The sequence below is a fragment of the Lithobates pipiens genome, unplaced genomic scaffold (genome assembly GCF_037356315.1).
Source record: "Lithobates pipiens isolate NorthernLeopardFrog02 unplaced genomic scaffold, aLitPip1_a1.2 Scaffold_1, whole genome shotgun sequence".
In the NCBI taxonomy this organism is placed as follows: Eukaryota; Metazoa; Chordata; class Amphibia; order Anura; family Ranidae; genus Lithobates; species Lithobates pipiens.
The window spans coordinates 92799868-92944046 of record NW_027507685.1 but is presented as its reverse complement, the minus strand read 5'-3'; the positions used below and the strand labels follow the sequence as shown (position 1 = coordinate 92944046).

General features: G+C 46.5%; 1 protein-coding gene across 2 annotated transcripts; it reads right to left on the bottom strand.

Moving 5' to 3' along the window:
• Window positions 1-51583: 51583 nt before the first annotated feature.
• On the bottom strand, window positions 51584-135859 carry LOC143948448 (Krueppel-like factor 5). Of its 2 annotated transcripts, XM_077465173.1 has the most exons (4): window positions 135591-135856; window positions 84823-85708; window positions 78108-78167; window positions 51584-51873 (listed from the first exon to the last, which is right to left on the bottom strand). In XM_077465173.1, exons 1-4 carry the CDS (start codon window positions 135738-135740, stop codon window positions 51695-51697), a joined length of 1275 nt encoding a protein of 424 aa, XP_077321299.1. In that variant the 5' UTR covers window positions 135741-135856; the 3' UTR covers window positions 51584-51694. The 2 variants fall into 2 exon arrangements, with proteins under 2 accessions (XP_077321299.1, XP_077321300.1); XM_077465174.1 differs by lacking the exon at window positions 78108-78167 and having other exon boundaries at window positions 135591-135859.
• Window positions 135860-144179: the final 8320 nt, after the last annotated feature.

Genomic DNA, 144179 nt, shown 5'->3' with positions numbered 1-144179 from the left:
CTTCCTTCCATCCACCTTTACTCCCATGACGCCCCTCACCTATCCTCCAATGAACCTGCCTCATCCATCCACCTTTACCCTCATGATGCCCCCCACCTTTCCTCCTATGAACCCCTTCCTTCCATCCATCTTTACTCCCATGATGCCCTCCACCTATCCTCCAATGATCCCGCCTCCTTCCGTCCATCTTTACCCTCTTGATGCTCCCCACCAATCCTCCAATGAACCTGCCTCCTTCCATCCACCTTTACCCTCTTGATGCCCCCCACCTATCCTCCAATGAACCCGCCTCCTTCCATCTCCCTTAACCCTCATGATACCCCCCACCTATCCTCCAACAAACCCACCTACTTCCATCCATCTTTACCCTCTTCATGCCCACCACCTATCCTCCAATGAACCCGCCTCCTTCCATCCACCTTTACACCCATGACGCCCCCCTCCTATCCTCCAATAAACCCGCCTCCTTCCATCCACCTTTACCCTCATGATGCCCCCCACCTATCCTCCAATGACCCGCCTGCTTTCATCCATCTTTACCCTCATGATGCCTCCCACCTATGCTCCAATGAACCCGCCTCCTTCCATCCATCTTTACTCCCATGACGCCCCCCCACCAATCCTCCAATGAACCCACCTCCTTACATCCACCTTTACCCTCATGATGTCCCCCACCTATCCTCCAATGAACCCGCCTCCTTCCATCCATCTTTACCCTCTTCATGCCCGCCACCTATCCCCCAATGAACCTGACTTCTTCCATCTACCTTTACTCCCATGACTCCCCCCACCTATCCTCCAATGAACCCGCCTCCTTCCATCCATCTTTACTCCCATTATGTCCGCCACCTATCCTCCATTGAACCTGCCTCCTTCCATCCACCTTTACCATCATGATGCCCCCCACCTATCCTCCAATGAACCTGCCTCCTTCCATCCACCTTTACCATCATGATGCCCCCCACCAATCCTCCAAGGAACCCACCTCCTTCCATCCATCTTTACTCTCATGACGCCCCCCTACCTATCCTCTAATGAACCGGCCTCCTTCCATCCATCTTTACTCCCATGATGCCTTCCACCTATACTCTACGGAAACCACCTCCTTCCATCCATCTTTACTCCCATGACGCCCCCCACCTATCCTCCAATGAGCCCACCTCCTTCCATCCACCTTTACCCTCATGACGCCCCCACCTATCCTCAAATGAACCTGCCTCCTTCTATCCACCTTTACCCTCATGATTCCCCCCACCTATCCTCCAATGAACCCGCCTCCTTCCATCCATCTTTACTCCCACGATGCCCGCCACCTATCCTCCAGTGAACCTTCCTCCTTCTATCCACCTTTTCTGCCATGATGCCCCCCACCTAAGCTCCATTGAACCCGCCTCCTTAAAACCATCTTTACCCTCATGGTGCCCCACACCTATCCTCCAATGAACCTGCCTCCTTCCATCCACCTTAACCCTCATGATGCCTCCCACCTATCCTCAAATGAACCTGCCTCCTTCTATCCACCTTTACCCTCATGATGCCCCCCACCTATCCTCCAATGAACCCGCCTCCTTCCATCCACCTTTACCCTCATGATGCCCGCCACCTATCCTCCAAGGAACCTACCTCCTTCCATCCATCTTTACTCTCATGACGCACCCCTACCTATCCTCTAACGAAACCCGCCTCCTTCCATCCATCTTTACTCCCATGATGCCTCCCACCTATACTCTACGGAAACCACCTCCTTCCATCCATCTTTACTCCCACGACGCCCCCCACCTATCCTCCAATGAGCCCACCTCCTTCCACCCACCTTTACCTTCATGACGCCCCCACCTATCCTCAAATGAACCTGCCTCCTTCTATCCACCTTTACCCTCATGACGTCCACCACCTATCCTCCAATTAACCCACCTCCTTCCATCCATCTTTACTCCCATGACACCCCCCCACCTATACTCCAATGAACCCACCTCCTTCCATCCACCTTTACCCTCATGATGCCCCCCATCTATCCTCCAATGAACCCGCCTCCTTCCATCCACCTTTACCCCCATGACGCCCTCCACCTATCCTCCAATAAACCCGCCTCCTTCCATCCACCTTTACCCCATGACGCCCCCCACCTATCCTCCAATAAACCCGCCTCCTTCCATCCACCTTTAACCTCATGATGCCCCCCACCTATCCTCCAATGACCCACCTGCTTTCATCCATCTTTACCCTCATGATGCCCCCCACCTATCCTACAATGAATCCGCCTCCTTCAATCCATCTTTACTTCTATGACGCCCCCCACCAATCCTCCAATGAACCCACCTCCTTCTATCCACCTTTACCCTCAAGATGTCCCCCACCTATCCTCCAATGTACCCGCCTCCTTCCATCCACCTTTACCCTCATGACGCCCCACACCTATCCTCCAATGAACCCACCTCCTTCCATCCACCTTTTTCCTCATGATGCCCCCCACCTATCCTCCAATGAACCCACCTCCTTCCATCCACCTTTACCCTCATGAGGCCCCCCACCTATCCTCCAATGAACCCGCCTCCTTCCATCCATCTTTACCCTCTTCATGCCCCCACCTATTCTCCAATGAACCCGCCTCCTTCCATCCATCTTTACCCTCATGATGTCCCCCACCTATCCTCCAATGAACCCGCCTCCTTCCATCCACCTTTACTCCCATGATGCCCCCCACCTATCCTCCAATGAACCCGCCTCCTTCCATCCACCTTTACTCCCATGATGCCCCCCACCTATCCTCCAAAGAACCCACCTCCTTCCATCCATCTTTACTCTCATGACGCCCCCTACCTATCCTCTAATGAACCCGCCTCCTTCCATCCATCTTTACTCCCATGATGCCTCCCACCTATACTCTACGGAAACCACCTCCTTCCATCCATCTTTACTCCCATGACGCCCCCCACCTATCCTCCAATGAGCCCACCTCCTTCCATCCACCTTTACCCTCATGACGCCCCCACCTATCCTCAAATAAACCTGCCTCCTTCTATCCACCTTTACCCTCATGATGCCCCCCACCTATCCTCCAATGAACCCGCCTCCTTCCATCCACATTTACCCTCATGACACCCCCCACCTATCCTCCAATGAACCCACCTCCTTCCATTCATCTTTACTCTCATGACGCCCCCTACCTATCCTCTAATGAACCCGCCTCCTTCCATCCATCTTTACCCTTATGATGCCCCCCCAACTATCCTCCAATGAACCCTCCTCCTTCCATCCATCTTTACTCCCATGACACCCCCCACCTGTCCTCCAATGAACCCACCTCCTTCCATCCACCTTTACCCTCATGACGTCCACCACCTATCCTCCAATTAACCCACCTCCTTCCATCCATCTTTACTCCCATGACACCCCCCCACCTATACTCCAATGAACCCACCTCCTTCCATCCACCTTTACCCTCATGATGCCCCCCACCTATCCTCCAATGAACCCACCTCCTTCCACCCGTCTTTACTCCCATGACACCCCCCCAGCTATACTCAAATGAACCCACCTCCTTCCATCCACCTTTACTCCCATGACGCCCCCCCCACCTATCCTCCAATGAACCCGCCTCCTTCCATCCATCTTTACTCTCATGACGCCCCCTACCTATCCTCTAATGAACCCACCTCCTTCCATCCCCCTTTACCCTCTTGATGCCCCCCACCTATCCTCCAATGAACCCGCCTCCTTCCATCCACCTTTACCCTCATGATGCCCCCCACCTATCCTCCAAAGTCTCCGCCTCCATCCATCTTTACCCTCTTCATGCCCCCACTTATCCTCCAATGAACCCGCCTCCTTCCAACCACCTTCACCCCCATGACGCCCCCCACCTATCCTCCAATGAACCCGCCTCCTTCCATCCACCTTTACCCGCATGATGCCCCCCACTTATCCTCCAATGACCCGCCTGCTTTCATCCATCTTTACCTTCATGATGCCCCCCACCTATCGTCCAATGAACCCACCTCCTTCAATCCATCTTTACTCCCATGATGCCCCCACCAATCCTCCAATGAACCCACCTTCTTCCATCCACCTTTACTGTCATGATGTCCCCCACATATCCTCCAATGATCCCGCCTCCTTCCATCTATCTTTTCTCCCATGATGCCCGCCACCTATCCTCCAATGAACCTGACTTCTCCATCTACCTTTACTCCCATGACGCCCCCCACCTATCCTCCAATGAACCCGCCTCCTTCCATCTATCTTTACTCCCATGATGTCCGCCACCTATCCTCCAATGAACCTGCTTCCTTCCATCCACCTTTACTCCCATGACGCCCCTCACCTATCCTCCAATGCACCTGCCTCATCCATCCACCTTTACCCTCATGATGCCCCCCACCTTTCCTCCTATGAACCCCTTCCATCCATCCATCTTTACTCCCATGATGCCCTCCACCTATCCTCCAATGATCCCGCCTCCTTCCGTCCATCTTTACCCTCTTGATGCTCCCCACCAATCCTCCAATGAACCTGCCTCCTTCCATCCACCTTTACCCTCTTGATGCCCCCCACCTATCCTCCAATGAACCCGCCTCCTTCCATCTCCCTTAACCCTCATGATACCCCCCACCTATCCTCCAACAAACCCACCTACTTCCATCCATCTTTACCCTCTTCATGCCCACCACCTATCCTCCAATGAACCCGCCTCCTTCCATCCACCTTTACACCCATGACGCCCCCCTCCTATCCTCCAATAAACCCGCCTCCTTCCATCCACCTTTACCCTCATGATGCCCCCCACCTATCCTCCAATGACCCGCCTGCTTTCATCCATCTTTACCCTCATGATGCCTCCCACCTATGCTCCAATGAACCCGCCTCCTTCCATCCATCTTTACTCCCATGACGCCCCCCCACCAATCCTCCAATGAACCCACCTCCTTACATCCACCTTTACCCTCATGATGTCCCCCACCTATCCTCCAATGAACCCGCCTCCTTCCATCCATCTTTACCCTCTTCATGCCCGCCACCTATCCCCCAATGAACCTGACTTCTTCCATCTACCTTTACTCCCATGACTCCCCCCACCTATCCTCCAATGAACCCGCCTCCTTCCATCCATCTTTACTCCCATTATGTCCGCCACCTATCCTCCATTGAACCTGCCTCCTTCCATCCACCTTTACCCTCATGATGCCCCCCACCTATCCCCCAATGAACCCGCCTCCTTCCATCCACCTTTACCCTCATGATGCCCCCCACCTATCCTCCAAAGTCTCCGCCTCCATCCATCTTTACCCTCTTCATGCCCCCACTTATCCTCCAATGAACCCGCCTCCTTCCAACCACCTTCACCCCCATGACGCCCCCCACCTATCCTCCAATGAACCCGCCTCCTTCCATCCACCTTTACCCGCATGATGCCCCCCACTTATCCTCCAATGACCCGCCTGCTTTCATCCATCTTTACCTTCATGATGCCCCCCACCTATCCTCCAATGAACCCACCTCCTTCAATCCATCTTTACTCCCATGATGCCCCCACCAATCCTCCAATGAACCCACCTTCTTCCATCCACCTTTACTGTCATGATGTCCCCCACATATCCTCCAATGATCCCGCCTCCTTCCATCTATCTTTTCTCCCATGATGCCCGCCACCTATCCTCCAATGAACCTGACTTCTCCATCTACCTTTACTCCCATGACGCCCCCCACCTATCCTCCAATGAACCCGCCTCCTTCCATCTATCTTTACTCCCATGATGTCCGCCACCTATCCTCCAATGAACCTGCTTCCTTCCATCCACCTTTACTCCCATGACGCCCCACAGGTATCCTCCAATGAACCCGCCTTCTTCCATCCATCTTTACCCTCTTCATGCCCCCACCTATTCTCCAATGAACCCACCTCCTTCCATCCATCTTTACCCTCATGATGTCCCCCAACTATCCTCCAATGAACCCGCCTCCTTCCATCCACCTTTACTCCCATGATGCCCCCCACCTATCCTCCAATAAAGCCGCATCCTTCCATCCACCTTTACCCTCATGATGCCCCCCACCTATCCTCCAAAGAACCCACCTCCTTCCATCCATCTTTACTCTCATGACGCCCCCTACCTAACCTCTAATGAACCCGCCTCCTTCCATCCATCTTTACTCCGATGATGCCTCCCACCTATACTCTACGGAAACCACCTCCTTCCATCCATTTTTACTCCCATGACGCCCCCACATATCCTCCAATGAACCCGCCTCCTTCAATCCACCTTTACCCCCATGACGCCCCCCACCTATCCTCCAATAAACCCACCTCCTTCCATCCACCTTTACCCTCATGATGTCCCCCACCTATCCTCCAATGAACCTGCCTCCTTCCAGCCACCTTTACCCTCTTGATGCCCCCCACCTATCCTCAAATGAACCCGCCTCCATCCATCCACCTTTGCCCTCATGAGGCCCCCCAACAATCCTCCAATGAACCCGTCTCCTTCCATCCATCTTTACCCTTTTCATGCCCCCAACTATCCTCCAATGAACCTGCCTCCTTCAATCAATCTTTACTCCCATGACACCCCCCACCAATCCTCCAATGAACCCACCTCCTTCCATCCACCTTTACCCTCATGATGTCCCCCACCTATCCTCCAATGAACCTGCCTCCTTCCATCCATCTTTACCCTCTTGATGCCCGCCTCCTATCCTCCAATGAACCTGACTTCCTCCATCTACCTTTACTCCCATGACGCCCCCCACCTATCCTCCAATGAACCCGCCTCCTTCCATCCATCTTTACTCCCATGATATCCGCCACCTATCCTCCAATGAACCTGCCTCCTTCTATCCATATTTACTCCCATGACGCCCCCCACCTATCCTCCAATGAACCTGCCTCCTTCCATCCACATTTACCCTCATGATGCCCCCTACCTATCCTCCAATGACCCCGCCTCCTTCAATCCACCTTTACCCCCATGACGCCCCCCACCTATCCTCCAATAAACCCACCTCCTTCCATCCACCTTTACCCTCATGATGTCCCCCACCTATCCTCCAATGAACCTGCCTCCTTCCATCCACCTTTACCTTCTTGATGCCCCCACCTATTCTCCAATGAACCCACCTCCTTCCATCCATCTTTACCCTCATGATGTCCCCCAACTATCCTCCAATGAACCCGCCTCCTTCCATCCACCTTTACTCCCATGATGCCCCCCACCTATCCTCCAATAAAGCCGCATCCTTCCATCCACCTTTACCCTCATGATGCCCCCCACCTATCCTCCAAAGAACCCACCTCCTTCCATCCATCTTTACTCTCATGACGCCCCCTACCTAACCTCTAATGAACCCGCCTCCTTCCATCCATCTTTACTCCGATGATGCCTCCCACCTATACTCTACGGAAACCACCTCCTTCCATCCATTTTTACTCCCATGACGCCCCCACATATCCTCCAATGAACCCGCCTCCTTCCATCCACCTTTACTCCCATGATGCCCCCCACCTATCCTCCAATGAACCCGTCTCCTTCCATCCACCTTTACTTCCATGATGAACCCCCCACCTATCCTCCAATAAAGCCGCCTCCTTCCATCCATCTTTACCCTCTTGATGCCCGCCACCTATCCCCCAATGAACCTGACTTCTTCCATCTAACTTTACTCCCATGACTGCCCCCCCCTATCCTCCAATGAACCCACCTCCTTCCTTCCATCTTTACTCCCATGATGTCCGCCACCTATCCTGCAATGAACCTGCCTCCTTCCATCCACCTTTACTCCCATGACGCCCCCCACCTGTTCTCCAATGTACCTGCCTCCTTCCATCCACCTTTACCCTCATGATGCCCCCCACCTATCCTCCAATGAACCCGCCTTCTTCCATTTACCTTTACCCCCATGATGCCCCCCAGCTATCCTCTCATAAACCCACCACCTTCCATCCTCCTTTACCCCCATAATGCCCCCCACCTATCCTCCAAAGAACCCACCTCCTTCCATCCATCTTTACTCTCATGACGCCCCCTACCTAACCTCTAATGAACCCGCCTCCTTCCATCCATCTTTACTCCGATGATGCCTCCCACCTATACTCTACGGAAACCACCTCCTTCCATCCATCTTTACTCCCATGACGCCCCCACATATCCTCCAATGAACCCGCCTCCTTCCATCCACCTTTACTCCCATGATGCCCCCCACCTATCCTCCAATGAACCCGTCTCCTTCCATCCACCTTTACTCCCATGATGAACCCCCCACCTATCCTCCAATAAAGCCGCCTCCTTCCATCCATCTTTACCCTCTTGATGCCCGCCACCTATCCCCCAATGAACCTGACTTCTTCCATCTACCTTTACTCCCATGACTGCCCCCCCCTATCCTCCAATGAACCCACCTCCTTCCTTCCATCTTTACTCCCATGATGTCCGCCACCTATCCTGCAATGAACCTGCCTCCTTCCATCCACCTTTACTCCCATGACGCCCCCCACCTGTTCTCCAATGTACCTGCCTCCTTCCATCCACCTTTACCCTCATGATGCCCCCACCTATCCTCCAATGAACCCGCCTTCTTCCATTTACCTTTACCCCCATGACGCCCCCCCAGCTATCCTCTAATAAACCCGCCACCTTCCATCCTCCTTTACCCCCATAATGCCCCCCACCTATCCTCCAATGAACCCGCCTCCTTCCATCCATCTTTTCTCCCATGATACCCGCCACCTATCCTCCAATGAACCTGACTTCTCCATCTACCTTTACTCCCATGACGCCCCCCACCTAGCCTCCAATGAACCCACCTCCTTCCATCTATCTTTACTCCCATGACGCCCCTCACCTATCCTCCAATGAACCTGCCTCATCCACCCACCTTTACCCTCATGATGCCCCCCACCTATCCTCCAATGAACCCGCCTACTTCCATCCATCTTTACTCCCATGATGCCCTCCACCTATCCTCCAATGATCCCGCCTCCTTCCATCCATCTTTACCCTCTTGATGCTCCCAACCTATCCTCCAATGAACCTGCCTCCTTCCATCCACCTTTACCCTCTTGATGCCCCCCACCTATCCTCCAATGAACCCGCCTCCTTCCATCTCCCTTAACCCTCATGATACCCCCCACCTATCCTCCAATGAACCCGCCTCCATCCATCCATCTTTACCCTCTTCATGCCCCCCACCTATCCTCCAATGAACCCGCCTCCTTCCACCCACCTTTACACCCATGAAGCCCCCCACCTATCCTCCAATAATCCCGCCTCCTTCCACCCACCTTTACCCTCATGATGCCCCCCACCTATCCTCCAATGACCCGCCTGCTTTCATCCATCTTTACCCTCATGATGCCCCCCACCTATCCTCCAATGAACCCGCCTCCTTCCATCCATCTTTACTCCTATGACGCCCCCCCACCAATCCTCCAATGAACCCACCTCCTTACATCCACCTTTACCCTCATGATGTCCCCCACCTATCCTCCAATGAATCCGCCTCCTTCCATCCATCTTTACTCTCTTGATGCCCGCCACCTATCCTCCAATGAACCTGACTTCTTCCATCTACCTTTACTCCCATGACGCCCCCCACCTATCCTCCAATGAACCCGCCTCCTTCCATCCATCTTGACTCCCATGATGTCCCCCACCTATCCTCCAATGAACCCCCCTCCTTCCATCCACCTTTACCCTCATGAGGCCCCCCACCTATCCTCCAATGAACCCGCCTCCTTCCATCCATCTTTACCCTCTTCATGCCCCCACCTATCCTCCAATGAACCCGCCTCCTTCAATCCATCTTTACTCCCATGACGCCCTCCACCAATCCTCCAATGAACCCGCCTCCTTCCATCCATCTTTACCCTCTTGATGCCCGCCTCCTATCCTCCAATAAACCCGCCTCCTTCAATCCACCTTTATCCTAATGACGCCCCCCACCTGTCCTCCAATGAACCTTCCTCCTTCCATCCATCTTTACTCCCATGATGTACGCCATCTATCCTCCAATGAATCTGCCTCCTTCCATCCACCTTTACTCCCATGACTCCCCCCACCTATCCTCCAATGAACCTGCCTCCTTCCATCCACCTTTACCCTCATGATGCCCCCACCTATCCTCCAATAAACCCGCCTCCTTCCATCCACCTTTACCCCATGACGCCCCCCACCTATCATCCAAAAAACCTGCCTCCTTCCATCCACCTTTAGCCTCATGATGTCCCCCACCTATCCTCCAATGACGCACCTGCTTTCATCCATCTTTACCCTCATGATGCCCCCCACCTATCCTCCAATGAACCCACCTCCTTCCATCCGTCTTTACTCCCATGACACCCCCCAGCTATACTCAAATGAACCCACCTCCTTCCATCCACCTTTACCCTCATGACGCCCCACACCTATCCTCCAATGAACCCACCTCCTTCCATCCACCATTTCCCTCATGATGCCCCCACCTATCCTCCAATGAACCCCCCTCCTTCCATCCACCTTTACCCTCATGAGGCCCCCCACCTATCCTCCATTGAACCCGCCTCCTTCCATCCATCTTTACCTTCTTGATGCCCCCACCTATCCTCCAATGAACCCGCCTCCTTCAATCCATCTTTACTCCTATGACGCCCCCCAGTAATCCTCCAATCAACCCACCTCCTTCCATCCACCTTTACCCTCATGATGTCCCCCACCTATCCTCCAATGAACCCGCCTCCTTCCATCCATCTTTACTCAAATGATGTACGCCTCCTATCCTCCAATGAACCTGCCTCCTTCCATCCACCTTTACTCCCATGACGCCCCCCACCTATCCTCCAATGAACCTGCCTCTTTCCATCCACCTTTACCCTCATGATGCCCCCACCAATCCTCCAATGAACCCGCCTGTTTTCATCCATCTTTACCCTCATGATGCCCCCCACCTATCCTCCAATGAACCCGCCTCCTTCCATCCATCTTTACCCTCATGATGCCCCCCACCTATCCTCCAATGAACCCACCTCCTTCCATCCACCTTTACCCCATGACGCCCCACACCTATCCTCCAATGATCCCACCTCCTTCCATCCACCTTTTCCCTCATGATGCCCCCCACCTATCCTCCAATGAACCCCCCTCCTTCCATCCACCTTCACCCTCATGAGGCCCCCCACCTATCCTCCATTGAACCCGCCTCCTTCCATCCATCTTTACCTTCTTGATGCCCCCACCTATCCTCCAATGATCCCGCCTCCTTCAATCCATCTTTACTCCTATGACGCCCCCCAGTAATCCTCCAATCAACCCACCTCCTTCCATCCACCTTTACCCTCATGATGTACGCCTCCTATCCTCCAATGAACCTGCCTCCTTCCATCCACCTTTACTCCCATGAAGCCCCCCACCTATCCTCCAATGAACCTGCCTCCTTCCATCCACCTTTACCCTCATGATGCCCCCACCAATCCTCCAATGAACCCGCCTCCTTCCATCCATCTTTACTCTCATGACGCCCCCCACCTATCCTCCAATGACCCACCTGTTTTCATCCATCTTTACCCTCATGATGCCCCCCACCTATCCTCCAATGAACCCGCCTCCTTCCATCCATCTTTACCCTCATGATGCCCCCCACCTATCCTCCAATGAACCCACCTCCTTCCATCCACCTTTACCCCATGACGCCCCACACCTATCCTCCAATGAACCCACCTCCTTCCATCCACCTTTTCCCTCATGATGCCCCCCACCTATCCTCCAATGAACCCCCCTCCTTCCATCCACCTTTACCCTCATGAGGCCCCCCACCTATCCTCCAATGAACCGGCCTCCTTCCATCCATCTTTACCCTCTTCATGCCCCCACCTATTCTCCAATGAACCCGCCTCTTTCCATCCATCTTTACCCTCATGATGTCCCCCACCTATCCTCCAATGAACCCGCCTCCTTCCATCCACCTTTACTCCCATTATGCCCCCCACCTATCCTCCAATGAGCCCACCTCCTTCCATCCACCTTTACCCTCATGATGCCCCCACCAATCCTCCAATGAACCCGCCTGTTTTCATCCATCTTTACCCTCATGATGCCCCCCACCTATCCTCCAATGAACCCGCCTCCTTCCATCCATCTTTACCCTCATGATGCCCCCCACCTATCCTCCAATGAACCCACCTCCTTCCATCCACCTTTACCCCATGACGCCCCACACCTATCCTCCAATGATCCCACCTCCTTCCATCCACCTTTTCCCTCATGATGCCCCCCACCTATCCTCCAATGAACCCCCCTCCTTCCATCCACCTTTACCCTCATGAGGCCCCCCACCTATCCTCCATTGAACCCGCCTCCTTCCATCCATCTTTACCTTCTTGATGCCCCCACCTATCCTCCAATGATCCCGCCTCCTTCAATCCATCTTTACTCCTATGACGCCCCCCAGTAATCCTCCAATCAACCCACCTCCTTCCATCCACCTTTACCCTCATGATGTACGCCTCCTATCCTCCAATGAACCTGCCTCCTTCCATCCACCTTTACTCCCATGACGCCCCCCACCTATCCTCCAATGAACCTGCCTCCTTCCATCCACCTTTACCCTCATGATGCCCCCACCAATCCTCCAATGAACCCGCCTCCTTCCATCCATCTTTACTCTCATGACGCCCCCCACCTATCCTCCAATGACCCACCTGTTTTCATCCATCTTTACCCTCATGATTAGTGATGGACGAACTTCCGACGGGACGTTTCGCGAACGCGAAACGCGAACGGACACAAACGTTCGCGAAAACGACCGTTCGCCGCGGGCTCCATTGACTTCAATGGGAGGCGAATTTCGCAAACCTTTAGGTCGAATTTGCGGCCACGGGGTAATTATTAGGGGGTAGCACGTAGTCCCACCACCTGGACAATAGCATAATACATGTATGAGGTGAATTTGGGATCGATAACTACAAGCATTTTTTTTTTATTTGGGAAATTGTTCTGACAATTCAGGACTATGGAGCTAATGAAGGCAATGGAGGAGAGGGAAGGTCAGGGACCAGGGTAGGCAAACAAGAGGGTGCAGGAGATACAGAGCACTGACAGCAGCACCGTAATACAGAGCACTGACATCAGCACCGTGACATACAGCGCTGACAGCAGCTCCGTGACATACAGCGCTGACAGCAGCTCCGTGACATACAGCGCTGACAGCAGCTCCGTGACATACAGCGCTGACAGCAGCTCCGTGACATACAGCGCTGACAGCAGCTCCGTGACATACAGCGCTGACAGCAGCACCGTGACATACAGCGCTGACAGCAGCTCCGTGACATACAGCGCTGACAGCAGCTCCGTGACATACAGCGCTGACAGCAGCTCCGTGACATACAGCACTGACAGCAGCTCCGTGACATACAGCGCTGACAGCAGCTCCGTGACATACAGCGCTGACAGCAGCACCGTGACATACAGCGCTGACAGCAGCTCCGTGACATACAGCGCTGACAGCAGCTCCGTGACATACAGCGCTGACAGCAGCTCCGTGACATACAGCGCTGACAGCAGCTCCGTGACATACAGCGCTGACAGCAGCTCCGTGACATACAGCGCTGACAGCAGCTCCGTGACATACAGCGCTGACAGCAGCTCCGTGACATACAGCGCTGACAGCAGCACCGTAAGCAGCCCCAGGAGGAAGTCAGCACAGCACAGGGATGGTGTGATCCCCTCATAATAAGAACCCCCAGGAGGAAGTCAGCACAGCACAGGGATGGTGGGAGCCCCTCATAATAAGAACACCCAGGAGGAAGTCAGCACAGCACAGGGATGGTGGGAACCCCTCATAATAAGCAGCCCCAGTAGAAATATGACACCGCTCAACCTCTTCAAAGAGGAGGGTAGGGGCATATAGTACGGTGTGCTTTTTTGGGTCAGGGAAGTGAGCCAAATGAATTAAGAAGGTCTGTGTGCTTGATTCCAAAAATTGTTTATAGACATATACATGGTCTACTGATCACATGTGTTGAATTCCTCCGAGATCCATGCCTCATTCATTTTTAGAAATGTGAGGTAGTTAACACTGTCGTGAGCTAGGCGAGTACGCTTATCGGTCACAATCCCCCCTGCTGCGCTGAACGTCCTTTCGGACAGGACACTGGATGAGGGGCAAGCCAACAGTTCGATTGCAAATTGGGCAAGCTCTGGCCAGAGGTCAAGCCTGCCCACCCAGTAGTCTAGGGGTTCATCACTCCTCAGAGCGTCCACATCGGCCGTTAACCCAATGTAGTCGGACACCTGACGGTCTAGGCGTTCCCTGATGCTGGATCCGGATGACACCTGTCGATGGGTCGGCTGAAAGAATGACCTCATATCCGAAGTCACCAACACATCTTCAAACCGGCCTCTTCTTGCAGGCGCTGTTGGATTGGTACCCGCAAATCCTTCTCTGGGAGTGGGAATTGCTCCTCTGCCAGCGCACGCAAAAGCAGAATGCAGCATTTCTCGAAGCAAGGCCTGGAAGTGCTGCATTCTGACAGCCCTCTGCGACGGCGGTAACATTTCCGCCATTTTGTGTTTGTACCGGGGATCTAAGTACGTTGCCACCCAGTACTGGTCCTTGACCCTCATGCTTTTTATACGGGGGTCCCTATTAAAACACTGGAGCATGAAGGCCCCCATTTGCACTCAAGCGGAAGGTATGTGGTGGTGGTGGTGTTGTTGGTGGTAGTGTCTTTGGGGGTGCACATAGCAGAGAGTGAAGAAGAGGGTGCAGATCGAGAGGATGAGGAGGGTGCAGAAGAATAAGGCTGAGTGAGCCACTCAACCAAGTCTGGTGCGTCCTTTAAAGTAATTGAACGCACCTTCTGCAACTTCCCACTTTGGCTCAAGGCTGTTGCTCCTGCCCTACCCCTACCACCCCTGCGGAAGGGCCTGCCTCTTCCTCTGCCTGTCATTTTTTAAATCACCCTGTGACAAAACTCTTAGTCCCTATACCGCTGAAGGACTGCTGCAGTATAGGGCAGCGGTCAGCAGTAGTGCACGTCAACCCTATGTATTGTGGACCGATAGCGGTCCTTACAGAACAGCAGACTGTACTGCACTCAGGCCTATGTACCGTAGCACCCTATACCAAGTTACCAGTCCTTATAAAAACTTTTGTGGACCAAGCAGGTTGTGTGTTAGTGTTTAGCAGACTGTGCGTCAGTCCCTATACCGCTGAAGGACTGCTGCAGTATAGGGCAGCGGTCAGCAGTAGTGCACGGCAACCCTATGTATTGTGGACCGATAGCGGTCCTTACAGAACAGCAGACTGTAACGCACTCAGGCCTATGTACCGTAGCACCCTATACCAAGTTACCAGTCCTTATAAGAACTTTTGTGGACCAAGCAGGTTGTGTGTTAGTGATTAGCAGACTGTACGTCAGTCCCTATACCAATGAAGGACTGCTGCAGTATAGGGCAGCGGTCAGCAGTAGTGCACGGCAACCCTATGTATTGTGGACCGATAGCGGTCCTTACAGAACAGCAGACTGTAACGCACTCAGGCCTATGTACCGTAGCACCCTATACCAAGTTACCAGTCCTTATAAGAACTTTTGTGGACCAAGCAGGTTGTGTGTTAGTGATTAGCAGACTGTACGTCAGTCCCTATACCAATGAAGGACTGCTGCAGTATAGGGCAGCGGTCAGCAGTAGTGCACGGCAACCCTATGTATTGTGGACCGATAGCGGTCCTTACAGAACAGCAGACTGTACTGCACTCAGGCCTATGTACCGTAGCACCCTATACCAAGTTACCAGTCCTTATAAAAACTTTTGTGGACCAAGCAGGTTGTGTGTTAGTGTTTAGCAGACTGTGCGTCAGTCCCTATACCGCTGAAGGACTGCTGCAGTATAGGGCAGCGGTCAGCAGTAGTGCACGGCAACCCTATGTATTGTGGACCGATAGCGGTCCTTACAGAACAGCAGACTGTAACGCACTCAGGCCTATGTACCGTAGCACCCTATACCAAGTTACCAGTCCTTATAAGAACTTTTGTGGACCAAGCAGGTTGTGTGTTAGTGATTAGCAGACTGTACGTCAGTCCCTATACCAATGAAGGACTGCTGCAGTATAGGGCAGCGGTCAGCAGTAGTGCACGGCAACCCTATGTATTGTGGACCGATAGCGGTCCTTACAGAACAGCAGACTGTAACGCACTCAGGCCTATGTACCGTAGCACCCTATACCAAGTTACCAGTCCTTATAAGAACTTTTGTGGACCAAGCAGGTTGTGTGTTAGTGATTAGCAGACTGTACGTCAGTCCCTATACCAATGAAGGACTGCTGCAGTATAGGGCAGCGGTCAGCAGTAGTGCACGGCAACCCTATGTATTGTGGACCGATAGCGGTCCTTACAGAACAGCAGACTGTACTGCACTCAGGCCTATGTACCGTAGCACCCTATACCAAGTTACCAGTCCTTATAAAAACTTTTGTGGACCAAGCAGGTTGTGTGTTAGTGTTTAGCAGACTGTGCGTCAGTCCCTATACCGCTGAAGGACTGCTGCAGTATAGGGCAGCGGTCAGCAGTAGTGCACGGCAACCCTATGTATTGTGGACCGATAGCGGTCCTTACAGAACAGCAGACTGTAACGCACTCAGGCCTATGTACCGTAGCACCCTATACCAAGTTACCAGTCCTTATAAGAACTTTTGTGGACCAAGCAGGTTGTGTGTTAGTGATTAGCAGACTGTACGTCAGTCCCTATACCAATGAAGGACTGCTGCAGTATAGGGCAGCGGTCAGCAGTAGTGCACGGCAACCCTATGTATTGTGGACCGATAGCGGTCCTTACAGAACAGCAGACTGTAACGCACTCAGGCCTATGTACCGTAGCACCCTATACCAAGTTACCAGTCCTTATAAGAACTTTTGTGGACCAAGCAGGTTGTGTATTAGTGTTTAGCAGACTGTGCGTCAGTCCCTATACCGCTGAAGGACTGCTGCAGTATAGGGCAGCGGTCAGCAGTAGTGCACGGCAACCCTATGTATTGTGGACCGATAGCGGTCCTTACAGAACAGCAGACTGTACCGCACCCAAGCCTATGTACCGTAGCACCCTAGACAGACCAAGTTACCAGTCCTGATAAAGAGCTTTGTGGAACAAGTGAGTTGTGAATGATTAGCAGACTGCAGCAGAAGGGCAGCAGTCAAGTATAATATTCTTTCTATATTTGGAAGAAAGAATATTATACGTGTACAAGCCTATTACCGTACCACTGATACCAGTCCTGAAAAGAACCTTTGTGGAACTAATAGTAACAGCAAGTCTTTAAAATTATCCTCACTGCCTGACACACTGCTTCCTGCCTGTCCCTATACAAATTGGCAAAAAAGAGTAGGCTGGAACGATTAGCTGGAACAGCTCTTTTGTGGACCTGATAGTAACAGCTAATGATGATGATGATGATGATGATGAAGAAAGACTAATCTGGCTGAGCTGTCCCTAAAATAGCAGCATACAGCGCTCTGTCCCTTTATCTAAACTGACAAAAGAAACTCAGGCTGCTGACCTAACACCTATACCAGTCCTGAAAAGAACTTTTGTGTACCAAATAGCTAGCGTTTTCTCTGTCCCTACTCCACACAGGATCCTTTCCCTACAGTGACAGAAGAAAGAATGTAAAATGGCCACCGGATCGGGTGTATTTATAGGTTAGGGGGAATGTCCAAGTGTCCATGAGCTGTCATGTCTCAATTGGTTGTCCTGTAACACATGATAAACGTGTCACGAAAGGTTAAAGTTCTTGTATACATTAAACACGTAAGTCCGCCGGGGCGAACGACGGAAAAAGGCGTTCGAACCCGCGGACGGCGAAAGTCGGAAATTCGCCGCGAAACGACCGCCGGGCGAAACGTTCGTCCATCACTACTCATGATGCCCCCCACCTATCCTCCAATGAACCCGCCTCCTTCCATCCATCTTTACCCTCATGATGCCCCCCACCTATCCTCCAATGAACCCACCTCCTTCCATCCACCTTTACCCCATGACGCCCCACACCTATCCTCCAATGAACCCACCTCCTTCCATCCACCTTTTCCCTCATGATGCCCCCCACCTATCCTCCAATGAACCCCCCTCCTTCCATCCACCTTTACCCTCATGAGGCCCCCCACCTATCCTCCAATGAACCGGCCTCCTTCCATCCATCTTTACCCTCTTCATGCCCCCACCTATTCTCCAATGAACCCGCCTCTTTCCATCCATCTTTACCCTCATGATGTCCCCCACCTATCCTCCAATGAACCCGCCTCCTTCCATCCACCTTTACTCCCATCATGCCCCCCACCTATCCTCCAATGAGCCCACCTCCTTCCATCCACCTTTACCCTCATGATGCCCCCCACCAATCCTCCAAAGAACCCACCTCATTCCATCCATCTTTACTCTCATGACGTCCCCTACCTATCCTCTAATGAACCCGCCTCCTTCCATCCATCTTTACTCCCATGATGCCTCCCACCTATACTCTACGGAAACCACCTCCTTCCATCAATCTTTACTCCCATGACGCCCCCCACCTATCCTCCAATGAGCCCACCTCCTTCCATCCACCTTTACCATCATGACGCCCCCACCTATCCTCAAATGAACCTGCCTCCTTCTATCCACCTTTACCCTCATGATGCCCCCCACCTATCCTCCAATGAACCCGCCTCCTTCCATCCACCTTTACCCTCATGATGCCCCCCACCTATCTTCCAAGGAACCCACCTCCTTCCATCCATCTTTACTCTCATGACGCCCCCCTACCTATCCTCTAATGAAACCCGCCTCCTTCCATCTATCTTTACTCCCATGATTCCTCCCACATATACTCTACAGAAACCACCTCCTTCCATCCATCTTTACTCCCACAACGCCCCCCACCTATCCTCCAATGAGCCCACCTCATTCCATCCACCTTTACCCTCATGACGCCCCCACCTATCCTCAAATGAACCTGCCTCCTTCTATCCACCTTTACCCTCATGATGCTCCCCACCTATCCTCCAATGAACCCGCCTCCTTCCATCCACCTTTACTCCCATTATGCCCCCCACCTATCCTCCAATGAGCCCACCTCCTTCCATCCACCTTTACCCTCATGATGCCCCCCACCTATCCTCCAAAGAACCCACCTGCTTTCATCCATCTTTACCCTCATGATGCCCCCCACCTATCCTACAATGAATCCGCCTCCTTCAATCCATCTTTACTCCCATGACGCCCCCCACCAATCCTCCAATGAACCCACCTCCTTCCATCCACCTTTACCCTTAAGATGTCCCCCACCTATCCTCCAATGAACCCGCCTCCTTCCATCCATCTTTACCCACTTGATGCCCCCCACCTATCCTCCAATGAACCCGCCTCCTTCCATCCACCTTTACTCCCACGATGCCCCCCACCTATCCTCCAATGAACCCGCCTCCTTCCATCCACCTTTACCCCCATGATACCCCCCACCTATCCTCCAAAGAACCCACCTCCTTCCATCCATCTTTACTCTCATGATGCCCCCTACCTATCCTCTAATGAACCCGCCTCCTTCCATCCATCTTTACTCCCATGATGCCTCCCACCTATACTCTACGGAAACCACCTCCTTCCATCCATCTTTACTCCCATGACGCCCCCCCACCTATCCTCCAATGAGCCCACCTCCTTCCATCCACCTTTACCCTCATGACGCCCCCACCTATCCTCAAATGAACCTGCCTCCTTCTATCCACCTTTACCCTCATGATGCCCCCCACCTATCCTCCAATGAACCCGCCTCCTTCCATCCACCTTTACCATCATGATGCCCCCCACCTATCCTCCAAGGAACCCACCTCCTTCCATCCATCTTTACTCTCATGACGCCCCCCTACCTATCCTCTAATGAACCGGCCTCCTTCCATCCATCTTTACTCCCATGATGCCTCCCACCTATACTCTACGGAAACCACCTCCTTCCATCCATCTTTACTCCCATGACGCCCCCCACCTATCCTCCAATGAGCCCACCTCCTTCCATCCACCTTTACCCTCATGACGCCCCCACCTATCCTCAAATGAACCTGCCTCCTTCTATCCACCTTTACCCTCATGATGCCCCCCACCTATCCTCCAATGAACCCGCCTCCTTCCATCCATCTTTACTCCCACGATGCCCGCCACCTATCCTCCAGTGAACCTTCCTCCTTCTATCCACCTTTTCTGCCATGATGCCCCCCACCTAAGCTCCAATGAACCCGCCTCCTTAAAACCATCTTTACCCTCATGGTGCCCCACACCTATCCTCCAATGAACCTGCCTCCTTCCATCCACCTTAACCCTCATGATGCCTCCCACCTATCCTCAAATGAACCTGCCTCCTTCTATCCACCTTTGCCCTCATGATGCCCCCCCCCTATCCTCCAATGAACCCGCCTCCTTCCATCCACCTTTACCCTCATGATGCCCGCCACCTATCCTCCAAGGAACCTACCTCCTTCCATCCATCTTTACTCTCATGACGCACCCCTACCTATCCTCTAACGAAACCCGCCTCCTTCCATCCATCTTTACTCCCATGATGCCTCCCACCTATACTCTACGGAAACCACCTCCTTCCATCCATCTTTACTCCCACGACGCCCCCCACCTATCCTCCAATGAGCCCACCTCCTTCTATCCACCTTTACCCTCATGACGTCCACCACCTATCCTCCAATTAACCCACCTCCTTCCATCCATCTTTACTCCCATGACACCCCCCCACCTATACTCCAATGAACCCACCTCCTTCCATCCACCTTTACCCTCATGATGCCCCCCATCTATCCTCCAATGAACCCGCCTCCTTCCATCCACCTTTACCCCCATGACGCCCTCCACCTATCCTCCAATAAACCCGCCTCCTTCCATCCACCTTTACCCCATGACGCCCCCCACCTATCCTCCAATGACCCACCTGCTTTCATCCATCTTTACCCTCATGATGCCCCCCACCTATCCTACAATGAATCCGCCTCCTTCAATCCATCTTTACTCCTATGACGCCCCCACCAATCCTCCAATGAACCCACCTCCTTCTATCCACCTTTACCCTCAAGATGTCCCCCACCTATCCTCCAAGGAACCCGCCTCCTTCCATCCACCTTTACCCTCATGACGCCCCACACCTATCCTCCAATGAACCCACCTCCTTCCATCCACCTTTTTCCTCATGATGCCCCCCACCTATCCTCCAATGAACCCCCCTCCTTCCATCCACCTTTACCCTCATGAGGCCCCCCACCTATCCTCCAATGAACCCGCCTCCTTCCATCCATCTTTACCCTCTTCATGCCCCCATCTATTCTCCAATGAACCCGCCTCCTTCCATCCATCTTTACCCTCATGATGTCCCCCACCTATCCTCCAATGAACCCGCCTCCTTCCATCCACCTTTACTCCCATGATGCCCCCCACCTATCCTCCAATGAACCCGCCTCCTTCCATCCACCTTTACTCCCATGATGCCCCCCACCTATCCTCCAAAGAACCCACCTCCTTCCATCCATCTTTACTCTCATGACGCCCATTACCTATCCTCTAATGAACCCGCCTCCTTCCATCCATCTTTACTCCCATGATGCCTCCCACCTATACTCTACGGAAACCACCTCCTTCCATCCATCTTTACTCCCATGACGCCCCCCACCTATCCTCCAATGAGCCCACCTCCTTCCATCCACCCTTTACCCTCATGACGCCCCCACCTATCCTCAAATAAACCTGCCTCCTTCTATCCACCTTTACCCTCATGATGCCCCCCACCTATCCTCCAATGAACCCGCCTCCTTCCATCCACCTTTACCCTCATGACACCCCCCACCTATCCTCCAATGAACCCACCTCCTTCCATTCATCTTTACTCTCATGACGCCCCCTACCTATCCTCTAATGAACCCGCCTCCTTCCATCCATCTTTACCCTTATGATGCCCCCCCAACTATCCTCCAATGAACCCTCCTCCTTCCATCCATCTTTACTCCCATGACACCCCCCACCTGTCCTCCAATGAACCCACCTCCTTCCATCCACCTTTACCCTCATGACGTCCACCACCTATCCTCCAATTAACCCACCTCCTTCCATCCATCTTTACTCCCATGACACCCCCCCACCTATACTCCAATGAACCCACCTCCTTCCATCCACCTTTACCCTCATGATGCCCCCCACCTATCCTCCAATGAACCCACCTCCTTCCACCCGTCTTTACTCCCATGACACCCCCCCAGCTATACTCAAATGAACCCACCTCCTTCCATCCACCTTTACTCCCATGACGCCCCCCCCACCTATCCTCCAATGAACCCGCCTCCTTCCATCCATCTTTACTCTAATGACGCCCCCTACCTATCCTCTAATGAACCCACCTCCTTCCATCCCCCTTTACCCTGATGATGCCCCCCACCTATCCTCCAATGAACCCGCTTCCTTCCATCTATCTTTACTCCCATGAAGCCCCCCACCTATCCTCTAATGAACCCGCCTCCTTCCATCCATCTTTACCCTCATGATGCCCCCCCAACTATCCTCCAATGAACCCTCCTCCTTCCATCCATCTTTACTCCCATGATACCCCCCACCTGTCCTCCAATGAACCCACCTCCTTCCATCCACCTTTACCCTCATGACGTCCACCACCTATCCTCCAATTAACCCACCTCCTTCCATCCATCTTTACTCCCATGACACCCCCCCACCTATACTCTAATGAACCCACCTCCTTCCATCCACCTTTACCCTCATGATGCCCCCCACCTATCTTCCAATGAACCCACCTCCTTCCACCCGTCTTTACTCCCATGACAGCCCCCCAGCTATACTCAAATGAACCCACCTCCTTCCATCCATCTTTACTCCCATGACACCCCCCACCTATACTCCAATGAATCCATCTCCTTCCATCCACCTTTACCCTCATGATGCCCCCCCACCTATCCTCCAATAAGCCCTCCTCCTTCCATCCATCTTTACTCCCATGACAACCCCCACCTATACTCCAATGAATCCATCTCCTTCCATCCACCTTTACCCTCATGATGCCCCCCCCCCCACCTATCCTCCAATAAGCTCTCCTCCTTCCATCCATCTTTACTCCCATGACAACCCCCACCTATCCTCCAATGAACCCACTCCTTCCATCCATCTTTACTCCCATGACACCCCCCCCCCACCTATACTCCAATGAACCCACCTCCTTCCATCCATCTTTACTCCCATGACACCCCCTCACCTATACTCCAATGAACCCACCTCCTTCCATTCATCTTTACTCTCATGACGCCCCCTACCTATCCTCTAATGAACCCACCTCCTTCCATCCACCTTTACCCTCATGATTCTCCCCACCTATCCTCCAATGAACCCGCCTCCTTCCATCCATCTTTACTCCCATGACACCCGCACATATCTTCCAATCGACCCGCCTCCTTCCATCCACCTTTACCCTCATGACGCCCCCCACCTATCCTCCAATGAACCCACCTCCTTCCATTCATCTTTACTCTCATGACGCCCCCTACCTATCCTCTAATGAACCCGCCTCCTTCCATCCATCTTTACCCTTATGATGCCCCCCCAACTATCCTCCAATGAACCCTCCTCCTTCCATCCATCTTTACTCCCATGACACCCCCCACCTGTCCTCCAATGAACCCACCTCCTTCCATCCACGTTTACCCTCATGACGTTCACCACCTATCCTCCAATTAACCCACCTCCTTCCATCCATCTTTACTCCCATGACACCCCCCACCTATACTCCAATGAACCCACCTCCTTCCATCCACCTTTACCCTCATGATGCCCCCCACCTATCCTCCAATGATCCCACCTCCTTCCACCCGTCTTTACTCCCATGACACCCCCCCAGCTATACTCAAATGATCCCACCTCCTTCCATCCACCTTTACTCCCATGACGCCTCCCATATCCTCCAATGAACCCACCTCCTTCCATCCATCTTTACTCTCATGACGCCCCCTACCTATCCTCTAATGAACCCACCTCCTTCCATCCCCCTTTTCCCTCCTGATGCCCCCCACCTATCCTCCAATGAACCCACCTCCTTCCATCCATCTTTACTCCCATGACACCCCCCACCTGTCCTCCAATGAACCCACCTCCTTCCATCCACCTTTACCCTCATGACGTCCATCACCTATCCTCCAATTAACCCACCTCCTTCCATCCATCTTTACTCCCATGACACCCCCCCACCTATACTCCAATGAACCCACCTCCTTCCATCCACCTTTACCCTCATGATGCCCCCCACCTATCCTCCAATGAACCCGCCTCCTTCCATCCATCTTTACTCCCATGACACCCGCACATATCTTCCAATCGACCCGCCTCCTTCCATCCACCTTTACCCTCATGACGCCCCCCACCTATCCTCCAATGAACCCACCTCCTTCCATTCATCTTTACTCTCATGACGCCCCCTACCTATCCTCTAATGATCCCGCCTCCTTCCATCCATCTTTACCCTTATGATGCCCCCCCAACTATCCTCCAATGAACCCTCCTCCTTCCATCCATCTTTACTCCCATGACACCCCCCACCTGTCCTCCAATGAACCCACCTCCTTCCATCCACCTTTACCCTCATGACGTCCACCACCTATCCTCCAATTAACCCACCTCCTTCCATCCATCTTTACTCCCATGACACCCCCCCCCACCTATACTCAAATGATCCCACCTCCTTCCATCCACCTTTACTCCCATGACGCCCCCCACCTATCCTCCAATGAACCCGCCTCCTTTCATCCATCATTACTCCCATGACACCCCCCCCACCTATACTCCAATGAACCCACCTCCTTCCATCCACCTTTACCCTCATGATGCCCCCCCCACCTATCCTCCAATGAACCCACCTCCTTCCACCCGTCTTTACTCCCATGACACCCCCCCAGCTATACTCAAATGATCCCACCTCCTTCCATCCACCTTTACTCCCATGACGCCCCCCCACCTATCCTCCAATGAACCCGCCTCCTTCCATCCATCTTTACTCTCATGACGCCCCCTACCTATCCTCTAATGAACCCACCTCCTTCCATCCCCCTTTTCCCTCATGATGCCCCCCACCTATCCTCCAATGAACCCACCTCTTTCCATCCATCTTTACTCCTCCATCTTTACTCCCATGATGCCCCCGCCTATACTCCAATGAACCCACCCCCTTCCATCCATCTTTACTCCCATGAGGCCCCCCACCTATCCTCGAATGAACCCACCTCCTTCCACCCACCTTTACCCTCACAACGCCCCCACCTATCCTCGAATGAAACCGCCTCCTTCCATCCACCTTGACTCTTATGAACATTCTCCTCATATCCTCCAATGAACCCACCTCCCTCCATCCTTCTTTATTCTTATGAACGCTCTCCACCTATACTCCCATGAATCTTCCTCCTTCCACCCACCTTACTCCCATATCCAACCCCCCCCTCCTCCCATCTATACTCCCATGAATCTTCCCTCTTCCATTCACCTTTACTGCAATAAACCCCCACCCCCACTCACTCACACACACCTACTATCCTCCCATGACCCCACACTCTCCCATCACACCTCACCTGTACTCCCATTTTACACTCCCTTCCTATCTTTACTTCCATAACCCACCTCCACACACACACACACACACACACACACACACACACACACACACACACTTAAATGCCCATACTTTTAATGAGACCTTCCCATGTTGCTTGGGGAGCCCTGAAAAAGTAGGATCAGAACTATAACCATAGGTAGCTATAAAACCTGGTAGCAAAAGCATTTGACAATACATTTGAATGAGATTAATCTAAATAAATCTGAGGGACCTCTGTACAATTCCTATAAAAGCAATTAGTACTCTGTATCCCTAGAGGAACTGCTTTCAAGATGAAGTTTAGGAGTTTAGGGGGCCCTTAATGCTTTTTCTAATATCATTAATTGCTTGTGATAAGCGCAGAAATATTTGAATTATTCAAATAATTAATTTTGTTCTATTTTTTTGCTCAGTTTTCTCAAATACATAGATATTTTTTACAGCAGGTTAAGTGAAGACTTTTTTCACACTCTGGTACAGCAAATAGATGAAGGAGGAATGTTTCGATCAGTAATGGAAGATTAATGGTTTATTCAAGTTAATGCAATGATTGGGGTGAAGGGTGGATTATTTGATTGCCTCAAAAGTTTGTTTGGGGAAGAACAAAGCAGGAATCCAAGTTCTTTGAGAGAGTGTATAGTGATGTATTTTATGAGAAGAACTTCCCAACCCAAAATATGGTGGCATTAAAAAGTAAGAGAGAAGTGAGTGGCCTTTCTTCTGTTTAGAAGAAGATTTTATAGCTTTCTAAATATGTGGCAAACCATTAAAGAATATTCAAACCACAGAACAAAAATTTAACATATTGTCCTTAGAGATAATGACTGCATTCATTTTCTCTTTTCTGTCTTTTTCCCCTTTTTTTCACCTGGAAATTCTGCCAGTATGGTAAGTGACACCACTTACTATACTGGAAGGGTGCTTTCACCCTAGGAGAGGAACTGTGCCAGAACAAGAGAAACCCCATCCCTTCTTCTTATGACATTGAGCTCATATGGCTATGTGCCCATAGTAGATCAGTGATGTCATGAGCATCCCCACCCTTTTGTGTACATCACATGTGGGGCCGGGAATCTCATATGCTCATTGGCTCAGATATGACAGCTAACTTCTGGGTTTGTACGAACTTCAGTTTGGACTGAACCCAAGAACGAACTAAAACTTATCACTAATAATGACCAAAAAAAGAAAAGCAAAAAATTGTAATATTCCCTTACATTGGTGGTCAGTGGAAACGTACACTCTACATCAATGATCAGTGGAGAAGGGTGTCCTTTACATTGTAGGTCAATGGAAAAGTACACTATACATCGATGGTCACTGGAAAAGGGTGTTGCTTACATTGGTAGCCAGTGGAAAAGTACACTCTACATCAATGGTCTTTGGAGAAGGGTGTCCCTTACATTGGTAGTCAGTCAAAAAGTGCACTCTACATCAATGGTCATTGGAGAAGGGTGTCCCTTACATTGGTAGTCAGTTGAAAAGTACACTCTACATCGATGGTCAGTGGAGAAGGGTCTCTTTTACATTGGTAGTCAGTGGAAAAGTATACAGTACTTTACGTTGAAGATCGATGGAGAAGGGTCTCCCCTGCATTAGTGGTCAGTGGAAAAAGTATACTATTCATTAATGGTCAGTGGAGAAGGGTCTTTCTTACATTGGATTGGTTGTCAGTGGAAAAGTACACTCTACATCAATGGTCAGTGGAGAAGGGTCTCCTTTACATTGGTAGTCAGTGGAAAAGTACACTTTACGTTGAAGATCGGTGGAGAAGGGTCTCCCTTGCATTAGTCATCATTGGAAAAAGTCAGTAAAATAGGGGAAATATACCGCGCTAATAGTGAAAAATAATTGAAAACAATATATTCTGTAAAGAAAAAAGCTGCAACACGCAAATATGCAATAACCATGCAAGGAAAATTGGTGTAAAAGGGGGAATAGTCACGCTAATTAGAAAAATATAAAATTCCCTAAGACAAAATCACAGATTAATACATATGTGCAAAATCCAATGTGCAAAAAACCATATGCCCTAGATACCTGTTAAATAAATATGAATAATATCACCCTATATATTAGACAAAAATATAGTTGTCCATATAAATTCATATAGTGCAAATTGATAAGATGATTAAACTAAAATAATCATTACGTGCAAAGTCCACATAAAGTGTATGAGATGATTAAACTAAATAGATCATTGAGTGCAAAGTCCACATATGGGGTATGTTGAATCCAATTCCACAATTTGAAGAGGGATGAATAGGAATTCAAAAAGCGAGCTGAAAGATACTTTCGCCACCACCAAGAGGGTAAAGAGTGGATCTATCCTTGGGGTGGACACCACAAGAAAGTATGTTAGGGACCCTTACCAGATAAGATGGACCTCCTATTTGTAGCGAGGTCATCAGCGCACGCAGAAATAACCCTCTGCGGGGTCTTTACATCAATCCGGGATGTCCGTACCTCCAGATACCTCCTCACCCGCAATGTAAAACTTCCGTCCACTGCACAGAGGGAACCCGCTTGCTAGTAAAGGAAGCCAAAACACTCACCCAGCACCACCACATGGGAGGGCAGATTTGCTGGCAATAAAAAGTACAGCGATCACCTGTGCTTCCGGGGTCACCTATAGCATAGTGATGTGGGTGCGTAGCTTAACCCTAACATGTTTCGTCACACAGGGCGTTTTCAAAGGGTACGGGTGACGCACTGAACGTCACCTTAACTACTCACAGTGAAGCAACCAAGCCTCTTTCCCGTCTGGCAGCCATATAAGTGAAAACGGAACAAACCCTCGTTTTCAGTTATTACTGATGAGAAAGATAATTAGGCAACCCAAACCCGTCCCCGTCACCCTCCCTCCTTCCACATCCGGCCAATAATGTCAGACCCCGTTCTTGGAAAAAGTACACTCTACATTGATGGCCTGTGGAGAAGCGTCTCTCTCACTTTGGTGGTCAGCAGAAAAGTACACTCTATAGCAGTGGTCATTGGAGAAGGGTCTCTCTTGCATTGGTGCTCAGTGGAAAAGTACACTCTACTTCGATGGTCAGAGGAGAAGGGTCCCCCTTATGTTGGTGGTCAGCAGCAAAGGGCTCTTATATTTATGGTCAGTGGTATAAAAGCCCTCACATCAGTGGACACTTGAAAGAAGAGTGTCCTCTACAAACAATGGTTACATTATTTGTAATCTCAACCATTTTAACATGGAGAAACCCTTGAAATAATTTTCTGGTCTGAGAGAACCCTAGATAATAATTACTATATCTTCAGCTCATGGTATATTTGTGTGACGATCAGTGGAAAGAATGCCTCTTACATTTGTTGTGGTCAGTAGGAAGTATTTTCCACTCACAGGTAGATAAAAAACATTATTGGTATTAGCGTTCTCTTATCTGAGAAGCAGAAATTGCTCATATCACAAGAAACCCTTCGAAATTTCTGGGGGGACCCTGGTTAGGAAAGATTGCATTAGTTGTGTAGTCAAGGAACTTCTAGCAACCTTTGAAGGAGCCCAGGTTGAGGAAGGTTGATCCAAAAAGTAGATGCTGACCTTGAATGATGGTTGAACAAAGATGGATTCATCCTTCTGGAGAGGACACCAGATGAAAGCATTGTTAGGGGGAGTACTGTCATCATTTTGAGCATTATAGCTGAATTCCAGGTGTGGCAAATTTTACAGCTCGGACCAATGTAAGTATGTATTTGCCATACCTGTGGGATCCCTGTGGAAGCTGGAAATCACAGTAGCAGATACTGCTATTACGGTGATCTCCACTAGCTTCTGGGTCCCGTGCCGAGTGGTTGCCCTGCTGCATTGTCAACACAGGAAGTTGTTCACTCTGCATGGGTGCTCCTAGCAACCTCAGGAGGTACCCTAGTTAAGAAAGACTACATTATTGGTGTAGTCAGGGAGCCCCTGGCAACATTTTGAAGGAACCTTGGTTGAGGAAGGTTGGTCCATAAAGTACATTATGACCTCTGATGATGGCTGAACAAAGAACAAATTTGGTTTTATCCTTCTGGAGAGAAAAGCAGATGAAAGCACAGGAGGTTGCTCGCTCAGCATGGGCGCCATTTACGCACTAATAGCGATCTTGTAGTTGACAGAAACTCATCAGCACCAGGATCGCTAGAAACCAAACAAACCAAGCACTTGTTTCCATATTGCTGGTGGCTTGCTGATTGATTGATGCCATATGCCCCTTGCCAATGGGGAAATTACTCTTTACTGGTTTGGCCGGCGGGGGGGGGGGAATGCTGTAGAACCAGGAAGGTGGTTTCTTTGCCTCATCTAGCACTGATAATTCTACATACGTAAATACATACATAGCATTTTATCATAATTACTATTCTGCTCATCATCAGCATTGTAAACTGCATGTAAGTAACCTGCTAAGATGCGTGAGAAGTTGAGTGCCCTCTGTCACCTCTGTGATTATTTCTAGCTTTCCGATTAACAGCAGATAAAATGTAAACTATTTACACATTAAGTAACCGCCATTAGACTGTTTGCACAGTGAGAGAAGCACTCAAAGTGAGCCAATACTGACAGGCCAACGTGTGCTAATCGCAGTTCTCTATACTCTCCCACACTCCGTCCCACACTGGATCCCACGCACACCAACATGAAATAGCAAAAATATTATCTGTAACCTTTTTTTTTTTGCACTGATTCCCATAAAAGTCAACCTGAATACCTGAAAATACGTTCTCTCTAGTTTCTGCTATTTTCACCTTGATCATATTCAATATATGCAACCTGTAAAGGTCAGTTGCATTTTCAGGATGACTAAACGCTTGCAGGTATGTGTAGATTATAAATCTCTCCAGTTGGACTTTTAAGGGCCCCAACGCCGGCAGACTCTATATTACACTGGACAGTGGTGTAGAGCTAATTGGCTTCAGTTTAGAAATGCCTTACTTAAAGTTAGAGTATACTTATACTCTAATTGTACCTTGTATTTGTGAACGGTCTTCTCTAGAGCTACCTAGATAAATTGAAACGTATTACTTGTTGTGCTTAGCGGTTATCTATAACTGAGGGCATTGCTGTTTGTCATTGTAAATTTTACTCTGTTTTCTGGTCTGCCGGGCAGTGTTTGGACATAAAATATGATTACAAGGGTGTGCCAATTAGTGCAGGAGATTTCAATCCAAATCACCCTCTTGAAGACAGAGGGACCCAACACAATCAGTGATTCTTCCAGGGGTCTCTTACTGCTCTTACCCACAGGCTTGCCTCTTTGTATGTCCTTATATTCCCTAGTTGGCCTAAAGGACCTGACCACCTGCTAAGGATAATACTGTACAGTGAGTTGTGTAGACAGGTGCAGTTAGCCTCTTTGCCACTGGGTGGCTCTGTACCAGAATAGGGTCTGGTACAACATGTAATGACACTAGGCGTTAGGCTCCTTCTAGTTAGAGCCATCCGCCAAGTGATGTCAGGGATGAGAAAGCACCCACCTTCTTTGGGATATAAAGGTCTATGGCCTAGAATGACTTGAGAAGGCCTACGGCAAGGAGCAGGGCACAAGATGTAGGAGGGTTTGGCCTCAGCAGGTGGGATCATGTTCTAGCAAACCTGGAGCTGGGGAAGAGCCTTGTGCTTGGGTTCTAAAATTAGCCAACCACTAGGCCACTTCTTACAGGTGTATTTCTTCTAAATATGGGGGGTGTTGGTTACAGGAGGTGGTATACACTTTGGAAGAGTTGTTATGCTACTGGCATGTAGAGGTTACAATAAAGGGGTTATCACTTTTTAATGGAACATCCAAAAACATTTACATTTTGCCTCCTTCGGTTGACCATGGACAACATAGACTTCACTTTTTAATATTGCTTCTGGCTCCATGTTCTGTCGAGAGCTGCCATGCACCCCACTTTCACACTGTTACCTGGGTAGGAGGCTAGTTTGTCCACTTTTGGAGCTGCTGGCATTATATAACCACTTGACAACCAGAGGCATACCGGTGGTTTATGGTCAGCCGTTGGTCAACTTTCTTGTAAAGAAGCAATCCTAGCGGCTAATTAGCCTTCGGCGGCTCTCTTGGGTTCTCCTATCCCACCGGGAGACCCGAGTGTCCAGCCAGCAGTTCCACTGGCTCACCGTAGAGCTAATCTGGTTCTGGAAGGCATAGGAAACTGAGGTGATCAGGCTTTTAATGACTTCCAGTTATGCAGTTATACAGTAAACAAATCCTTTATGGGTTTGAAAAAAGTATCTGATCATACTGATCTTGGTATGATCCAAAGTTTTTAAGGGAAGAGGAGAGATCTGGGGTCTAATAGAAGTAAAAACGGGGGGGCTGGGGGGCCGGTTACTGCCAGAAGTTTTTTCACCTTAATGCATAGGATCCTCAAACTACGGCCCTCCAGCTGTTGCAAAACTACACATCCCATGAGGCATTGTAAAACTCTGACATTTACAGACATGACTAAGCATGATGGGAATTGTAGTTCCTGAACAACTGGAGGGCCGTAGTTTGAAGACCCATGCATTAAGGTGAAAAAACACGAGGGTTTACAACCCCTTTAAGGGCTGGAGAATGAGATTGACTGACTCAATCAGTTGTAGGTCAATGGCTAGGTAATGGAAGAGGTGGGTTGGAAGAGTTCTCTTCTGATGATTTTTACCCAATTCATCATGTTAAGAACCAAGTAAAGCAAAGCTTATGGAAAATGTCAGCTTGGGTGATGTTTAACTCGTTTTTATAGGGTTTAAGGAGAAGAGACGTGAAAGAAAAGGCCAGCGCCACTGCTATTATATATTTTATTGGCAGAAAGGCTTTTAAGTAATGTTTAACCCAAGCAGTAAGACATTGTCACCTGTATGAAAGGATGCCATTGAAGAGATATTCATATTACAGTAACTTTGTGCGTAGGCCAACCTATCCATAAAGTATGTTCTTTTCCTCCAGGTTGTAAAAGTTCAGAGTTTATTGATTGTTAAAATACAAATAAAGCTAGGCTTTACTTTTAACCTTCTTCCTACTATGCACTGATTCTTGGGGCCATTAAACTGTATCTAAACTGAAGAACAAAGTGGCTTAGTGTTTAGGACTTCTGCTTGGTAGCTCAAATCCCATCTGCTATCTGCACAGAGTTTCCATGTCCTCTCATCCTCCCACATGCCAAAGACATGGTGGCAAGTTATTTGTTATTTGGCTCAACTGAGTGCATTCAAGATGTCTGCCTGTCCCCCAAGCAGCATTGTCAACTTAGGACAGAAAGTGTGTTAGGTCCACGGAACAGAACACCTCTTTTCTGGTCCTCTCTACAGAGCTCTGACAAGCCCTCTGCTGAATCAGACCTATAATGATGATGACTGTTGAGCCCTAGTTCTGACTCAGCAGATGGCGTGTTGGACCTCTGCAGACAGACCACTGCTTCCCCCCAGACAGTAATGGCCCTTTATTGCACCATGCTGACAGGGAACTGTCTAATCAGGGGAACTATCTACTCAGGCTGTAGCTGATTTCTAAAGAAAACCAAGCCGTAGGTCTTTGCTCACTTTTATTTTCGATGGATCCAGAATAGCCTTTATCAGCCTTGGAGGAACCCTTGAAACAGTTCTCAGGTCTTAGGGAACACCTACAAAGATTTTTAGATCTAAAGCTCATGATACATTAATGTGATCAGTAGGTTGTATCTTTATCTTTAAATAAAAGAATAAAGAATGGGGTTTATTTAATAGTCATGACATATAATAAATACTAAGAATGGCCAGAAGAGAAATGCAGGCATTGAAAACTGTACTGATACTTACATGGATGGTCCGTGTTTTGGTGACTCCCAGTGATCATTGTAGAAGTAACCCTTTACATTGGTGATCATTGTAGAAGTGACCTCTTACATTGGTGGTCAGTGTAGAAGTGACGCCTTGATCATTGTAAAAGTGACCTCTTACATTGGTGGTCAGTGTACAATTGACCTCTTACATTTGTGTTCAGCGTACAAGTGACCTCTCACATTGGTTGTCAGCTTAGAAGTGACCTCTTATTTTGGTGGTCATTGTAAAGTGACCTCTTATATTGGTTTAATTGGGCTTATAGAAGGTGAATTATATATATATTTAAAAATAAACCTTGCATTTTTCTTGTGTTCATAAACTCAGCAGTCCTCGTTGGCTAGGTGTCACACAACAAATCTCGACATGACTGTAGGGCGTATGCTTCTTGAGTCCTTGTTGTCACTATTTACATTCCAACACTGTGAGTCACATCACTTGGCGGACAGAGTGGCCAGGCTATGAGTTGTGGCTTTCTTAGATACAAAAACGAATATGGGTGACATATCCATGAAAGAATACAATTTTATACCTTCTACCAATTTTAAATTAGTAAGAAACAAGCTCTTAACGATGGGTTGTTTTTTGTTGTTGTTTGCTGCTTACCTATAGGCTGCTGCCAGTAAACTAGAAAAAATGGCCCCCATAAGACAGAACATTTTTATAAGGTCTAAGAAAAGACAACTCAAATTTAATGCAGAATTTGGTTGATATTTTCACTGTATGATCAAATATTGGTAGAAACCTGACCATCACATTTACCTATATGGCCAAGAACATGGGAAGCTTTCAAAAGACTAGTCACTGTTATTTCTACAATATAAAATTAAATTTTTTAGACAATTGTACAATTCCAACCTTGTGGTAACAGTTTGGTGGAGCTCTTTTTCTGTTCCATCAGGACTGTCCCCCTGTGTACAAAACCAGCTCACATAATTTTACCAGTTTGGTGTAAAGGAACTTGAGTGTCTTAACCTCAACCATACTGGACACCTTTGGGATGAATTGGAACTCTAACCAGGTTTTCTCATCAAACATCAGTACTAGTCTTGACTTGACTTGACCACAAAGAGATGATTTGACCAGTTTGTCTGGAGGAACTTGAATATCCTAACTTTACACTACTCAACACCTTTGGAAAAAATTGTAACACTAACCAGGTCTTCTCTTCAAATATCAGTAGCTGGCTTGACCATATAGACATGGTTTGACGAGTTTGGTGTGGAAGAACTTGAGTGCCCTTACCTCAACCATACTGAACACTTTTGGGATAATTTGAAATTCTAACCAGGTCTTCTCCTCAAACATCAGTACTTGTCTTGACCACAAAGACATGGTTTCACCAGTTTGGTGTGGAGGAACTTGAGTGTTCTGACTTTAACTCTGCTGAACATCTCTGGAATTAATTTGAACACTAGCCAGGTCTTCTCTTCAAACATCATTACTTGGCCTGATTTAAAAGATATGGTTTGACCAGTTTGGCATTGAGGAACTTGAGTGTCCTGATCTCAAACCTACTGAACCTCTTTGGCATGAACTGGAATTCTAACCAGGTCTTCTCTTCTAAACATCATTACTTTGGCCGAACCTTAAAGTGGTTGTAAAGTCAGAAGTTTTTTTTATCCTAATGAATTCTAGGCATTAAGCTAAAACAACCTTCTGTGTGCAGCAGCCCCCCTCAGCTGCCCTAATAGTTACCCGAGCCCCATCTCTATCCAGCGATGTCTACGATTGCCTCAGTCATCCAGGACTCTCCTACTGATTGGCTGAGACACAGCAGCGGCACCATTGGCTCCAGCTGCTGTCAATCAAAGTCCAAATGGGGCTCCATGTCTGAATGGAAACAGGGAGCTGTGACTCGGCTCGGGTGCCCCAATAGCAAGCTTGCTGTGGGGGCACTCAACAGGAGGGAGGGGCCAGGAGCACCGAAGATAGACCTGATAAAAGGAGGATCTGTGCTGCTCTGTGCAAAACCACTGCAAAGAGCAAGTAACTATATAATGTTTTTTATTTTTAGAAAAAATAAATGACTTTACAGTCACTTTAAAGACATGGTCTGACCAGTTTGGTGTGCAGGAAGTAGAGTATCCTGCACAAATCCCTGATCTCAACCCTGCTGAACACCATAGGGATGTATTAGAATGCTGTTTGTGAGCCACGTCTTCTCATCCAACATCAGTACCTGACTTCACAAATGTTATTTTGGCTGAATAGGGACAAATTCTCACAGACACACTCCAAACACTTACAGGCACATTCGGAGTACCTGTTCCTTCCTGACAATAATTTTTCCTATTAAGACTTTAGTCTTAGAACAGTGACCTCTTGAGGCACAATGGGGCCCTAGGCAAGAAAATACCTTTGGCCTTCTCCATCCCTTTGACTGACGTTGAAAAAATTGCAATAGGCACAGAGAAGCCATCCCATTAGAATTGCTTGCATTAACATAACCCTACCATGTTAAGACTGCCTACAAGTACTGTACATCCTCTCCTGTGATTTGACAAGTTGGAACACAACTTTCACCATCTGTACTCTCCCCTTAGTTTACTGAATTAGCATGAACATTGTAGACTGGGCCTCTGGACATCCATTGTGCCCAGAGGCGGCTCTTTAATTAGGCAAATTAGGCGATTGCCTTAGGCCTCGCCCACACAAGGGCCTCGCGGGCTGCGACCACCTAATTTGCCTGACAGGACAGTGTGTGGGTTCCCTCGTGAGTGAAAGGAAATATGCCTCAGTGTGTGCACGCAAGCCGGTGGCAGGGTGAGCGGGCAGGTGGGCACTGCACATAGACTGACGCTGGTGCTGCCTGTCTGACTGAGCTAATGAGCCTCCGCGGACGAGGTAGGAGATGACATCATCTCAGCTCAGTCTGGTCAGCTGCATCGAATAGCAGGCTCCACCGCCGAGGCACCGTCCTCCTGGTCTTTCCCCCAGTCGGATGCCCCAGTGCATGGAGGAAGTTGTAGTTCTTCACAGCACTGAGCACAGACAGCAGACTTGGCCCTCTGGTGCCTGTGCTCTGCAGAGACTACAACTCCCAGATTGCACTGCAGGGAGCTCAATGACAATATCACGTGGGTGTGACTCGTTTCTCATGCTGCCTTTAGTAGGGTAGGAGACAGAGGACCAGGTTACAGGTACAGTACATCTAGATATAGTACATACTGTCTGTACATTACCCTGTCTTCTATGGTCTCATGGTCTGTCTCCAGTACCCTGTCTGTCTCCAGTACCCTGTCTGTCTCATGGTCTGTCCCCAGTACCCTGTCTGTCTCATGGTCTGTCCCCAGTACCCTGTCTGTCTCATGGTCTGTCCCCAGTACCCTGTCTGTCTCATGGTCTGTCCCCAGTACCCTGTCTGTCTCATGGTCTGTCCGCTGTACCCTGTCTGTCTGTCTCATGGTCTGTCCGCTGTACCCTGTCTGTCTGTCTCATGGTCTGTCCGCAGTACCCTGTCTGTCTCATGGTCTGTCCGCTGTACCCTGTCTGTCTGTCTTATGGTCTGTCCGCAGTACCCTGTCTGTCTCATGGTCTGTCCGCAGTACCCTGTCTGTCTCATGGTCTGTCCGCAGTACCCTGTCTGTCTCATGGTCTGTCCGCTGTACCCTGTCTGTCTGTCTCATGGTCTGTCCGCTGTACCCTGTCTGTCTCATGGTCTGTCCGCTGTACCCTGTCTGTCTGTCTCATGGTCTGTCCGCTGTACCCTGTCTGTCTCATGGTCTGTCCCCAGTACCCTGTCTGTCTCATGGTCTGTCCCCAGTACCCTGTCTGTCTCATGGTCTGTCCGCTGTACCCTGTCTGTCTCATGGTCTGTCCCCAGTACCCTGTCTGTCTCATGGTCTGTCCCCAGTACCCTGTCTGTCTCATGGTCTGTCCCCAGTACCCTGTCTGTCTCATGGTCTGTCCCCAGTACCCTGTCTGTCTCATGGTCTGTCCGCGGTACCCTGTCTGTCTGTCTCATGGTCTGCCCGCTGTACCCTGTCTGTCTGTCTCATGGTCTGTCCGCTGTACCCTGTCTGTCTGTCTCATGGTCTGTCCGCTGTACCCTGTCTGTCTGTCTGTCTGTCTCATGGTCTGTCCGCTGTACCCTGTCTGTCTGTCTCATGGTCTGTCCGCAGTACCCTGTCTGTCTCATGGTCTGTCCCCAGTACCCTGTCTGTCTCATGGTCTGTCCCCAGTACCCTGTCTGTCTCATGGTCTGTCCCCAGTACCCTGTCTGTCTCATGGTCTGTCCCCAGTACCCTGTCTGTCTCATGGTCTGTCCCCAGTACCCTGTCTGTCTCATGGTCTGTCCCCAGTACCCTGTCTGTCTCATGGTCTGTCCCCAGTACCCTGTCTGTCTCATGGTCTGCCCCCAGTACCCTGTCTGTCTCATGGTCTGTCCCCAGTACCCTGTCTGTCTCATGGTCTGTCCCCAGTACCCTGTCTGTCTCATGGTCTGTCCCCAGTACCCTGTCTGTCTCATGGTCTGTCCGCAGTACCCTGTCTGTCTCATGGTCTGTCCGCCATACCCTGTCTGTCTCATGGTCTGTCCGCAGTACCCTGTCTGTCTCATGGTCTGTCCGCAGTACCCTGTCTGTCTCATGGTCTGTCCGCAGTACCCTGTCTGCCTGTCTCATGGTCTCATGGCCTGTATCCTGTCTGTCTATGGTCTCCTGGCCTGTACCCTGTCTGTCTATGGTCTCATGGCCTGTACCCTGTCTGTCTATGGTCTCATGGCCTGTACCCTGTCTCAGTGCTATGTCTTGGCCTAGGCCAACAAGGCCCAGGCCTAGGGCGGCACTTTGCAGGGGCAACAAGAAAGCCGCCCCAGTACCATATAAAAGCCCCCCTGACCCACCCTCTCCTGTCCTGGTAGCGGCCGCCTCCTGCACAAATACCGCCCCAGGCAGGCGGGCGAGTGGCCAGCATTCTATATGTAGGCTGCACTTGTAAATATTTAGGGGCGTGCTTGACCAGGGGGACTGGTGCCACCATAAGCAGCCGGTGACTAAAGATCAGCTGTACGTAATTTGTCCCCTGGCGGCATTTGATGTGGCACAGTGGCGGCATTTGATGTGGCACAGACAGTGGCAGCATTTGAGGGGGCACAGTGCCGGTATTTGATGGGGCACGGTGGCGGCATTTGATGGGGCACGGTGGCGGCATTTGATGGGGCACGGTGGCGGCATTTGATGGGGCACAGTGAGGCTATATTTGATGGAGCACAGTGAGGCTATATTTGATGGGGCACAATGGCGGCATTTGCTGGGGCACAGTGAGGCTGCACTTGATGGAGCACAGTTGCTGCATTTGATGGGGCACGGTGGCTGCATTTATCCTATAGAGATATCCTATGTTTAATGATATTTTATTAAAGAATAATTGGTCAGAGAAAATTGTAGAAACTGTGAGTTCATAGGATTTAAGGCTGTTAATATATGCATTTATACAGTTAATTTGTTTCACCTATATTATTTTTCCCATTATGGGCATGAGTGGGGCCTCATGTCTAAGTTTTGCCTAAGGCCTCGCAAAGTCTAGAGCCGCCTCTGATTGTGCCCTAGGCTTCTGCCTAGGATTCCTTGTGTATGATCCGACTCTTGCCCTATTTAAAACCAGTAAAAGACAATTGCCCACAATTACCCTGATTACTCATGTATTCACTTGGGTTGATTTTCTAAAGGCAAAAAGACTGTACATAATAATAAAATGTGACTGTTGTGTAATTATTTATTTAATATTTAAAATAAAAAATTTTTTTTACAAGTTTTTCATTTCAATTTGTAAAAAGGAAAAAATAAATTTAAACAATACTCAGACATTGGCTGTGGTGCTGCTTGTGGTGTTAGAAGAGTCGGTAAAACCATTACCAAGGGGCAGCAAAAAAGTTTATAGGATTCTTTCTTTTTGTCTCAGTCTCAAAAAAGTATTAAAGTGTTAATGTTGCCTTATTTCTAAAAACAAAACAAAAAAAAACTGCCCCTTCCAAAAGGACACTTATAATACTTATCACTCCTCCCTTTGTCCTCTCGAAGAGTATGGCCTCTGGCAGAATCTTCTGCATCCAAAGCTTCCATGTGGGTCAGATGACTGTATTCACTACCAAGCACTGTGGTTCCATCAGCTGGCGCCCTACACCATTACTTGTGAATAGTGGCTGGAGGAAGAAAACACAGCACACATTGTAGGACCACGTACCTGACACACCCAGAAATGTTGGATACTTATGATTCTTCCATAGAGAAAATTTGTGGGTCTGGCTAGGATCCAGGATGGGTAAGTATTAACTGTGTTCTCTTACAGGCAGACTTTTCTTTTTTAAAGTATTTTTAAAAATAGATGGAGTCACTTTAAAAAGAAACTGCCATTTTGCCCATTTAGGGTGGAGCAACGGTGACAGCCCACCTCAGCAAGATATACTCCCCAAGTCACAATCCATTTCTACCTCTGCTATCCAACAGAACTCTCATGCTACGATTTTAATGGGGCAGCGTTTCTGGGTATAGGACCTCTTCCATGTTACAGTGCTCAAGTCTGAGTGGCCAATAGCCAAATCCAAACACTGCCACGGGTGAGGCAGGGACCATCATCTGGCCCAGTAAGCCCCAACACCGGAGCTTGCACGGGGTGGACTCCTGCAGCCAAGAGGCTGCAAGGGAGTAAGGACTGGTGAGTATACCTTGCTGAGGTGGTAGGCAACTGGAAGGCACAAAAACTTGGTCCATGGTCTAGTGACCGAGTCTTTTTAAAAATGTCGCTTAGAGATGATAAATGATACAATTTTACACATGATCTTGTGCAATGGTCTGAATAGAAACATTGATCCATGAGTCTGTGAGGGAGTACGGATTGGTGAAAATGCCTTGCTGGGGTGGTAGACAATTTGGAGGCACCATCACTTGGTCTATGTTCTGGTGACAGGCAAAAAAAGTATGGGGCTGTCACTGTGTCAGAAAATCAGGTGCGGTGGTCCCATCCCTGTGTTACATATGCAAAAACCTCCCCCTTAGTGGGACTTTAAATGGACCACCAATACCACAAAAAATGAAAAACAAAGCATATATATTTTATTTATAATTTATATGACAAAACTTTTAAAAAGAGGAGAAAAGGATCTCCAGACATATAGTGTCTCCAATAAAACATCAAACAACTGTACATAAAAAGTACATATGTATAATAACTCTCATAGATGTCCCAAACTCGACGCGTTTCCAGTCTCTGCTACTGCAGAACCTTCATCGGGGTAGAGAGCAAAAGAAGAATATCAGGACAGTGCTTATTGAAAATGCTCCTCCAAGGATATGCAGTAGGAATGTTGAGTAACCTCAAAGGTATATGGCCACACTTTCTGAGGTGATTCCGATTAAATACTGCCGCCCAGTACAAGATCTCCCAATAGAGAATAGTCCAAAACTGGAAACGGGAAATCGTATATATTGCTTCCTCAAAACACCAGAGACAAACACTTGGGTGTGTTATAAAAAACACTCCCCTAACAATAAGCTAGAGGACCCCAATGGGGGGGGGGGGTTTCCCCAATTGTTTTCAGATGAAAAAGCCAGGAATCTGGGACTATGGTCAGCAAAGTTCGTTGTGGACAAGTGGTGTGACTTGACACTTGCTTATTGTTAGGGGAGTGCCCACACTTGGGTGTGTTATAATAAACACTCCCCTAACAATAAGCAAGTGTCAAGTCACACCACTTGTCCACAACGAACTTTGCTGACCATAGTGCCAGATGCCTGGCTTTTTTATCTAAAAACGATTGAGGAACCCCCCCCCCATTGGGGTCCTCTAGCTTATTGTTAGGGGAGTGTTTATTATAACAGACCCAAGTGTTTGTCTCTGGTGTTTTGAGGAAGCAATATATACGGGACGTTTCCAGTTTTGGACTATTCTCTATTGGGAGATTTTGTACTGGGCGGCAGTATTTAATCGGAATCACCTCAGAAAGTGTGGCCATACACCTTTGAGGTTACTCAACATTCCTACTGCATATCCTTGGAGGAGCATTTTCAATAAGAACTGTTCTGATATTCTTCTTTTGCTCTCAACCCCTGATGAAGGTTCTGCAGTAGCAGAGACTGGAAACGCGTCGGGTTTGGGACATCTATGAGAGTTGTTATACATATGTGCTTTTTATGTACAGCTGTTTGATGTTTTATTGGAGACACTATATGTCTGGAGATCCTTTTCTCCTCTTTTTAAAAGTTTTGTCATATAAATTATAAATAAAATATATATGCTTTGTTTTTAATTTTTTGTGGTATTGGTGGTCCATTTAAAGTCCCACTAAGTGGGAGGTTTTTGCATATGGTCTGGTGACAGTGTCTTTATGAAAATAGCACTTTGAGATTATAAATGATACAATGTTACATATGATCTTGTATAATGGTCTGAATAGAAACATTGATTCGTGAGTCTGTGAGGGAGTACGGATTGGTGAGTATACTTTGCTGGGGTAGTAGGCAACTGGGAGGCACCATCACTTGGTCCATGGTCTAGTGACAACGTCTTTTTAAAATGGCCGTTGGAAATGATAAATGATACAATGTTACATATTATCTTGTAAAATGGTCTGAATAGAAACATTAATCCATGATCCTTGTTCATCATTACGTTTTCAATTCACGTTCGTGACATTCTGAAGTCAGCAGTTAATGTGTCATATACAGCAGTATTTATAAAATTTGACTATCACAGCACATCACTTCCTTTTATACAAGTGGTCAGAAAGAACATAAATGCATATGTATTTTTACAGTCCTTGTTTTGCTAAAATAAATTTCTACAGGTCAGTTTTTCATGAAAATTACACTTGTAAAGTATACTAAAGTTCATTTGACAGTCTATCAGTACAGATTACATGTCATGATTGCAGTACACTAAATGGCTTTGGACAACTGACCAGCACATCTGTTATATGGCCAAATTTATGAGGACACCCTTCTAAAGGATTAATCTCAGGTGCAGCATACAAAGACATTTTAGACTATTGTGCATTTCCAACCTTGTGATAACAGTTTGATGAAGGATCCTTGGAGTATAACTGCACCCCTGTTGTCAGGACTGGGATCTGAATCCACAACATCTGCTACACCTAGCAGTAGATCTTCTTTTTGAGCACCCTGAGATGCTGAACAGCTCCTCACCTGATTACTTGGAGAAACCTCATTTCTGTCTTGTTTCAGGTGAACCTTGAATTCCTTGCTCCTCCCATGAACATCCTGTTTAAGCCATGTTTCCACACTTCCTGTTCACCAGGTTATTGTGCTCTTCTCCAGCCAATATCTTCAACTTTCACTTTTGCTGCCATCTTTATCGTCACTACTACTCGTTACTGACATTGGCTTGTTCCTTGACTATGCTTCTGCTTGATCCCAACCTGCAACCATTTGTTACTGACCTTAGCTTGTTAATGACTACATGTCTGCTTGATACCTACCTGCTCTATCTGCTATTGGACCCCTGTATGCTCATCATCCGTTGGGGCGATCCTGAGGATAGCGATCTGGTAGTATCACACAGCAAAAGCCATTTCCACCATCAGGAGCTCTGGTGATTACTAGTTAGTGCTTAGACCTCGTGCCTCAGGCAAGTCTGCGTCATCCATCAGGGTGACATTACAGTACTTATCCTGCTGGTCAGTGGGAGTCTCTTTAATGCCAAAGCTGCTGGTCTCCTAGCCTGAGCCCTGACCATGATATCTGTGCACAAAGCCAACTCCATAAAGACATTTTAATCAGTTTAATGTGTTTTGTGTGCAAAAACCTGAGTGGCCTGCATAGAGCTATAACCCCAACCCTTGGATTAATTGTCATTTTGAGCCAGGTCTTCTCATCACAAATGATCTTGAAACATCAGTACCTGGCCTGACCATAAAGACATGGTTTGACCAGTTTGAGGTGGAGGAATTTGAGTGTCCTGACCTCAACCATACTGAACATCTTTGAGATGAATTGGAAACACTAACCAGGTCTTCTCCTCAAACATGATTACTTGGCCTGACTTTAAAGACATGGTTTCACTAGTTTTGTGCAGAGAAACCTGAGTTGCCTGCACTGAACACCATTGGATTATTAGGAATTTTGAGCCTGGTCATACATCACAAATGATCTTTTGGCCAAAAAAGGCACAAATTCCCATAGACACTTTCCAAAATATTGTGGAAAACCTTCCCAGAGGAGTGGAGGCTGTTATAGCTGCAAAGAGGGGTCAACTCCATGTCAATGCTCAAGGTTTTGAAAAATGATATCTTGAAAGGTCAAGCAGATGTGATGGTCAGGTGTCCATCTTTTGACTTTTGACCATATAGTGTAACTGAGATCCAGTTATTAGAGACACGTTATTTGTTCATGTGTTCACAATACCTCAAATTGGAGTATTTCTGCCCTTTGATTCATTTTTACCCAGTTATTGGATAGAATTATTTTGGATCACAATTTCCAGCAAATCCACAGAAAAGTGAGGCCCGGAACGAAAGACAGAAAAGAAATGTAGTGTAGGGCCGGGCATGACAAGGTGGGAAGTTAGGCAACTAAAGGGTTAAGTAAATTAAGAGAGGGAGAAGGGGTGGAGTGAGAGAAAGAAGTGTTGAGGGGGAGGAGTAGTATAAAGGAGGGAGTCAGAGGTGCTGACAGAGGGGGACATCCGATCGGAGGGTGAAATCACTGGCTCTGAGGCGGAAGGAGCACAGACCGGCAGGAGTCGCAGTGGGAGGACCACCCAGGCAGCTCGGTAAGTCTTCTGTGGAGGATGCTTCTACTGTATCTAATGCCTTGTGTCGCTTGTTGGGAGTTGGGGGAGGGAAGACCTTGGGTACTGGGAGTAATGTGCGGCTGGAGCAGGCCAGGGGGCAGTCTGGCACGGGGGGGGGGGGGGCGGGGAGTCCATGTGTCCCCTCGGGGTCAGTGGGGCAGCTGCAGGAGTTGCAGGAGTTGGTGCAGCATTTCTTGGCGGGACAAGGGGTTCCGCCACAGATGGCGCCATGGGTTGGGGGTTCCAAGGAGAAGGTGGTCCCCCCGATGGCCATGGAGGTTGGTGCGGTGGCTGTACCTGCGGGGGGGGGGGGTGAGTTGTGAAGGGGAGAAGAGCGGGGGCTCGGGGGCCACTGCCAGGGCGGACGTGGCCAGGATTGCTGATGCAGCACGGTGCGAGGTGTACATCTGTTTTGAGGGCCCTTTGGGGGCGCACTTGAAACAGGAGGTACGGGACAAGATTACAAAAGGTGCTTATGTAGAGATATTCTCTTTGCTTCCGCTTGAGAAGTTCAATCTGGATAGGGTCAAGCCAGATGACACCAAGAAGGAGGATGAGAAGAAGAGGCGGTATCGCCTTATACCTCGGAGGTTTGCAAACTGGCTCCAAGCCTTCGTGATCATGGCTAGCGTCATTGGCGAAAAGAGTCCTGAGCACTGCTCTGTGCTTTTTTGCTATATGGATGCCATAGGGGAAGCGTATAGGGTTTATGGGGGGACGGCTTGGCTCAGATATGATGAGCAATGTTAGCAGAGGAGGGCGGTGAGGCTATCGCTTAGGTGGGATCACAAGGACATCAGTCTTTGGATGCGCCTTATGTCCTCTCCTCGGCCTCCGAATCAGTTTCTCCAAGGAGGGGCTGGGAGTATGTCTTCCTCTGGACTGTCAGACAGAAAAAAGTGGGGGGTGTGCTGGACATTTAACGAGGAGTCCTGTAAATTTGGGGGGCATGTAGATTTAAACACGAATGCTCCGGGTGCAGGGGTGGCCATCCCTTGTCCCGGTGTTTCAAAAAAGGTAAGCACGCCGGAGAGGTTGCTAACAAAAGGCAGGACACCGGTGATGGAGTTAAGGATGCGGCCTTTCCTAAATAGGAACCCCGACAGGGTGGCGGCGGGGATATTGTCATTGGGTTTTTCTGTTGGTTTTAGGATTCTGTGTTCTTTGTCTGTTGTCCCACCTGTGGCGCGGAATTTGAAGTCTGCCCTGCAACACCCACGGGTGGTGTTGGACAAACTGTCAAAGGAGGTAGAGTTGGGGCGCATGGGGGGGCCTTATGGGGAAAAGCCTTTCCCGGATCTGGTGGTGTCACCTTCGGGGGTGGTGCCCAAAAAGGAGCCGAACAAGTTTCAGGTCATTCATCACCTTTCGTTTCCAAAAGGGGGGTCGGTGAATGATGCTATTGACCCCAAAGCTAGCACTGTGTCATACACTTCCTTTGACGCGGCTGTGGGGTGGGTCAGGCTCTATGGGCAGGGTGCGCTCATGGCAAAATCGGACATTGAGTCTGCTTTTCGTTTGCTGCCAGTACACCTGGACAGTTTTAAGCTGTTGGGGTGCTGTTGGCAAGGGAAATTCTACGTGGATCAGTGCTTGCCAATGAGTTGCTCCATTTCCTGCGTGCTTTTCGAGTTGTTCAGTTTCTTTTTGGAGTGGGTGGTCCGGGATGTTTCGGGGCTCCAATCTCTCATACATTACCTGGATGATTTTCTGTGCGTGGGCCCCCCATCTTCCAGGACGTGTGCGATCCTATTGGCGACGTTGCAGCATATGGTTGGGAGGTTTGGGGTGCCGTTAGCGGCCGATAAGACGGAGGGCCCAGCGATGGAAATCAGTTTTCTAGGTATCGTTATTGATTCGATGGCAATTGCCAATCGGAAAGGTCGAGAATCTCAGGGCTGAGATTCGGGGGATGTTGGGACAGAACAAGGTTCGACTTAGAGAGCTACAGTCGTTGTTAGGAAAGTTCAATTTTGCGTGTCGCATCATTCCCATGGGTAGGGTTTTTTGCCGATGGCTGTCAGCTGCCACTGCCGGGGTGACGTCCCCGAAACCATTTCATAAGACTGAATGGCGAATTGAAGGCGGATTTGAAGGTGTGGCACATGTTCCTGGATACCTATAATGGGCGTTCGCTATGGATGGAGGGGCCGGTGAGTAACTGGGATTTAGCCCTGGCCACAGATGCGGCTGGGCCGAGGGGTTATGGGGCGTTCTTTCAAGGAAAACGGAGGGCAGAACCGTGGCCGAAGTCCTGGGTGGAGGCGGGCTTCCTGAAAAACTTGGTGCTGCTGGAATTGTTTCTGGTGATGCTGGCAATGGAGCTGTGAGGCGAAGCGTGTAGCAATTTAAAGATTAAGTTGGACTGTTACAATATGGGGATGGTCCAGGTCATAAACAGGATCTCCGGGTCATCTTTGCCGGTGATTCGGTTGTTACGGCACCTGCTATTACGTTGTCTACAGTTGAACGTATTTTTTTTATGCGGTGCACATTCTGGGGGTTGACAATACGCTGGCTGACTCACTGCCTCGTTTTCAGTGGCCCAAGTTGAGGGAGCTGGCTCCAGGCGTGGAGCAAGAAGGGGTCCCCTGCCCGGGATGGCTTTGGGAGATTGCCTTGGGGTCGTCGCAGGATGGATTAGGAGGTCGGTAAGTAAGGAAACTTGGGCCGCCTATTCCTCGGTCTGGAAGGAATGGTTCGAGTTGGTGCAGCTGGTGGGAGCCGAAACGGGTGAGTCTGAGACTAGGTTACTAGTACTTTATTTCGTTTCAAGGCACATGGAGGGAGGAGGGTCGGCGGCTGCCATTGCTAGGAAGATGGTAGGCCTGACCTTTTTGTTTAAGTTGCAGGGTAGGCAAGACTACACGAAGGATTTTTGGGTTAAACAGGCCATCAAAGGGTACAGAAAATGTCATCGGTAGCCGGATACTCGTAGGCCGGTTTCCTTTTACACTCTTTTGGATATCTGTGCTTGCTTAGGGCAGGTGTGTTCATCGACTTACGAGAGGATTTTGTTCCACACGGCATTTTCACTGGCGTTTTTTTCGGGGGGCCTTCAGGGTGGGCGAGTTGGTGAGCCCATCTAAAAAGGTGGTGGGAGGTTTTTTGTGGCAAGATGTGGGTTTGCTGGAGGACAGGATAGAGTTGTGGTTACGGAAATCAAAAATGGATCAGGAGGGGAAGGGAAAAGGGGTGGAGTTGTTCCCTTTGGTCGGGCCCCCGGAGTGCCCGGTGGAAGGGGTAAGGGAGTTCTTGGGGGTCCGCCCTCAGAGGGGTGGGTCTTTTTTGATGCATGAGGATGGGTCCTATTTATCTAGGTTCCAGTTTGGGGTGGTATTCAGAAAATCCCTTAAGGCGGCGGGATTGGGTGTTAAGAATTTTGCTTCACATTCCTTCTGCATTGGGGCAGCCACGGAGGCTGCCAGGTGCGGGTTGGATGAGGCTGCAGTAAAAAGGATTGGTCATTGGGAATCTAAGAGATTTTGTTTGTACGTCCATCCTCATCTGTTACCCAAGGGTTTTTGACGTGAAATGGGAGGGAGAGTTGCTGTGGGGAAGATTGGGGTATTTACTTGTTTTGCTACATTATGGTTCGGTGTCATCTGTGGTTGTCCTTTCTGTCATTTCAGATGGAGGTAGAGCACGCCTCGTTTGGATTTTAGGACACTCATATGTCTTTTGGGAGGCACGGAGAACGGAGGTTAGACCGGATGGGAGGCAATTAAGCATATCACGGAGGGAGGCAAGAATCCGGTTGCTGGGCATCCCTGGGATGGTTTGGAGTTGGGTGGTGCCAGAGGTCCACAGGTATGCTCGGTTAAACCAGCCGCTTGATGTTTTGGCCCTTCATGTGGGGGGTAATGACCTTGGGGTTCGGTCCAGCTGGGAACTGATTGCAGCCATTAAGTCAGATTTTTTGACTCTCCATCTGGCTTTTCTTGACATGGTCATAGTGTGGTCCGACATAGTGGCTCGGACCACTTGGAGGTTGGCAAGATCGGTCCGAAGCTTGAATAAGACAAGGATCAAGTTAAACAAGGTGATTGGAAGGTTCGTGGCACATAATGGGGGGTTGATTGTCAGACACATGGAATTGGAGCTTAATGTTGGTTTATACCTGCGGGGGGATGGAGTCCATTTGTTGGCCATGGGTATTGATCTTTGGGCACTGGGTCTGCAGAAGGGGATCCAGCGTGCCCTGCGGGTGTGGAGGGGCCCTTAAGGGTAAGGGGGTTACCCTTGCGGGCTGTGGCAGTTCCTTGGTCTTTGATGGTGGCGGATAACAGATGTGATCAAAGTGGTGGGGGGCTCATCGGTGGAATGGGCCTCTCTGGGGTATTCCAGTGGAACGGGAGACTGGAATATGGTTATGTTTTGCACTGCGGGAAAGGGATTGTCTCAGAGCTGGAAAAACGGCTGGAGGCCTGGTATAGAAAAAGGTCCCGCAGTGTATTGGTGGTTAATGGTTAAGTGGGAGTACCGTCAAAGACCAACAAGCTGGATGTTAATAAAGTTGCCGTTACAAAGGTTATTTAAAAATATTTACATTTTGGTTAAATAAAAATATGGCTGCTATGGCCTTTAAAACTCCAAATCCATGTGTGGTCTGGTTCATTTTAGAGTGATAAAATGGGTATGGGTAAGTGGGGTAATGAGTATGGGAAGGAAGTTGGCAATATCTGAGCTACACTGGTCAAGTGAGGCCCGGAATGAAAGACAAAAAAGAAATGAAGTGTAGGGCCGGGCATGACAAGGTGGGAGTTAGGCAACTAAAGGGTTAAGTAAATGAAGAGAGGGAGAAGGGGTGGAGTGAGAGAAAGAAGTGTTGAGGGGGAGGAGTAGTATAAAGGAGGTGGCGGGGCCATGTGGGTTCAGTCCGGAAGGAGAAGCTGAAGGAGGCAGTTTTTCCCACCCGCCCTCCCTGTGGTTTTGTTGTCGTTTTTTGTGTGTTTGTGTTTTGTATTTCAGGTGCATTGGGTTTGCAGGACGTTATAGCAGCTCGTAGCGGTGGTTCCTTGGTCTTTGATGGTGGTGGATAACAGATGTGATCAAAGTGGTGGGGGGCTCATCGGTGGAATGGGCCTCTCTGGGGTATTCCAGTGGCACGGGAGACTGGAATATGGTTATGTTTTGCACTGCGGGAAAGGGGTTGTCTCGGAGCTGGAAAAACGGCTGGAGGCCTGGTATGGAAAAAGGTCCCGCAGTGTATTGGTGGTTAATGGTTAAGTGGGAGTACCGTCAAAGACCAACAAGCTGGATGTTAATAAAGTTGCCGTTACAAAGGTTATTTAAAACATTTACATTTTGATTAAATAAAAATATGGCTGCTATGGCCTTTAAAACTCCAAATCCATGTGTGGTCTGGTTCATTTTAGAGTGATAAGATGGGTATGGGTAAGTGGGGTAATTAATATGGGAAGGAAGTTGGCAATATCTGAGCTACACTGGTCATGAAAAATGAAGAAGCTTACATAACATTTTTGCTCATGGTGCAGAAGATGTGCTCCTTTCCATGAATGTTCTCCTATTACATCAACTTACAAAAAAAGATGGATCGTGTTAGGCACATGAGGTCAGTTTCAGTCTTGCATGGAGGTAAACAGAAGTTTTCTTCCTCTCTATAGAAAACTCGTACAAGTCAGTTCTCCTTTTGGCTTTTGAACGCACAAGTTGATATGACAATGCATGGGTTGATTCTCGTTACACTAAGTTACAGCTTGCTATGTTGAAGTCACATCAACCCAACTGTTCCCAAGTTCAGATGTGCCACCATTTTCATTGATTATCTCTAACAGCACACCATGAAGGTTTATGCCAAATCTAAATCTACTTTACAGTGTGTTCCAGCACCAGTTATAAACCAGTAAGGGTATTTATTACAGCAAGGGGAAACTGCTCAACAGAAGCTTTGTCTGTGTAATAGAATAAACCTGTGACTGTTGTCTTTCAACCTGTTCATGTACAACATAGGCTTGCAGATTTCCGAAGTCCACTTTTGGTATTGCTCTTATCCATTGAGCAAATTTGTGAAGGTTCATATTCATCCAGGTCATAGTAAAGCTAGTAGTAGTTAGTTACATTCAATTGGACTTGTTCCATAATGTTGAAGACATTTTATCATTCATTCAAGCTCATTGGAATTTGTACCAGGACAAGGTTATCTAGAGCCCAGGGTGAAGATGCCAAACTGCGCCCCCCCCCCCCCCCCAAGCTGTACAAGCGTTATATGTCAGCAAAACCACCCGCCCCCCCCCCCCCCCCTCCAAAAAAAAAAACCTCCAAAAAAAAATCAAGCACTAATCTGCATGATAACCCCTAAGCATACAGTATATTCCCATTGAAAGCCAAAAATTTTCCCAAACAAAAATTCCCCTTCTTCCCAGTACAAATCCCCCCTGCTTAAATCCCCCCTCCCAGCACAAATCTATGACCCCCAGGGTCTCTATACCCGACCCCATCATCTCTTTGCTGAGAGGAGATGAGGGCAGGTAAAGAATCCCTGCACAGTACTGATCTGATAGTCCCCAATGCAGTAGCACTGCAGTAGCAGGAGGAGGAGGAGGATCTGGAGGAGGGAGAGAGCACAGTTCGCACCTCCTCCCACCTCTCTTCTGCTCTCCTGATTCTATTGGTCACTTCTCATGCTAAGCAGACAGGAGTAGTGATGCTGCTGTCACAACTCCTGTCAGCTTGTAGCAGCAGGAACTTTTTAAGCGGTGCTCCTAGTGCCCGGAAAAGATCATCCAGTGCCCAGGGCATAGATGGCAAAATTGCGCACCCCCCCTTCATTATGTGTGAGCTTATGAGGAGGAGGAGAGAAAACACAGCCTGCCCCTGCTCCCAGCTCTCTCCTCTCCTTGCTGCTTCAAGCGCTGGGCTGACTGAAGTAGCGATGCTGCTGTCACTACTCCATTCAGCCTTATAGTAGAAGGAACTTGTGGCTCCCCCATCCCTACAATCCATGCAGTGTCCCCTTCTTCCCACCCCTTGTCCCGTCCCTGGGTGTCCCCCAACTCACATGATACCCCAGTGCCCAGGGCAGCTGCCCTTCCTGTCCCAGCCCTTCACCCCTTGCCCCGGTCTTGATTAGAATTGATAAAGACACTTGGAAGAGGAATGAAATGTCTTCAACATTGCAGAACAAGTGCTGCTGAATTTCTCTAACTACAACCGGTTTCCCATTGAGGAAAAATTTCAAAAGATGTCTGGATGGTCAGAGTTTTGTTTCTAGGGATATTACCGTTAAAAGCATTTTCAAAATGCCTCCATACAATGAAAGGCATGGCGTCAACTGGAAGTCATTGTAGACAAATGAATTGTTTTCCTCTAATAAACGTTGGCTTTTAGAAAAAAAAGCATTGATGTAATTCCATGATAAAAGTCGTCTTTGGGTGTTTTTGGTTTACGTGGAGGACCTTGCAAAGTTTATTCGCTCTGCTTTATTCATATTGTTCTTTTAGAACTCCCGTTAAATGGCTCTAGGCCTTATTTACAATAAAACTGACTCCTTAGAAAGTGTTTTTTTTTTCAGTTCTGATGCCTTTTCATATGTAAGGCAAGGTGGTCCGAGCGGGAAAAGCATCGGCCGCAAGCTGCGCACTTGAAGGGTTTGGCGCCTGTGTGTTTACGGTAGTGTCTTGTGAGCTCGTCAGAACGGGCAAACCGCCAGTCACATCCCTCCCAGGCACATTTATAGGGCTTCTCACCTGCCAGAATAATGAAATGTTGACAGTTAGTACAATTACTGCAATTACGCAAACAATAATAGCCTTCTATAATTGCTATACTAAGGCAGAAAAAAAATTATGCATTTCATTACCGCTATCATTTGCTTTCTCTCAGACTTCCTGTTCTTTCCCAGCAATTACTCACCTTCACTTCCTCATGTAGTTAATGCATCAGGTTAGATGTGTAAGGTAGCACCTGACTTTGTGGGAAAAGGTGCTCCTCGGTTGTTTAGCTCTTGGAGAGACCACGGAATGGTCGGTCCCTTCAAAGGTAAGATGTTTTGGAAGGTGGGTGCCATATATAAAGGTTTTAAAAATTTCCATTTGTTGGTGTCATATCTTGAGGTTATTGGTAAACCCCTTCTTCGCAAAGGCCTAAGAGGTAGGGTTGTTTGTTGGTCATTCAATGTGGAACAGGAGTGAGATGCTTTGGTAGACCAGAACCTGTACTCCATTTTTGGTACATTCATGCCAAAGATACATCAGCATTGGCTCCTCTTCTTCCAGGGCATCCTACCCTTGTTCTACACAAAAGGGGTATTGAATTAAAACTCACGGAGGTCCAGTCCACAGAATTTCTCCCCTTACATCACAGGAGAGGGTGTGAAACAGCCTATAATACACATGTTATTGCCCAAAAATAATAAAGATTTGATTTCTCCCATATATATGCTATATATATATTTTACCAAAAGTATTGGGACACCTGCCTTTACACACACATGAACTTTTTTTTTTTTTTTTTTTAAACATAAATGTAATTTATTCTAAAGCAAACTCAGGGTGTTTTTTTTTTTTTCTTCTTATATTCTTATTTAGCAAATTCTATCACATACATGTTAATGCAGCCTTTCTCAACCTTTTCAACACAGAGGAACCCTTGAAATAGTTCTCCGGGCTCGGGAAAACCCTGCTAAAAATTAGACGTCTACAACTCATGATACATTAGTGAGATGGTCAGTGGGAAGAATGGTCCTTACACTTGTGATCACTATACCTCCTATAGCTAATAAGTTCAATGGTGTCAGTGGGAACTTATCTGAGAGGCAGAAATTGCCCAATGCTGAAGGAACCCCTAGCAACCTCTGGAGGAACCCTAGTTGAGAATCACTGTGTTAATGCAACAAGAAAAAGAAAAGAAAAGATATCTGTACAATTGCCCTGATACACGGGAAAGTGAAACAATCAAGATATAAATACAAAGGATGTAACACAACAATAAAAAAAAAAAAAAAAAAAAAAAAAAAAAAAAACCATTACATTGACCCATCAATCCATCAATTCCTGTTTATGTATGCATTGCTCATCATGGTATAACGGGGTAACGGGGACCCCACACATGCCTCCTACCTGTTGGATTTCTCATATATATATATATATTTACCAAAAGTATTGGGACACCTGCCTTTACTCGCATATGAACTTTAATGGCATCCCAGTCTTAGTCTGTATGGTTCAATATTGATTTGGTCCACAGTTTGCAGCTATAACAGCTTCTGGGAAGGTTGTCTACAAGGTTTAGGAGTGTGTATATGGGAATATTTCACCATTCTTCCAGAAGAGCATTTGTAAGGTCAGGCACTGATATTGGATAAGAAGGCCTGGCTCGCAGTCTCAACTCTAATCCACCCAAAAGGTGTTCTATTGGGTTGAGGACAGAACTCTGTGCAGGCCAGTCAAGTTTCTCCACCCCAAACTCACTCATCCATGTCTTTATGGAGCTTGCTTTGTGCACTGGTCCAAATCATTTAGTGGAGGGAGGATTATGGGATGGGCTGGGGTTGTTTTTCAGGGGTTGGGCTTGGCCCCCTTAGTTCCAGTGAAGGGAACTCTTAAGGCTTTAGCATACCAAGACATTTTGGACAATTTCATGCTCCCAACTTTGTGGGAACAGTTTGGGGATGGCCACCTCCTGTTCCAACATGACTGTGCACCAGTGCACAAAGAAAGGTCCATAAAGATGTGGAGGAGCGAGTTTTGGGTGGAGGAATTTGACTGGCCTGCACAGAGTCCCGACCTCAACCCGACAGAACACCTTTAGGATGAATTAGAGTGTCTTTATTCAACCTTACTAACTATGTATATTGTATGCCAATTTAAAACAGTATATTGATGTTATTTATTCATTTTTACTCTGTATATCAAAGGCTGTTTTATTTTATTTCAATTTTTTGAACATGTGACCAGCAGCAGAGGACTAGAAGCTCCTCCTGCTTATGTTTCCCTGCAGACAGGCTGGGAGAGAGTTGGGTCAAGTGACAGCTGTATATCGATTAGGAAAAAGGTACTTACATTTTTTTTTTTATTAAAATATTTACAGTGCCATCATCTACAGTGGTGTGAAAAAGTGTTTGCCCCCTTCCTCATTTCCTGTTCCTTTGCATGTTTGTCACACTTAAGTGTTTCGGAACATCAAACCAATTTAAACAATAGTCAAGGACAACACAAGTAAACACAAAATGCAATTTGTAAATGAAGGTGTTTATTATTAAAGGTGAAAAAAAATCCAAACCATCATGGCCCTGTGTGAAAAAGTGATTGCCCCCCTTGTTAAAACATACTATAACTGTGGTTGTCCACACCTGAGTTCAATTTCTCTAGCCACACCCAGGCCTGATTATTGCCACACCTGTTCACAATCAAGGCATCACTTAAATAGGAGCTGCTTGACACAGTAAGGTCCACCAGAAGATCCTTAAAAGCTACACATCATGCCGAGACCCAAAGAAATTCAGGAACAATTGAGAAAGAAAGTAATTGAGATCTATCAGTCTGGAAAGGGTTATAAAGCCATTTCCAAAGCTTTGGGAATCCAGCGAACCAAAGTGAGAGCCATTATCCACAAATGGCGAAGACATGGAACAGTGGTGAACCTTCCCAGGAGTGGCCGGCCGCCCAAAATTACCCCAAGAGCGCAGCGACGACTCATCCAAGAGGTCACAAAAGACCCCACAACAATGTCCAAGGAACTGCAGGCCTCACTTGCCTCAGTTAAGGTCAGCGTTCATGCCTCCACCATCAGGAAAAGACTGGGCAAAAATGGCCTGCATGGCAGAGTTCCAAGGAGAAAGCCACTGCTGAGCAAAAAGAACATCAAAGCTCGTCTCAATTTCTCCACAACACATCTTGATGATCCCCAAGACTTTTGGGACAACATTCTGTGGACCGATGAGACAAAAGTGGAACTCTTTGGAAGGTGTGTGTCCAAGTATATCTGGCGTAGAAGGAACACTGCATTTCATAAAAAGAACATTATACCAACAGTAAAATATGGTGGTGGTAGTGTGATGGTCTGGGGCTGTTTTGCTGCTTCAGGACCTGGAAGACTTGCCGTGATAAAAGGAACTATGAATTCTGCTGTCTACCAAGAGATCCTGAAGGAGAATGTCCGACCATCTGTTCGTGTACTCAAGCTGAAACGAACTTGGGTTCTGCAGCAGGACAATGATCCTAAACACACCAGCAAGTCCACCACCGAATGGCTGAAGAAAAACAAAATGAAGACTTTGGAGTGGCCTAGCCAAAGTCCTGACCTGAATCCTATTGAGATGTTGTGGTATGACCTTAAAAAGGCCGTTCATGCTCGAAAACCCTCTAATGTAACTGAATTAGGACAATTCTGCAAAGATGAGTGGGCCAAAATTCCTCCAGGACGCTGTAAAAGCCTCATTGCACGTTATCGCAAACGCTTGGTTGCAGTTGTTGCTGCTAAGGGTGGCCCAACCAGTTATTAGGTTTAGGGGGCAATCACTTTTTCACACAGGGCCATGATGGTTTGGATTTTTTTTCACCTTTAATAATAAACACCTTCATTTACAAATTGCATTTTTTGTTTACTTGTGTTGTCCTTGACTATTGTTTAAACTGGTTTGATGTTCCGAAACACTTAAGTGTGACAAACATGCAAAGGAACAGGAAATGAGGAAGGGGGCAAACACTTTTTCACACCACTGTATATACAGAAATAGAAAGAATAATGTAAATTAAACAGCGTGTGTTCAATATCACTTTATGTTTGATAGATGTGAGCAGTCCTGTTCTAGAACTATGGATGAGCGTATTTCCACATCTCTATCCGACACTTTATTGATAACAGAATCATTCTCCATCCCAGTAAACATTCTTTTACAACTTGCATACCAAACTCCAATAAAAATTCTTGTGTACTGGAATCTTACCTTCCCATAACTTTTCCTAATCAAGATTTTTAGATGTTATCTATGATTCTGGAAGTTTTTTTTGCAATCATTTTATTTCAAAGCTTGTTGTAGGCAGTGCTGGGACAAGGTCATCTAGAGCCCAGGGCGAACATACCAAATTGTGCGCCCCCCACCCACCAAGATGTATGAGTATTATGTGTAAGCGAAAATCCCCCCACAAAAATTCCCAATGCCTCTAGTACAAGCCTCCCCAAATCCTCTCTCTCTCCATGTGCAACCCCCCCAAACCCCCCCTCCAGCACAAATCCGTTATCCCCACTCACAATCCCCTCTTTCAACACAAATTCCCCTCCTCTAATCCCCCATCCTAGCACAAATATCCCCCTCCTCCCACAAATCTCCTCTCCAAACACAAATACAGAAATACCCCTCCCCCCCATTATCCATACTAGCACAAATCCTCCACCCCAAAAAATATATTCCCCCCCTACTATATTACATTTATAGCGTAAAACCCCTAAATCCCCCCCTCCTATAACAAGTCTTCTTCCCTCCTCCCAACACAAATCCCTCCAAATCCCCACTCCCTAGCACATCTCACCAAATTTGCCCTCCTTGAACAATTCTTACCCCCTGCCGGGGCCGTCTTTAAGGCGGGGCATAAGGGGCAGCTGCCCTGGGACCAGTCATTGTTGTGGGGCCCAAGGTTGCTGCCCCTTGAGCCCACGCTGGCCGCAAATATTGTTCCAGGTGTAGCAGGTGCAGCCGATCTCTCCCTGCTAGCCCAGGGCTATCTGTGTTCCCCCACTCGCCTTCCCCCCAGGGGCACTGCTAGGTGGCAAAAAGACCAGGGTGATGGGGTTGTGTGGAGGGGGTAAGCTCACTTGCTGGCTGCTACCTGGCTTACGATTGCCCATCAATGCTGACCACTAAACTCACCTATCTGACACACTGACCTACCTGCCCCACACTGACCATTACATTGACTTAACTGACCCACACTGATCCTTACACTGACCTACCTGACCCACACTGACCGACCTGACGTACACTGACCATTACATTGACCTACCTGACCCACACTGATCCTTACACTGACCTACCTGACCCACACTGACCTACCTGACACACACTGGCCTACCTGCCCCACACTGACCATTACACTGACCCACCTCACCCACACGACCCACACTGACCATTACATTGACCTACCTGACCCACACTGATCCTTACACTGACCTACCTGGTCCACACTGACCTACCTGACATACACTGACACACACTGGCCAACCTGCCCCACACTGACCATTACACTGACCTACCTGACCCATACGACCCACACTGACCATTACATTGACCTACCTGACCCACACTGATCCTTACACTGACCTACCTGTCCCACACTGACCTACCTGACATACACTGACACACACTGGCCAACCTGCCCCACACTGACCATTACACTGACCTAACTGATCCACATTGACCATTACACTGACGTATCTGAACCACACTGACCTACCTGACCCACACTGAACTACACTGGCCTACCTGACCTACACTGACCTACCTGACCAGACTTCAGGTGACCTCCTCCTTCAGCTCAGCCATAGTGTGCGGCGCAATCATCATCATCACAGTAGACAGCAGGCAGCCAGAGCCAGAAGAGGAGAGCCACCTGCCCGAGTGTCGAGTGGGGATCTTCTCATAGTGATGTGGCCGCATTGTAATTCCAGCCTTCTGGAGCCTGCAGCGCCTATGATGGAAATCACACATCCTGCAGTCCCAGCATTGGACCAGTGGGACGTCCATCATAGGCACTGCAGGCTCCAGAAGGCAGGAGCTGCTGCTATGTCACTCGGCCGGGCTTAGAGTCAGATCGCTCCCCACTCGGGTTCGAGACCCGGGGCTTTTTGAGGGCCCACTCGGGGCTCTGGCCCCCCTCAGCCCCCCCCCCCCACGACGTCACTGCCTTCCCCCTTCTCTATTCAGCAGTGTGGAGATCAAACACACAGAGAGGGCTGTGTGCATTATTTTCCCTCATCCCTCTCTTGTCAGCAGCGGGAGGTAAATTAATATTAAATAGAAAATAGTAATAGTAAATTAAATTAAAGCAGCAGCAGGACTAGAACTGTTTGGAGAGGAGGACACTGTTACAGGCAATCAGTGAGTGGTAATGTAACCTCTAGCAACCAATGTGTGAGTGTTATGATGTCAGTAACCTCTAGCATCCAATCGATGAGCGATAATGATGTACAGTAACTTCTAGTAACCAACCAGTCAGTGGTAAGGAAGTGCAGTAATCTCTAGCATCCAATTGGTCAGTGGCGGCAGGTGGATTTTTCTTTTGGGGGGGGGGCAACAAACAAGCACCTCCCTCCCTACCGGGGGCTTATAGATTTCCTGTTCTTTGTGTGACGCAATTTTTGTATACCCCTGATGAAGAGAGTTTATTGATTTAAGATCTCAAAACGCGTTGGGTTTGTTGCCCTCTGTCCACTGTAGGGTTTTCTTTTACAGTTGGATCGGGGAAGTACACAGTATAACAGGATATGTACAATTATTATTCGATGTCTGTAAACACATGTTATTTCTATTGTATCTAATATTGTCAATTAAAATTTTTCTATATTATTACATTCCGTATTGTCACTCTAATCTAATTTTGTATATTTTTGTATGGCCACCTGCCCATGTTAAAGTCCTCTCCCTAGAGGAGTAAAATTTTCTTTTCATATTATTTGGTATATCAGGATGGGGCATTGGTAGGCCCTTCTAGATCTGTGATGTTTAGCACCTTGTTCAATTTGGTACCGGGGGCTGCACTGACACCACACACTCCCCTTGGGAGCCAGGGGCGCTGCACTGATACCCTGATCAATCAACTTTGGTACAACCATCCTGCTCGATTTTATATGTGATTCTTGCCAGCTGCCGTTAAAGCCGCTAGCAATAATCACTGTGTTCACAATGCCTCTGAACACAATGGCTCTGTGGGAGGGAATCCCCTGTCATCACTGACTGTGTTGATTGGGGAATTAAGCTATTTTCTTTCCCTGCAACCCATGGTTGCAGGAAAGAAAATTGCTCAGTCTATGGCCGGCTTACAGATGTAAAAGGGGGCCTGTGAAACGAAGGGGATTGAAGACACTGATGTAAAGGGAAGGGGACTGTAATGTAAAGGGGTGCTGTGATGTGAAGGGGGACTGAGAACACTAAAGTAAAAGAAAGGGAGACTATGATGTGAAGAGGGGGCTGTGATGTGGAGGGGGGCCTGAGGACACTGCTGAAAAGGAAGGGATAATTATGAAGTAAAGGGAGGGGAGGGTAGGCTGAGGACACTGATTTAAAAGGGGATATGAGGACACTGATATAAGGGGGGGGGGGGGGGATTATGATGTAAAAGGCAATATGAGGACACTGATGTAAAGGGGGGATTATGATGTAAAGGAGGACACTGATGTAAAGGAAGGACTGTGATGTCATAAAGGGAGCAGAGACTGAGGACACTGCTGTAAAGGAAGGGATGATTATGCTGTAAAGGGAGGGAAGGGGAGGCTAGGGGTATGTGGAGGGAAGAGGAATATGAGGACACTGATTTAAAGGGGGAGCTGTGATGTGAAGGAGGAACTGAGAACACTGATGTAAAGGGGGACTGTGATGTAAAGGGGGGACTGAGTAAACTGATGTAAAGGGGGAGCTGTGATGTAACGGAGGAACTGAGGACACTGATGTAAAGGGGGAGCTGAGATGTGACGGAGGAACTGAGGACACTGATGTAAAGGGGGGGCTGTGATGTAAAGGGAGAGCTGTGATGTGAAGGAGGCACTGAGTACACTGATGTAAAAAGGGGACTGTGATGTCATAAAGGGAGCAGGGACTGGGGACATTGCTGTAAAGGAAGGGATGAATATGATATAAAGGGGGAAAAGGGGAGGCTGTGATGTGAAGGGGAGCTGAAGACACTGATGTAAAGGAGGAATTATTATGTAAAAAGGTGGGGGTGATGTGAGGGGGGACTAAGGACACTGATGTAAAGGGGGCATACTGATGTAAAAGTGGGGACTGTGGTGTAAAGTGAGGCTGAGGGCACTAATATAAAGGGGGGACTGTGATGTGAGGAAGGAACTGAGAACACTGATGTAAGGGGAGGGGACTGTGATGTAAAGGGGGAGCTGTGGTGTAAAGAGGGGATATGAGGGCACTGATGTAAAGGGGTGACTGTGATGTGAAGAAGGACCGAGAAAACTGATGTAAAGGGGGGGGGGGGCTGTGATGTAATGTGAAGAGGGAACCAAGGACATTGGTGTAAAGATGACGTGATACTAAGGGAGGAGTACTGAGGATATTGGTGTAAAGGGGGGGCTATGATGTAAAAGGGGGGACTATGATGTAAAAGGGGGGACTATGATGTGAAGGATCTGAGTCATATAACAACCATGAGACCTCTGCTGGCAGGAAATACTACTGACTGGAGTTTTCATTCAGTCCCCGGGGTATAAGGTCTGTCCCCAAGATTTAACTTTTCTAGATAATGTAAAGCCTCGTGAACGGAGTGCCAACTTTACAAGGAAAGAAAATTAATAACACAGAAACCTTTTTCTAAGCCGTTTTATCTTATCACATTATCAGATGACCGATATGTCACTTGCAGCATGTGATAAGTGATATCTCCGGGAACCCTACAAGTTTGGTTGTCACCTTTTCTTCAAGTGAAACCTGAACACTTTAGCAGTGCACAGTGATTTTTTTTTTTTATAATATAAACTATACATATATTTTGCTATTAAATAACATTTCTAATCATATGACGATAATAACAAGAGTTCCCCTTTATTTCAGAATCCACAGAGTTCCCCCTTTTACATCTGAACTCACAGAGTTCCCTTTTACTGTAAAGGGTGGACTCTGCGGACTCTGATGTAAGGGAGACTCTAAGGCAGTGATGGCGAACCTTGGCACCCCAGATGTTTTGGAACTACATTTCCCATGATGCTCATGCACTCTGCAGTGTAGTAGAGCATCATGGGAAATGTAGTTCCAAAACATCTGGAGTGCCAAGGTTCGCCATCACTGCTCTAAGGTATGCTCTGGGAACCCGGATTCAAGGGGGAACACTGAGAACTGTGATGTATGGAGAGGACACTGATGTAAGGGGAACACTGAGAACTCTGATGTACGGAGAGGATTTTGATGTAAGGGGGAACACTGAGAACTGTGATGTATAGAGAGGACTTTGATGTAAGCGGGACAACTGAGAACTCTGATGTACGGAGAGGACTTCGATGTAAGGGGAACACTGAGAACTCTGATGTATGGGGAGGACTTTGATGTAAGGGGGAACACTGTGGCCTCTGGTGTAAAGGGGAACTCTGATGTAAGGGGTGATCTGAGAACCCTGAATTTCCTTAGTGTACCCACTCAGGAGGCAGGAGAGAGAAGGAAGGAGACTTCAGTCACAGACAGGGATGGATGGTGAGTCCACTCACCCCTTGGCACCTCTCATCCAGATACATCTGGAAGCCATCGTCTGAATAATGTGTCTGGGTTTCAGGCAGTCTGAAACCCGGACGCACAATTCCAAATCCAAACTGTCCGGGTGAATCCCAGACAGATGGCAACCCTACCTACAAGCTTTAGAAAGTCAGATGTTTAAAGCTGAAGTTGAATCTGCTTATATTTTGCCCTCCCATGCCACTCCAGACCCCCCACCCCTCAACCCTTGGCTCTAAAGCAAGTAGTATGTGCACAGGGTGACAACCTACCCTCCTACCTGGGTAAGGCACATGACAGCTGCCAACAGAGCGACAACCCTGTTTGCTCTGCAGTGAAATTGCACAGCGTTGTCACCCTCTTACAGGAAGTGGAGAAATAATGGTCATGGGGGGGGATGCTCAGAAAAACCCGAACTGTTATTCCTAATTTTTGCCTCTAGTTACAATGTAATAAAAACTCTGCCCGGGTTTCTGAGTACGTGCAAACTAAAACGACAGGAAAAACAAATATTTGAAAGATGAATGCAGGAATTTATACTTTTTTTTCTTTCTTTCTCATTTACTTCTTTCTGCTAATATTTGAACAGACACACCCAGCGTGACTCACAAATGCTGAAAAACACAAGAGTGAAAATCTGGGACAGCCCTCCGTATTCTTCAACCCTTTCATGACCAGGTTGATGCCCACTGTAGATGCTTGAGACAAATTTAGCAGTGCTGGAAAATTTGAACGTCTGTTTATGAACATTTTCACACATTTTGCAGCTGAATCCAAGAAAAACATGAATCTTGGGTGAAAGTTGCGTGAATCTCATTTGAAAACATTTATTATCAGTCCCCTATGTTTTTTTTCATACCTGATTAACATTTCTATACCAAAGCAGATCTCCAGCCCCCCCCCCCCCCTTCCAAAAATTAAAAGTCATCAGCTACAAATACTTACCTGTCCAGGGATCCCGAGATATTGGCACCCCCAGTCGATTTTTCTGGTCGGCTCTGAGATGCTGCCGCCGCCATTATTCGTAAGGGAAACAGCGGTGAAGCCTTGCTGGCTCACAGTCGGTTCCCTACGGTGCATGCGCGACGTGCGCTGAGCTTTCTGAATGGCCCCGCGCCAGTGGAGGGAGGAGGGGGTCAAACTCGTCTGGGGCCAAGATCACCCGGAAGTGGGAATGGGTACCTGTCAAAAACAGGTACCTGCTCCATCTGAAAGAAGCCAAAGATGCCAGGCTGCTCCCGGAAATAGCTAACCAAGCAAAGATTGTGCTTTGTTAACGGCTTCTCTGGCTGTAACAGTCACGGGATGACAACTCTGAAACCAGAAATGATGAAATCCTCATCGCTTCCGGGTTCAAAACAAAGGAGATGGAGGAAAATCTGTTCCCCTATCTCCTTTGAGACTATCAAATCCAGAAAAAAAGGTAAGAAAAGAAAAAAAGAGAAGGAGAAAAAAAAAGAAAATAGAAAAGACAAAAAAAAAAAAAAAAAAAGGAGAAGGAGAAAAAAAAGAAAGAAAGAGATGAGGAAAAAAAAAAAAAAGAGAAGCGGAAAAAAGAAAAAAGAAAACAAAAAAAAAGAGAAAACAAAAGAAAAAATAGATACAGTATAGATATATAAATCTGTTCCCCCATCTCCTCTGACTTCCTGGAGGAATGGGAATGGTTGGTGGCAATGGGACAGGGTGGCTCTTCATTTATTTATATATCTATACTGTATCTATTTTTTATTTTGTTTTCTCTTTTTTTTTGTTTTCTCTTTTTTTATTTGTTTTCTTTTTTCTTTTTTCCGCTTCTCTTTTTTTTTTCCTTTTCATTTCTCTTTCTTTCTTTTTTCCCCTCTTCTCTTTTTTCTTTTTTTTTGTCTTTTCTTTTTTTTTCTCCTCTTTTTTTCTTTTCTTACCTTTTTTTCTGGATTTGATAGTCTCAAAGGAGATAGAGGAACAGATGTTCCTCCATCTCCTCTGACTTACTGGAGGAATGGTTGGTGGCAATGGGACAGGGTGGCCTTCATTTATTTATTTTTCTTTTCTCTCTTTTTCTTATTTTTTCTCTTTTCTTTTTTTTTTTTTTTTTTTCTTTTCTTTTTCTCTTCATCTTTTTTTCTTTTCTTCACTTTTCTCTTTTCTTTTCTTTTTTTTTTTTCTTTTTTTCTGTTCACTTTTTTTTTCTGGATTTGATAGTCACAAAGAAGATAGGGAACAGATGTTCCTCCATCTCCTCTGGCTTTCTGGAAGAATGGGAGGGGTTGGTGGCAACTGGACAGAGTGGCCCTTCATTTATTTATATATCTATACTGTATCTATTTTTCTTTTCTCTTTTTTTTTCCTTTTTTCTTTTTTTCCCACTTTTTTTTCCTTTTCATTTCTCTTTTCTTTTCTTCCTTTTTTTCCCCCTTTTCCTTTTCTTCTCTTCTCTCTTTTCTTTGTTTGCTTTTCTCTTTTCTTTTTACTTTTCTTTCTTTTCCTCAGTTCCTCTCTATTTTTTTCCACCCCTTTCTCCTTTCTCTTTCTCAAACACTGCAATCAAACTACCTTTATTCTGTTTGGCCTACAAACTGAACCATGAAGAAAAACAGGTGTTTTTCTTTACTTTTTTTCTGTTGCGCAGCAACAACTGGACAACAAAGTATAATTGTTTTTCCTTTACAATTTCTCTTTTAAGCTGCCGGTGGAAAATGTTGTCTTGACAGGCCACATTTAACCCCTATGTCTTCCAAAGTATGTTTATAAACGGCATGTGGCTAAAGAAGGCCGATGGCTGCTACTGCGGATGGTACTGGCTCTAGAGCCAGCCAATCAGTTATATGGGGGTCTTACAGGACCCGCAGTGGTTCCCGACAGGGCTGGATTAACATAGGGGCCTTTGGAGCTGCAGCTCCAGGCCCCCATCATATTATAGGCCCAAACACATACAATCAGTCAATCATCACAGCCCGGCCGTTATATATGTTGACATTGGCAAGCAGCTGGATTATTTATAGGCCACATATATCTATGATAATCAGTCAGCTCAATTGTAATTGCGGTGATATATTAAGGATACATCTGGCGTTGCATACAGTGTGGCCGATACCAGTGTACCGCTGAGGCTGAGCGTGCTCTGCTGCTCGCATCCTGTAGTCGGAGCTTGACATCCCGGCTGGCGTGACGTCAACCGGAGGCCTTCCCCGGTGTCCTGAGAGGCTTGACTGGGAAAGGACTGGAGAGTGCTGTGTGCGGGGCCAGTACTGCAAGCAAGGAGAAGGAGGCTTCTGCACAGCACAACTAAGTACAAGTAAGCCATGGGCGCTGGGCTGGCCTGCTGGGGAAGTCAATGGCAGACTCAGGCAGATAGGTTCTATTTGTGACATTGTACTGGCTGAAGTGAAGTGGTTAACTTACATTTTTTGGGGGGAGGAGTGGCTATATAAGTGCAACTCATCACATCAGTGACTGTGCAGGCAGCCCATCAGTGCCCATTTAATGCATCTCGTCAGTGCCACCTATCAGAACCAGTGCCCTCTATCAGTGCCAATGCCCTCTATCAGAACCAGTGCCCTCTATCAGTGCCACCTATCAGTGCAGCTCATCAGTGCCAACTATCGGTGCTCATCAGTGCCACCTATCAGTGCTGCCCATCAATGCAGCTCACCAGTGCCATACAATCAATGCTAGTGCCACCTATCAGTGTAGCTCATCAGTGCCATCTATCATTGCCCATTAGTGCAGCTCATCATCAGTGCCAGTGCCACCTATCAGTGCTGCCTATCAGTGCAGCTCATCAGCGCTGCCTATCAGTGCCACCTTGTCAGTGCCCATACGCCCTTCCTGTCAGTGCCGCCTATCAGAGCCCATCAGTGCCCATTAGTGCAGCTCATCAGTGCCACCTATCATTGACCATCAGTGCTGCCTGTCAGTGCCGCCTATCAGAGCCCTATCAGTGCTGCCCATCAGTGCCCATAATTAGTGCCCATGAGTGCTGCCCATCAGTGCCCATTAGTGCAGATCATCAATGCCACCTATCATTGACCATCAGTGCTACCTATTACTGCAGATCATCAGTGCCACCTATTAGTGTCAGTGCCACCCATCAGTGCTGCCTATAAGTGCCCATCAGTGCCGCATAATAGTGCTGCCTCACCAGTGCCACCTTATCAGTGCCCATAAGTGCTGTCTGTCAGTGCCGCCTATCAGAGCCTATTAGTGCAGCTCATCAGTGCCACCTATCATTGACCGTCACTGCTGCCTGTCAGCGCTGCCTATCAGAGCCCCATCAGTGCATTTCATCAGTGCCCATCAGTGCTGCCCATCAGTGCCCATTAGTACAGTTCATCAGTGCCACCTATCATTGACCATCAGTGCTGCCTATCATTGACCATTAGTGCTGCCTGTCAGTGCCGCCTATCAGAGCCCTATCAGTACTGCCCATTAGTGTCCATAAGTGCTGCCCATCAGTGCCCATTAGTGCAGTTCAGCAATGCCACCTATCATTGATCATCAGTGCTGCCTGTCAGTGCCGCCTATCAGAGCCCTATCAATGCTGCCATCAGTGCCCATCAGTGCTGCCCATCAGTGCCCATTAGTACAGTTCATCAGTGCCATTTATCATTGACCATCAGTGCTGCCTGTCAGTGCCGCCTATCAGAGCCCTATCAGTGCTGCCCATGCGTGCTGCCCATCAGTGGCCATCAGTGCAGCTCATTAGTGCCACCTATCATTGACCATCAGTGCTGCCTATAATCAGTGCCACCTATCAGTGTCAGTGCCACCCATCAGTGCTGCCTATAAGTGCCCATCAGTGCTGCATAATAGTGCTATCTCACCAGTGCCACCTTATCAGCGCCCATAAGTTCTGTTTGTCAGTGCCCCCTATCAGAGCACATTAGTGCAGCTTATCAGTGCCACCTATCATTGACCATCAGTGCTGCCTGTCAGTGCCGCCTATCAGAGCCCTATCAGTGCTGCCCATCAGTCTCCATTAGTGAATTTCATCAGTGCCGCCCATCAGTGACCATCAGTGCTTCCTATCAGTGCAGATCAGTGTCACCTACGAGTGTCAGTGCCACCCATCAGTGCCGCATAATAGTGAGTTTCTAGCTTCTTTTTTTTTGCTTTTTTTTTAGGCAATTGAAAGTTACCAGATAAAAACACATGCCTTTCAGACCCTCCCATTAAAGTCTACCGGGGCAAAAGCAGTCGACTCTGATCTAGAAGAAGCTCATCTACTTTTGTGAGCTGCTGCCTTCAAGTGGTACTACACTCAGATGTGAATGGGCACCCTTCAGTACAATGGCAATACTAGTGTTGAGCGTTAAAACACTTTTGGTGGAGCTTCAAATAGCTCATGTATTAATGGGGCCTTAAAGTGGTTGTAAACCTCAGATATGAAATAAGCATATCCCTCTATATTGTGTATATATGTAAATTAAGAGCACTAAGTGTCATTTCTGCCCACTGCTTTATTCCTCTGCTGTCAACATGAATCACTTCTGTCACCATTTTTTTCTTGGTGTCAGGAAAACTTGTCAGAAGTGATTCATGTTGACAGCAGTGGAATAAAGAAGCGATTGTCGTCAAAGTGTGACAGTGCTGAAAATTGGCCTGGGCAGGAAGGGGGTGAAAGTGCCCATAGGAAAGTGGTTAAAGGAGAAGTTCACCTTTGGGAACAGGTAACATGTTCCCACTGCAGCATCTCCCCTATCCACTGGATCTAGTGCCAGCAAGAGGAGAATCTTCTCCCTCAACTCACTGTCACTATTTAAAAAAAATACATTGTGGAAATAAATAGTGGAAATAATTGGATATGAGGGAATGTTAATCTATGATGCTGGGGGTTATTATTGCTGCTACTGACACCAATGATGTGGGTTGTTACTATGTAAAGTGCCACTTATGTCATGCTGGGGGTTATTATTGCTGCTACTGATATGAATGCTTTTGGTTGTTCTGTAAATTGGCACTGATGTTTTCGGTTATTAGTATGGAAATTGCTAGTTAGGATGGGGGTTATTATTTCCTAAACTTGCACTGATGCTGGGTGGATATAATTGCAGAAACTGGTACTAATGCGGTGGGTTATTGTGTAGACTGGCACTGATGCTGACGGTGCATCATTAATTCTAGGTGATGTGTCAAAAAATGTGTTTATGGCAACCATATGAACTGTGCAGGGTAAAATAAAGTATTTTTCAGTAACAACCCGTGCAATCCATAAATACAAAGAAACCAAAACAAATTGGTTCGGAAATGAAGTTCTGTGTAATAAAATGGAAGGACATGGGAGAAAAAGTATTAAATCCACTAACTGAAATGTGTTTAATACATGGTACAAAATCCGTTGTTGGTAATGAAAGCTTCAAGACACAGGCTCCTGTGTGGAGAAACTAGTCGAGTTGAGAGAGCTCTTTGCTTTTACCCATCATGAGATGTTTCTTGTGTGACACCTTGGTAATGGGACACCTTTTTATAGGCCATCCGTTTCAACTGAACCAGCTGATATTAATTTGTACTGACAAGGGGCAGGATTGCTTTCCAATTACTGATAGATTTCAGCTGGTGTTTTAGCTTTCCATGCCTTTTTGACCCTCCCTTTCTTCGTGTGTTTAATATTTTTTCAATATTTCTGTTTTGGCACTTTAATGGTAATTCAAATATTTAATTTGTTTTAACAAAAAATAGTTTGTATCTTCATTTTATTTATTTCCATAAAAAGGCCCACTGAAATCCTCAGCCCCAGGCCCACGATGCTCTTAATCTGGCCCTGGTTCCCGAGCTCCCCCATTTGTCCGGGGAGCTCAGGACTGGGAAAAACAGTTCGAAAAGGAGGAACACAGGGAACATTTGTTCCCCTCGTCCCTCTCGCTATGTCTATTATGTCACTTCTGGGGTCTCAACTGTAATTTATTGGCTAGTGTAGCTGAGAATGCAGCTATTCAAGCACAATCTGTGCTTGAATAGCTGCTTTGGAGGCCAGGGTAGACACTGGTGGTCTAGAGAAGAGGAGACTTGAATAAATGCTTCCTGCTGCCTGCAGCAGACTGATGACATCATCTGACCCTAGGCAAAGTTGCAATGTTGCAGTCTGTTTACTAGGGGAGGGGAGACAGAGGAAAGGCTTCCCCCTTGCCTGCAGCAGACTGATGACATCATTTGAGCCTAGGTAAAGTTGCAGTCTGATTACTGGGAGAAGGGGAGACTGAGGATATGCTTTCTCCTGCCTGCGGCAGACTGTTGACATCATGAGCCTAGGCAAAGTTGCAATGTTGCAGTCTGCTTACTAGGAGAAGGGAGACTGAGGAAAGGTTTCGCCCTGTGTCACGTACTCACCAGAACCGAAGTGCTGAGAGCGGCTTCCCTTGCAGCTGGGTGCACAGTACCCCTGAGGATGGAACAGTGGGTACAGGGCACGGAGGGGCACAGGTTCCAGCAGGTGACTTGTATGCAGAAGGAAGAGATGCCCATGCAGATGGTCTTGGAACTTGTTAGAAGGGAATGCCCGGCAGGGGTTCTAACACCTGAAGTGAAGGCCGAGGGTCAAACACAGGTATCAGTCTGGGAGCCAGCAAGGCTAAGTGCAAAAGACAGAAGATATTCCAGAGGTAGGCCGAGGGTCAAACACAGGTATCAGTCCGGGAGCCAGCAAGGCTAAGAGCAGGAAGTCCGTTAAACAAGCCAGGGGTCAGGTCAGGAGAGAATCAGAGTAGTCTTCAGGCAATCCGGGTCACAACAGGAAGTGGTAAACGTGAACAGGAAGCAGAGGAACACAGGTGAGCTGAGGAGACAAACCAGCAAAGACACAGAGCACATTGATGCCTTTTATAGGCCTGTCAGGCCAATTAGGTAATGCCCATTGCTGTGTACACAGGTGTGCACATGCGCGTACGACATTGCATTGTATCACGCATATGCTGTGGAACTGTGTGTGCGCGGACCCACTAATTCGTGCACCCTTGTGCGTCGTTGTGCCGCTCTTCCCCACAGGCGCACAGGGAAGTGCCGACGTTGAAGTCTGGTGATTCTCTGACACCCTGCCTGCAGCAGACTGATGACATCATGAGCCTAGGCAAAGTTGCAATGTTGCAGTCTGCTTACTAGCGGAAGGGAGACTAAGGAAAGGCTCCCCCTGCCTGCAGCAGACTGATGACATCATGAGCCTAGGCAAAGTCGCAGTCTGATTACTGGGAGAAGGGGATACTGAGGATATGCTTTCTCCTGCCTGCAGCAAACTGATGACATCATGAGCCTAGGCAAAGTTGCAATGTTGCAGTCTGCTTACTAGGAGAAGGGAGCCTGAGGAAAGGCTTCCCCCTGCCTGCAGCAGACTGATTACATCATGAGCCTAGGAAAAGTTGCAGTCTGATTACAGGGAGAAAGGGATACTGAGGATATGCTTTCTCCTGCCTGCAGCAAACTGATGACATCATGAGCCCAGGCAACATTGTAATGTTGCAGTCTGCTTACTAGGAGAGGGGAGACTGAGGAAAAGCTTTCCCCTGCCTACAGCAGACTGATGACATCATGAGCCTCAGCCTAGGCAAAGTTGCAGTCTAATTACTGGGAGAAGGAGAGACTGTGGAAATGCTCTCTCCTGCCTGCAGCAGACTAATGACATCATGAGCCTAGGCAAAGTTGCAATGTTGCAGTCTGCTTACTAGCGGAAAGGAGGCTGAGGAAAGGCTCCTCCTGCCTGCAGCAGACTGATGACATCATGAGCCTAGGCAAAGTTGCAGTCTGATTACTGGGAGAAGGGGAGACTGAGGAGAAATGCTTTCTCCTGCCTGCAGCAGAATGATCACATCATGAGCCTAGACAAGGTTGCAATGTTGCAGTCTTCTTACTAGCAGAAAGGAGGCTGAGGAAAGGCTCCCCCTGCCTGCAGCAGACTGATGACATCATGAGCCTAGGCAAAGTTGCAGTCTGATTACTGGGAGAAGGGGAGACTGAGGAGAAATGCTTTCTCCTGCCTGCAGCAGACTGATGACATCATGAGCCTAGGCAAGGGTGCAATGTTGCAGTCTTCTTACTAGCGGAAAGGAGGCTGAGGAAAGGCTCCCCCTGCCTGCAGCAGACTGATGACATCATGAGCCTAGGCAAAGTTGCAGTCTGATTACTGGGAGAAAGGGAGACTGAGGAGAAATGCTTTCTCCTGCCTGCAGCAGACTGATGACATCATGACCCTAGGCAAGGTTGCAATGTTGCAGTCTTCTTACTAGCGGAAAGGAGGCTGAGGAAAGGCTCCCCCTGCCTGCAGCAGACTGATGCCATCATGAGCTTAGGCAAAGTTGCAGTCTGATTACTGGGAGAAAGGGAGACTGAGGAGAAATGCTTTCTCCTGCCTGCAGCAAACTGATGACATTATCTCAGCCTAGGCAAAGTCACTGTAGTAGAGCTTATGCTTGGCTTTTTATTGATTAAACGTGGAGCTTTTATGAGAAATGATGCTGTTGCTGTACGTGGTGACAGGTTGTCATTTCATTTATAATTATCATTAGCTAGAATTGATTGCAAATCTGCTACGCTTCTGGCTGAATAAACTTTGAAAGAGTTAATTGAATGGAATGTTCTATTTCCAGAAGGAGAGCGGGGGTCTGCCAAACCATTGTCTTCCAGCATGTAAGAAGGTCAGACTCAGACTGGAAACAATGGGCACTGAATTAGTGTCAGGACAGCGCCATTGTGTCAGGTCCTGGCACTCTGTTTGGAATACCACGCAAGGGCTACCCCAAACAATAGGGCATCACCGACACCGCTCGCCCGCCCCCCCTTCCCCCGCCAAGACACTTATCTGTCCTTGTCTACAGCATTTTTTTTTATTATTGATTATTAAAAGTCTAATGTTTCAGTATAATCTTGACAAGAGAAATTGTAATTATGTTGACAATGATGCAAATGAAAAAAATTACAAAAATACAAACAAAAAAGTAGGTAATGCAAGATATAGATATTTCTACTATAACTGGCTGCTATTACGATTACAATTTATTATTATTCTTTTATTATTATTATTATTATTATTTTTATTATTATTTATTTTTAATAATTAATATTTACAAAATAAAATAATAATAATGCATAAATAATTATTATCATTATTATTATAATTATTTTATTTCTTATTTATTTATATAATGTAAATGTATATTTATTAATAATAACAACAACAATAATAATATCCATAATACATGTTATTAAATCAAACTGCGATACATGCATGAAGTGATAACACTAGATATGTAACTACTACTGTTTTTGAGCATAGTGCAAGAACTCTCTCTCAAAGGATCGATGCACGATACGATCTATACTTTTGAATTTGTGTATTGTTGTATTGTATATTGTATTGCAAATACAAACAATAATAATAATAATAAAAACAATAATAAAAATGTTATTTGGAAAATAATATCCAAATAATGTTATGGAGAGAAGAAAATAGGAAGGTGATCTGTAGTCCTGCATTGTATTGCATTGTATATGCATTGTGTATTGTATTGCAAATGCAAGCAATAATAATAATAATAATAATAATAAAATAAAAACAATAATAAAAATGTTATTTGGAAAATAATATCCATAATAATAAAAAACATATTTTTTTTAGTTATATTATTATTTTATTATTATTTAGAATAATTTCTATTTACAGTATATTTATATTACATTTATAAATATTATTATCACTATTATTATTAATATTAATATTACATCCATGCTTTTATCATATTTTTATTTATCAGGTCTCAGCATTACTGCCATCACTAATAAGTTATTAAAGCAAAGCTGAACTCCAAAGACACATTTAAAAATCATTACAGCTAAACTACTTCTTCTATCCACGGATACAGTGTAATGAAAAAGTATTCATACCCCTTGACATTTTCCACATTTTGTCATGTTACAACCAAAAACGTGAATGTATTTTATTGGGATTTTATGTCATAGAACAACACAAAGTGGCACATAATTGTGAAGTGGAAGGAAAATTATAAATGGTTTTCATTTTTTTTTACAAATAAATATGTAAAAAGTGTGGGGGGCATTTGTATTCAGCCCCCCTTTACTCTGATACCCCAAACTAAAATCTATAGGAACCAATTGCCTTCAGAAGTCACCTAATTAGTAAATAGAGTCCACCTGTGTGTAATTTAATCTCGGTATAAATACAGCTGTTCTGTGAAGCCCTCAGAGGTTTGTTAGAGAATCTTAGTGAACAAACTGCATCATGAAGGCCAAGGAACACACCAGACAGGTCAGGGATAAAGCTGTGGAGAACTTTAAAGCAAGTTTATGTTTTAAAAAAATATCCCAAGCTTTGAACATCTCACGGAGCTCTGTTCAATCCATCATCCAAAAATGGAAAGAGTATGGCACAACTGCAAACCTACCAAGACATGGCCGTTCGCCTAAACTGACCGGCTGGGCAAGGAGAGCATTCATCAGAGAAGAGCCAAGAGGCCCATGGTAACTCTGGAGGAGCTGCAGAGATCCACAGCTCAGGTGGGAGAATCTGTCCACAGGACAACTATTAAGCCGCGTACACACGGGCGGACTGTCTGGCCTACTTAGTCCGCCGAAACACATTTCAGCGGACAGTCCGCTCGTGTGTGGGCTTCAGCTGACTTTTTCAACGTGCAGTCTGGCGGACTAAGTATTTTGGAATGTTGGAAATACTGTCCGCTGGACTCGCATTTCGGCGGACAATCCGCCCGTGTGTGTGCCAGTCCGCCGTACTTTTGAAATGAGCGGACTTTTCCCGCCCGGAGAAAAGTCCGCTCATTTCGAGCGGGTATCCAGGTAGGCGGGGCCTGCGACGGAGACGTCGCTGGCCCCGCCGCCTGGTATGGACTTAAAGGGGAACCCCAACGCCGAAAAAAATCGGCGTGGGGGTCCCCCCCAAGTCCACAACAGACCCTTGTCCGAGCACGCTACCCGGCCGGCCAGGAAAGGGGGGCGAGCGAGCGCCCCCCTCCTGAGCCGTACCAGGCCGCGTGGGGGGGTGCCTTGGGGAAGGGGGGGCCGCGCGGCCCCCCCACCCCAAAGCACCTTGTCCCCATGTTGATGAGGACAAGGGCCTCTTCCCGACAACCCTGGCCGTTGGTTGTCGGGGTCTGCGGGCGGGGGGCTTATCGGAATCCGGGAGCCCCCTTTAATAAGGGGGCCCCCGGATACCGGCCCCCCACCCTATGTGAATGAGTATGGGGTACAATGTACCCCTACCCATTCACCTGTAAAATAAAAGTACCAAAAAAAACACAACACAGGGTTAAAATATTTTATTGCACAGCTCCGAGGGTCTTCCGTCTTCGGGGGTCTTCTCGCCGGACTCCTCCGCTATCTTCTTGTAGCTCTTTTGCTAGCGGAGGAGTCCGGCTTTCTTCCTCGCCGCCGGCCTCTTCTCCCGACTTCGGGGGTCTTGTCCCCCTCTTCGGTTCTTCTGCCGGGCCACCGCGCCTTCTTATAGCTCTTTTACAGGCGGTGGCCCGGTCTTCTGTCGCCGCCGTCGCCGCCGCCTTCCGTTCTTCTTCTTCTTCTTCTCCAGGAGATGTTGCCTCGACGCTCTCTCCGGCCGGAATGCCAGGGACGCGCTCCGCTGCCACTTATATAGGGACAATGGGGCGGTGTCATATGGCTTTATGTCACATGGGTTGGTCACATGGTGACCCCGCCCCCTTACGATGTCATAGTCCCCATGTGACATCAACCCATGTGACCAGCCCATGTGACATAAAGCCATGTGACACCGCCCCATTGTCCCTATATAAGTGGCAGCGGAGCGCGTCCCTGGCATTCCGGCCGGAGAGAGCGTTGAAGCAACATCTCCTGGAGAAGAAGAAGAAGAAGAAGAACGGAAGGCGGCGGCGATGCGACGGCGGCGACAGAAGACCGGGCCACCGCCTGTAAAAGAGCTATAAGAAGGCGCGGTGGTCCGGAAGAAGAACCGAAGAGGGGGACAAGACCCCCGAAGTTGGGAGAAGTGGCCGGCGGCGAGGAAGAAAGCCGGACTCCTCCGCTAGCAAAAGAGCTACAAGAAGATAGCGGAGGAGTCCGGCGAGAAGACCCCCGAAGACGGAAGACCCCCGGAGCTGTGCAATAAAATATTTTAACCCTGTGTTGTGTTTTTTTTTGTACTTTTTTTCACAGGTGAATGGGTAGGGGTACATTGTACCCCATACTCATTAACATAGGGTGGGGGGCCGGTATCCGGGGGCCCCCTTATTAAAGGGGGCTCCCGGATTCCGATAAGCCCCCCGCCCGCAGACCCCGACAACCAACGGCCAGGGTTGTCGGGAAGAGGCCCTTGTCCTCATCAACATAGGGACAAGGTGCTTTGGGGTGGGGGGGCCGTGCGGCCCCCCCTTCCCCAAGGCACCACCCCATGTTGAAGTCACACGGCCTGGTACAGCTCAGGAGGGGGGCGCTCGCTCGCCCCCCTTTCCTGGCCGGCCGGGTAGCGTGCTCGGACAAGGGTCTGTTGTGGACTTGGGGGGGACCCCCACGCCGATTTTTTTCGTCGTTGGGGTTCCCCTTTAAGTCCATACCAGGCGGCGGGGTCAGCGACGTCTCCTTCGCGGGCCCCGCCTACCTGGAGACGCGCTCGAAATGAGCGGACTTTCCTCCACGTGTGTGGGCGAGTCCGTTCATTTCAAAAGTAGGGCGGATAGTATGGCGGACTTAGTCCGCCGTATTAGTCCGCTCAAAAAGTGCCGTGTGTGGGCAAGTCCGTTCATTCGAAAGTATGACGGACTGTCCGTCGGATTGTCTGACGGACTAAGTTGGCCAGACAGTCCGCCACGTCCGCTTTAGTTGTGCTCTCCACAAATCTGGCCTTTATGGAAGAGTGACAAGAAGAAAGACATTGTTGGAAGAAAGCCGTAAGAAGACTCGCTTGCAGTTTTCGAGAAGCCATGTGGGGGACACAGCAAACATGTGGAAGAAGGTGCTCTGGTCAGATGAGACCAAGCTTTAACTTTTTGGCCTAAAAGTAAAATTCTATGTGTGCCGGAAAACTAACACTGCACATCACCCTGAACACACCATCCCCACCGTGAAACATGATGGTGGCACCATCATGTTGTGGGGATGCTTTTCTTCAGCAGGGACAGGGAAGCTGGTCAGAGTTGATGGGAAGATGGATGGAGCCAAATACAGGGCAATTCTAGAAGAAAACCTGTTATGCCGCGTACACACGATCTGGCTATACAGACTATCTGGCCGCGTGTGGGCTCCGGCGGACTTTTTCTTTCCAAAAGTCTGGTGGACTTAGAAAGAAGTTTTGACTCAAAATTGTCCGCCAGACTTTTGAAATGAACAGACTTGCCCACACACGGAAGAAAGTCCGTTCATTTTGATTGCGGCTCCAGGTAGACGGGACTAGCGAAGGAAGTCAATGTCGCTGCCTTTGGCGGTGAGATTGACACCTCGCTGGCCCCGTCACCTGGTATGGACTTAAAGGGGAAGCCCTACACCAAAAATCGGGGTCCCCCCAAAGTCCATATCAGACCCTTATCTGAGCACACAGCCCGGCCGGTCAGGAAAGGGGATGGGGACGAGCGAGTGCCCCCCCTCCTGTGCCCTCAACATGGGGGGGTGCTTTGGGGAAGGGGGGCCCTGCGGCCCCCCCACCCCAAAGCACCTTGTCCCCATGTTGATGAGGACAAGGGCCTCTTCCCGACAACCCTGGCCGTTGGTTGTCGGGATCTGCAGGCGGGGGGCTTATCGGAATTCGGGAGTGAATGAGTGAGTATGAGTATTGGGGTACCATGTACCCCTACCCAGCAGACTGTGACATCATAAGGGGGTGGGGTCACCATGTGACATCACCCGGTGACCCGGCCCATTGCCCCTATATAAGTCGCTACACAATGCGTCCCTGTCATTGTGGCCAGAGAGAGCGTCAAGTCAACATCTCAAGGAAGAAGAAGAGAAGGTGGCGACAACAGCGACAGAAGACCGGGCCACCGCTAGTAAAAGAGCTGGAAGAAGAAAGCGGTGGCCAGGCAAGAAGAACCGAAGAGGGGGACAAGAACCCCGAAGTCAGAAGTAGAGGTGGCGACAGAAGACCGGGCCACCGCTAGTAAAAGAGCTAGCAGAAGATAGCGGTGGCCCGGCAAGAAGAACTGAAGAGGGGGACAAGACCCCCGAAGTCGGAAGAAGACCCCCGGATGGCGGCGGTGACGAAGAAGAAAGCAGGGCTCCTCCGCTAGTAAAAGAGCTAGCAGAAGATAGTGGAGGAGTCCGGCGAGAAGACCCCCCAAGACGGAAGACCACCGGAGCTGTGCAATAAATTATTTTAAAAACATGTGTTGTGTTTTTTTATTTACACTTTTTTTCACCTTGTTGAAGCGGGCTCCTGAATTCCGATAAGCCCCCCGCCCGCAGACCCCGACAAACAACGGCCAGGGTAAAGTCCGGTCATGTGTGTGCAGGTCTGCTGATTCTGAAAGTCCGGCAGACCTCCGCTTCAAAGTCCGGCGGTTTGTCCACTGAACTAAGTCAGCCGGATAGTCCGATCATGTGTACGTGGCATTAGAGTCTTCAAAAGACTTGAGACTGGGGCAGAGGTTCACCTTCTAGCAGGACTACAACCCTAAACATACAGAGCCAGATCTACAGTGGAATGGTTTAATCAAAGCATATTCATATGTTAGAATGGCCCAGTCAAAGTCCAGACCTAAATCCAATTGAGAATCTGTGGCAAGACTTGAATATTGCTGTTCACAGACGCTCTCCATCCAATCTGACAGAGCTTGAGATATTTTGCAAAGAAGAATGAGCAGAAATGTCACTCTCTAGATGTGCAAAGCTGGTAGAGACCCCCTCAAAAGGACTTGCAGCTTTGCAGAAAAAGGCGGTTCTACACAGTATTGACTCAGGGGGGCGCCATACAAATGTACCCCCCACACATTTCACATAAAAAAAAAAAAAGTTGAAAAACATTTATCATTTTCCTTCCACTTCACAATTATGTGCCACTTCGTGATGGTCTATCACAGGGATCTCCAAACTAGGGCCCTCCAATTGTTGCGGAACTACACGTCCCATGAGGCATTGTAAAACTCTGCCATTCAGAGACAGGACCAGGCATGATGGGTATTGTAGTTCCTGAACAGCAGGAGGGCCGCAGTTTAGAGTCACCTGGTCTATCTGGTGGTGAACCTTGGCACCCCAGATGTTTTGAAACTACATTTCCCATGATGCTCATGCACTCTGCAGTGTAGTTGAACATCATGGGAAATGTAGTTCCAAAACATCTGGGGTGCCAAGGTTCACCACCACTGGTCTATCACATACAATCCCAATGAAAAACATTTAAGTTTTTGGTTGTAACATGACAATATGTGGAAAATTTCAAGGGGTATGAATACTTTTTCCAGAACTTTGCTGGTAGGAGGAGAGAGCAAAGAGCTGACCTCATCGGTCTATTGCTGCTTCTTCACTCTCCAATTACAGGTTGTGTGTGAGGGGAGGGGAGGCAGTATGTGTTGTTGTATGGCATTAGGCACCATGGATAACACCAATCAGAATACCGCCATAGCAAAAGAGTGCATGACTAGAAAAAAAGACCTGAAACATGTCAGTTACCTGTGTGTGTTCTCTGATGTGCCTTGAGGTGTGAACTCTTGGTGTAGACTTTTGTGCAACCTGAGAAAAAAAAAGCGCAGACGTGAATAACCCAATCGTGTTATTTATTTAGTACATAACAAGACAAATGTTGAAGATGATGTATTCCTCTATATTTCATGATATCGCATTTCTATTGGTCGAGCCCCTCCTGGGAAAAAGGAGGGGGTAGATTAAGGCTCGGTTCACACCATACAGGTGCATTGGTGCGTGCATTGCGTTCCCACGCGTCAGGTATAGAGCAGCCCATTCATTTCAATGCACGAGAAACATGTAAACAAAGTCACAGGCCGTTCTCAAAATGCCGCTGCACCAAAACGCGCAACAGTTAACTGCGCCACTGTGCATCTGGTAAAGAGCAAATCGTTTCAGCGCGGCGCGATTTATAAAAAAGGGCAAATTGTGAACCTAATCTAAAGGAAATGAAAACCCCTAACAATTAACTAGGGTTGCACCGATACAGTTTTTTTTGTTTTGTTTTTTATTGACGAGTACTGATACTTTCGGTCAAGTACTTGCCGTCACTTGCGATTTTTGTCCATACAAAATACATGGGCGCAAATCGCACTGTAAAGAATCACATGTGATTTCCCCCACCGTTCTTGTGTGTGTGCGTGTGTGTGTATAGAAAAGGAAAAGTGCCATCTAGTGGGCGGTTTATTAGAAATGTTAGAACTCACATTAAAGGGGTTGTAAAGGTAAATGTTTTTTCACCTTAATGCATTCTATGCATTAAGGTGAAAAAACATCTGACACTGCCGGCGCCCCCAGTCCCCCCGTTTTACTTACCTGACCCCTCGAAAATCCCGCGCTCGCCCCCGCCGTCCTCTTCGCCGCTCAGCCTGGCCGCGCTGATTGGCTGGAGTGGATGGATTGAAAGCAGCGCAGCCATTGGCTCGCGCTGCTGTCAATCACATCCAATGACGCAGCGCGCCAGGGGGCGGGGCCTTGTGATACAGCGAGCGGCTATAGCCGCCGGCTGTATCACGGGAGCGCGCCCGCAGGTGCTTCTCACCAATGCGAGGGAGCTCGCATTAACGTGAGAAGCACCTGCAGGAGGAAGCAGAGACAGCCGCCGAGGGACCCCAGAAGAGCAGGTTCGGGGCCACTCTGTGCAAAACGAGCTGCACAGTGGAGGTAAGTATAACATGTTTGTTATTTTAAAAAAATAAAAAATTTTACTTTACAACCCCTTTAAGTACATAGCTGGTCAAATGCAAAATACCCTTAGGTGTTCCAGTTCCACCAATGATACCAAATCATGGTCGCTGGAGGCGCAGAGAAGTTCCAGAACCCTGTGGGTGTAGAGCGGAAGTGATGTCAGCTTGGGGAAGGACCGCCTCTATATCTTCTCCAGCCCTGTGAGCACCTTCAGCGGCCGTGATTTGCTATCGTCGGCGGGACCGGGATACCTATGCAGATTTTGCAGTAGAGCAGAGTTGAAACCTTTTTAATAAACCGCCCACTAGATGGCCCTTTCTATCCCATGCAATTTTTTGCAGTGCGATTTGCACCCATTCATTTTGTATTGACCTAAAATGGTACTGCATAGTATCAGTAAAGGTGACTTTTCACAAGTGCTGATACTCGTGAAATTGCTCGGTATGCACCGATATCGGCGCATCCCTACAATGAACCTCCCTTATTGGCTCCCTTTTAATCTGTTAAATATATTATTGAAAGCGTTTCGTTGTATCTGTTCAGTATGTCCAAAAAATACCTGTTGATCCTGCCAGAAATCTTATGAGCTGATAACTTCCTGTGCGTTCTGCATTCTTATTAGTTACATTGTTCACAGCTATTTCTGAGGACTACAAGATAGGAAGGTGATCTGTAGTCCTGTCTTTGAGTGACAACACTGCTCCCTCTATAGATACAGTGCATTGAGCGTTGTCACCTTAAGACAGGAAGCGTGTTACTGGCAGGATCATCAGGTGGCAAGAGCCTAAAAAAAAAAAGAAAACAAAGGCAGCCACCAAAAGGTAGTTACTGGTAAGCTGCAATTTATTACTTTTTTTTTTTCGTTTGTGTAGATGCACTATAATGATACAAATTTGATCACATTTATTTTTCTCTGAAGATTGGAATAGTAAAATATATTAAAGAAAAATTCCAGGTATTTGTATTTATACATAGTTACAATGTTTCATCTTGGACCAGTGTTTCTATACATACATTATACCTGAGGGTTCCCTCTAGATCAGGTTTCTCCACCAGGGTTTCATGGATCCCTCGGGTTCCACCAGAGGTTGCTAGGGGTTCCTTGGAGCCCTAGGATTGATCCAGAGGTTGATATGGGTTCTTTTGAAGCCTAGGGTTCCTCCAGAGGTTGATAGGGGTTCCTTAGAGCAATAGGGTTCCTCCAGAGGTTGCTAGGGTTTTTCCTGGAGTCATAGGGTTCCATTAGAGGTTGCTAATGGTTGCCTGGAGTCCTAGAGTTCCTCCAGAGGTTGCTAAGGGTTCCTTGGAGTCATGGGGTTCCATCAAAGGTTTCTAACGGTTGCCTGGAGTCCTAGGGTTCCTCCAGAGGTTGCTAGGGGTTCCTTGAAGTTCTCAGGTTTCACCAGAGGTTGCTAGGGGTTCCTTGGAGCCCTAGGTTTCCTCTAGAGTTTGCTATGGGTGCCTTGAAGCCCTAAGGTTCCTCCAGAGGTTGATAGGGGTTCCTTGGAGCCCTAGGGTTTCTCCAGAGGTTGCTAGGGGTTCCTTGGAGCCATAGGGTTCCTCCAGGAGTTGCTAGGGGTTCATTGGAGCCCTCATGTTCCTCCAGAGGTTGCTAGGGGTTCCTTAGAGCCTTAGGGTTCCTCCAGAGGTTGATATGGGTTTCTTGGAGCCCTAGGGTTTCTCCAGAGGTTGCTAGGAGTTCCTTGGAGCCATAGGGTTCCTCCAGGAGTTTCTAGGGGTTCATTGGAGCCCTCAGGTTCCTCCAGAGGTTGCTAGGGGTTCCTTAGAGCCCTAGGGCTCCTCCAGAGGTTCTTAGCGGTTCTTTGGTGCCCTAGGGTTCCTCCAGAGGTTCCTTGGAGCCCTAGAGTTTCTCCAGAGGTTGCTAGGGGTTTCTTGTAGCCGTAGGGTTCCTCCAGGGGTTCCTAGAGTTCATTGGAGCCCTCAGGTTCCTCCAGAGGTTGTTAGCTGTTCCATGAGCAATGAGCAAGTTCTGCCTCTCAGATAAGTTTCCACTGACACCATTGATCCTCTTAGCTATCTGTAAGGGGGAAATTCTTCCCAATGACCACAAATGTAAGAAGCATTCTTTCCACTGACCATCACACTAATGTATCATGAGTTGTAGATATAGTTTTTTTTACTAGGGGTTCCAAGCCCAGAAAGTTCCCTGGGTTGAAAAGGTTGAGAAAGACTGCTCTAGAACAGTGGTCTCCAAACTGCAGGCTTGGGGCCAGATGCAGCCCCTTGCTTGCCATTATCTGGCCCTTGGGGAACAATTTTTATCCACTAATACCAACAATGGGGCATAATCCCCCCCCCCACTGACACCAATGAAGGGGCAGAATTTATCCCCATGATACCAAGAATGGGGCCCAGTAACACCAACAATGTGGCACTATTCCTCCCACTGACACCAAAGATGGACCATTGTTTATTCCCACTGACGTTGGGACCTACTCCCAATGCCTACAGTCCAAATGTCTAAGTGACGGTAAACTGGCCCTTTGTTTGGAGTCCCCTTCTCTAAAAGATGAAAATGATTGTAGTAAATACCACTAATTCCGAGATCTCTACTAGGTTCTGGGTCCTACGCCAAGTGGCTGCCCTGCTACAGCCTGAACATAGGAGGTCGCCCGCCTCTCGAGTGCACTATTCAGAGAATGCTTTGCTTTTTATCAACGCATGCTAAACGTTCTCTGATTGGATGAGTTAGAGAGGAAGGACATGTCACAACAAAAAATAATTGATACACTATATGACCAAAGGTTAGTGGACACCTGATCATTGACTATGAGTTTGTTGGACATACTATTCCAAAACCATGGCCATAATGGCCTCTACACATCTGAGAATGTGAATTTTTGCCCATAGAGCCCAAAAAAATGTGAGGTCAGGTACTGACGTTGGTTGAGAAGTCCTGGGTCACAGTTTGCATTCCAATTAAGGTGCTCAATAGGGTTGAGGGTTTCCTCTACACCAAACTGGTCTAACCATGTCTTTATGGAGCTGGTTACCTACAAAGGTGTTCAGTAGAGTTGAGGTCAGGGTTTTCCAAAGACAAATCCAGTTCCTCCACACCAAACTTATCTAGCCATGTAATTATGGATTTGGCTTTGTACACAGGATCACAGTCATGCTGGACCAAAAAAGGACCTTCACCAAACTATTACCAACCAAAGTTGGAGGTACACAGTTGTCTAAAACAAAGGTTTCAAGTACCCTCAACAAGTCATATTTTAGGAATTTCCCTTAGATAGTATAGCTAGCATAAACACCAAGCCATGAACATTGATTTAAAACACCTCTGCACGGTGAAAGAAATCCTGACCTGTTAGAGGCACTCGAGGAAGTTGATGTTAGGCTGTAGTATTTCCGGTACCCTTCATTGGAAATACCTGAACTCAATCATTCTGAAGGGTGTTCACATTCGTTTGGTCATATAGTGTAAGTATATAGGTACAGTGTATGGATGTAAGGTTCTCCATTTTCATAGGATTTTCCTGAGGGGCAAATCCAGCTCAACAACTAAATATAGAGATGAAATAGTAAAGATGAGTGGACAATTTTAGCCAACTTGATTTTTCCGTAAAAAAAACGATTTCACCCTTGCCAAAATGTTGTAATTCGCTTCTAATTTCACCATGTGGAAACATTAACGTAAAAAAAATAGAAAAGCTTTCCTCCTTAAATCTAGTGGTCTGCTGTGTGACTTGGCTTTCTTTATCAACCAAGCCATGTGGTCACTATGTCAGCCCTGGCACAGCTCTTACATGACTTTGTTTATAAACAAAGAGTTAGTGTTACCCCTAGGGCTCATTTATACTTGCTTCGGCTTTAACACACATTAAACCGACCACTTGCTTTTTTGATGTGCTTTTTCATGCTTCGGCGGTACCAAGTGATGCTTTCTTGTAGCTTTAATGAAGCTTAGCAAATGCCCCGGTGTGTGTTGATTTTCTATTGGTTTTTAAGGGGCCAGGTAGAACACCCGGCTCAGTAGTACTTCAAAACTCAGCAGATCCCAAGCTTATAAGCCCTTGTACACACGGTCGGAGAACCTGTCGGAATGTGTCCTATCGGACCGTGTCGTCGGATAATCCGACTGTGTGTGGTATGCATCGGACTGATTCCGTCGGAATATCCGTCGGACCCAATTTTCCAACATGTTGGAAATATTTCCCGACCAACTGGGCCGGTCGGACATACTCCGATCATGTGTAGCGAATTTTGATCGGACCAAGTGCCACGCATGCTCAGATCAAATTCCTACATCAAAGCTATTGGCTACTAGCCTGAATGTAGTCCCATCGTAATGAAATTACGTCATCATGTTCTGAAAGATCGGATTTTTCGACAACTTAGTCCGACCGTGTGTATGTAACAGTTTCGGACAAGATCCGACGGAGAAAATCCGACGGATTTGGTTGTCGAAATCTCCGACCGTGTGTACAGGGGCTTAGTAGTCCTGTTCAGCAGATCCCCAACTTATTAGTACCCTTATTTAGTAGATCCCCAGCTTATTAGTATTCTCGTTCAGCAGATCACCAGCATTTTGGTACCCTCATTCAGCAGATCCTCTGCTCAGTAGTACCCCCAGCTCTGCTGATGCCCCACTCAGTAGTACCCCCAGCTTTCCTGATCCTCCACTCAGCAGTAACCCCCAGCTCTGCTCATCCCTTGCTCAGTACTAACCCCTAGCTCAGCTGATCCTCTTATTTGCTGATCTTCCTCTCTCTCTGGTCCCTGTTAACTTCCACGCTGCTCACCACATGTGACATCTGCTAGTTCTTCCTGCTCCAGACTCCCAGCTCCACTGATCATCTTCCACTCAGTCCTATCTCTCCAGTCCCTGCTTACTGTCCACTATATGGTTCTCATGTTGTTACACAACGTGCATGTCGTCTGCTAGTTGCTCCCCTCCATGTCATAGACTTCTATGGAGGCTTTGGAGATGCTTTAAAGCACCAAGAAAATGACCCGTGGTATCATTTTTGAAGTGAAGCAAAGAAAACACAATGTGTGAGCAAGATTGTAAGGCGCTTTGATTACCATTCAGAGCATTTTAAAAAAATGTGTCCAATGGCACATTTTGAAGCAAGTGTAAAAGAGCCCTTAAGACTAAAGTTGGGTTAAGGTTTAGGGTATGGTTAACACATCAGGTCTAAATTGAGAAGCACTTCCCTGACCATCAGAAGACATTTCAAGCCAACTGAACCCTTAATGACCAAAAAAAAAACACCTTTAATTTGCCTTCCTAAATTCACTCTAATCAATTTTGCCAAAAAGTCACAACTTTTTGCAGAAAAGTGAATATTATACATAGGAATAGAACCAAGATGGGTTATGGTATGGAGCAAAATGCTTATTACAAGCAGAACTTCACAGGAGCACAGGCCTACACACTAACCCAATGCTTTCATCCATGGTTAACCTAATGGCTATGTATTTTCAATGAGATTGGCTGACCAAAGTCAATAGAAAAAAAAGGTTCATAAAAAAAAAAAAAACATTTTACCTTGGTAATCACAGTGATGTATTCTCCTCTTTTCCAGTTCTGGATTACTTCTCCGGTTGTATCTTGGTACTGTCATAATAACTTGTCCTTGTGTTAGAACAGAGCCCAGAGGAAGGGACACAGTTTGGAGTTGTGGTACTTGCACAAGTTTCAGTCCAAATGTAGCTTCATAAGGCGGAGGGGGAGATATATTATTGATTAAGTCTGGTGTATTTTCTGGGCTCCCAGGTTGAGAATTGGGAGGTGAAGGTGGTAAAGTGACAGAGGGAGCCTGAAAAAAATGCCCAGGAACCAAGCCACCATCCTGACTTAAGCACTGAAACTGCTTTCCATGTTGTTGCCGTGTAGAATTGGTAAAAGTAGGAAGGTTTCTACTGGCGGTGGTCGCGGTAGTACAGTTAATTGCATTTACCACTGGTGTACTTCCATTGGCTTGGACCAAGTTGAGTGCATCATTTGCCACAGACATATGGTACAGATGAGTTTGGGGTGTCTCGCTGGTTGTGAGTGGCACTTCTGGTTGGGCCTCCTGCTTAATAAATATATTGTTCGCCGGGACTGCGTGCGGCATGCTAAAGACACTGGTGAAATCTGGCAGGGTCTGCGTCAAGGAAACGGGGCAAGATTGGGTGAATTCGGTCCCTGGTTCAGTTTTGATCTGTGGGAGCACAGTGAAAGTCTTTGAAGGCCTGTACAGGCCAGTACGGAGGTGAGAAGTATCTGGTAGTATTAAGTTTATATTCACACTGTATGGAGCTTGTGGAACCTTTTCCGCCTCAAAATATTCATCCACCACCGAAGCACTCTCCCTTCTGTATTTCTTTTCTGACAGTAAATGGTGTGGAGGGATCTGACCAAGGAGATATTTGTCCATTTCCAACCTTGCCTGTGAAAATAGGTTTTCATTGATTATTAAGTTCGCATAGCTAAGGGTACTAGATTGCAAAACTAAACATTTTATCAAATTCTAACCATCTTCATGGAAATAACTCACAACTTTTTCAAAGTTAAGCTAGTAGTAGTTTGCCACATCCAAGTGGATTTGTTCTCTCATTTTGGAGATGTTTTTGCCATGTTTCTTTTGTAAACTACTACTAATCCCATTACTCCTGTGCAATAAAAAAGGAAAGAAGAAGACAAGTTTGCAGTCCAGCTTGGGTGGCAACCATGGCTACCTCCAAAGATGCAATGGAGGATTAAGCATAGCCATCCATAAACAGTAAGGCCGCGTACACACGGGCGGACTGTTCGCCCAACTTTGTCCGCTGAACAGTGTTTGGGCGGACAGTCCGCTCGTGTGTGGGCTTTCAGCGGACAGTTTCAGCGGACAGTTGGACGGACAAGGTTTTTCGGAATTTCCGAAAAACTGTCCGCTGAAACCTTGTTTCAGCGAACAGCCCGCTCGTGTGTAGGCTTGTTCGTCAAACAAAGTTGCGCGCATGCTCAGAAAGGATTTTCACGCCGAAAGCTATAATGCAGTGTATAGAACGTCGTATTTTTCGTCCCGTCGTACGTGCCGTTCACGTCATCGCGCACGGTTTCAGCAAACTGTTCGTTCGTCGTGTGTGGCCATGTCCGTCCATGCTAATTTTGAGCGGACTGTTTGCCGAAACTGTTGGACGGACAAAGTTGGGCGAACAGTCCGCCCGTGTGTACGCGGCCTAAGGGTTATTGGAAGGACTGCCTGGAGGAAAAAAATAAACTAGTGCAGCCACCTCATCTAAGGATTGGTAAGCTACAATATTTTAAACTTGGATGTTTGACTTCAGATACACTTTTATTCCAACCACCATTGTTCCATAAAGTCTGGGACAGGTGTTCACTGTTCAACACATGGCTGAAGCTGTCAAATGTTGTCAACTAAAGACCGTAGAGATGTTAAAAGGACATATGTGGGTGACAGATGGCATTGAAGGTCCCCACCTCTGTTCAAGGATGATTGTTCCTATTGGATGTAGATGGCCTTTATAAAACCTCTTGCAAACCGGTTTTCCTCTCTGTCGCCAACGTATACCTCTCTGTCTTTACAAAAATGTTCCTTCTCACTCAGTAAACACATTTCAATTCAATTCAATTCAATTTCAAAGTTAAATTTGGGGGACAATTTCCAGCTTGGGGGAAAAAAATAACAATGTAAAACCCTGTTTCTAATGGTGCAGTGATTGGTCTGATGATAGAGCCATTTGGGTTGATCTGAGGACTGATTGTAGAGCAATTTGGGCCGATCCAAGGTCTGATGGTGCAGGAATTGGGACTGATCTGTGGTCTGTTGGTAGAGCTATTGGGAGCAATCTGAGGTATGAAGGTCCAGAAAATGGGGTGATCTGAGGTGTGAAGGTGCAGGAATTTGTTCGAGCTGAGGTGTACAAATGCACAAATTGGGGTAAGCTGAGGTGTGAAGTTGCAAGTATTGGGGACGATCTGAGATATGAAGGTGCAGGAATTATAACTGATCTGTGGCCTGATGGTAGAGCAATAGGGGATGATCTGAGTTAAGAATGTACTAGAATTTGGGCAGTCTGGGGTCTGATGGTACAAGAATTGGGTGATCTGAGGTGTGACATTGCAGGAATTGGGCTGATCTGAAGTGTGAAGGTGCAGAAATTTAAAATGATCGGAGAGGTTAATGTACAGGAATTGGGGTGATCTGAGGAGTAAAGCTGCAAAAATTGGGGCGATCTGATGTCTGAAGGTGCAGGAATTGAGCTGAGAAGCTCACAGTGAGTCATTGAGAGAAGCTCACAATGTGCGGTTTCAGTAGAGCAGAGGATCCTGTACAACTGTGCAAGACCGAAGGGAAGGTTGAAACCCACAGTGATTTTTATAGTCAATGTATTTTGACAAGTATAGCAAGTAACATATGATGTCCATATCTTATCACATTGTCAAAGTGTACAGAAAATAAATTCACTATAATTGTGGCTTTTTTTTAAAACAGGTGCTTTTGTAGGTTGAGCAGCTCGATAAACATCATTTGATGTTGGAACATGTTTGCTAGGTTCTTTGGCATTCATTTTACAAGCCTTTTGGTGAACTTTGCCCGCCAGTCATCTGCTAAATGCCGATATGATAAAATGTGTCTGCCATAAATCTGCTCCATATATCAGCCAGTTGTATATTACAAGGACTATATGACCAGAGATTAGCCTTTCATTGGATAATAGTGTTTGTTCCCAAGATTTGGTTGGAACTGGAAGCAGCTAGCTACCTGAAAATAAAGAATCTTCCCTTTTAAAGTATTAGGAAATGCTGACTTGATTTGACTTGAGATCTAGAGACTAATACTTGATACACACCACTAGTTTTTTTTTTCCGTTCAACCCAGTGGGAAAGAAGTATTCACAGTCTTCTATTATAGGGGAAGCCTAAATAAAGAAGATGGTGAGGGCCTCTGTCATAGACTCAAAATGCTGCAGGAAATCTCACCACCGGGGTCTCTGTGGGATAAAGCTAGCCAGCAAGACTTTTGTCCCACCAGTTGCTGTCCATTAGGTCAGGGTGGAGTTATATGGCTTCATTTAAAAATGTTAATCAAAGTTTCTTGTGACCACTGGAAAGTTGAATTACCCACCCGCTTCCTATACCCCTTACAGCAGACTTTCTCAACCTTTTCAACACAGAGGATGAATGAATGGTTTCATGACAGAGTCTCTTTAAAGCGTATGTAAACCCTAACAATGAACTTCTCTTTTTTGCTACCTTTTAGTTTGTTCCCATTCATCCTAAAGGTGTTCAATAAGGTTGAGCTCAGGGTTTTGTGAAGAACTCTTAAGTTCCTCCACACCATGGTGGTCATGTCTTTATGGAGCTAGCTTTGTATACAGGGGCACAGTCATGTTGAGAATGAATAGAGCCTTCACTAAATTGTTACCACACACTCAATTGTCTAGAACAGCCTTTCTCAACCCTTTCAACACAGCGGAACCCTTGAAATAAATCTCCGGTCTCATCAAGACATGATATAACTTGTGATACATTAGTGTGATGGCCAGTGGAAACAATGCTCCTTATACTTGTGGTCACTGGGAACAATTTACCCCCTACAGATAGCTAAACCAATCGATGGTGTCAGAAATTGCTCACTGAGACACAATTATGGACACTATAAACTCAAATGTACTTAGACGCCCCTACTTATGATTGAGTTCAGGCACACAAAACCAGCTCCATAGAGACATTCTAGAGCAGGATTTCTCAATCAGGGTTCCATAGAACCCTAGGGATCCTTCAGAGGAGGGGGTGCTGGGGGTCCTGGAGCAATAAGCAATTTCTGTCACTCCGATAAGTTCCCACTGACACCATTGATCTTGTTAGCTATCTGTAAGGGTGTAATACTTCCCAATGACCACAAGTGTAAGGAGCATTCTTCCCACTGACCATCACACTAAAGTAACATGAGTTGTAGATATAGTCATTTTTAGCAGGGTTTCCCTGAGACCTGAAAGTAATTTCAACGGTTCCTTAAAAAAGGTTGAGAAAGGCTGTTCTAGAAAATTGAGCATTTCCAAAATGTGATAACCATTTGGTGAAGGCCCTTTTCTGTTCCAACATGACTGTGCCCCTGTGTAAAAGCCAGCTCTATAAAGACATAGTTTCACCACCTTAGTTTAGAGAAACTCGAGTGGCCTTCACAGAGCCCCAACCTGAACACTACTGAACACCTTAGGATGAATGGGAACAAACCAAAAGGTAACAAATAAGAGAAGTCCATTGTTCAAGTTTACATACACTTTAACCACTTGCTTACTGGGCACTTAAACCCCCCTCAGTCCCAGACCAATTTTCAGCTTTCAGCGCTGATGCACTTTGAATGACAATTGCGCGGGCATACAACACTGTACCCAAATGAAATTTTTATCATTTTTTTCCCACAAATAGAGCTTTCTTTTGGTGGTATTTAGTTACAGCTCGGAGTTTTATTTTTTGCTAAACAAACAAAAAAAGATGCAAAAAAAAAAAAAATCATGTTTTAATAGTTTGTTATAAAATTTTGCAAACGGGTCATTTTTCTCCTTCATTGAAGTGCGCTGATAAGGCGGCACTGATAGGCTGCATTGGTGGGCACTGATGGGCTGCATTGGTGGGCACTGATAGGCTGCATTGGTGGGCACTGATAGGCTGCACTTGTGGGCACTGATAGGCATAGTTAAGGCGGCACTAATAGGCACAGATAAGGCGGCACCGATGGGCACAGATAAGGCGGCACTGATGGGCAAAGATGGGTACAGATAAGATGGCACGGATGGGTGGCACGGATAAGTGGCACGGATGGGTGGCACGGATGGGCACTGATAGGTACCACAGATAGATGGGACTGATGGGCACTGATAGGTGGCACTGATAGGTGGCTCTGATAGGTGGCACTGCTGGGCACTGATGGGCGGCACTGCTGGGCACTGATGGGCGGCACTGCTGGGCACTGATGGGCGGCACTGGGGTGCAGCACCTTTGAGGCAGATTGGGTGGCACTGTGGGTGGCACTGTGGTTGGCACTGTGGGGTGGCACTGTGGGTGGCACTGTGGGTGGCACTGTGGGTGGCACTGTGGGGTGGCACTGTGGGCATTATGGGCACAGACGGGGGGCACTTACTTTTACTTTGTTATTTTTCAGGATGGCACTGCGGGAGGCAGGTGGGCACTGGCAGGTGGCATGTGGTGCCTTTCATTGCTGGCCGTGATCGGCTTTTTTTTTTTCTCCTCGCGCTGTCAGCGCGAGGAGGAATAATAGCCGATTACCGGCTCCGTTCTATCACATGATCAGCTGTCATTGGCTGACAGCTGATCACGTGATAAGGGGTCGGGATCGACCCCTTACACGGATCGGTGATCAGGCGAGTCTCACGGACTCGCCGATCACAGAGCGCGCCGCGCGCGCCCCTCAGGGGGCGCGCAGGCCGCTCGTAACCAGGACGACGTCAATAGACGTAGTCCTGGAAATCTAGGTCCGCGCTAATGCCGTCATTCGGCAATAGCGCGGTACCCAAGTGGTTAAAGGGACCCTGTGTTAGGAGAGCAATAATTTTAACAACAATCTTCCCACATTATATTTATATTTACAATTAATGTAAATGTGGTTTATCTGCAAACGCCTCCCTTGTGTAGACTCTCAAAAGCTCTCAGACTGCTGCTGGGTGCTGCCATCTTACATGTGATGGCAATCCAGACACAAACTCAGAGCTGTCAGCTCAGACTCAAATGACTCTCAACCAGGCTTCTGCGGTACCCTAGATTCCTGCAAAGGTTTATATGGGCTTCTTGAGCAATCAGCAATGTTTGATGTGAGCCTTGATACCAATGACATTTTTGGTTGCCTATAAAGGGCAACCACCAATGTACTTGTATGAGACATTATTCTCACTGACCTGTGTAAGGGGCATTTCTTTCTTTGACTAACAATGTAAGGAGCATTCTAAACTACCAGCGTAGGGAGCATTCTTCCCACTGACCAACAATGTAAGAGACTTTCTTTTCACTGACCACCAATGTAAGAAGCATTCTTCCAAATGACTAATAATGTAAGGAACATTTTTCCTACTGATGACCAATGTAAGGAGCATTTTTCCCATTGACCACCAATTTAAGAAGAGTTCTTCCCACTGACCATCAATGTGAGAAACATTCTTTCTACTGACCACCAATGTTAGGAGGATTGTTTCCACTGACCACAAAATTTTCGGTGTTCTGCTTGCAATTTAACTACTTCACGCTGGGTGGACATCCAAGGACGGCCTCAACTTTCAGTTGTTATATCTGAATGATGCCTGAGGTTACAGACATCATTCAGATATCGGCATTTTCAGCCGGCGATTCCCTGCACCATAAGAATGATCATAGCGGCTGTTCCGCCGCTTGATCGTTATTACGTCCCCTCCCGCCGCCCTCCGGTGCTTCTACCGACTCACGCTTCCATCGGTCAGTCTCTCACAGGGTCCGCCGGGCCCTGGATGATACATAGAGATTTCTGGCGGACCAGATGGTCCCCGGAGTCTCTATGATCGTTCGGAGGCCAGGCGCGATGTTATGATGTCACGCCCGGCCTCTGCATTCAAAATAACGGTGCCACCTCGGCTGGGAAGCCGTGATCGTTTTTAGTTTTTTTTCGATTTTAGGCTTTCCAGCCTAGAGGTGAGATGTGGGGTTTTATTGATCCCATATCTCACTGTAAATAGGTTCGATCATGCCATATTCCTATTACAAGGGATGTTTACATTTTTAAGTGTCAAACAAAAAAAAAAAGTAAAATTAACAATAAAAAAATAAATAAATAATTAAAGCGTCCCTGTCCCCATGAGTTCATACGCAGAAGCAAACGCATATGTAAGTCCCGCCCACATATGAAAACAGTGTGCAAACCACACATGTGAGGTATCGCCGCGAACGTTAGAGCGAGAGCAATAATTCTAGCCCTAGACCTCCTCTGTAACGCAAAACATGTAACCAGTAGAAAATATCGTCGTCTATGGGGATTTTTAAATACCAAAGTTTGGCACCATTCCACGAGCGCGTGGAATTTTGAAGCATGACATGTTGGGTATCTATTTACTCGGCGTATCTTTATCTATCATATTATGCAAAAAATTCGGCTAACTTTTTTTTTTTTAAAGCATGAAAATTCGGCTAACTTTTTTTTTTTTTAAAGCATGAAAATTTAAAAAAAAAACATGTTCGAAAAATTGCTGCGCAAATATAGTGCGAGATAAAAAGTTGGAACAACCGCCATTGTATTCTCTAGGGTCTTTGCTAAAAAAAACATATATAATGTTTGGGGGTTCTATGTAATTTTCTAGCAAAAAAATTATGAATTTTACATGTAGGAGAGAAATGTCAGAATTGGCCTGGATGCGAAGTGGTTAAGTTGGTGACAGGTTCTCTTTAAAGAATAGCTGCCAGCTCTTCATAAAGATCAAGGAGACAGACTAGACTGCCCTTGAGTACACAGCATGCTAGTCTCTGGGTACTCTGTGGAGAACCTTCCAGATCAAGCAGTTCTTGAAGGGCTTATAAAACAAAAACAGCTTTTGTTTAAAAGTCTCAGCCAGCTTACAGGTTCTCCGTAAATAGCAAACATTGAGTCAGAGAAGAACCAGAGCCAAACTTAAAATCCAGGCAACACCATTATTTACATTTGTCTCTGATGACCCATATCTCACGGAAGATTAAAAGCAATAGCATAACCGAACACGTAGTGGTGAATGCAGGTCCATTGGCCCTATTGGACTCTTTTCACCTTTGCAACATAGTAGGGAAAATAGACCCGCATTCACCACTGCGCAGTCGGTTATGTTTTTACTTTTAATCTGCTGTAAGATGCAGGTCAACAGATACAAATACTATGATAAGCAAAGAAACTTGGCACTTACAGGAATGTGATTTGAAAGAAAAATCCACCACAATCAAAAGAGTAGAGGCTCTCAAGTAGCCTACAGCCTAAGGTCTCATTTTTATGTCTTGTACACACGGTCGGACATTCTGACCACAAAATCCATCACATTTTTTCCTAAACTGGTGTTGCATACAAACGGTTGGACAAAGTTGTTGGAAAATCCGATCGTTCGGAACGTGATGGTGTTCATTCATTACTACGTTGACGCTAGTAGCCAATAGCTTTGGTCTCATAATTTGATCTGAGCATGCGTGGCACTTTGTCTGATCGGAATTTTCTACAAACGATCAGAAAAAGTCCAATCAGATTTTTTGTCTGAAAATTTGAGATCCTGCTGAAAAAGTCTGATAGACGATCGGCAGGGCCGTGTTTAATTTTGATTGGGCCCTGGGCAAACATTTTCTTGGGGCCCCCCCTCCATTCTGAGACATACAAAAAATAGCAGGTAGACTCAAAATCAGTTTACTGCAGCAGATCACACAGTGATTGCAATTGTTTGCCAGAGGTTACAGCCTATCCTTACTGCTCGCTGGCTGGTTGCTAGAGGTTACATCACATAATTTCTGCTTGCCGATTGGTTGATATATGTTAATACACATCATTACCACTTACTGATTGGCTGCTAGAGATTAAAGCAGAGAGTGTCAGAGAGTGCAGACATACTACAGGAGAGGTTTAGAGACTGCAGACATAGTGCAGGAGATTACCAAAGACTGGGGACATACTGCAGGAGACAATCAGAGACTGCGGACATACTACAGGAGACAATCAGAGACTGGGGACATACTACAGGAGACAATCAAAGACTGCGGACATACTGCAGGAGACAATTAGAGACTGCAGACATACTGCAGGAGACAATGAGAGACTGCAGACATACTGCAGGAGACAATCAGAGACTGCGGACATACTACAGGAGACAATCAAAGACTGCGGACATACTGCAGGAGACAATAAGAGACTGTGGACATACTGCAGGAGACAATAAAAGACTGCGGACATACTGCAGGAGACAATCAGAGACTGCGGACATACTGCAGGAGACAATCAGAGACTGCGGACATACTGCAGGAGACAATCAGAGACTGTGGACATACTGCAGGAGACAATCAGAGACTGTGGACATACTGCAGGAGACAATCAGAGACTGCGGACATACTACAGGAGACAATCAGGGACTGCAGACATACTGCAGGAAACAATCAGAGACTGCGGACATACTACAGGAGACAATAAGAAACTGCGGACATACTGCAGGAGACAATCAGAGACTGCGGACATACTGCAGGAGACAATCAGAGACTGCATACATACTACAGGAGACAATCAAAGACTGCAAACATACTGCAGGAGACAATGAGAGACTGCGGATATACTGCAGGAGACAATCAGAGACTGCGGACATACTGCAGGAGATAATCAGAGACTGCGGACATACTGCAGGAGACAACCAGAGACTGCGGACATACTACAGGTGACAATCAAAGACTGCGGACATACTGCAGGAGACAATTAGAGACTGCAGACATACTGCAGGAGACAATGAGAGACTGCAGACATACTGCAGGAGACAATCAGAGACTGCGGACATACTACAGGAGACAATAAAAGACTGCGGACATACTGCAGGAGACAATAAGAGACTGTGGACATACTGCAGGAGACAATAAGAGACTGCGGACATACTGCAGGAGACAATCAGAGACTGCGGACATACTGCAGGAGACAATCAGAGACTGCGGACATACTGCAGGAGACAATCAGAGACTGTGGACATACTGCAGGAGACAATCAGAGACTGTGGACATACTGCAGGAGACAATCAGAGACTGCGGACATACTACAGGAGACAATCAGAGACTGCAGACATACTGCAGGAAACAATCAGAGACTGCGGACATACTACAGGAGACAATAAGAAACTGCGGACATACTGCAGGAGACAATCAGAGACTGCAGACATACTACAGGAGACAATCAAAGACTGCAAACATACTGCAGGAGACAATTAGAGACTGCGGATATACTGCAGGAGACAATCAGAGACTGTGGACATACTGCAGGAGACAATCAGAGACTGCGGACATACTGCAGGAGACAATCAGAGACTGCGGACAAACTGCAGGAGACAATCAGAGATTGCGGACATACGGCAGGAGACAATTAGAGACTGCGGACATACTGCAGGAGACAATCAGAGACTGCGGACATACTGCAGGAGACAATCAGAGACTGCGGACATGCTACAGATGATGGCCAGAGAACTTTTAGCAACGCACAGCTTGACAGTTGAATAACACAGCTCAGGGTTTAAGCAGTCAGGCATTTTATGGGTGCAAGGACATAACTGGCCAGCCAAACTCACTACATACATTTAGAGGTATGTGGGCTGGGCTTCCATTCTCTGATCTCACTACAACAGCCGGGAGCTCCACTGATGCTTTGTAGGGGGGCCCGTTACCCGTGAATTGGGGCCCCGATGAAGGTTTTGCAGAGTGCACAGAGGACACGGGAGGCTGTATTCCCGCGCTAGCCAGCTGAGAGGGGGCGGGGCCGGGAGCTCCACTGACGCTCTGACCCCGCCCCTGTGCAGCCTGTATGCTCGGAACAGAGCGGCTGTAGTGAGAGCCAGTGATCGGAGTGGGAGCATCAGTGGAGTTCCCAGCCCCTCCCCCAGACCTCTGTATTCCTCAGACAGTATAAAGGGGGCGGGGCCGGGAGCTCCACTGACGCTCCCACTCCGATTACTGGCTCTCACTACAGCCGCTCTGTTTCCGAGCATACAGGCTGCAAGGGGGCGGGGTCAGAGCGTCAGTGGAGCTCCCGGCGCCGCCCCCTCTCAGCTGGCTAGCACGGGAATACAGCCTCCCGTGTCCTCTGCACACTCTGCAAAACCTTCATTGGGGCGACAATTCGCGGGCAGCAGTGCGGGCCCCCCTACAAACATTGGGCCCAGGGCAAGTGCTCCGTTTGCCCTGCGCTAAAGACGGCCCTGACGATCGGACATTTCGACAATATAATCCGATCGGACCTTTTCCGTTGGAATTTCCGACTGTGTATACAAGGCATTACATACACACATATCTATACTAGCAGGGCTGCTGTTAGAAATCACGGGGCCCCATACAGCCAACCTGACAGCTCCCCCCACCCAAAAAGGCATAGTTTGCTATACTTCAGTTATGAATGAATACAGTGAGTGATCAGTACCAATCACTCATTATGTTCATTGAAGAAAGGAAGGGGCTGATAAATATGACATATTAACTGGACCCTTCCCCTACTGTCCGTCCTGAAGGATCCTATTGTCTGCTTGCAGCTCCCGGCAGGAAGGAAAGGCAGGAAGCTGGCAGCACTGCAGGGGTGGGGGGCACACAGGGGGGCCTGAGCAGCAAGGGGAAACATATGGTGAAGAGTGAGGGTGATCGGTGCAGTGAGGGGGGAGGGGGGTTTACTCGATGCCATGGTTGGGCATCAAACTAAGGTCCCTGTTGCTGAAAGGCAGATGTGCTAACTGTGGGATTCTGGTTAGGCTAGAATGATGTTAATCCAGCTGTCAACAGCCTCTTGGGATACTCATGTCACATATCCCAATAAACCATGGCCTAATTTACAACACATTCAGGGGCCAGCAACAAGGTACTTGTACTAACCATTGATCCATTGTGGGATTTTAGTCAAGGCTAGAATGATGTCCATCCAGCTGCTAACAGCCTCCTGGGATACTCATCCCAAAAGGCCCTGGCCTAATTTACAGCACATGCCCTATGGTGCACATCAGGGGGCTGGCTGTCGCTTCCTGGTTCTTACTGTTGGCCCCTGATGGCCAACTGCACGTGCGTGTCATCAGGGAGCAAGCTGCAAGACACGTGCTAACCACTGATCCACAGTGGGATTCCAGTCTAGGCTAGAACGATGTCCCTCCAACTGCCCGCAGCCTCCTGGGATCCTTATGTCTCATCCCAGTAGGCCTCAGGATAATCTACAGCGCATGTGCTGTGTAGCACATCATTAGGGGGCAGGCTATCTCTTCCAAGTTCCTACAGCAGACCCCCTGATGGCACACTGCAGTGTATGAGATGGTCAGCTGTGAGAACCAGGAAAAGACAACCAGCTCCCAAATAACATAAAAGAGGAAGATGGCTGTGCAGGACCAGCAGGCGAGCATCAGCAAAATGGTGAGCATGGCAGTGCAATGCCAGATTAGCTAAGTGTGTGACTATGGCCACTCTTTCCATTCTTCTATAAAACTGGGAAGATTGATAGAGGACAAAACACGAGGGCAGCTGGGAAACAAGTTTGGATTCCACTAGGCCATCCAGACTGCAAGGCAAGTAATGTGAAGCTGGTTTATTGACAGAGAGGCTCCTGCTATGAGCTGCTGTCAATTATAGCTGGAGGGGGTATAGGTGGGTTTCAGATCTTTGAACCATCACACTGATGGTCCTGAAATGAGCTTTGGATTTATTTATGGTATTTATATAGTGTTGACCATTTACTTCATATGTTGTCCATTCACACCAATCCCTGCCCTCAAAGGACTTACCATCCAAGATTCCTACTGCACATGCATACATACACATACTAGGGCAAAACCAGTAGTATAGTCAAACCATGTTGTATGAAGTCCTGAAATCCCCAAATATTACACTATAAGGCCAACGGTTTGTGGACACCTGACCATCACACTTCTAGGAGGACATCTCATTCCAAAACCATGAGCTTAAGTAAGGAGTTGGCCTCTCTTTAAAGCTTTTACAGCTTTACACTGTTCTGGGAAGGTCCTCCACGGTGGAAAACGGTGGAAAATTGTGCCCATTTGTGAGGCCCTGATGTTGATTGCTTGCTCGTGATCAATGTTCTAATTCATCCCAAAGGCGTTCAGTAGGGTTGAGGTCAGGCCTCTTTGCAGGCCCCTTGAGTTCCTCCACACCAAACTCATAAAACCATGTCATAGACCTGGCTTTGTGCACAATGGCACGGTTGTGCTTGAATAAAAAATGGCTTTCCCTTTCCCTAAGCTGTTACCACAAGGTTGGAAGTGCACAACTGTGTAAATTGCAATAATTTGGAGCGGATTCCACATTCTTTAGTCATATGGTAAATGTCATGGTCAGGTGTCCTCAAACCGTAAATAGTAAATTATCTACAAACTCACTAAGAAATTCAGGTCTCAATAGCAAGGACAAGAAAGATGATGATTGTCAAGTACACCAAATGGTACAAAATTGCCTAGTCTGCCATAAAAACAGGTCAGGCAACAAGCAAAGAGACTGTTATAAGACATACCTGAACTACCTTGGCTGACGTTGGCCATGAATGTGTTTGATTTCAAGGCACATGTTTTCTTGCTGATAGTGTACTATTTCTGAAACTATCTAGAGGTTCTCAGCCTATCAGATAAAAGCTTTCACAGCATCTTGTCAAGGGCTAGTCTGTATTTGCACTGGTAGAATTCCAAAACAGAGATCATTTCAGGCCTTTGTACTGCAAAGACATACTGTACATTATATAAGGCAAAATCCCAGTAGGGAATTAAAAGTATATATAAATTCTAATTTTGAACTTCTCTTATTTGCTTTTTTTGGTTTGTTAAATATACCATTGAAAGCCTTTTGTTATGTCTGCTTGATAAGTGCAAAAAAGATACCTGTTGATCCTGCCAGAAATACAGTGATCTTGTAACTTCCTGTGCACTCTGTGCCTCTACTGCACTGAAATCTCATGCTGTGGTACCAGCCCTGCCCAGCTCACCTTAGTAAACTACAAAACACCTTCATTATTTTCTATGGAGATGAGGAGCTTGGCTTCGGCCCAAAGTTGGATTGTGCCAAACCGAAAAGTAAGCTGCCATTCCTGGGTCAATCAGCTGTGGATGGGATATCCCATGCCCCGCAGGTGCGCATGCACAAAGGGATGGGGATGCCTGTGACATCAGTGACTTACTATGGCCACATAACCAATTAGGTTACTGCCATTGACGTAATATGGCATTTGGAGGTTACTGGTAATGACCTAATATGGCCCTCTGAGGTTAATGGCATTGACCTAATATGGCCTTTGGAGGTCAATGGCAGTGGCCTAATATGGCCTTTGGAGATCAATGGTACTGACTTAACATGGCCTTCTGAGGTCAAAGACATTGACCTAATATGACCTTCTGAGGTCAATGATTTCATATGGCCTTCTGAGGCCAACAACATTGACCTAATATGGCATTTGGAGGTCAATGACATTGACATAATATGGCTTTGTGAGCATGACATTGACTAATATGGCCTTCTGAGGGCAACTACATTGACCTAATATGGCCTTCTCAGGTCAATGACATCGACTTTAAATGGCCTTCTGAGCTCAATGACATTGACTTATTATGGCCTTGTGAGGTCAAAGACATTGACCTAATATGGCCTAATGAGGTCAACAGCCTTGACCTAAAGACCTAACATGGTCTTCTGTGGCCTTTCTTTTCCCAGGGAGCATACAGAAAAAGGGTTGTCACCCTAGGACAGGGGGTCTCAAACTGGTGGCCCTCCAGCTGTTTCGAAACTACAAGTCCCATGAGGCATTGCAAGGCTGACAGTTAGAAGCATGACTCCCACAGGCGCAGAGGCATGATGGGACTTGTAGTTTCGCAACAGCTGGAGGGCCTCTTTCTACAAGGTAAAAAGTATAAAAATTCTGAAAATTATTTAAAAATATATTAAAGTTTAAAGTCACTGGATGGTGATGGCAGTCGGCCGCACCTGTGTAGGATGAGAACACAGGAGAACAATTGGAAGACAGGGTCACCCTATAACAGGAAGTGCCTGAACATGGCAGGATCACCAGTGGTCATTTTTTTTTTAAAGTTGCGTATTTAAGGTTAAAAACTGGCTTTTGAAATGACATCAACAGGTGACCTCAGACATGAGACTTTAGTCTTTAGCGATCGGGTTTCCACCATCTACTTTAATAACAGTGGTGGAAGGGAGGAAGTACAAATTGCGCAATCAGCGTTCACACGTTTTGCTGCTTACATACAGCCCTGAGTACCTTTTATAAGACAAACCTTTCTCTTGATTATTCTTACAAAGGTGGAATGCATGTGTCTGCATGGGATATATATATATATGTATATATATATATATATATATATATATATATATATATATATAAAGTATATATGTATATATGTAGCGGCAGCTCCTGAAGAGCACGCGCTATTTGTTTTTACAAAGTTAAGCCGCGTACACACGGGCGGACTGTATGGCCTACTTAGTCCGTCATACAATCCGACCCACAGTCCGTCCTACTTTCGAATGAACGGACTTGACCACACACGGATGCACAAACAGTCCGTCGAAAGCTTGCGCGATGACGTGTACAGCACGTACGACGGGACTAGAAATAGGAAGTCGAATACACAGCAATGCAACCTTTCGCCGTGTAAATCCTTTCTGAGCATGCGCCATTCTTAGTCCGTCGAACTAGCCTACTGACGAGCAGATTGTCCGCTGAAACCAAAGTATGACGGACAGTATTTAGAAAAATCCGAAATACTTAGTACGCCAGACTGCACGCTGAAAAAGTCAGCTGAAGCCCACACACGAGCGGACTGTCCGCTGAAATGTGTTTCGACGGACTAAGTAGGCCATACAGTCCGCCCGTGTGTACGCGGCTTTAAAGTTTTGCCTAAACTGCAGTTTGGTTTGGGTTCAATTGTCTAAATTAGACTTCAGCATCAGTCTGACTGGACTGTAAGATGTTCAGCCTGGCCTTAGGGGGCACTGTCTCTTCTGGCAGGCATGGAACTATGGTCTGGTTAGGTGTTTAAGTTACTCTCTCTCGGAGCCTGCCCAGTGGGAGTGGTGGCGCTCTCACTGTGCTTTCTGGGAGAGGGTATTTAAGATGCGGATGTCACGTGGTTTGGGGTTCCAGTCCAGAATGATGTACTGACTTCATGGTCCTGCTCCTCCTGACCAGCCCCCAGGAAGACTATGGCCTGGGGTGCTGATCCACTCGACTTTAATGTCTCGGGGCTGGGTAGCCCGAAGCAAAGAAACAAAATGAAGGATTCTGAGGTGGTTGGGTGCCGTCTCTGGTTCAGGAGAGACCCAGTGACTTCAAGCATTCCAGGGGAGGACTCTTCAGAAGAACACCACTTACGGGTTGGTTTCTTAGTAAGAGCCTGGAAGGGCTGAAGTACCAAAGTGAATCTGGTCTTGTGGATATCGCCAAGCAAGCTGAAAGATCCAGGTAACCTACAAGTGTTTTCAAGCTTAGTTTCCCTGCGTGTTCTACAACAACGTCTGTGGCAGAGACATTATCTTGTACGTTCTACAACAACGTCTGTGGCAGAGACTTGTTCCTGAGTAAGCATCTTGTTGGCTGCTAGGCCTTGTGAGAGAGGGACTATCCAACCTGAGTGATCATCCAGTTGCGAATGGCTATATTCTGGATGCAGTCAAAGTAAGCAAGTTCTTCAACATTTTGACTTGAACACTTAGGCCTTGTACACACGGTCGGAGATTCCGACAACCAAATCTTGTCCGAAACTGTTGCATACACACGGTCGGACAAAGTTGTCGGAAAATCCGATCTTTCAGAACGTGATCGTTACGATGGGACTACGTTCAGGCTAGTAGCCAATAGCTTTGATGTAGGAATTTGATCTGAGTATGCGTGGCACTTTGTCCAATCGGAATTCTCTACACATGATCGGAGTATGTCCGATTGGAGCATTTTGTCGGAAAATATTTCCGGCAAGTTGGAAAAGTTGGTCCGACGGATATTCCGACGGAAACAGTCCGATGCAGACCACACACAGTCGGAATATCCGACAAAACGCTCCGATCGGACATATTCCATCGGAATCTCTGATCGTGTGTACAAGGGCTAAGAGTACCTGAACTTCCTTTCCAACCCTCTGATCCCAATTTAAGAGACTGTTCATTGTCTACGTTTTACAAATAAAATCCATTCAAGTGGATCTGTTGTCGGTCCCTCGAGTTACTGAGCCATTTACCACGGGACACCCCTAGACGTGAAATGAGGAGAACAGAAGGTAACGGTAAGCCCAAATCTCACCAGCAGCTCCTTCGGGGGTTAGTGCTACATATATATATATATATATATATATATATATATATATATATATATATATATATATATATATATATATACAGTGGGGATCGAAAGTTTGGGCACCCCAGGTAAAAATGTGTATTAATGTGCATAACGAAGCCAAGGAAAGATGGAAAAATCTCCAAATGGCATCAAATTACAGATTAGACATTCTTATAATATATCAAAAAAAGTTAGATTCCTGCAAAAGTTTGGGCACCCTGCAGAATTTATAGCATGCACTGCCCCCTTTGCAAAGCTGAGACCTGCCAGTGTCATGGATTGTTCTCAATCATCGTCTGGGAAGATCAGGTGATGTCAATCTCAAATGTTTTTAATGGCCAGACTCATCTGACCTTGCCCCAACAATCAGCACCATGGGTTCTTCTAAGCAGTTGTCTAGAAAACTGAAACTGAAAATAGTTGACGCTCACAAAGCTGGAGAAGGCTATCAGAAGATAGCAAAGCGTTTTGAGATGTCAATATCCTTTGTTCGGAATGTAATTAAGAAATGGCAGTCATCAGGAACAGTGGAAGTTAAAGCAAGATCTGGAAGACCAAGAAAAATATCAGACAGAACAGCTCGCAGGATTGTGAGAAAAGCAATTCAAAACCCATGTTTGACTGCATGATCCCTCCAGAAAGATCTGGTAGACACTGGAGTTCTGGTACACTATCACTATAAAGAGATACTTGTACAAATATGGTCTCCATGGAAGAGTCATCAGAAGAAAACCTCTTCCACGTCCTCACCACAAAAATCAGCGTTTGAACTTTGCAAATGAATATATAGACAAGCCTGAGGCATTTTGGAAACAAGTTCTGTGGACCGATGAGGTTAAAATAGAACTTTTTGGCCGGAATGAGCAAGGGTACGGTTGGAGAAGAAAGGGCACAGAATTTAATGAAAAGAACTTCTGTCCAACTGTTAAGCATGGGGGTGGATCAATCATGCTTTGGGGTTGTATTGCAGCCAGTGGCACAGGGAACATTTCACGAGTAGAAGGAAAAATGGATTCAATAATATTTCAGCAAATTTTGGATGGTAACTTGATGCCATCTGTGAAAAAGCTGAAGTTAAAGAGAGGATGGCTTCTACAAATGGATAATGATCCTAAACACACCTCAAAATCCACGGGGGATTACATCAAGAGGCGTAAACTGAAGGTTTTGCCATGGCCTTCACAATCTCCTGACCTCCACATTTTTGAAAATCTATGGATAGACCTTAAAAGAGCAGTGCGTGACAGACAGCCCAGAAATCTCAAAGAACTGGAACACTTTTGTAAGGAAGAATGGGCAAAGATACCTCAAACAAGAATTGAAAGACTCTTGGCTGGCTACAAAAAGCGTTTACAAGCTGTGATACTTGCCAAGGGGGCAGTACAAGATATTAACTCTGCAGGGTGCCCAAACTTTTGCAGACGCAATTTTTTTTGTTTTCTGTCATTTTGAAAGTGTAAATGATGGAAATAAAATCAAACTTTTTTTGACATATTATAAGAATGTCTAATCTGTAATTTGATGCCATTTGGAGATTTTTCCATCTTTCCTTGGCTTCGTTATGCACATTAATACACATTTTTACCTGGGGTGCCCAAACTTTCGATCCCCACTGTATATGTATATATATATATATATATATATATATATATATATATATATATATATATATAATTTTTTTTTTTTGCGGCAGACATTTCTTCACGCGGTTGGATTTGAAGGATTAGGTAGCAGAGTCTGACACTGTACTTTCGTCAATGCAGAAACCAGAAATAGCGTACATCACAGGACAGGTATGTGCCCTGCGGCCATCCAACTACACTGATAATCACGCCGAAGTTCCCCGCTCACCTATTCATGTCATGATGAATAACTGCGCCAGCAGGATGTATTAACAATGATCATAGGGCTCAGTTATTTCATCTGTTGCCTAACCGCTTAACTCTTCGCATGCCAGGCAGGTATAAGTAACAAAATAAAGCAACAGATATATATATATATATATATATATATATATATATATATATATATATACACACACAATTGTGCTTGTAGGTTTACATACCCTGGCAGAATTTACGATTTCTTGGGCATTTTTCAGAGAAGGCGAATGATAACACAAAAAACATTTCTTTCACTCATGGTGAGTGTTTAGTTGAAGCCATTTATTATCAGTCAACGGTGTTTACTCTTTTTAAATCATAATCCCAACAGAAACTAGCCAAATGACCCTGATCAAAAGTTTACATACCCTGGTGATTTTGGCCTGATAACATGCACACAAGTTAACACAAAGGGGTTTGAATGGCTACTAAAAGTAACCATCCTCACCTGTGATCTGTTTAATTGTAATTAGTGTGTGTGTGTGTATAAAAGGTCAATGAGTTTCTGGACTCCTGACAGACCCTTACATTTTTCATCCAGTCCTCCCCTGACATTTCTGGATTCTGAGTCATGGGGAAAGCAAAAGAATTGTCAAAGGACCTGCGGGAAAAGGTAGTTGAACTGTATAAAACAGGAAAGGGATATACCGGAAAATTGTATACTATTCCTTTCCTGTCACATCTTCATGACAGCATACACTCTGGGTTGTGACTCCGCCCCCACAACCTGATAGGACCACATAGCTATAAGATGATGATACGGCCCCCGCCCCAGTATTCTCTGTATATATGAATCACCTTCCACGGGTGGGTCGTTGTATGCTGCCATGAAGATGCGACAGGAAAGGAAAATGATGGAAAGGTAAGTATACAATTTTCCGGTTTCCTGTCGCATCATGGCAGCATACACTCTGGGGAGTAACTTGCAGACTGGGTGGGAGATGCAAAAGTAAAGGTTTTTATTAGCAAGGAATAGAAGAGTTGGCTTGAATAATGGACTTTCCAAAATCCATAGTTGATAGCCGTGCCGAGTCCACCTTGTAGTAAGATATAAAGGTGTTCCTGGAGGACCAGGTGGCCGCCCTGCAGATGGTTTCCGCCGAGACCCTACAATAGGCTGCCCAGGAGGTGGCCACTGCCCTGGTGGAATACACCCTCAAGTCCTCAGGAATTTGCAGAGCACTCAGGAAGTAGGCCTTTTTAATGGTCTTCACCAGCCATGAGGCAATGGTGCGGGCTGATGCTGCTTGACCTTTCCTAAGGCCATGGGGAATGATGAAGAGGTTTTCTGATTTCCTAATAGATTTGGAGGGTGAAAGGTACTTTAGGATGTTGCCCTTGATATCCAGAGGTTGAGGGTCGCCTTGGTCCATGATGAGAGCTGGCTGGTTGATTTCCTGGTTAAAGAGGAATGAGGATGCTACTTTAGGGATAAAGTGATCCGAAGGTATTAGAACTATCCTGTCCGGGTGGATGACCAGGTATGGCTCTTTAGTCAGTAAGACTTACATCTCCGAAACCCTTTTCGCTGATGTTATAGCAACTAGAAATGCGACTTTTAGCGTCAGGTCCCAGAGGGAAATGTTTTCCATCGGAAAGAAAGGCTCTTTAGATAAAGCCTCTAAGAAGACCGATAGGTCCCATGTCGGAAAAGAGGGTTCCCTAGGAGGTCTTAGTTTAAGGCAGGCCCTCTGAAACTGCATGACAAGAGGGTCATGTGCCCATTTAACTCTTGTCAGAGCTGACACCTGTACCTTCAGAATACTGGAACTTAGACCTTTGTCCAAGCCTGACTGCAAGAACTCTAGGATTTGTGATGCCGATAGGGAGGATAGATCCCAGCCTTGGTCTTGAGCAAAGGCATCAAACTTTTCCGAGACCCTTCGGTAGGTGCAGTTGGTGGTAGGCTTCCTGGCTTGGAGTAATGTATCCACTACCTTCTGGGAGCAGCCCTGACCTAGATACCTAGCCCTTTAAGTCTCCAGGCCATCAAGTGCAGTTTCTCTGGATCTGGATGGAGTAGCTGGCCCTGGGAGAGCAATCCGGCTGACAGCGGGAAAGGAGGTGGGTCTGCCATGTTCAGCTATAGGAGGATGGTGAACCATGGCCTCCTGGGCCAGAAGGGAATCACAGCCACCACCAATGCTGTCGACCTCTTGAGTCTCAGGAGGACCCTCGCTATGAGGGGGGTCGGGGGAAAGATATAGCCGAGATGGAAGTTCCAAGGGTGCTGGAGACAATCTGTTCCCTTCTGCTGAAGGGAAGGGAGTCCTCGACAAGAATCTCTGGCACTTCAAATTCACTGGTGTCGCAGCAAGATCTATGTCCGGAGGGCCCCAGGTCTGAGAGATGAGGGTGAAGGCTTGTGGGCTAAGGGACCACTCGTTGTTGTAAACAAATCTTCTGCTGAGAGTGTCGACTAAGATATTGTCGGTACCCGGAATGTAAGCTTCCTTCAAGTCCAACAGGTTCAACTGTGCCCATTCCATTACAGGGCGAACTTCCTGCATCATGGAGGAGCTCCTGCCCCCCCCCCCTCCCCCCGCCTGTTGATGTAGGCGACAGCCAGTCTGTTGTCCATTTTTAGGAAAACTTGTTTCCCCCTTAGGTGAGTGCTGAAGGCCTGAAGGGCTTGGAAGACTGCCCTCATCTCCAGCACATTCGAGACCGAGTCCTGTACTTTGAATGGCCAGTGGCCCTGCACCACATGAGACTGGTAATGTGCCCCCCATCCCTCCAGACTGGCGTCTGAGTTTACAATCTCCTGTGGAGGGGTGACTATATATTTTCAACTGCTCAGGTTGCAGGGACAAGTCCACCAATGTAATAATTGCTTGACTCCCTCTGAGGTCTGGATCGGTTGGGACATAGACGATCCGTCCCACTGGCGTAGAAAAGAGGTCTGTAGAGGTCTGGTGTTCCACTGTGCCCATTGGAACATCGGGGTGGTCACTGATAGAGAGCCTAGGAGGCTGAGGCATACCCTGGCTGATAGGGATTTTGCTAAAATTGTCCTCTTCACTTTCAGGATCAATAGGGAAGACTTCTCTGGAGGCAGCTGTATTGTATTTGTCCGGGTATCAAGTTCGGCTCCTAGGAAGACCATTCTCTGGGTGGGCTGAGCATTGCTCTTCCCCAGCTTATTAGCCACCCTAGTCTCTGCAGAGTGGAGACTAGGATTTCTCGCTGTTGAATCAGGGACTGACCATCTGTGCCCCAAACGGACTGTGGCTATCGTCCAGGGATTTCTTATTGTTTCCGCCCAGCCCAGCCTGAACTTTGAGAGTCTGGCCCCCACAACTGCTGGTTGGGCGGGCGCACCTTCAAAAAGACTTCTGGTCAGTGGATGCCGGGGTCCTAGGCTTCTGGAACTTCAGGAAGGACGCTTGAGGGTTCTTCCAACTTCTCCTATATTCCTTGCCAGGCCTGTAGGCCTTAGCATCCCTGTACCTCTCCAGGAGATTACGCTTAAAGGGAGGAGGCCTTTGTTGCTTCGGTTTCCTATCTGAGAGAATAAGCCCCCATTTTCCACCAGTCACCTTCAATATGGCTGAGTCCAATTTTGCCCCAAAAAGGTTCTCGCCATCATACGGGATGCGACACCAGTTGGACTTGGAGGCCGGGTCTGCCGCCCAGGGTTTTAGCCAGAGAGCTCATCTGGCCATCACAGAAGACAACATGGCCCTAGATGCAGACTTAATTGCATCCACAGAAGCCTCTGCCACAAAATCCCCTGCAAGGCTTATCTCCTGCAAGGCTCTAACTATCTTATCTTGGTCTGCGCCCTCTGACACAAGCTTTTCTGTGTTCGGCGACCAGCTGGAAATAGCCTTACCCTGGATCCCTGGAGATTAACACCTGTCGGAGAAGGTGTCTTGCTGTCTTGGAGGCTGCAAAAGATCTCTATAAGGACTCTGAAAACTTTGGGGTGAAGACCCGGCTACAGAACTGTAGGTGATTTCTTTTCTTATTTTTTTGTGCTGAAGATAAGCGGACTTTAATTTACGTTTTGATTTGTGTGCTGAAGAAAGCTTTATTTTTGATTTAATTATAAATAAAAGTATTTTGGTTTCACCTTTGACTGGTTTATGCACTTGGTCCCATGGAGCTAATATCCCCAAAGTTTACAACTGGTGTCTTGGATGCTGGCAAAAGTGCATTTGCAGCCGCAAAAAACGTTTAAAAACCAAAAACTGACATTTAAAAGAGACTGTGTACAAATGGTATGTCTTAGGTGAAATCAGCTCAGATGCTGCAAGCAGCAGGAAAAGACATGGAGGAGGTCATCAGGTCTTTGGCACAAGCCACCGTGACCCAGCAGCAAGCTTCAGCAGACGCAAACCGTTGCCATGAGGATCGATGGCTCAGCAGCAGCAGGCCCTGGCACAGGCCATAGCTACACAGCAGGAAAGCACACAGTTGCTAGCGGCCCAGTTTACTGCTCAGCAGGAGTCCACTCAAGCACAGATGGCTGCCTTGCAGGAGGCAGTACAGCGGCTGGCTCAGGGACGAGAACAAGCAGCTGTAGCCGCTGGCAACCAGGTGTCTGTGAGGGCCAGCCATTTTTTACCAAAAACTGACACCCAGCGATGATGTAGAGGCCTTTCTCACCACCTTTCAGAGGATAGCGGAGAGAGAGGGATGGCCCCGTGACCAATGGGCCAGTATTATCTCCCCTTTCCTCACCGGTGACCCGCAAAAGGCCTATTTTGACCTCCCAACTGAACACATCAGCGACTATGAGCGTCTGAAGGCAGAGATCCTGGCCCGCCTAGGAGTGACCACAGCCGTTCGGTGCAAAGGTGCATCGCTGGTGGTACAAATCTGACTGACACCCCCCCCAGGTCCCAAATGCATGAACTGGTACAGCTGGTTAAAAAATGGCTGCAGCCAGAAAAACTGTCAGGCCCACAGATGGTGGAACGAGTAGTGATGGACTGGTACCTGCGGTCCCTGCCAGATGACCTACAGCGCTGGGTAAGCCATGGAGACCCTGCAACCGCTGACCAGCTGGTTGAGTTGGTTGAAAGGTACACCATGGTGGAGGACCTGCTTAGGCCTGCCAAGCGTCGGGAACCCACCCCAAGGGCAACCAGACCAGTCATAGCACCTAGGAGAGAAGGCCTGCCAGACGTTGGGACCCGCAAAACTGCATCGTCTGCTGCAGAACCTTGAAGGGTGGTTCCTGTCCCAAGAATGGTAGACCTACAGTGTTGGCGATGTCCGTCCTGGGGACATACCCGGGCACAATGCCCACTTCAAGAGGAGCCTAGGGACTGCGGGAGTGGTCAGAGAAGCTCCTTCTATGTGCAAAGAGTTTGTGCCACTCATCTGGATTCAATTGCAGGACGGTTCAAGTGCGAAGTGTGCGTGAACCACTTTCCTGCCAGGGTGCTACTGGGCTCCGGTAGCATGGTAACACTTGTACATGCCAGGGTGATTGGGAGACTTGGCCCTGTAAGGAAAACCCTATGTGTAGTGTGCATCCATGAGGACACCAAGGAGTACCCCTTGGTTTCGGGGACTGTGTCCTATGGCCATACCTCAGTGACACAAGAGGTCGGGGTAGTGAGAAGCTTAATACATGACATTATAGTGGGGCAGGACTGTCCACTATTTTTCGAACTATGGAGCCAGGTACCGATGGGGCTGCCAGGACAGCCAGGAGAACTGGGGACACTGGGCCTGGAAGTGACAGAGTCTGAGGGACCTGGGCCTGACCCCCCACAACACACCCCACTGACACGGAGATACCAGTTACTGATAATGATATGGCAGAAAATGTTGAGATGAAGGATGATGTTTCTGTTTCAGGTTTCAAAACCAAGTTAACCTCTGAGGGGGGGAGTCTTCCCGTTACAGGTTATGCTGGGGAAGGATGACGAGGAGCTCTCCCCGTTGCAGTTCCCGGCTGAGGAAGGTGAAGGGGAAACATCCTCCAGACCTAGATGTACCCAGGGGTGCGTTTGGCATCGCCCAGTTGCAGGATCCTACCTTGGTCAATGCTCGAGAGCAGGTTTCTGTTGTGGATGGGGTCTCACAAATGCCAGGGGCAGATCAGAGGTTTCCTCATTTTGCGTCGAAGGGGGACTTGCTTTATCGAGTGGCTGAAAGCCAGAGGGAAATTATAGAGCAGTTTCTGGTTCCCCAACCGTATAGGCGGATGCTACTTGACCTAGCCCACAACGACACACTGGGAGGACACTTGGGGGCAGAGAAAACAGAGGCCAGAATAACTGACCGGTTTTACTGGTCAGGGGTGAAGGCTGAGGTTAAAAGATATTGTGCATCTTGTCCCATTTGCCAGTTAACTGCCCCAGTGCCCCACTATAGAAGCCCTCTGGTACCCTTGCCAATTATTGAGGTTCCATTGGAGCGGATCACTATGGATCTCGTGGGACCCCTGGTAAAGTCGGCAAGGGGGCACCAATATATATATTAGTCATCCTAGACTACACAACCAGATATCCAGAAGCAGTTCCTTTGAGGAAAACTTCCTCTAAGGCCATTGCCCGGGAATTATTTCAAATGTTTTCACGAACTGGATTTCCCAAAGAGATACTAACGGACCAGGGCACCCCTTTTATGTCAAAGGTGGTGGCGGACTTATGCAAACTATTTCATGTTAAACAGTTGCGGATGTCCGTCTATCACCCGCAGACCGATGGCCTAGTTGAGAGGTTTAATAAAACTCAAAAGTCCATGCTAAAAAGAGTGGTCCAGAAAGACGGGAAGGATTGGGATATGTTACACCCTGCACTCTTGTTTGCCATTCGAGAGGTTCCACAAGCCTCCACGGGCTTCTCACCATTTGAGCTAGTGTATGGGCGAAGGCCCCGGGGGTTGCTCGATCTGGTAAAGGAAACGTGGGAAAGTGAATCCTCACCGCACAAAACCGCGGTAGACCATATCTCTCAAATGCGAGAGTGGGTGGCTAAAGTGATACCGCTGGTGAGGGAGCACATGCAGAAGGCTCTGGATGCCCAAAGAAGGGTGTATAACCGATCGGCAAAAATCAGACAGTTTCATGTAGGAGACCGGGTGGCTGTCCTAATACCCACAGTGGAGAGCAAGTTCTTGGCCAAGTGGCAAGGTCCGTTTGAAGTAGTAGAAAAAGTGGGGGAGGTAAACTACAAGGTACATCAGTCAGGGAAAAGAAAACCATACCAGATCTATCACGTAAATTTGTTGAAACCCTAAAGAGACAGAGAACAGGTATCCGCGGTGGTAGTGGTACAATCAGGAGACAATGCAGGGATCGACTTGGTGCAGGTGGCTGCTACCTTAACTAGGCCCCAAACCCAGCAAGCAAAAGAGTTCCTTCAAAAAAATAGGGACATGTTTTCAGGGTTGCCGGGTCTCACCAATGTCATTGAGCATGACATTGTAACTGAACCCAATGTAAAAATTCGGTTAAAGCCTTACCGTATACAGAAGCCCATAGAGTGGCAGTGTCTGAAGAGGTCAAAATAATGCTCAAACTTGATGTCATTGAGGAGTCGCAGAGCGAGTGGTTGAGTCCAATCGTGTTGGTACCCAAACTCAACGGCACTCTCCACTTCTGCAACAACTTTAGAAAACTTAATGAAATCTCCAAGTTTGATGCTTATCCCATGCCACGGTTAGATGAGCTAATTGAGAGGTTGGGTCCTGCCAGGTAGGGATGAGCTTTGTGTTCCAGTCGAACGTACGTTCGACTCGAACATCGGCTGTTCGCCCGTTCAGCGAATTCCGAACGTTATGGGCCGTTCGCACCAAATTCGTGTGACGCTCACGGCCCACAATGCACTGCGCCATCGCAGTGCATTGCTGGCTCATGATTGGCCAAGCATGCACTGTGACCCCGCATGCTTGGCCAATCACAGCGCTGGCAGTGAGGAGAGCCATGATTGGCCCCAGGCAGGATGCCTGTGGCCAATCATAGCTCAGGCTGTGTAGTACATGCCCCACACTATATAAGGCCGCCAGCACGGTGGCCTTGTGTAGTGTGTTGGCGTCTGTAGGAGTTAGTGGGTGTTCTGTGTACCTTCAACACAGTATACACCGTTCGTTATCGGACGATTTTGCATTCTTGCTCTTCTGTAGTGGTTGTTGTCTGCGTGCCCTGACCGCAGTATGCACCGCTATATCCACCTATATAGCTAGCTATCTTGCGCTTTTTAAATAGAGCTTGCAGTCAGTTGTAGGAGATTCTGCGTCCCCTGACCGCAGTATACACCACTATATCCACCTATATAGCTAGCTATATTGCTCTTTTTAAAAAGAGCTTGCAGTCAGTTGTAGGAGATTGTGCGTGCTGTCTGCGTGCCCTGAACCCATTATACACTGCTATATCCACCTATATAGCTAGCTATCGTGCTCTTTTTAAATAGAGCTTGCAGTCAGTTGCAGGAGATTGTGCATGCTGTCTGCGTGCCCTGAACCCAGTATACACCGCTATATCCACCTATATAGCTAGCTATCTTGCTCTTTTTAAATAGAGCTTGCAGTCAGTTGTAGGAGATTCTGCGTGCCCTGAACCCAGTATACACTGCTATATCCACCTATATAGCTAGCTATCTTGCTCTTTTTAAATAGAGCTTGCAGTCAGTTGAAGGAGATTGTGCGTGCTGTCTGCGTGCCCTGAACCCAGTATACACCGCTATATCCACCTATATAGCTAGCTATCTTACTCTTTTTAAATAGAGCTTGCAGTCAGTTGTAGGAGATTCTGCATGCCCTGAACCCAGTATACACCGCTATATCCACCTATATAGCTAGCTATCTTGCTCTTTTTAAATAGAGCTTGAGGTCAGTTGTAGGAGATTGTGCGTGCTGTCTGCGTGCCCTGAACCCAGTATACACCGCTATATCCACCTACAGTGCCTTGGGAAAGTATTCGGCCCCCTTGAACTTTTCAACCTTTTGCCACATTTCAGGCTTCAAACATAAAGAAATAAAATTAGATTTTTTTGTGAAGAATCACCAACAAGTGGGACACAATTGTGAAGTGGAACGAAATCTATTGGATATTTTAAACTTTTTTAGCAAATAAAAAACTGAAAAGTGGTGCGTGCAAAATTATTCGGCCCCTTTACTTTCAGTGCAGCAAACTCACTCCAGAAGTTCAGCGAGGATCTCTGAATGATCCAATGTTGTCCTAAATGACTGATGGTGATAAATAGAATCCACCTGTGTGTAATCAAGTCTCTGTATAAATGCACCTGCTCTGTGATAGTCTCAGGGTTCTGTTGAAAGCGCAGAGAGCATCATGAAGACCAAGGAACACACCAGGCAGGTCCGTAATACTGTTGTGGAGAAATTTAAAGCCGGATTTGGATTCAAAAAGATTTCCCAAGCTTTAAACATCCCAAGGAGCACTGTGCAAGCAATCGTTTTGAAATGGAAGGAATATCAGACCACTGCAAATCTACCAAGACCTGGCCGTCCCTCTAAACTTTCAGCTCAGACAAGGAGAAGACTGATCAGAGATGCAGCCAAGAGGCCCATGATCACTCTGGATGAACTGCAGAGAACTACAGCTGAGGTGGCAGAGTCTGTCCATAGGACAACAATCAGTCGTACACTGCACAAATCTGGCCTTTATGGAAGAGTGGTAAGAAGAAAGCCAATTCTCAAAGATATCCATAAAAAGTCTCATCTAAAGTTTGCCACAAGCCACCTGGGAGACACACCAAACATGTGGAAGAAGGTGCTCTGGTGAAATGAAACCAAAATCAAACTTTTTGCCCACAATGCAAAACGATATGTTTGGTGTAAAAGCAACACAGCTCATCACCCTCAACACACCATCCCCACTGTCAAACATGGTGGTGGTAGCATCATGGTTTGGGCCTGCTTTTCTTCCGCAGGGACAGGGAAGATGGTTAAAATTGAGGGGAAGATGGATGCAGCCAAATACAGGACCATTCTGGATGAAAACCTGTTGGAGTCTGCAAAAGACCTGAAACTGGGACAGAGATTTATCTTCCAACAAGACAATGATCCCAAACATACAGCAAAATCTATAAAGGAATGGTTCACAAATAAACGTATCCAGGTGTTAGGATGGCCAAGTCAAAGTCCAGACCTGAATCCAATCGAGAATCTGTGGAAAGAGCTGAAAACTGCTGTTCACAAACGCTCTCCATCCAACCTCACTGAGCTCGAGCTGTTTTGCAAGAAAGAATGGGCAAGAATTTCAGTCTCTCGATGTGCAAAACTGATAGACATACTCCAAGCGACTTTCAGCTGTAATCGCAACAAAAGGTGGCTCTACAAAGTATTAACGCAAGGGGGCCGAATAATTTTGCACGCCCCACTTTTCATTTTTTTATTAGTTAAAAAAGTTTCAAAAATCCAATAGATTTTGTTCCACTTCACAATTGTGTCCCACTTGTTGGTGATTCTTCACAAAAAATAAACATTTTATATCTTTATGTTTGAAGCCTGAAATGTGGCAAAAGGTTGAAAAGTTCAAGGGGGCCGAATACTTTCGCAAGGCACTGTATATAGCTAGCTATCTTGCTCTTTTTAAATAGAGCTTGCAGTCAGTTGTAGGAGATTCTGCGTGCCCTGACCACAGTATACACCGTTATACCCACCTACATAGCTCTTCTCTAATTGAGCCATCTGCCATCTGCAGGAGTTAGTGGGTGTTGTGTGTGCCTCCAGCACAATATACACTACCCAATTGCTGGTTTCCCCATCTCCCTTCAGGCCTTTACCATGTTTGGAAGGCCAGCAAGGAGAGGCAGACAGGCGTGAGCCGATAAAAGAGGGCAAGCAGGCTCTGTCTCTAGGGACAACAGTGCTGGTCGTGGACGCGGTGCACCGTCATCATCAGCACGTGGCCATGGGACACGCTTGTCCTTCTTTTCGGCAGCTGGACATGTTGAGCCGCAACATGCCGAAGACTTGGTAGAGTGGATGACCAAGCCTTCTTCATCCTCATCATCCTCTCTCACCCAGGCTCAGGGTACTAGCAAAGCAGCTGCCAACGCATCGTCTTCCCTCCTCTCAATGTCATCATCAGTGACTCCTTCCCTAGACCCATCACATCCTCCTAAGGAGTCTCCTGAACTATTTGAGCACAGTGTTGGGTACATGCTTCAGGAGGATGCCCAGTGTTTTGTAGGCTCTGATGATGATACTCATCTAGAGGAAGGCAGTAGAGTGAGCGCAGAGAGAGGGGGTGCTCAAGAAGGACAGCAATCTGGCAGTCATGTTCCACAAGCTGCAGCATGCTGCCAGGTTTGCTCCAGCGATGAAGAGGGAGGGAATGATGAGGGCACTGACTCCACGTGGGTGCCTGGTAGGAGAGAGGAGGAGGAGGAGGCACATGTCCAATGAGGCAGGATGCCCTCCAGGGGCCAGCTTAGGGGCAGCACACCGACTGAATCACACTGCAGAGCTCCGCCTGTGCAGGGCGCTGCCTCTGCGCATTTTTCTTAAAGTTCTTTGGTGTGGGCCTTTTTTGAGACGAGTGCATCAGATCGCACCGCTGCTATTTGCAACATATGTCTCAAGCGTATCTCGCGTGGCCAAAACATCAGCCGCTTGGGCACCACATGCTTGACCAGACATATGTTGACCTGCCATGCAGCTCGCTGGCAAGCGTACCTCAAAAGACCCACACCAAAGAACAAAGCAGGCCTCTCCTTGCTCCTCATCAGCTGGGATCTCCAACCCCACTAGACCTTCAGTCCTCTCTGAAACCTGCTCTGAGAGGAATGAAGGTGTAGAATTAGGTGTGTCACAGCCAAGTGCTTCCGAGCACTCTGCTAGCAGTACACCCACGTCCGATTATAGCAGGCAAATGTCCCTGCCCCAGCTGCTGGACAGTCGAAGGAAGTTCACTCCCAGCCATCCACATGCGCAGCGGTTGAATGCTAGCTTGGCTAAATTGCTAGCATTTCAACTGCTGCCTTTTCAGTTGGTAGACTCGGCCCCCTTCTGTGAGTTTGTACAATGTGCGGTTCCTCAGTGGCAGGTCCCCAAACGCCACTTTTTCTCACGGAATGTGGAAGGCAATGTCCTTGCCTCGCTGGACAGGGCGGTCAGCGGTAAGGTGCATATTACCGCTGACTCACGGCCCATTGGGTCACTCTTCTGGCAGCTGGGAAGGATGCAGGACAAGGTGCAGTAGTGTTGGAGGTTGTTACGCCACCATGCCTCCAAAATTCTACTATTGGTTGTGGCACACCTCTCTCCTCCCCCCCCCTCCTCTTCTTCTTCCTCCATGGCCTCTTCCAGTGCTCTGTCCTCAGAACCAGCGGTGCTCCGTAGGTGTTCCAGGGGCTACACAAGTACGCAGGCAAAACGATACCATGCCGTGCTTGCACTGGTTTGTTTGGGGGACAGGAGCCACACTGGGGCAGATGTTTTGTCAGCTCTGCAGGGGCAGGCTGAGAGGTGGTTGACGCCACGCCAGCTTAAGCTAGGAATGGTGGTCTGCGACAATGGCACCAGCCCTCCGACAGGGACAACTGACCCATGTACCCTGTGGGGCTCACGTCCTTAACCTGGTGGTGCAGCGGTTCTTGGGCAGGTACCCGGGCTTACAGGATGTCCTGAAGCAGGCCAGGAAAGTCTGTGTGCATTTCCGCCGATCATTTAATGCCTGTGCTCGGCTGGCTGAGTTCCAAAAGGAGTTGAACCTGCCCAAGAACTGCCTGATATGTGACATGCCCACCAGGTGGAACTCAACGTTGGCCATGCTGCAGCGGAGGGCCATCAATGAGTACCTGTGCGACTACGGCACCAGGACAGGGTCAGGGGAGCTTGGTTTTTTCTCACCACGCCAGTGGGGCATGATCAGGGATGCATGCACTGTCCTGTCACTGTTTGAGGAGGCCACAAGAATGGTGAGTAGTGACAGTGCATACATCAGTGACACTGTACCTCTTGTCCACCTGTTGGAGCATACGCTGCGTGGAATAATGGACAGGGCACTTGAGGCAGAACAGAGGCAGGAAGAGGAGGACTTCCTTGCCTCTCAAGGCCCCCTTTATCCAGACAGTGTTCCTGCTGTGCCACCCATCACACATGAAGAGAATGACGAGGAGGAGGAGGATGATTGTGTCAGCGTGGAGGTGGAGGCTGGCATTCAGCATCAGCAGCAGTCTTGTAGTGATGATTTACAGTCCCAAGAAACCCGTGGACTTGTACGTGGCTGGGAGGAGGTAGCTGCGGATCATGTTGTCCTTAGTGACCCAGAGGACTCCGGACCGAATGCCTCAGCTAACCTATGCTGCATGGCCTCCCTGATCCTACAAAGCCTGCGGAAGGATCCTCATATTCTTCGGATCAAGGAGAGGGACCATTATTGGCTGGCCACTCTCCTTGATCCACGGTACAAGGGTAAGGTTGCCGACCTTATCTTGCCATCGCAGAGGGAGCAGAGGATGAGACATCTCCAGGAGGCCTTGCAGAAAGGTCTGTGCAACGCGTTCCCAGAGACTGGGAGGTTACAAACTCCTGGTCCTGGACAACGTGTTGCTGAGGCATCGGTCAGAAGGAGCTGTGGAGAAGGTGGCCGTCTGACCGATGCGTTCAGACAATTTTTTAGTCCGCAGCCCCAAGGTATGATCGGTTCCAGCAACCATCGCCAGCGTCTGATTTACATGGTGCAGGAATACCTAGGGGCAAGGTCAGACTTGGACACCTTTCCCACCGAAAATCCTCTGGCTTACTGGGTCTTGAGGATGGATCACTGGCCAGAGCTTGCACAGTATGCAATTGAGTTACTGGCCTGTCCTGCATCCAGCGTCCTTTCGGAACGCACCTTCAGTGCTGCTGGTGGCTTTGTTACCGATCACAGGGTGCGTCTGTCCATCGACTGACCTTCATCAAGATGAATCAGTCTTGGATCACCCACAGCTACCAAGCACCTGAAGCTGATGTAACCGAATAATTTTTTTTGAAATATCACATCCCTTCAAGACTGCCTATGCTGATGCTCAGTGACTGTCCTGTTATGTTGATTGTCTATCCTCTTCCTCCTCCCCTCATATTTGGAAGAACATTTGTGGTTCTGGGTGATGCCACCAGCCCAATTTTTGTGCCCCTGTTTAACAGGGCCTTTTTTAAAACTTTTTTTTGCATTGACCCATGTCCCCTGGGGCAGGAGCCAGGTCCCTAAACCCTTTTTAGGACAGTATCTTGCATATTAGCCATTAAAATTAGCACTTTTAATTTTGAAGTCCCATAGACTTCAATGGGGTTCTAAAGTTCGTATGAATTTGCGGTCCGTTTGAAAGTTCTGTTGTGAACCGAACCGTGGGGTGTTCGGCTCATCCCTACTGCCAGGTATATTAATACGCTGGACCTCACGAAAGGGTACTGGAAGATTCCCCTGACCAAGTAAGATAGGGAGAAAACAGCCTTCTCTACCCCGGAAGGCCACTTTCAATACAAATGAATTTCCAAAGGGCCATGGACAAAACTTTGCGTCCACATCATCGGTACGCTTCTGTTTATTTGGATGACATAGTCATCTTCAGCCCTGATTGGGAGTCCCATCTTCCCCGAGTTCAGGTAGTCGTAGACTCCTTGAGAAGAGCAGGATTCACCATCAATCCGGAAAAATGTGCAATTGGGGTGGAGGAAGCCAAGTACCTAGGGTACATTGGGGGTAGAGGGCTAGTGAAGCCCCAAATGAGTAAAGTAAAAACCATACAGGACTGGCCCCCGTCCCCTAACCAAGAAGCAGGTCAGAGCGTTTTGGACATAGTTGGCTACTACCGGAGGTTTATCCCCAACTTTGGCACCATTGCTGCACCATTGACTGACCTGACCAAAGGCAGAAAGTCTGTGATGGTAAAGTGGAATGACGATGCCGTAAAAGCTTTTCAGAAGCTTACGTTTTTAAGCATTGTGCCAGGATGCGGTGCTCGTAGCTCTGGATTTTACTAAGGATTTTGTAGTACAGACAGATGCTTCAAATGAAGGGTTAGGAGCAGTCCTGTCTCAAGTGATCAATGGGGAAGAGCACCCCGTAGTTTTTCTAAGTAGGAAGCTGACGGCAGCGGAGAAAAACTACGAGGTGGTGGAGCGGGAGTGTCTTGCCATTAAGTGGGCTTTGGACTCTTTATGTTAATTCCTTCAAGGCAGAAGGTTTTGCCTGGTATCCGACCACACCCCACCGACCTGGGTGAGGCAAAATAAGCACACTAATGCCAGGGTAACAAGGTGGTTCCTTTCTCTCCAGGAGTTCAATTTCGTGGAAGAGCACAGATCTGGGAGACAACATCAGAACGCTGATGCCCTCTCCCGGGTCCATTGTATGATGTCAAAAGGTGCCTCCAACACCTCCCGTTGAGGCGGGGGGGGGGATATGTACAGGGTTGGGTCCTGGACGGGTGCTATGTAGCACCTGTATTTGGGTTGTGGTCCTTTTAAGGGAATCCCGGTAGGCTTCAGGGGGTCACCCAAAAATGGGTGAGAAATTCCGGGTATAGTCATTAGGAGAGGACTGACTTGTGGTCCTCTCTATATTAAGAGAGAGATAGTTGGGACCCGGAATTTGGGGGGCCCTGAAGTGACATTTGGGTGGGAAAGAGCCTCCCTCCCTGACCACAGGGATTCTGCACACAGGGGGCTAAAGGCCTCCAAGAAGACAGCTAATAAGACAGGAAGTAGTAGAGAGGTGGTAGTGAGGAGGAGTAGGAGATTAACACCTATCGGAGGAGCTGTCTTGCTGTTTTGGAGGCTGCAAAAGATCTCTATAAGGACTTTGGGGTGAAGACCCGGCTACAGAACTGTAGGTGCTTTCTTTTTTTTTCTTTTTTTTTTTGTGCTGAAGATAAGTGCACTTTAATTTACGTTTTGATTTTGTGTGCTGAAGAAAGCCTTATTTTTTATTTAATTATAAATAAAAGTATTTTGGTTTCACCTTTGACCGGTTTATGCACTTGGTCACGCGGAGCTAATATCCCCAAAGTTTACAAAGTTTATTCACTGATATGGTAAACAGGTAATACAGCATATTTGTATTCGAGTTAGGCACAGATAAATATCTATATACTATATATAATGTGTATACCCAAACACAGAGTGACAGCAACCCTGCCTACTGTCATACCCTCCGCACTCCTCTCCTGTACATACTGCCCACTGTCATACCCTCAGCATTCCTCTCCTGTACATACTGCCCACTGACATTCCCTACGCACTCCTCTCCTGTACATACTGCCCACTGACATTCCCTACGCACTCCTCTCCTGTACATACTGCCCACTGTCATACCCTCAGCACTCCTCTCCTGTACATACTGCCCACTGACATTCCCTCCGCACTTCTCTCCTGTACATACCTCCCACTCTCATACCCTCCACACTCCTCTCCTGTACATACTGCCCACTGTCATACCCTCAGCACTCCTCTCCTGTACATACTGCCCACTGACATTCCCTCCGCACTTCTCTCCTGTACATACCTCCCACTGTCATACCCTCCACACTCCTCTCCTGTACATACTGCCCACTGTCATACCCTCCGCACTCCTCTCCTTTTCATGCTGCCCACTGTCATTTCCACCACCAGGGCTGGTGCAAGGATTTTTGAGACCCTAGGCGAAACCTCATTATGTCTCCCCCTGACTCCATCCCCTTTGCCCTGCCAATGTATACCCCACCTTTTTAATGAAGAGCCTGTAGAATGCAGCCCATCAGCGCCTATCAAATGCAGCCTCACCAGCGGCCTTTGACAAATGTTTGCTTGCTTCCATTCATTCGGGAGTCAGGACACAGTCCTCTGCCACCGCTGCACCTCTGGCACTATGTGCGAACGGAGCGGCAGCTGCCTGCTGATGCTGAGACTTAGTTGCTTGCTGCAGAGAGAAGAGAGTAGGAACACCAGTGGCCGAGCACCCTAGGCAGCAGTGCGCCCTAGGCAGCTGCCTAGTTTGCCAAATGGTAGCACCGGCCCTGCCCTCCACACTCCCCTCCTCTACATACTGCCCCCTGTCACACCCTCTGCACTGCTTTCCTGTACATACTGTCCCCTGTCATACCCTTTGCACTCCTTTCCTGTACATACTGCCCACTGTCATACCCTCAGCACTCCTCTCCTGTACATACTGCCCACTGTCATACCCTCAGCACTCCTCTCCTGTACATACTGCCCCCATCATACCCTCTGCACTCCTCTACTGTACATACTGCCCCCATCATACCCTCTGCACTCCTCTCCTGTACATACTGCCCACTGTCATACACTCAGCACTCCTCTCCTGTACATACTGCCCACTGTCATACCCTCTGCACTACTCTCCTGTACATACTGTCCACTGTCATACCCTCCACACTCCTCTTCTGTACATGCTGCCCACTGTCATACCCTCTGCACTCCTTTCCTGCACATACTGCCCACTGCGATACCCTCTGCACTCCTTTCCTGTACATACTGCCCACTGTCATACCCTCCCCACTCCTCTCCTGTACATACTGCCCCATCATACCCTCTGCACTCCTTTCCTGTACATGCTACCCACTATCATACCCTCTGCACTCCTTTCCTGTACATACTGCCCTCTGTCATACCCGCCACACTCTTCTCCTGCACATACTGCCTAACGTCATACTCTTTGCACAATATCCTAGATCATTTCCCTAATATATTTTTTGGGTTGCAGACATGCAGAAAGCACCTTTGAGACAAATTTTAATTACGTATTCTGGTGGCTGTGAATCATGGACAGTGACACCAGTACAATGCTGTGCAAGAGTGGCATTGCCCCTGAGAAAGTTTAGAAGATACAGTGTGTATGTATGTGTGTGTGTATGTATATATATATATATATATATATATATATATATATATATATATATATATTTTTTGTACATAAGGTGCCACCTGGTCAGTCCCAGCTGCACATGCACTGATGGCCTATAGTGGCTGTAAGCTCTTCCGAGAACTGCTTTCCATATTTTCCTTCTGACATATCTAATCAATCATCTAATCGATCATCTTATCTGTGCCGGTCACATACTTATATACTTCACCAATATTTACTAAACTGCCAAAATGACCGTTGAACAGGAAGTGTTCTAATCTTAGAGGCTACTAATATAAGGAGGAATTTCTGAAACTGGGCTCCATTTCTACTCCTGAGTATGCCAGAACCTATAGACCTCTTGAAATACCCTCTTTTTGGATCATCAAATCCTATAGGACCTCCCCGCAGCAGCCTTGGCCCCACACAATAATGGGCATATTAGGGGTTTCCTAGTTAGCAAATACATCATTACTTGGAAAAATTTCACTGACCATAATAATAATTGCTAGTTATTATGTAGTTATGGTTGAGTCCAGATGCTGAAAGCTAGCTTTGTAAAGACATGGTTTGATGTTCAGCAATTCAAGTGGCCTGTACAAAGCCTTTTGAGAAGGTGTTCCAGCATGACTGTGCCCCTGTGTACAAGGGCAGCTCCATAAAGATATGGTTTGACCAGCTTTTTGAGGAGGAACCTCAATGTCCTGCACAGAGCTCTAAACTCAACCCTATTAAACACCTTTGGGATGAATTGGAATGGCCAGCATTCATCCAACATCAGTACTTGACCTCAACCCCAATGAAAATCTTTCGGATCAGGTCTTCTCATCCAACATCAGCACCTGACCTCAACCTTACTGAACACCTTAGGGATGAGGTCTTCTTGTTCAACATTAATACCTGACCTCAACTCTACCGATAACCTTTGGGATCATGTGTTCTCATCCAACAATAGTACCTAAGCTCAACCCTACTGAACACATTGGGGATGAATTGGAATGGCAATTCTGAGCCAGGTCTTCTCATCCAACAACAGTACTTTATCTCTGCCCCAACAAACATCTTTGGGTTCTGGTTTTCTCATCCAACATTAGTACCTGACCCTGACCTCAACTTTACTGAACACCTTTGGGATCAGGTCTTCTCATTCAACATTGATACCTGACCTCTATCCCTACCGATCACCTTTGAGATCAGGTCTTTTCTTCCAACATCAGTACCTGACCTCAACCCCACTGAACATCTTTGGTGTCATTTCTTCCCATCCAACATCAGTACCTGACCTCTACCCTACTGTACACCTTTGGGGTCAGGTGTTCTCATCCGACATCAGTACCTGACCTCAACTCTACTAAACGCCTTTGGGATAAATTATAATATTTATTGTGAAGACTCAACCCTTACCGAACCACTTTGGAATCAGGTCTTCTCATTTACTATCATTATCTAACCTCAACCCTACTGAACACCTTTGGGATCAGATCTTTTCATCCAACATCAGAACCTGACCTCAATCTTACCGACCCAGTGGTAGTCGGCCTCCCCGGTCGGCCGACCCCTCGGGTAACCGCACCCCCCCTCCCGCGGTCGGTCAGTCATGCAGCCCCGCACTTACCTCATCTAGCTCATGAGAGGGCAGCACTCCTACGGGCAGAGAGAGACAGCTTCCATTGCATCTCCTCCTCTGCATCAACGTGGCTTCCGCCGTGAGTTTCCTCCCTTCTCCTCCTAGGTGTCCAATAGGTTTGCCTGTCCTTGCAGCCAAGCGGGTGATGGGTTTCAGGACCCTCTTCCTGATTGGCCGAGAGGAGGACCAGTGTAACAATAGCGAATATTCATTCAGTCACTCGGTGGGCTCGGGGAACAGAGCACACCGTTTTTTAAAGCTTAGTATGCCTCGTACACATGATCGGATTTTCCAACAACAAATGTTGGATGTGGGCTTGTTGGAGGAAGGTCTGACCGTGTTTACGCTCCACCGAACATTTGTTGTCAGACTGTCCAATCGTGTGTACGCAAGTCCGTTGCACAAAAGTCCACACATGCTCAGAATCAAGTACGAGCTGGAAAAGCGATTGGTCTTGTAAAACTAGCGTTCGCAATGGAGATATCACATGACTATTGAACTTCCTTTTTATCGGCTCGCCGTACGTCTCGTATGCCACTACATTCGTAATTGTTGGCCAACATTTGTGTAACCGTGTGTATGCAAGACAAGTTGGAGCCAACAACCTTCAAACAAAATTTCACGTTTTTGTTGTCGGAAAGTCCGATCGTGTGTACAGGCATAAGAGCCTCTCTGGCTCTAATCATGTGCTTCAAAAAAAAAAAAAACCCATTGGAATCCATGTGTCCGGCACCATGCATGGATAAGGGGAGCAGTGCCCGTGTGGCCCCTAATGGATGGGCCGTCACTGCTACTGACCACCTTTGGGAAAAATTATATTTATTATGAACTCAAGCTCTACTGAACATCTTTTGGGATCAGCTTTTCTCATTTACTATCATTATCTGACCTCAACCCTATTGAATACCTTGGGATCAGGTCTTTTGAATCCAGCATCAGTACCTGACCTCAATCCTACTCAACACCCTTGGGATCACGTCTTCTCATCCAATATCAGACACCTCCCAAATGGAAAAAAAAAGTACCCCAGGCACACCCCCAAATCTTGTGGAAAGCCTTCCCAGAAGAGTGGACACTGTTATAGGCCTTAAAAAAAAGCCATCTTCATAACTAAGGTTCATGGTGTTGGAATGAGATGTCCTCATATGATGGTCCACAAACGGTTGGCCTTGTAGTTTACCATTTGTGGATTCCTTAACTGTTTATGGATATCTTTGCAACTCCTCTGAAGCACTGCTTATAGACTTCCATAAGACTACAAACAGGTACATTTATGTATGTGTATGTTTTGACTCTAGAAGTTTTCCACAGTCGTAGATAAGGCAATAATTGTTATCTCCACTTTACAGGCTGTATGGAATGAGGTAACTTTGCGATATTACAATAGAAATAGATTTAATGATTAACCAGCCACTCCTGTGTTCGTGCCCTCTTGCACACCTGAGATGGCTAACGGCAATCATTAATGTTTCATATATATCTGCTTTGTATCTCTGCTGTCACTCTAATGCTCAAGCTTCGAGAGCACAAGTATGTTACTTTGTAACATACCAGAAAATTGCGACAATAAAAGAGTGTCCCTTGTGTGAACGTGCCGAACAAGAAAGTCACACAGCATACCATTGTGTTCAATGCGTTTGCCCCAAGATCTACATTTCTTCTTGAGAAGACCTTACGATGCATTAAACCCCACCAGACCTGAGGTTCAGGAAGAATCTATAATGCCGTGCACACGCGATCAGAAATTCCACCAGCAAAAGACTGATGAGAGCCTTTGGTAGGGAAATGCGACTGTGTGTATGCTCCATCGGACTTTTGCTGGCCGAATTTCCGCCAGCAAAAGATTGAGAGCAGGTTCTCAATTTTTCGGTCAGAAAAGGTTCCAATCGTCTGTACCAATTCTGACGCATGCTCGGAAACAATTTGATACATGCTCTGAAGCATTGAACTTAATTTTCTCGTCTCATCGTAGTGTTGTACATCACCGCGGTTGAAATTTCAGGAAACTTTTGTGTGACGTGTGTATGCAAGGCAAACTTGAGTGGAATTCCTTTGGAAAAACCATCCAAGTTTCCGCTCGTGTCTATGGGGCATTAGTCCTGTTTGTTTGTATGGGGCATTAGTCCTGTTTGTTTGTATGGGGCATTAGTCCTCTATAAGGCCCTCTTCTCTGAGTTTTCCATCAAGAGCTATCAGGGCTTTTTTTTTTTTTTGCAAGAAAGCAGTCTCACCACCTCCAGCACATAATGTAATGGCAAAGGGGCTGGGGTGTGCTGAAAGATCTATTGCTACTGATTTTTGGGAATTTATTGTAGCTGGGGGCATCTGTTGTTGCTGCTGGGGGAATCTATTGCTGCTCTGGGGTTTTTATGTTGCTGGAGGATCTACTGTTGATGAGGGAGGGTCTTTTGATGCTGGCTTCTGGGGGATCTATTGTTTACAGCAGGGGTCTATTGTTGCTGGGGCAGATCTATTGTTGCTGGGGGGTATGTTATTCCTGGGCAGGGTCTATTGTTGCTGGAAAGGATCTATTGTTGAGGGAACTGAGTTAGACAAACTGTGGTTGGTTGGTTGGTTGATGGCAACCAATCACTGAGGAGACAGTGAACAGGGAGGTGTGGCAGCAGCCAGCCCAGGAGAAGACTGCAAGCCAGGAAAGTTCTGCTCTCCGCTGAATGCCAGGGGGCGTAGTCACGTGGTTGGTTGCTAGACGCTGGGGGGTTCTAGCAACCAACCCTCGCTGGAATGTCAGTCAGTGATGAGCAGGAAATGGGACTGCCGCGGGTGTACGACACCATTGCAGTGCACCCAGTAAGAGACTTGGGGCTATGAGCCCCAGATTCGGGGCTTTAGCCTCAGACGCATCACCCCAGCGACGCCACTGCTGGGGGGGTCTATTATCATTAACCAATTCCATACGAATTACTTAACAACACAAAATTATACTTGGCTCTGTATTCTCTAATAAGGAGCAGTACTAGGAGGTGGATAGGGGGCAGAGACAAGGGCTCAGAGGTAGGTCAGGGGTGGAGACAAGGGGTGACTTGGGGCAGATTGGAGTACCTGCACCTGCACCAAAAAAAAAAGCCCTGAGATCAATAATACAACTAAAGAAAGGAGCGACCAGTGTGCAGAGAAATGGGACTTCTAAAATATGGTTCATGGACCTTTAATAAAATTTAGCAACATGTACATCAATCCAAAGTGTTTCAGGGGAATAGACTTCCCCTTCTTCAGGGCTGTTGCTGCATACTATTTGGACACCGGGTGCTCCTTTTTATCTAAGTCTACATGCTGAAATGACCTTAAGGTCGCACAGAAGGCAACAGCACAATCCCTGAGAGGGCCCACCGCCATCATCCATCACTGGGCACTAACCACCAGAAGACTTTTCTTCCTCTTGCCCACACAAATACCCACTCAGAACCAATGACCAATCCAGTAAATCCAGAGTGGTCGCCAATGCTAGATGTTATCCTGGGCTTTCACCTGTCCTTTCAGCCCCAAATCCAACCAATGTTCAAATCTTGTAGACCTCTACCTTTGTACATTTCCAAAATACACCCCTTCCTAAGCAATGACACCACCAAGCTTCTAATTAATTCCCATGATATCTCTTGCCTTGACTATTGCAACCTCATCGTTGTTGGTCTACCTCTACACAGGCTATCCTCCCTTTAGTTCACCATGAATGCTATTGCCAGGCTCACCTGCCTTTTCCAACCAGTTTCCGCCGCCCCTCTCGTCCAATCTCACCACTGGCTTCATATTGCCCAACAAACAAAAAACTACAATACGAACAACATACAAAGCCATATACAACTCTACTCTGAGCTACATCACTAATCTTGCCTCAACATATCACCCAAGCCAACCACTCTGCTTCTAATGACATTAACATTAATGACATGAGGCGTTAAAGGGGCATTTTGTTGCCCCTGAAACACGTTGGCTGCATTTATGAGTGTGATGGAACCGATCCCACACTCCGATTGAGTGCTTCCGTCAGTATACCGCTTCCTATGTCGGAATATCGATATCAGATATTCCAACCGCTCACAAGCACAAAACAAGCCGACACTTGCTTAGCTGCTCAACATGAACTGATTTATTAGAACCAAAATGCCAAGTATTTATAATACAGTAGAAGACTAAAACCTAACCTAATTAGCATGAGCTAATTATCTAAATCAACACTCAGACTAGTTGACTGAGGGATAAGACTTTGACTCCTAGCTCACTAACAATTCAATAAACATTACCATAAACATCAACACAGGGTTAATTAGCCCAAACAACAATGTGTGGAATACTATTAAAAGCCAGACTAGACTCATTTACATTATACAAGCCAACAGGCAGGTGGCTGGAGTTCATGACATTAGCATCTGACAGTGTGTCCCAACAGCATGAGGCAACACACATTACATATACAGCATTGAATCTGACTAGCACAGATTATAGTTGGGTTCTCATTCACCCTGTGCCCCTTAAAATCCAGGGCCCATAATCGATCGGCAAGAGGCTCGCATTCAGTCCTCTCAAAAAGCCTGTGTCCCTGCTAGGTCTGTCACACATCTCCCCTTTCGGCAGGAGACTAACACAGGAGACCCCAGACAGGTTGACTCCGAATTTAGTCAGTAGTTCCAGACCCCCAATGCCGGTATCCACACAGTACCCCAAATAAATTGTCCCAAACAGAGCATTACTTACCCAGCCAACCTCTGCCTCTCTCGGAGAACATGCACACCGCTGGGGAGAGGCCTGGACTGACCCTTCTCCCTGGAGTTCTTTCAGATGCTGGAGAGAAGACAGGGTGACTGGGCTCACTCCATAATGCTGTTGGGGATCTGGGCCGACTGCCCAGCATTCCTGGGGTATACAAGTGGCGACTGAAGTCCCATCCACTTTTGGTAGGTGAAAATCCCCCAGTTCTTGCAAAGCAAGGCTGACATCCTCCTGTCTCAGTGCCGCACCATTTTCTGGCGTTGTCAGTGGAGACCAAAGTTACATACCCCGATATCAGCTCAAGCTGCAGTTGTGTGTAGGGGCAAAGTAGCATTTTGCCCTGTTAGCACCTCAGCTGAGGACCCCACATCATCCACTCTGGCTAACAGTTGGGGAGTGACTGTCATCTTCTCACCATGGGCCCCTAGAGCTACTGCAGGCGTGGGGCAGGGGTCTTGGACCCTCTGTCCGGTGGCCAGCACTTCAGCTGGAGGAGTCTCTTGTAACTCCACAGTTGCCGGTGCTGGGCAGAGGTTGGTTGCACTCTGACCTGTTGCCAGCACTTCTGCTGGGGACTCACTCCACATCCACCGCTCCGGTTAACTGTTGTGGCAGGAGGCTGGCTTCCTCCACTCCCAAATGGTATAACTGCCATGGGGAAGGTGAGCCGGCTGATTCCTTTTCTGTTCCCTCATCTGGCTGCTGGGATGACATTTCTCTATCACTGTCTTCCAGGTGCACGGATCTTTGCTGGAGAGGAAAGACTGCTTCCTCCACCCTGGCCAACTGTTGGGGAGGGACAATGAACACATCCTCTCCCTTCTCACCCTGTATCCTGATCTGCTGCTGGGAAGTGACCACCACCTTGTCACCCTGAACCTTCAGAACTGCCACAGGTATGGGGCAGAGGCCTTGGACCCTCTGTCCGGTGACCAGCGCTTCAGCTGGGGAAGTTCCTTGTAATTCCAGAGATACTGCTGTTGGGGCTTGGCAGAGCACAGTAAAGTTTGGCCCTAATACCAGCTCTTCTGCTGGAGGCTCATCCAGTTCTTCTTCCTCAGTAGAAAAGTCTATCAAATCCCCTGTCTCTGCAACTGGTGTCTGGGAATAGAGATTCACAATCTCCTGTCCGTGGAACCCAGAAGATGCTATCGGTGCTGAGCAGAGGTTATCAGAGCTTTGCCCTGTTGTCAGCACTTCAGCTTTGGGGATGGCAATCTCCAGATTTTTCACTTCCGGTTCTCCAGCATGCTGCTGGACAGGCACATTCCTCCATCCAAGATCATTCCATGCAGAAACGGGATCATCAAGGTGAGTCAGCACTTGCTGCATCTGCCATAAGACCTCTGCGTCCATAGCTGCAGGGGCAGGTTGGCAAAGCACACTGTTACTCTGCCACATTGCCGACTCTTCAGCCAGGATTTCAGAGTTGTCCACTGGTATTTCCTTATAGTCCCAGGCAAAGGGAGCCCAGCCCTGGCACTGAGCAGAGTCTAGCAGCCGTCTGTAGGCGATCTCCAGTTCCCATTCCTGATCGGCCAGAAACTCCAAATCTTCCAGTGCCCACTGCACTTCAAAGATGTTCAGTAGCCCTTTTCTGAAATCCATGATTTCGTCCAACTGCCACTCTAAATCACTCCCAAAGTTAGAGTCCCCTGTCAGCTTCGCATACAACAGTCCCAGGCCACCGTAGCTTAGGACTTCAGTTGGGCTGTCATCCGCTATCCAGGGATATGCTTGGGATACATGCCACCGGAGGGCTCTGTAACTCTCATCCAGCTTCATCTCTGCCCAGACCAGCCTGCTTAATTCAGCTGTCTGCTCCTTGTGCATTTTTTCTCCTAAAAACAGCACCCGCAATCCATACTGCGACCAGTACCTTTCCTGGTTGGAAGGGAGAACTTTTCCCTGGTGACGCTGCTCACGGGCTAGCGCTTCCTTCCAGAGTCCGCAGCGAATAGAATCAAACCATCCCAGCAGGACCTGCTCTGATACTGGTCCTCTGTGCTGTAGCTACATCTCTCGCAACCTCCCTCTAAATTCCTTTTCCATGGCGGCTGGTATCTGTACGTCTCCTCCTCTCCTGCTATCCGGACCTTGGATCCAGGTGGAGGTTTGGATGTTCCAGACTGCAGGAACTGTCCCACTGCTTGCCAACAATGTGACGGAACCGATCCCACACTCCAATTAAGTGCTTCTGTCATATACCACTTCCTCCCAGCCTGAATATAGATATCAGATATTCCAACCGCTCACAAGCACAAAACAAGCCGACACTTGCTTAGCTGCTCAACATGGACTGATTTATTAGAACCAAAATGCCAAGTATTTATAATACAGTAGAAGACTAAAACCGAACCTAATTAGCATGAGCTAATTATCTAAATCAACACTCAGACTAGTTGACTGAGGGATAAGATTTTCCGGCTCCTAGCTCACTAACAATTCAATAAACATTACCATAAACATCAACAAAGGGTTAATTAGCCCAAACAACAATGTGTGGAATACTATTACAAGCCAGACTAGACTCATTTACATTATACAAGCCAACAGACAGGTGGCTGGAGTTCATGACAGTAGCATCTGACAGTGTGTGTCCCAACAGCATGAGGCAACACATTATATATACATATATAAAGCAGTGAATCTGACTAGCACAGATTATAGTGGGGTTCTCATTCACCCTGTGCCCCTTAAAATCCAAGGCCCATAATCGATCGTCAAAAGGCTCGCATTCGGTCCTCTCAAAAAGCCTGTGTCCCGGCTAGGTTTGTCACAATGTGATTGTAATACAAACAATTATTGGCACTTTGGACTCCCACTCTGTGGTTTGGCACCCATTTGTATGTCTTTTGTGGTTTTCTTTGCTATCTTCTTTCCAACTGGGGAAAGTCAACCTCTCCTATTTGTCCTGCTGTCACCAGTATAGAAAATAATTGGAAATCCAATCTTTTGAGTTGTCACCAGAAAACTAATTTGTGTGTTTATCTTCAACTGGGGACATCTCTTCTGATGACAACATAGAGGGGATGGTCCTTATTTTAGATCAGCCTTTCTCAACCAGGGTTCTGTGAAAACCTAGCTTTCCTCAAGAGGGTTCTAGGGTCTCCTTAAGCAGTGAACAGTGATGGGTTGATCTCCTGGTTGACGGTGCTCACTTAGTTCTGCACCAACACCTCTTAGCAGAACCACAATAATGGGACCTGTGGAGCTTATCCTCTCATTTCTCAGGCAAGTAATCACTGAAACTAGTAATTATGTTTACTGTCTGTAATGGGAATATTCTTCCTGCTGGCCACCAATGTAAGGAACAATCTTTCCAATGACCACCAATGTAAGGAGCATTCTTCACACTGACCACCACTGTAAGTTTCAGCCCCCCTAAAGTCTGCATGATAGTAAGCTGGTCCTTTAGAAAGTTTGGAGATCCCTGCTCTAGATCAATCTTTCTCAACTAGGGTTCCTCCCGAGGTTGCTAGGTATTCCTTCTTCCCACTGACCACCAATTTAAGGGACATTCTTCCCACTGACCACCAATTGAAGGTGCATTCTTCCCACTGACCACTAATGTAAGGAGCATTCTTTCCACTGAACGCCAATGTAAGGAGCAGTCTTCCCACTGATCACCAATGTAAGGGGCATTCTTCACACTGACCTCCAATGTAAGGTGCATTCTTCCCACTGATCACCAATGTAAGGGGCATTCTTCACACTGACCTCCAATGTAAGGTGCATTCTTCCTAATGACCACTAATGTAAGGAACATTCTTCCCACTGACCCCTAATGTATGGGGGGCTCACCACTAACCACAACAGAGATGAAACATTTTTTTTTTGCCTTCCTCTGGATCAGTTATGAGTATAGGATACTGTACATGGAGGTTTTCTGTTTATTAAATTTTTTTTATATTGATTGAACTAACCGGGGTTGACAAGGGACCTGCGGGTGTTGGACCAGAGGAACTAAGGTAAGTATTTCTGACCTTTAGTACCACTTTAAGCATAATGTATCAATTAAATCAAGTCCTGGTTTAATATGAATACCATTGGAAGTCAGGTTACTCTACCTTCCAGCTAATTAAATAATTACAAGCGTTATAATTATTCGACAACCAAAGTAGGGTTAGATGAAAGTGATTAGGAAACAAACATCAGAGCTAATTTTCTTTGTAGGTAGGTAGGTGTGTATTTAGATGTCTGTATATCTGCTGGCAGAATCCTGTTGAACAGGTAGAACTGTCGGCCTTTGCCTCCCCTCCCTAATAAAATACCTAATCTTATCCCCAGGGGGTTCTTATACACAAGGAATCTGTACATTGAGATACTTCCTCCAGGCACCTCGAGGAGACACCAACATGTGGCTGCGTGTGGATATCATCAGCAATTACTTCAAATTAAATTGGAAAATAATGTAGAAAATTATTTGATCTACACAAGTCTAACTTATGGAGCAATATAAATTTATTTACTGACTTATTGTTTTTTTTTTTATTGATTTATTTGAAAAAAACAAAACCCAAAAAACATTTTTCCTACACAAGTTTAGCTTATGGAGCCATTTTATTTACTGATATATTGATTTATTTTTTGATTTATTTATTTAAAAAAAACATTTTTCCTACACAAGTCTAACCTATGAAGCAATATTATTTACTGAATTATTGATTTATTTTTTCATTTATTTATTTGAAAGAACTGTATTTATTTATTTTCTTATCATTTTTCCTACACATGCTTAGCTTATGGAGCCATTTTATTTATTTACTGATTTTATTGATTTGTTTCTTGATTGATTTATTTGAAAGAACTATATGATTAAAAGTCTGTTTTTTCTACACAAGTTTAGCTTATGGACCAATTTTATTTATTTACTGATTTCTTTTTTTAATAGATTTATTTGAAAGAACTATATTTAAAAAAAATATATATATATATTTTTTTTCCCCTACACAAGTCTAACTTATGAAGCCATATTATTTATTTACTGACTTATTGATTGATTTATTTGAAAGAACTGTACTTTTAAAAAATATTTTTTCCTACACAAGTTTAGCAATAGAACTATACGATTAAACATTTTTTTTCCAAGTTTAACTTATGGAGAAATTTTATTTATTTACAGATTTATTGCTTTATCAAATGATTGATTAAAAATAACAATATTATCAACAAGTATCAGCAAGCTATATAAACTATTAGAATAAATTTGGTTTAGACTACTGGTTCCTGTCTGGCCCTTCAATGCTACTTACATTGGTTTATATGGAATCAAATATCGAATAGAAATTGAACCATTGATTGTTATAGTCAATACAGATTAAGCCACGCATGAACATACAAAAAAAATATTTCCTATCATTTTACGACACCTGCACAGGTATCACCTTCTAACAATCTGGCCAACATGTGCATACAAGGTACAGACGTGAACACAAATAATCTCAACCTGTCTAGATAAAGAACAAAATGAACGCCTAGTTATAGATATAAAGTTATATACAGTGAAATAAAAGTAACAACAAAAATGTAAAGCTCTGCAACATATATAAAGTTATATTTAGTTTGTTAAAATAATAAAAAGCTTACAAAATACCTCTAGAAAATGATTTTATATCACTTGCCCCTCCCTTAAATGATTTTATACCACTTGGCCCTTTTTTTTAACACATATATTATATACTGTATGTATATATAAAAAAATATATTGCAAGCTCTCATGAGCAGGGCCCTCCTAACCCTCTTGTATCTAATTGAATTTTAAATATACTGTCCCCCTTAATTTTGTAACGTGCTGCACAAGCTATGGATGCTATATAAATCCTGAGTAATAATAATAATAAAAAATAATAAAAATAATAGTAATAATAAAACCTGAATAATAAAAAGAAAAATAGTTAAAAATAATCTTGTGACAGCTACCCAGGGACCACGTATGCATGATAAACAACATACATATGCAACACACACATATATATGCACATGAAATATCCAAATCTTTCTAGAATGTTAAAGCACAAAAAGTACACGTCACTAAAAAATCTGTTAAGATAAAAATAAAAAAAAACATTCTGCTTGAATTTGAAAATAAAGTAACGTTCGAAAATAGGAAACAATGGGTGCAGAAAACAACCGTAAAATAAAAATGATATTTAAATAATCATAAATATATAATTATATTTATGATTATAGTATTTATTTAAAATAACTAACAATATAGATAACATTATATAATTATATATTAATATAGCACTCTTTAGTAATAAGAATAATAGCATTCAAATCTTTTTTAGACTATGTCAAAATATACTGTTGAATATAATATAAGAATATATATATATATATATATATATATATATATATATATATATATATATATATATATATATATATATATATATATATATATATATATATATATATATATATATACATATACACATACGATAATTTTTTAGTAATACAATATTATTTTAATATATTTTGGGATCTCTCTCTCTCTCTCTCTCTCTCCCTCTTTCTCTCTCTCTCTCTCTCTATCTATCTATATTAAAATAATATTATATTACTGAAAAATTATTGTATTTGTGTGTATATATGTCCTATAATATATTTATGATTACAGTATTTAAAATAACCAACAATATAGATAACCTTATATAATGCTATATTAATATAGCACTCTTCAGTAATAAGAATAATAACATTCAAATCTTTTTAGAATATGTCAAAATATAGTGTTGAATATAATATGATAATAAAAGTGTGTGTGTGTGTGTATATGTATGTGTGTGTATATATATATATATATATATATATATATATATATATATATATATATATATATATATATATATATATATATATATATTATATTAAAATAATATTATATTACTAAAAAATTATTGTATGTATGTGTATATATCCTATATGTGTACACACACACACACACACACACACACACACACACGTAAACACCTATTATATAAAATCAATAAAACATTTTTTACATATATATTATATACTGTATGTATATATAAAAAATAGTATTTATAATAAAAAATAAAGCTATGTTAAATATTACTTAATTCAAATAAAAAAAAAAAAAATAAAGAAAAAAAACGGCACGTTCTGATTGAAACTAAGATATTGCTCAAGACACAGAAGAGACGGACGCGGAAAATGACGAATCGTAGGGATTTAGGCGGCCAAGCAAGGCAAGGTGTGTTTCGAACAAAGAAGGCGAAATTTCAGAACCCTGACAACCCTGCATTGGTTTCTCACCTCGCTGATCTCTGGCTGAGTTGTCAGCATCCTTATCGCAGGTTTGATATCCTCAAAAACAGCCCCATCTTCTCCACCGTCCCCAGACATATTCACTGGTTTTAACTGGGAATAAACAGCGCTGTCACTGGGGCTGCTTTGCAGGGTCATGCCTGGACCCTGGCTGGAGGGATTTGTATGGTGGGATATAAGGGAGGTGTGCTGGCCGAGTCCCTGGAAATGATGGGAAATAAGTGTAGTGTAGGGTCTCTGTCCTATACCTGGGGAGGGTGGAGTGCAGGGAAGGGGGCGGGCTTGGGGGTTTTAGTGACAGGTACACTAAGCCAATAGACAGGGAAGGTGGTTATCTGTGACCAATCAGAAAGGAAGGTTAGTTCAGGTATGTCTAAGGCTGGGATACCTGTTTTGAATGCGAGAGACTTAAGTGATTAAATCCAGGCAACCCAGAGAGAAATGCTGAGTGCGTGTTAAGACATATACAGGGGAGAGCTCCTATTTTCCAAGATCCCTACAAAAAAAACAAAAAACTTTTCCATCAGGTTATTGAGGTGACATTGATTTTATTATATAGTATTATAATATTTATACAAATATATAAATACAAGTATATAATGTATACAAAAATATATATATATAACATTTATACAAAAAAAGGAAATAAAAATTTAACATCTATACACAAAAAAAAGTAAAAAATCTGTAATATTTGCTAGAATTTTTTTTAGAACCCACAAACTATTATATTCTGTATATCTATCTATTCTCTCAATATATACCCCAATTTTATAATTGTAAAATAATAAAAGATAATTTTACACTGAGTAAATAGATACCTAGCATGTAATGCCCACGCTCGTGGAATGGCGCCAAACTACAGTTCTTAAAAATCTCCATAGTCGACGCTTGAAATTTTTTTACAGGTTACCTGTGTACAGTAACAGGAGAGGTCTGGTGTTAGAAATACTGCTCTCTCTCTAACATTCATGGAGATAACGCACATGTGCGGTGCGAACGCTATTTACTTATGCGGGTGTGACTTACGTATGCGTTCGTTTCTGCACCCAGGCTTGGAGGGACGAGCCGATTTAAAGTTATTTTCTTATTTATTTATTACAGTGTCCATTTTTTTTTTGTTTTTTGTTTTTTATCACTTTTATTCCTATTACAAGGAATGTAAACATCCCTTATAATAGAAATAAGGGTGGCAGGTCCTCTTTATGGAGAGATCTTGGGTCTATAAGACCTCAAATCTCTCCTCCTATCTTCAAAAGCAAAAGATAAAAAAATGATTAAATAAAAAATTGATCTTTTGCTTGAAGAAAAAAATTGTTTACGTCCACCTTGAGCTGTAAGTAACATCATGACGTTGCGCTGGTCCTCCTAGATCATAGAGGTGAGGAGAGATTATCTGGTCACTGTTCATCTCTATGGTCAGATGTGCAAACAGTCTGATCGTTTCTCGGGGCTCACCGGTAAGAATGGTAAGACCCTATGCGGCAATACCTCACATGTGTGGTGCAAACAGCGTTTGCATATACGTGGTGTGACTTACATATGCGTTCAATTCTCCAGGCGAGCACGGAAGGATGGGGCACTTGAAAAAAAATCTTTTTTTTTTTTTTTTTTTTTTTACACTGCCCCTTTAACCAACTCAATACAGTGCACTTACACCCCCTTCCTGACTAGACCAATTTCCAGTTTTCAGCGATCTCACAGTTTGAATGACAATTACTCAGTCATCCAACACTGTACCCATATGAAACTTGCGTCCTTTTTTCCACACAAATAGTGCTTTCTTTTAGTGGTATTTAATCACTAGTGGGTTTTTTATTTTTTGTGCTATAAATAAAATAAAACGTAAATTTTGTGAAAAAAATGGCTTTTTCTTTGTTTCTGTCATACATTTTTGCTAATTATTTATTTTTCTTCATAAATTTTGGCCAAAATTTATACTGATACCTATCTTTGGTAAAAATAACCCAGATTAGTGTATATTATTTGGTCTTTGTGAAAGTTATAGTCCACAAACTATGGTGCCAATCGCTGAAAATTGATCACATCTGATCAGGCCTTCAGTACATCAGGTGTATCTTATTTCTTGAGACATTAACAAGTCAGTAAAGTACAAATAACCCCCAAATGACCCCTTTTTACAAAGTAGCCATTCCAAGATATTAAGTAAGTAGCATGGTGAGTTTTTTTAAGTTGTCATTTTTTCCCACAATTCTTTGCAAAATGAAGATTTTTTTTTTTAATTATTATTATTTTTTACAAAATTGTCATATTATCAGGTTATTTCTCACACACAGCATATGCATACAACAAATTACACCCCAAAATACATTCTGCTACTCTTCCCGAGTACGGCAGTAGCACATGTGTGAGACTTTTACACAGCCTGGCCACATACAGAGCACCAACATTGATGTAGTACCTTCAGACATTCTACGAGCAAAAATTACGCATCTCATTTCTCAACCACCTATTACACTTTTGAAGGCCCTGGAGTACCAGGACAATGGAATTTCCCAAAAAATGACCCCATCTTGGAAAGCAAACACCCCAACGTATAATCTGTGAGGCATAATGAGTCTTTTGAATGGTTAATTTTTTTCCAGAGGTTTTTGGAATATGTGGAAAAAAATTTAAACGCATTTTTTTTTTACACAAAATTGTCAATTTATAAGATATTTCTAACACATAGCATGTATATAGCAAAAATTACACCCCAAAATACATTCTGCTACTCTTCTCGAGTATGGCGATACCACATGTGTAGGACTTTTACACAGCCTGGCCACATAGAGAGGCTGAACATTGAAGTAGTACGTTCAAATACCACCAAAAGAAAGCTCTGTTCAGGGGGAAAAAAATTACACAAATTTTATTTGGGTACAATGTCGCCGCACGACTGCATAATTGCTAGTTAAAATAAACACAGTGCTGTATCGCAAATAAGGCTCTGGTCATGAAGGGGGGGAGGGGTAAATCTTCTGGAGGTTAATTGGTTAATATCTATATCAGATCCCCTATCTATGATAAGGGTCTGGTCTGGTCTGGTCTGGTTTTGGAGGGAGAATCTAGAATATATATATTATTATTTTTTTTTGCACAACGTCATTTGGTGTACCAGAACAACCAATGACAATGCAGCCACCAGAATTCAACCAATGACGTGATTGGTCACTGCGGTCCAAAAACAAAATGTCGATTTGAACCCCATTAACGATTAGAAAATTAAAAGAATGGTTCCTAAAACAAACATTTTTGAACAAAATTCTTCTAGTGTATGGCCAGCCTAAAGATCTGGTAAGGATTTTGGGGAAGACTCCATTCCTTTTTTTTTTTTGCATGGCATACCTCCTTAATATCCATACCAGACCCCTATATATGATAAGGGTCTGGTATGGTTTTGGGTGGAACCCATATAATTATCTTTTTTTTTCACACCAACAACCATAAAAGCCCCCAGAGTCCTACCATCCAATGAAGTCACTGGTTGCTAGGATGTAGGTAGGTGGCCCACACTGCAAGAAGTCATTTAGTGGCAGTAGTAGTTTTCAATCAGGCAAATTTTAAGGGAAATAAATAGTTATTTTGGGGGGGTCACACTAATTATTTTTTTCTTTTTGCACAGCATTCATAGCGGTTATGGTGCACCATAGCCAGCAATGACAGTAGGGCCACCAGAGTCCTACCAACCAATGGCTTCACTGGTTGCTAGAATGTAGGTGGCCAGCCTGCACGGTGGGAAGTTGTCATTAAGTGGATGTAGTAGGTTTTTCATTCAAGCTAATTTTGAGGGAAATGGAGAGTGGCGAAAAGGTTTGGGGTGGGGGACCCTATGCTATTTTTTGCACAGCATGTATACCTGTTATGGTGCACCATAACAACCAATGACAGTAGGGCCACCAGAGTCCTACCAATCCATGGTTTCATTGGTTGCTAGGATGTAGGTGGCCAGCCTGCACAGTTGGAAGTTGTCATTAAGTGGCAGTAGTAGGTGTAATAGTTTAAGCTAGAGACTGCGCTGGATTGATTTAGACTGTCACTAGTAGTCAGTAGATGGTTCCGTGGGGAGTAAGGAAGTGATCGCTTCCAATGGGACTTGACCCCAACGATGTGTGGCAATGAGGTGTTTGGACTGCTAGCTTTTTTGGGCTGCAACGAGAAACCTTCTACTGCCAATGTGCAGGCTGGCCACATACGTCCTAGCAACCAGTCAACCAGTGAAACCACTGGTTGGTAGAACTCTGGTGGTCCTACTGTCGTTGGTTGATATGGTGCACCATAACAGCTAAACATGCTGTCCAAACAAAAATAAAAAATGACGTGTGCCCCCCCCCCCCCCCCCCCAAATAAATGTCTTTGCCACTCTTCGTTTGCTTCAAAATGAGCTTGGACAAAAAAACCTACTACTGCCACTTAATGACAACTTCCCACTGTGCAGGCTGGCCATCTACATCCTAGCAACCAGTGAAACCATTGGTTGGTAGGACTCTGGTGGCCCTACTGTTAATGGTTGTTATAGTGCACAATAACAGCTATAGATGCAGTCCAAAAAAAATAATAATGTGGACCCCCCCCCCCAAACAAATATGTATTTGCCACTGGCAAATACATTTTTGTTGGGGGGGGGGTCCACATTATTATTTTTTTTGGACTGCATCTATAGCTGTTATTGTGCACTATAACAACCATTAACAGTAGGGCTACCAGAGACCGATCAACCAATAGTGCAGGGATCCTCAAACTATGGCCCTCCAGCTGTTGCGAAACTACACATCCCATGAGGCATTGTAAAACTCTGACATTCACAGACATGACTAGGCATGATGGGAATTGTAGTTCCTGAACAACTGGAGGGTCATAATTTGAAGACCCATGCAATAGTGTCACTGGTTGCTAGAATGTAGGTGTAGGTGTCAAGCTAATTTTAAAGGCAATGGAGAGTGGCAAAGAGATTTTGAGGGGGACCCCACTTTTGCACAGCATCTCTAGTTGTTATGGTGCACCATAACAGCTAATGAAAGTATTACCATTAGATTCCTACCAACCAATATTGTCACTGGTTGCTAAGATGTAGGTGGCCAGCCTGCACAGTGGGAAGTTGTCATTTAGTGGCAGTAGTAGGTTTTTCGCTCAAGCAAATTTGATTGAAATGGAGAGTGGCGAAGACTTTGAGGGGGAACCCCATGCCATTTTTTGCACAGCATCTATAGCTGTTATGGTGCACCAACGACCAATGACAGTATGGCTACCAGAGTCCTATCAACCAATATGGTCATTGGTTGCTAGGATGTACCATAGATGATTGGCCTGCGCAGCAGGAAGTTTTCATCATTGGTGGTTGGTTTTTTATTCAAGAAAATGGAGAGTGGCAAAGAGATTTTTGAGAAAGAGCCCCACATTGTCTATTTTTTTTGAACATCATTTATGGCTATCAAACAAGGTTTTTTAAGGTAAACCAAACCTAAGAAAATGGGACGTTAACGGTGCAAAAAATCAGAGTTATATTCATAATAAAAGGTTTTTCTATACAAAATTTATTTATACAAAATTCATAAAAACAGAGCAGTAATCTGTATAATCATACTGAGGTTATATACAGCTTTGTGGTCCAATAGACGGTAAAGTTGAGGTAGTTGCGATTGATTTATCCCGACATGTTTCGCTTAATGCTTCATCAGAGGATAAGCCAACCCCATTTTACCGACCCATTCGTACCCCAGGAAGAATTATATAACTACCAGATGGATAGAGGAGTGCAGGGCAGCAAGTACAGCAGCCAGGCAATATAGCTGGAGAGGGCATAGACGGCGGATTCACTGACAATAAAGTAGAATTTCCTTAATATTTTATCCAGGTTTTATATTATAGCCACCAAGGTATGTAAGAAGTTCCCCTTCAGATTAGGATAAGCCCGGAAGGGTAGCTCACCCAGACGGGCTTTGCAGCCTGTTTACAAGGTGTCAGCTAATAGGTATGGACTTCCTCCTAGCACGGATCCCCCACGGATTGCAATTTTGCCACACAATTTTGCAGAAGTCACTAGGTTTATTCCTAGTGGTAAGACAAGGTGGCACTGGCCAGTCTAATGGATGACAAGACATGTGATATGACACTTTTCCTTGACCGTTGAACAAAGCCAAAAGAGCCAAGCTCTTAATATATGAAACCCCTACCATTATACACTCACCGGCCACTTTATTAAGTCCACCTTGCTAGTACCGGGTTGGAGACCCTTTTGCCTTCAGAACTGCCTTCATTCTTCATGGCATAGATGCAACAAGGTGCTGAAAACATTCCTCAGAAATTTTGGTCCAAATTAAAATTAAACCATCACGCAGTTGCTGCACATCCATAATGCGACTCTTCCGTTCCATCACATCCCAAAGGTGCGCTATTGGATTAAGATCTGGTGACCATGTCAGTACAGTGACCTAATTTTCATGTTCAAGAAACCAGTGGTGAGTTGATTGGAGCTTTGTGGCATGGTGCATTATCCTGCTGGAAGTAGCTATCAGAAGATGGGGACACTGTAGTCATAAAGGGATGGACATAGTCAGCAACAATACTCAGGTAAGCCGTAGTGTTTAAACTATGCTCAATTGGTAATAAGGGGCCCAAAGTGTGCCAAGAAAATATCCCCCACACCATTACACCACCACCAGCCTGACCCAGGATGGATCCATGCTTTGAAGTTGTGTATGACAAATTCTGACCCTGCCATCTGAATGTTGCCGCTGAAAACGAGACTCATCAGACAAGACGTTTTTCCAATCTTCTATTGTCCAATTTTGGTGAGCCTGTGCGAATTGTAGCCTCAGTTTCCTGTTCTTAGCTGACGGGAGTGCCACCCAGTGTGGTCTTCTGCTGTAGCCCATCTGCTTCAAGGTTGGATGTGTTGTGACTTCAGAGATGGTATTCTGCATACCTTGGTTGTAACAAGCACTTATTTGAGTTACTGTTGCCTTTCTATCATCTGGAACCAGTCTGCCCATTCGCCTCTGACCTCTGACGTCAACAAGCTATTTTCCTCCACACAACTTCCGCTCACTGGATATTTTCTCTTTTCCCCACCAGTCTCTGTAAACCTGAGAGATGGTTGTGTGTAAAAATCCCAATAGATCAGCGTTTTTTTAAATACTCAGAACAGCCCGTCTGGCACCAACCACTATGCCACGTTCAAAGTCACTTAAATTCCCATATTTCCCCATTCTGATGCTCCGTTAAAACTTCAGCAAGTTGTCATCACCATGTCTAGATGCCTAAATGCATTGCGTTGCTGCCATGTGATTGGCTGATTAGCAATTTGTGTTACCAAGCAATTAAACAGGTGTACCTAATAAAGTGACCAGTGAGTGTATATAGCCCATATAGTGGAAACTAAGCAGTAAACAATATGAACCTACCAGATGTAGTCATGCCACGTACACACGACCAGACTTCGACGGACTAGGTCCGACGGTCTTCTCGATGGACTTTCGGTGGAGGTCCAACGAACTTTCTGAACAAAACAGACTTGGCCAGACTAAGTCCATTCGAAAGTCCGTTCGTTTTGAACGTGAACGTAAACGTGACGTAAACGGAACTAAACAAGGAAGTTCAGTAGCAAATAGCTGTCCTTGCGTCGTATTTGGTCCGTCGGATTAGCACACAGATGAACGGTTTTCCCGATTTTTAGTTCGTTGGACTTGAGTCCGTCGGCTAGTTTTGAAACTTGTTTTATTTCTAGGTGCGTTGGACTTTTGGGAAAGAAAGTCCGCTGGAGCCCACACGCGATCGAATTGCCCGATGGTTTCTGGTCCGCCGCACCAAGTCTGCCAGAAAGTCCGGTCGTGTGTACGTGGCATAAGAGATGTCTCCAAAAAGTGGATATCTAGAGAGCCTCCCAGCACTGTTCTTCTCCCCCCTTCTCCAAGGGTAGTAGGTTTTACATCCAAGCACATTTTGAAGGACACCAAGAGTGTTGATGAGTGCAATTTTTCTACACGGTTTGGCAGAAGACCATAATGGTAAGACAAGGTGGCACTGGCCAGTCCAATAGGTGACAAGACATGTGAGATGACCCTTTTCCTAGATGGCTGAACAATGTCAAAAGAGCTAAGCTCTTGGTATATGAAGTTCAAACCATTATATGTCCTGTATTACTAATGCAAATCTTAACAAGTGTAGCCAACGACAGTTGCTCAATTTCTGACATGGGGCAAAAAAATCGAGCACACAGTATTTCTATTATCGCCGACATTTTTGCATGTTTTTACCAGGATCTTTTTTCAGTTTTCCTTCCTCCCCTCAAAACCTATTGTGATGCTGTTGCCATCGATCTCTTATTAAGATTTGAAAAACTGGATCTGAGGCACCAAAGAACAAGTATAAGGAGGTTGCCAGAGGCGTAATTCTAAACCACAAATGTTTGTTTTTCTGCCGAATTGAATGTTCCGACAAATTCTTTTCACCTCAGTTCTCTCCTCCTCTCCCCTCCTTACACACCAGTTCAACCAGTTTAACGGCTACTGGAATGTGAAAAAAGAATCAAAAAGCAACTAAAGCAAACATTTGATTTTTCTCCGGGAGAACTGACCA

Excerpts from the sequence above, each read along its gene's own strand:
- LOC143948448 (XM_077465173.1), bottom strand. The coding sequence starts at position 135,740 with ATGACCCTGCAAAGCAGCCCCAGTGACAGCGCTGTTTATTCCCAGTTA. Across the intron at positions 85,709-135,590 it reads CTCAGCCAGAGATCAGCGAG|GCAAGGTTGGAAATGGACAA; the intron begins GTGAGAAACCAA and ends CTATTTTCACAG. Across the intron at positions 78,168-84,822 it reads ACATCACTGTGATTACCAAG|GTTGCACAAAAGTCTACACC; the intron begins GTAAAATGTTTT and ends TTTTTTTCTCAG.